Here is a 144,179-nt window from a genome sequence, read left to right as displayed (position 1 = left end):
TTTGCACTGTATTACTGCTATTCTCTTGCCTTTCTGATTGCAACCACATGCAACATCATATTCAACACTAAAAAAGTTAATGCTCTTAAAACACTGGTAAGTTTGCATGAGCTCTGCAAGTTATGGAAATAAGATAAACACACAAATCAAATAATTTAGTTATTTAATTGAAATGAATATTAAAATATTTCTTGTTTCTATGTCCAGGCCTTTCTAGGATTAATTAAAAGCTCCAGGTTCTCTGTAGCAATGATAAAATAAACACATTTGTTTAAAATAACTTATGAGAAATACATACCTGCAAATTGTCCAATGCATTTTTTTCATGCATTCTGGTGAGTTCAGAAATTTTTTTGGCTGGAAACTATAGAAGCAATCTGGCAACCCTGGCCATAAAACTGGATTCAAATCACATTGTGTGTGGTTTCAAATCTGATTCAAATCAGATGCGTTTATTGTCATTAGCACCTCTTGAACATCAAAATGTGCAACGTGATTCAGACACATCTGCTGTGTTAACAAGGTTATGTTTACATTACAAGCCTTGCTGCACAGGTCCATTTCTGGAATTTTTTTTGCAATTTTTGTCTTTACATACATACATACATTGTCACATACATTTTAGCATCAAATTAGCTGTCATTGACCTGCTGCCAACGGAGGATGATGACATACGAATTTGCAGTGCGAAGAGAAAAAAAAGATCTGGCCATTGTCATTATGGTCGCATGTCCATGTATTGGATATGTATCTGGCCTAAGGACACATGTGAAAGTGGTTCTTATCTGATTTAAACAAGGTTCAATCTTTGTGTTCACACAGTCCTGAAAACAATCAGATCTCTCACACTTGACAAAAAACTAGATTTGTGCCATTTAAGACACTTAAAGTCTCCTAAGCTAATAATAAAGCCCACTGAGAGCTGAATCAGTGCGTTAGAGTTAAGGAAAAGGAAAACTAACACAGGCAGCAGGACTCCAGAAGTGGGAATATGCTGCTCTAAGGGCTGATTTTTGTTTATTACTGACATCTAGTGGTGGCTTCAGTAACTACTCAGAAAAGAAGTATTTTTAATAACTGTTATAATTACTTTGTAGAAAAGCATATGGGTTATTCTCACCAACATGACAATTACTGGGACCCAACTTGAAAAAAATAAAACTACTAACATTTGAAACTTTTTATATATGTCTGGTTGAATAATTAAAAATAAACCTGAATGATTAAATTCATATTACACTGATTTATACACTGTCTAAATTAAGTGACTAAAGCTCATCACAGTAAGGTTTGAAGATAAATCTATAAATCATTTTTCTCATAACTTTTCTTTTTAAAATACGTATAGTGTAGTATTTTGCAATTTTATCTTTACAAATTGACAGCCAATTAGGCTTTTCCTTTTCCTTTTAATTTTTATCACTGTGTAATATTTTGTTGTTTTGGTTTACATCTTACAGTTTACACATCAATAAAGTAAAGAAATCCAATTGATAAAATAATATAAACCCTTTTTTATTTAAAAAAAAAGGAAAAAATGATCTATATCAGTAATGAGAAACACACACACAGCGGTAATGGGAATTTGTTTTTTTTATTACAAAAAAGCAACTAAAATAGAAAAATACACTCCATGAACTCTACCACATGGATCTCCAGCTGACTTATTAAATAATATAAATATTGTTTATCAGAATAATGCTTATGAAACTCATATGCAGAAACATGTTATGAGGCGGTTTTGTGAGAATGACCAATATACTTCTGTTGGTGCTGAGCGATACTGATCAAATTTAACATCATGTTATTTTCCAAATACAAAAAAACAAACAAACAAACAAACAAAAAATAAACACGGTTTTGCACAGTTGGTTTAAACCAGAGAATGTGTAGTGAGTAGAATTGTCACTTTGTAATGTCTTCCGAGCTGTCAAACCCTAGAGGGTGCTCTCGAGTGAGTCCAAAATAAATGGATTAATATGTAGCATTTGAGCAAAATCATAGTTTTCATAGTTTTTAAATGCTTAAAACATTTTATATAGAGGAATTCATTCATTTCCTGAACACAGAACAGCATAAAACATTTTAACACTGCTGCTAAGTTTTTGAGCGCTTTTAAACAGCCAATGAGCTGCTCTGCTCGCCAACCAATCAGCACTCAGTAGCAGTAATACTAACCAATCAGCACTCAGTAGCAGTAATGCTAAACAATCAGCACTCTGTAGCAGTAATGCTAAACAATCAGCACGCAGTGGCAGTAATGCTAACCAATCAGCACTCAGTAGCAGTAATGCTAACCAGTCAGCACTCAGTAACAGTAATGCTAACCAATCAGCACGCAGTAGCAGTAATGCTAACCAATCAGCTCTCAGTAGCAGTAATGCTAAACAATCAGCACTTAGTAGCAGTAATGCTAACCAATTAGCTCTCAGTAGCAGTAATGCTAAACAATCAGCACTCAGTAGCAGTAATGCTAAACAATCAGCTCTCAGTAGCAGTAATGCTGACCAATCACCTCTCAGTATCAGTAATGCTAACCAATCAGCTCTCAGTGGCAGTAATGCTAACCAATTAGCTCTCAGTAGCAGTAATGCTAACCAATCAGCACGCAGTAGCAGTAATGCTACCCAATTAGCTCTCAGCCGCAGTAATGCTAGCTTTCTGCTGCCCAAAACCCATTTGCTGTAGAAAAAGGAAACATACAGGTGAGTTTTCTTTGTCTTTTTTAGTGAAATACATCCTTCTCCTCTCTAAAATTAAAGTGGTTAGAAGCTATTTTATCATTGAGCTGTTTAGCTCCATTCACTCCTATTCATTGAGGACTTGTGGCTGCCATATGGTGTTTTCAAATATGTTTTTGATACGATGAAATATAGCCATAGTGTGCTGTGTGCTTCATGGCTGTAATAACAACAGCAACAGAAAACAAACTAGTGTATGCTCATGTGCAGAGACATCATAAAGAGAAGACAGGTCACTGGTTGGAAAATGAATGGGAAAGTAAGTAGCTCCCAACATGTCGTGTGTTTACGGGGAAAGTCCCAGCCATTAGTAAAAAGAGCCAATCGCCTTGCTGGTAATGCCGCATGCGGGAAAAGTCCCTCTCAGTTGCAGAGATCTGTGCAAACACAGTAGCCAGAACAACCCCCCAAAAAACATGTTTTTGAGTGTTATTTGAACCAAATGCTACAAACTATTTAAAAGATTTTTTCCAGATTTTATCAGTGATTTCAAATATGTTTTTGAAATGCTAATTTGGCATTCAGGTTCACTTCATTCACAGGGATAAGAATCTGGTCTTGTATAACTTAAAATAACTGCCCGGTGATGTTGCCAAAATGGCTGCCAAGTGGACAGACTTTCCTTTTAGAACTTGTGAGGTGAAAGAGGTTGAAGAGCTGAGCCAGCAAATGAGAAATCTCTGGATAGCGAGAATGAACAGGTAAAGCTTTCAGCATCTCCCATAACATTACCAAAGTCTGCTCTCATCAGTCTGCCACAGGTAGATGAGAGCATAAGTGAAGGACGAATTCTGTGGTTTTGGTCATTTTCGAATTGCATTGATTGATGGTTGACGAATGCAATCTAACTATGTATAACTAAATCTCTTATGCAGTTAACACGAAAACTTTAGTTGGGGCTCACGCAACTTAAGCTAACATCAACACTGATAAACCCCATACCATGACAACCTACATAGCTATTCCTGACTTTTGCGACCACAACGACGTGATGGTGATGGTGTAGTTGCTGGTAAAGATTGCTGATCCTTTTACAGACCACATAATGATTCGAGAGATCTGTATGCTGCATTACCTGATAGCAAGAAGACAGTGGACCACTCTTGGCCGACTGATGGCAAGGCTGGTGGTCCACTGGAGTTTTGCTCAATGTTTTCTTGGTGGTCCAGCAGTGGCAAAAAGTCAGTGGGGTGCCAACCTTATCAAGCCAGCGGACCGATTTACACTGATCAGGCATAACATTATGACCACCTCCTTGTTTCTACGCTCATTGTCCATTTTATCAGCTCCACTTACTATACAGGTGCACTTTGTGGTTCTACAATTACAGGCTGTAGTCCATCTGTTACTCTGCATACTTTGTTAGCCCCCTTTTATCCTGTTCTTCGGTGGTCAGGACCCCCATGGACCCTCACAGAGCAGGTACTATTTGGGTGGTGGATCATTCACAGCACTGCAGTAACACTGATGTGGTGGTGGTGTGTTAGTGTGTGTTGTGCTGGTGCGAGTGGATCAGACACAGCAGTGCTGCTGGAGTTTTTAAACACTCTGTCCACTCACTGTCCACTTTATTAGACACTCCTACCTTGTCAGTCCACCTTGTAGAGGTAAAGTCAGAAACGATAGCTCATCTGCTGCTAGGATGACTGCTAGGTCATCCTCTAGTCCTTCATCAGTGGTCACAGGACGCTGCCCACAGGACATGGTTGGCTGGATATTTTTGGTTGGTGGACTATTCTCAGTCTAGCAGTGACACTGAGGTGTTTAAAAACTCCAGCAGCACTGCTGTGTCTGATCCACTCAGACCAGCGCAACGCACACTAACACACCACCACCTCAGTGTCACTGCTGGACTAGGAATAGTCCACCAACCAAAAAGATCCAGCCAGCAGTGACCGGTGGGCAGCCTCTGTTTGCTTGTTGTACAGATTAAAATGATTCTCACTGCTCACCATGCAGAATGTAAACACTACCTATAGAAATCTGTGGAGTGGTCTTTTTTAATTCCTTATCAGATGGGCTTGCCTTCTGAGTTTTACAGAATTTTTTGGATACAATTAAAACATTTTTTTTTATATTTTTGTCCCATTCTTGTCTGATGTAGTATTCTAGCTACTCAACAGTCCTGAGTCTTCTTTGCTGGATTTTTATTTTCATGATGCCAGTTCTGCACCCGGACTCTTCTTCTGCGAAGCCATGCTATTGTGATGGATGCAGTATGTGGTTTAGCATTGTCTTGCTGAAATATGCAAGGCCTTCCCTGAGAGAGACGTTGTCTGGATGGGAGCATGTGTTGTTCTAAAACCTTTATATACTGTTCAGCATTGCCTATGCTGTAGGCACTAATGCAACCCCACACCATCAGAGATGCAGGCTTTTGAACTATGCACTGATAACAAGCTGGATGGTCCCTGTCCTCTTGAGTTTCCAAAAAGAATTTCAAAGTTTGATTCATCTGACCACAGAACAGTTTTCCATTTTGCCTCAGTCCATTTTAAATGAGCTTTGGTCCAGAGAAGATGGCAGTGTTTCAGGATTGTGTTGATATATAGCTTCTTCTCTGCATGATACAGCTTTAACTTGCATGTGTGGATTGCACAGTGAAGTGTGTTTACAGAGAATGGTTAATAGAAGTGTTCCTGAGCCCATGCAGTGATTTCCAGTACAGAATCATTCCTGTTTTCAATGCAGTGCTGTCTGAGGGCCCAAAGATGATGAGCATCCAATATTGACTGTTGACCTTGTCCCTTGCGCACATGGATTTCTCCAGATTCTCTGAATCTTTTGATGATGTTATGTACTGTACATGGTGGGACATACAAAGTCTGCACAATTTTAACTCGAGGAACATTTTTTTGATGAAGGTTTTCATCTAATCTGAAGGTTTTCAGATTAGATGAAGGTTTTCACCAATTATGAAGGTTTACAATGCGACTAAAACATCCAGAGATAAAAACAGCTTTCCTGAAGTCTTTGTAGAAGATAGTAAGGATGTGAAGCCTCTTTTTACCGGTCCTGTGCTTTGAGCTCTGATATCATTGCATCCAAGATTATCTGCTGTACAGAATGGTCTCTCTTTAAAAGATTGGGAAGCTGCAGCGTAATGCCTGAGACTTTTGCACCAGAAGCTGAGTGACCAATGGCTGTGTGATGTTTAATGTTTCTGATAATAGAGTGACCTACTATCAAAGTAGTGGTGGGGACAGAGTGTCAGTCATCTGAGAGGATCCTGAGAAGCATAAGGTCGACAAGTAATGTATTAGTCAAGGAAAACTTACTCAGTCTATTAAGCAATCTCATAACCCTAACTCCTGAACCTGGCAAACATTTTTTTCTCATTGATAATTTGCATCCAATGACTTTATTAAAGTTGTGATTATAAATTACTTGGCTCAGTTTATGCTAACAGGCTTAATCTTTGTTTGCAATAAACAATCTCAACTACACAGTCACACTTAAGAGATAATGTTATATTTCATACAATATTTGTCCTAGATATGTTGGAGTATTCATATTTCATTTAGCAGGATGCTTTCTTTCTGAACTGCTACAATCTACACACACTCAAGAGCTCAAAGGTGTGAACAATTCTGTGGTTTAAAGGGAGAGAGGAGGAAGGCGAGAGACAAGATGGCGGTGTAAGAAAGAGGAAAGTCTGGTGTGTAGGTCTGGTGTGTAGGTACTCAAGGGATCAATGAACAAAAGCCACCAACTTTTCCACATAAGGCCTACTTATGAACTGGCAGACCTGTGGAACAAGCAAGTTCGAAAAGGATCAAAAAGAATCTAAGAAGAGTGGATTAACCCTCAGGGATCTTGAAGAAGTTTGGGGATAGGCCTGTCATTGCCGGTGAGATCCAGCTGGTTTATTTTTTTGTTTGTTTGTTTTTGCAATGCATTGCTAGCAACTTGAATTTTTGATTTAATCATTTTTTGAATTTTTGCATTTTGGACATTTGTGCATAAATTGTGTATGTTTTGTCAGATACATTCAAATATATAAAGCATTTTTGTTGGCAGGTTAAACAGGTTCTGTTAGTTTTGGGTTTTTTGTGTGCATGTGTTTGTGTGTTCATCCTAAATTATCTCCTAATCGTAAGCAGCGTATTCTCGAACTATAAATGTAACTCCTAAACTTATAAGAAGTCAAGGTGAAATACTCAAGGTACAATTAGCTCTATTACATTTAAGTAGAATGTATTAAAAGGAAAACTTTGATATGAAAATTCTCTCAGGGTGGATTTACTGTTATACACTTCCCTTCATTAAATAATGTTTTTTAAAAAAACTGGCGAAAACAATTGTGTGTTTAATCAATGTGGTGGTCTTGGGTTTCTTCTCTCATGCAGTTTTAAGTGCAGGAAGCTGCATATTAAGCTGTCACATTTTCAGAAACAAGCCTTGGAGTCTTAAAAGCCAGCTTTTAAACATAATTTCTTTCTACACTTGTGTATTGTGTGGCAGAAAAAATTCCCCTAAAAAAAAGACTATGATGTGGTTATTAAAAGCCTCATAATCTTACCTGTTTACTCAAATGGTCCTTAATATAAGGCAGATTTGAGGGGAACATTACATTCGTAAGTGTCGAGTGACGAAAGGTAAACCCTGGATAAGAGATTTTATTGTAGATCTTAGATGTACTTGAGTCTCTTGTAAAAACTGAAAAAGGTGTATTTATCTATAGAATTCTAATTTCCATCTTATCTGCTAATGAGTTAATTTGAAATGTGCCTTCTTTTGTCCTCTTTTATATTCTTCCTTTATTATTTGGTTTGTGAATCTGTGCTTCATATATGTCTCAAATGCAGCCGTCTGTTGTGATGCGAAAGTTAAAAAAAGATGACCAAGGGAAGTAAGATCAGGACAGGGATGTACGCATAGGTGCCAACTACTGGGTCGTTTGCCCCTCCACAACTAAACAAGGCGGGGCAACGCCTCTCCAATCCTAGCACATAGAAGCCACGGTATAAACTGCATAGAACAGTCTGAAAACAGCTGCTGTGGGTAAACTGCGGGTAACAGTAGGGATTCTAAGCTGCAGGGTCGCTACGGCAACCAGAAGAACTCTGCTGTTTTGGAAATGAATGCATTCTTCTATAAAGAAATGTTTCAGCATTTACACACTGACTTTGCTCAAATGCTCCATATTAACCTCTTTCATTGTGGACTCACCCAGGTGTGCCCTCTAGTGTTAAACACATTTCTGAGTGGCAGTTCTCCTCTCTAAACATTCTCTGTCTGCACCGTATACGTGTAAGCATTTCTATGTATGTAAATACCTTCTAAGCTATGCTTCATTTTTCCCTCTTGCTCATTTTTCCTTTCTATTTTATCTGCATACTTTTTGTTGACTCTGTTAAAGCAAAGCAAAAAAAAATAAAATAAATAAAACTAAGCACTTTACAGCAGTTTGAAACTGCATTTGAGCTGTTGTTCTGACAAATTGTGCCGCATTGTGGAAATGTTCTACCGTACTACATATTTTTAAGTGGAGCTCGCTCTACATAAAATTGTAGGCAGGATATTTTGATGGCCTGTATTACCCTATCAATGATACCATCACTGAAATCTATTGGTAAGTTCCACACAATAGTAATTATGTGCACATGCTCAGTAGGACCACTCAATGGGCAGGACAAAATGTAACAAACAGCCATATTCTTCAGTAGTAATTATGTGTGTATTTCGCACTTTTCCCTGCTCGGTTGGTAAGCTTCATGTTAATCAGTGAAAACACACACACACACACACATAATCTAAACCGCTTATCCTTCTGGGTCACGGTAGGGTGCTGGAGCCTATCCCAGCTGTCATTGGGCAGAAGGCAGGATACACCCTGGACAGGTCGCCAGTCTATCGCAGGGCAGACAGACAGACATACACACTCACTCACACCTAGGGGCAATTTAGCATGTCCAATTGGCCTGACTGCATGTCTTTGGACTGTGGGAGGAAACCGGAGGAAACCCACGCAGAGAACAGGCAAACTCCACACAGAAATGACCCTGGTTGCCCAGCCGGGAATCGAACCCAGGCCATGCTTGCTGTGAGACTGTGATTTCATGACCTACGCAGCGCACTATAAACGCAGTAAGGAGACCTTTGAGATTTGGCACACACACACATTCTCATGTTAAACTAAAACATTAAGCAGTTTTTGTCCGCAGCTCTTCCGCCTCCCTGTTTTCACCCGTAGAAAGAAACTCAGATTAAGTAGTATTAAACTAGGAAGGAGAACGAGACTTCTTAAATACTGCTTTCAGTATTAAACACCCCAAGCTAATCCGACGTCGTAAAAAGATAGGCCTGTTGGGTACAGATCGGGTAGCGTCGTAAAATGTAATGCAGCATACACGTGAGTCACCATGGTCCGCATGCGCGAGGCAAATCAGGTAGTGACAATAAGCAAGCATTTCATAACCTCTAAGGGGTGCCTTGTGTCTAGCACGACTCGTTCAAGAGATTCACAAATTTCTTTGTGCAATTTTTTTTTTTAAATTAATAATTATGTTTCAAGGTAAAGTAGGCTGAGACTGACAAAGATCCGGTTTTCTGTGTGCTCTTTTCATTTATTTAACATCTCTGAAATTAGCATAGGCTGTTGTAAACGAGTGCTCTACCGGATTGTCCTTCACAGTACAGGACGTGTATTCACATGTGCAAATGTAATATCTTAGGGACACAAATAACACTTACTGTTCAAGAGCTTGAGGCACTGAATAAAACCTCTCCTACATCTCCTTGAGATATATATGTGTATATATATATATATATATATATATATATATATATATATATATATATTATATTTTACTTAATTGCTCACTTAATTCAAGCGAGACGTTCCACTCAGTTTAGAAGCGTTTAAACAGGCTAAGCAGCGAGCACAAACAGAAGGACGCGGGCACAGCAGGTCTGCGCTTCGTTTAAGGCTGTCGTTTCTACATGAAGCTAAGCTTGCAAGCACAACCAGGGAGGTTTTTTCAGGCAAACCCCGAAAAGATCATCTGTGCCGGCGGTAGGTTAACGTGACCTTTCTGACAGACGGAAATAGCCGTCTAGCTCTGTGTTAGTATGGTCATGTGTGTAGAGGCGCTTATGTTTCTGACTGACTTGTTGCTTTCATGCTGAGTTAGGTTTGAGCTCAATCATTTTTGGGTGCACATCTCTGCCACACATCCCTGCCGCGCATCTCTCCACACCTCCGATCTGACGTAATGTAGTACTGTTTTTGATGGACGTGCCCTTTATGACGTGCATGTTTTTTTATTTTAAAAAAGAAAGTCATTTTAGACCCATTGCGCGACAGACCGTGGGGCAGAGAGACACGGGGACAGAAAGGAGCTTGCTGATGTTTTAATATCTCGCTCTCATTGGTTTTTCATACCTACCTCAGTCATGTACCAATAAAGCATTATCCGTTTAAATGTGGAAGCACTCACTGCTTCCCTATCTGACTGGTCAGGGGCTCGAGCTGTCCACGTCTGACTGGTCCGAGCACTCACATGCTTAGAGTTAAATCCTGCAGGTCATGAACATCCATCCTTTTGAGTTTGGGACTTCTGAATGTGGGCGAGCGGCGAACCTTTAGCAGGTAGGTATGCCTTTAAAATATATGAAGTGTTTTTTGCTGGTACTAATGTGATACCGAAGTGGGTGGTTTATTCATTATATTTTATATTCTTTCTCTCCATCAGCTTAATGAGTCACTGAAATGTGTTGATGATAAATGCGATTAAATGTAACGTTTCTTTCCAAAAATCTGCTTAGTCCCTTTAACTCCTTTTACATAATGGATTATCGGTCAATGTTCACTTGAGAAGTGAAAGTGGAACCAGAGAACTTGTAGAGAGGAGAATTACCACTCTGCCATGACTTTCGGTTTTCTCAAACGCTAGAGGGCGCTCCCGAGTGAGTCGAAAATGAATGGGTTGATATGGAGCATTTGAGCAAAATCATAGTTTATAAATGCTTAAATATTTTTAATGTAAAAGAATGCAACCATTTCCTGAACACTGAATACCATAAAACATTTTAACACTGCTGTTATATTTTTAAGAGCTTTTAAACTCGAGTTATAGGAGTTTAAAAAGGCACCTCATGTATGTCCATGACGTCAGTGAGCGCGAACAGCCAATGAGCTGCTCCGCTCGCCAATCAGTCATCATGCTCTAGCACTAATGCCCGTCATTTGCTGCCCAAAACCCATTTGCTGTAAAAAAGGAAATATACAGGTGAGATTTCTTTATTTTTTTAGTGAAATACATCCTTCTACTTTCTAAAATTAAAGAAACGTTCTGGGCAAGTGATTAGAAACTACTTTAACTTTTCGTTTTTAGCCGTTGAGCACCATTTACTCCCATTCATTGAAGACTCACTTGTGGGCGCCCTCTGCTGATTAGCAGTCCTGATTTTGATATAACAGGGGGAATAGGAAGTGGCCAGGCTCCTCATAAACTGGCTCTGGTGGAACTCCTTCTGCATCCGTCACCGGAAGCACTTTCCCCTCATCTTCTGTGCCCGTATTGTTTTCTCTTGACTTTGTCTTTTTATTCACAGCTCGTCCATGTGAGTTTATGACGGTGGAGTAGTGTTTCATTGTGAGACATAAACAAGAGAGCTGATCATCATCCTCTTTAGGCTATCTTTTAAACTGATAATAGAAAAATTATACTTGCCACACACACACCAGTCTCCTCCCTAACTTAGCCTCATCCATTGCCAGTCGCGCTCCAACTGGCCCCTTCTGTAGCCTGTCCTTCTGAGCGTGGATGCCCTTCTGTGTGTTCTTTCTTGTTCAGAACGCCCTCCTCATTGTAGCAGCCCACAGTTCCACACAGACACCATGTATAGCATTTCCAGCTGTCCTAATGTACATGTGAGTAAATGTACATCTAAAAAAAACACAGCAGACGCCACAGGGAATGAGCGCAATCATAGTGGTATCAAGAAGCTTTAAAGGATCTCCCTCTCTGTCACAAATAGAGCAACTTGTGTACACTACAACCTGCCTGAATTGACTTTTGTCTTTAGTGGCCTTTTCATACTGTCCCTGGAATGTTGTGTCGTTAACTGCCCCCCATTGCTCTCTGGAAGGTACCACTGTACCTTCCGCTACAATTAACATACATCTGAAATGTGCAGCTGACACCACGGAGTGTATGTTGGAATCCACAGATTTTTCAAAAGTTTAGCCATTGAGACATAAAATACATTTTTTGCAGCATTTACCTAGAAGTAAATGCAAGCTAACAGGGTCAGTTTTTTCATCAGTCCAAGGGTAAGCCTGCTCGGCAATGCTGACACAAATGTAAACACACTGTTGTGACATCGTTCTTCCAGACAAAAAACGGTTGAATTGTCAGTCACCTATGATTGACAGAGGCTTCCACTGCAGCCTTTTGTTGATGCCGCATGACTGCAAATGTCAGAACTATGAGTTGAATTAAGGCTTCAGTGGTTGACCCAAAAAGTTGATTTTTTTTTCCTTAGTTTTTCTTTTTCTTGGATTTGGCTTAAAAGCTGTCTGCTCAGCTGCAGATTCAAACTTGGGTCACTGGATTCAGAATCTAGAGTGCTAACCGTAACGTAAGCGACTGTGACGTCATTTGACGTTTCATAAGTTGATTGAACTCCCAATCACATGACAGCGACTGTGGCTATCATGGCATCATTTCTATATCTGGTCAGTTTCACTTTTCTTGGTTTCAAAGTCATGTTTATTCGATTTTACTCCAATTTAGACTGTTTGCGTAAACCACTTTGCTATTTTAACTTTAGTTTTGCTTTGTAAATATAGTCACCATTGTTATGATTGATTCCTTAATGAGACCATCTCTGTGAGGTTCTTGCTCCACAATGACTGAGAGTATGACCGCTAGAAGCTCTGGCTTGGTCAATCAGCGAGAGACATAGTCTCCCATAGCACAATGCATCCGAAAGATACTTGTTTGTACCTTTCCAAGAGAGCTGACTGGCTTCTATGGAGGTTTGAGAAACAGTCCTTGAGTTGTGTGTACCAAAATACCATGCACTCACCTTTTTGACATCTATAATGGGGTTCTTGTTTCGCGTCATTGACCGATGCCGAAACCCGGGATTGAATGCAAGCACACAAGGTTGGCCGACCGACCGTTTTTTGACTCCATCGCGGACATTTGTGAATCAGAAAGTGCCGGATAGTTTTTAAGGACTACTTGACTGCGTCTCTCCAAGAAAGACAAGAAGGTCCCACCGAGATTTGAACTCGGATCGCGGGATTCAGAGTCCAGAGTGCTGACCGTTACACCATGGAACCACAGTGGGTGGGGCACTGGGGTCACTCTTCCAATGCAATACAATGAACTGCGATTTCGCGTCATTTTGGACAGAATGTAGGTTTTGCTATTCTGTAACACTTCTATCCCATCATCCTGCGCTCGATTGTCTTGATCAATTTTTAGAACTGGCTCCACATACAAATCTGTGATGCTAAACTTGGAGAACTGTTTTTTTTACAATCCCCCATTAAACACAGGTCTTAAGTTGTGAAGAATTTTAGTGAACTTTGCGACACGAAAGGGATCAGTCCAACGATGACCCTGCTGAGAAATATCAACATGAGTTAAATACACTTTTGTGACATCTTTACTTCCTCCATAAATACATTAAATTATCAGTCATTTATGATTGACAGGGCCTGGTGTAACCCAGGTTTCAAAGGGCCAAATATTTAAATCCAGACACACAGTGGAATAATAATAAAAATAATGATTTATTTAAGAAACAATATAACACAGAAATAACAGTTTAGAAAAGTCAAAATAGATGAGCAAAGAAAAAAAAAACTGAGCATTAATCAACAGCCAATACTTTTTTGACAAGTCATGGTCTGAATGAGAGATGGCCAATCAGCGCTAAGTGGGCGTTGAAGTAAAATAACAAAGAAAAACTTGGAAGATATACTAGACAAATAAGTATTCTAAAGGATTTTTGATACCTAGATCCACTAGATATTTGAGACTGGAAGCTACAAGCAAGTCAATTAAATAGAACTATTGAGGTGCCTCTACTTACTCTGAGCTGTTGACTGGAATACTCTTTGTCATTAAAATCACTGCTTAGGGTGAACGTTGACATGAAATACGTCTAAAACGACGATTTCTATTTGATTTGGCCAGTTTTGTTTCAACTCTACTCTGCATTCGGCTGCACGTGGCGTGCGCACCCGTTTGGACACTAGATGGCGAGCCAAGCCCACGTCTAGAGGACAACTCACCAGACTTTCGAGTTCGAGCACTATAGACGGGCTTTTCTCTTTGGTGAGTACACTCAACAGTGTGGTAGGACTGAAACTTGCACCTTCCCCAGTGAACTGAACTTAAAAAAAACATACACACACACACACACACAAAAAAAAAAAATAAATAAATAAAAAACAACAAAAGGGGTTCATTTTTGAACCACTTGTAGTTCTAACATTTCTATGGACGGTTGAAAAAAAGTTGAATTTGTAGCTTGGTTATGGTCTATTTAATTGATAGTTGTTTGTTTTGTTGTTTAATTATTTTTTTTATAGATTTATTTTAAAAGAACAAGGTTCATTATTTACGGTTTGAGCACTGAGGGAACCAAAATAAGCAGAACTAAAACCATAAAGTAGCACTTTATAAACTAGAATTGAAAGCTAAACTACCACCTAAACCATAAACAGAGATTAATACTTACCTTAGCCGGCTTAAATCCTAAACCCTGATTGAAAGTGCAGATATAAAAAGCCAATTAATTTCTGAAACTTTAATAAAGTGCCCCAATTAGACTGACAAACTGAAAAATAGGTAAACTCCTGATTGTCCAAGGACTGCCTCATGAAAATTAAATATATTATATTGATTAGCTCAAGGTCTGCGATGGACTGGCGACCTGTCCAGGGTGTATCCTGCCTTCCGCCCAATGACAGCTGGGATAGGCTCCAGCACCCCTCGCGACCCAGAAGGATAAGCGGTTTAGATGATGGATGGATGGTCTCGTTCCTTTTTTTATATATTTTATGTAAAGTGCCGCTCCCTGAGCGAACCTACACTGGTCCATTCCAAACCCCTGACACCTAGTTTAATACTAGAGCTGGCACGGGTTACACTAGCACTGCATCATTTTGATGAACATGCAGTGAGTGCAAATGTCAGAACTAGCGGGTGTATTAAGACATCAATGATTTGCACAAAATTGTAATTATCTTTTAGCTTTTCATTTTCTTGGATTTGGGTTAAAGGCTGCTCAGCTCCACTTTTTTCATTCTTCTTTTGCGTCATTGGCTGAAAAGGACCCTCTATATGCCGAAACCCGTGATTAAACAAGGGACCTTTAGATCTTCAGTCTAACGCTCTTTTAGCTCTTTTGGCCACAGCAGGATTGTTTTTTCAGTGCCAGACTGTGAAACATGATTTCACTTGATTGTCGTCAGAATGTGAGTTCTGTCTGTCTCAATTCTCTCCATCGATTTGAAGAAGTAGCTCCACCTACAAAAAAGTGATGCTCCGTTTGAAGCGTTGCTTTTTCTTAAGTTTCTTAACTTTCCTGAACTTTGCAACACAAACGAGTAATGCGTTATGGCACTCAATACACTGATAAGCAGGCTTTTTTTTTAAATCAATCCAACGATGACCTTGCTGAGAAATGTCGACATGAGGTAAACACACTATTGTGACATCAGTCTTCCAGGCATAAATACATTCTATTATCAGTCACATATGATTGACAGGGACTTCCATTGCATCATGTTGTTGAACGTGCATGACTGCAAAGGTCAGAACTATCAGGGAGAATTAAGCCTTTAGTGATTGGCACGAAAAGTCTTTTTTCTTAGCTTATCATGTTCTTGGATTTAGGTTAATAGCTGTCTGCTCAACTCCACGTTTACGCTGTTACTATTGACTCCATTGCAGTGACCAACCCCTGTAAGCTACTATAGCAGACAACACTGTTAACTGCAAAGAATATTCAAAGAGCGTTTGTTTACAAAGCGCATTTCTGCAGCCTTTATCTAGAGACAAATGCAAGTCCATTTTTGAATTCATCGCAGACCTTTTGTGAATCAGAAACTGCCAAACAGTTTCTCAGGACTACTTGATTGCGTCTCTCCAATAAAGACAGCAAGGTCCCACCGAGATTTGAACTCGGATCGCTGGATTCAGAGTCCAGAGTGCTGACCATTACACCATGGAACCTGATCGATTTTTAGAACTGGCTCCACATACAAATCTGTGATGCTAAACTTGGAGAATTGCTTTTTTACAAAGTCTCACCCATTAAACACAGGTCTTGGGTCGTGAGGAACTTTAGTTAACATTGCGACACAAAAAGGTTAATGTTCTATAGCGTTCAGTGTACCGACAAGCAGGCTTTTTTCATCAGTCCAACGATGACCCTGCTGAGCAATGTTGACATGAGGTACACACACTACTGTGACATCATTACTCCCTCCATAAATACGTCAAATGCACGTGCATGACTGCAAATGTCAGAAATATGAAGTGAATTAAGGCTTCAGTCATTGACCCCAAAAGTTCATTTTTCTTAGCTTTTTATGTTCTTCCATTTAGCTTAAAAGCTGTCTGCTCAGCTGCAGATTCAAACTCAGATCACTGGATTCAGAATCTAGAGTGCTAACCCTTGCGTAACATAACACAAGCTTCTGTGACGTCTTACGACGAGTCATAAGGTGATTGAACTCTCAGTCACATGACAGCGACTGTGGCTATTATTGCATCATTTCTGTGTCTGGTTGGATTAAGTTTTCTTGGTTTCAAAGTCAGGATTATATGAATTGAATTCCAATTTAGACTGTTTGCATAAACCACTTTGCTATTCAACTTGTCTTTTGCTTTGTCAATATAATCACCATTGCTTTGAGTGATTCCTTAACGAGACCATCTCTGTGAGGTTCATGACACGCACGTTCAAGCAGAACGAGTCAAAAGGCTGCTTTTTTTTCTCCACAACGGTTTAGAAGGCTGGCCTTAGGGTATCTGCTAGAAGCTCCGGTTTGGTCTATCATTTTCGTATCATTTTCAAGTTAACCAGCTAATATGGGGTGTTAGTGTACCACTAATACTCCTGTATACTCCTAATATATTTTTGTACAGATACGTTTGCCATCATTAGTGTCATATTCAAACATATGTGACCTTTTTTCCACAGATACATATTCACTGATTCTTTTTGTCAGAAAACCAAAGCTAACATATATAGAATATTAATGTGTATTACCTAATTTTTCCTCCATAAATCTCTGTTCACTGGATAGTTGTGAAGTGTCAGAATCGAGGCTGTATACCATGTGTAGAATATATGTGCATTTTTTGTATTCTCCTTCTAAAATCTCTGTTAATGAGTAACCGCTTTGTAGCTCCTACTCCTGTACCCCTGGTCCAGCCTGCTCCTGCGCCTGTAAAGTCTGAAAACTGAGACAGTAACACATGGTGGATAGCCCTCTAATACAGGGTGTTAACATAGGTGTTACCATTTTCCCTCCCAGATCTCTGTTCACGTATCTTTGTGAAGTCTACCACATATCAGGTTTAAATATGTGCATTGCCTGTTTTTTTCTGCCAAAATCTCCACAAATCCTGAGCTCTGACAACCGAGGCTACCTCAAGACAGCTGGGGTATTAATAGCTGGGGTATTAATATGTGCATTGAGTTATTTCTGGGCCTCGCAAACCACTACCACAGATAGATCGGCAGTTAAGATGGGTTAATGTTCATGTTATAAATATGTGTAAAACATAAGCTGGCTGCCCTTTTTTCTTTCGCCAGCCGATGCTAACACGAGCTAGATTAACTTAGCCAGCTACCCAAACCAGGATGATCACACAGTCAAGCTTGGTATGATAGCTTTTTATTTAAAAAAATAATCATAAGTTCAAATATAGACACAAAAAACAGCGGTCCATTTACAATTTTTTTGATGTAAACGACATACGTGTTTTTCCTTAGAATTCCTTCTTTGTATGTACTAATGCAGATTTGTCTGTATGCTCAACCAAGCAAACATCTTTCTTGTCTGTTACACTGAGCTAATATAACTCCATAAATCTTAAACTTGATTTTAAGAGGTCAATCTCTCTTGCAACTATAAGGTATTTTGCCTTAAACAATAACAGTGTCGACCTACCTACATTTTTAACTAATTTAGTGGCTTAGTGGCTGTACAGTTTGCTCTGTACACCAGAGTATGACAGAAGTCACCTCAGGATGATTTGATTGGAGGGGATGAGGTGAGAGATGGGGTGGGGGTGAGTGAAGGTTGAATCTGATCTTTGGTAGGTTGATGAAAAAGTCATATAATTGGTTTAAAAAAGAAAGAACTTGCTTTTTAACTGGTCGTTAGGTGATGGAATCTTCCTGCGTTATTGGAGCAGGAAAGACAGAACAAGGTATGTGATTTGTTTAAGAAAGATAGATAGAATTTTTCATCTTATTGTGTGTTCATATATACACTAGTGGCAGTTAGGTGCCTTTATTTTGGCATGAAGACAGAGAACCCTTAGTGGCATTGTCAGTACTGTGGTCATGAACGTTAATTTGTATGTTATTTTTGCATTTGCATTATCATTATATATATATATATATATATATATATATATATATATATATATATATATATATATGTCATTATATACGTCATTATATACATATATAAAGAAAGAGAGAAATATTACACTCTGTAAATGTATTCTTTCTCATCCTAATCAGTAAATCCATCATTTTCCCCATTAATCCACCATTAAATCATGAAACCAGAATAAATAATTTATTAAATCATTGTATAGATGTTACTATGTATTAATATGATTACATCTTAACATTATCACCGAAATACTTATTTGGTGTATTTCACCAGTTCCATGAAGATTTTTTACAGAAATAGATAAACACTAGTGAGCTAAAGTAGGTCCCACCGAGATTTGAACTCGGATCGCTGGATTCAGAGTCCAGAGTGCTAACCATTACACCATGGAACCAGTCGTAGCCGCGCTGTTTCTCACCCACCAGGCAAAGCAGGGGACTGTTCCTGATCTGAAGTGGCTAAGTAGGGACCCCCGCTCGGCTGGAATAGTCTTTTTTGAAAGCATACAAACAGCAGGGCGCACAGAAATCTGAGTTCAGACCTCTGGATTTAAAGTCCAGCTGTATTTAAAGAGTGCCGAACGTTACAGCGTGGAATCAGTTGTTTATCATTGGTTCAAACATATGAAGATACAAGACACAGAATATAACTGTTTGCAAGCTGATCTGAGAAAATAAGTCGTTAATTCAACATGCTCACTTTAAAAAGTAAAATAAAAAAGTAAATTAAATGATTATTTAAAGAAAAAAGTGGGACGTGGCAAACATCCAATCATAAGTCAAAATGTTGTCTACTTGGTGTAAGTTGTATTCCATATGTAATATTATACAATGGAAGCATATTTATAAAGTATGCATAATTCACTGCAAACAGTCAGATAAGAAAAAGCAGCGTGTATATGAGCCTTTTTCCGAAAGAAACTCTGACTGAAAGTGTTGACAACCGATCGCCTTAGGGTATGAAAACGTCCACCCCCTTGCCGAAACCCGGGATCGAACCAGGGACCTTTAGATCTTCAGTCTAACGCTCTCCCAACTGAGCTATTTCGGCATGACTTGCGAGGTCGATATGTGGTCATTACACTATGACAGAATGACTGCATCTTCATCTGCGTCTTGTTTTTGTTGCTTAATATAGGCTCTGAAAGAAAGCTTGACATCAATCCAAATGCTGAAAAACACATTCATTAGTTACACCATTCAAACTGTAAGATCCAGCACTGTGAGGAAGGGCATGTGATTTGTCCATTTAACACTCAATTTTACCACTGTTTTTATATTCATAAATCAGCTGCTTTATCATCTGGGTTATCAGTACTTGAGGTACACTTGGAAAAATCTGGTTATTGTGAGGTGGGAGCCAGAGAAAAGAAGCTAAACTGAAGTAAGGCATCTAGATAGTCACTTGAGCTTTTAGTTTACTTTTAGCTTGACTCATCTATGTAATATGCATGTCAATGTTATTAGGAATAACTAAGCACAGATTATACGTCCTTAAAGTATGTTTAAGTAAATGTCAAAGTGCTTTTCTGTTTTGGAAGAGATTGTGCTTCAGTGAAGCTGAGACACAAATTCTACTACACATGTATCAAGCAGTGCACATCTGGAAGCATCTGCACCTATTATGTTCCTTCAGTGCTTTAATTCGTCTTCTGTATACATATATAAATAGATGTCTCTCTCGGAAGCGTACAAGAAGTAGGTTCCACCGAGATTTGAACTCGGATCGCTGGATTCAGAGTCCAGAGTGCTAACCATTACACCATGGAACCACTAGGAGCCGCCGTTTTTCTCCATCCGCTGGCGAGATAGACAGCAGCGATTGGCTGGCTGTTTTGGTCTGTACATTCTTGCTTTGTAAGTGTGGAAAACTATCCCTGCAGGCTTTAAAAAACTGAAAGCAAGTCTCCTGAATAGAACGGAGGCTATAATAACGACATATAATAAGACACACTGAATTAGTTGCAGGTCAAATTGTATTTGCTGTTCCCAAACAAAATGATTCTGGATACCATGTTAACATTAATCAAACAGGGGAAACTAACCACAGTGAGTGAACAGAGAAGCATGCACTCAAAGTCTTATCTCAGAATATTTATAAGAAATTCTCCTTTAGTGTCTTTTTAAACACATTAAAACATTAGGAAAGGGACCATCCTGGTCCAGAACACGTCTTTACAATTGCTTGCCACTGCTTTGATGATGATAGAAAACTGTACATTTCTATTTTAAACCCATGCATGACGTTTCAAAACACTTACATCAGGGTTTGAATTGAGGAGGTGGGGCTGAGAGGGTCGTAGCCCACCCAAGTCAAGTCTTCTTGACTCCTTTGAATAAAGAGGCCAGATTTCTAATGTAAATATATGATGAAGTGCTACTGGTTTAAACCTGAAAAAGGTTAAAGCTTAAGTGCTTCTCTAACCTCTGAGACACTTTAGATATTTTTGACTTTGAGTCAGAAGCAGTCATGAAGACACAGAGAAAATAAATGTTAATAGCTAAGGCATGAGCCAATTAACATGTCTTTGTTAGTGAGGAGTTTTTACTTTAGTTTGCTGTTTGAGAACATGTGATGTTTTCAGACCAGCCTGTTGCATCATGTGAGGACAAGTGTTTTAGTGCAAAAACCAACATATGGACAGAATTTGATGTACTTGTCTAGCAAACTGAATCATAATTTGGTTTTACATCTTGTGGGACCCACCAAAGCTGCCTGCTGACAACTAAATCAGGTTTTCTACTACACTGTTAGAAAAAAGGGTACAATGCAGGTACATTTTCATTCATCAAAGTGCAGACAATGTGAACGGTTTTAAGGTCCAATTGTATACGTTGAGACGGGGGGTGTGGAGTCAGTACAACTTAGAAAATACAATATATAATATCATTTAACTGGATTATGGTAAAATTATGTTCCCTGACCAAAGGTACTAAGATGTACCCTTGAAGGAACCACCCCCGTGACAAGCGGGGTACTGCCCCAGAGACCGTTTAGTACCTTTATTTCTGAGATTGTACTCAAATAATATATTTTAACTGATTAACAGAGAAAAGGCAGGCTAACTTGTTTTTCTTTGTCAGATTCCTGCCTGGCAAAAACTACAGAGGTAAACCGCACAAAGATACAGTTATATGCCAAAATTTAAACATCCCAGGCCAAATTACGTTTTGTTGATTTATGAAAATAAGTTAGCACGTCCTCTACAGAGACCACAGCATTTTTCTGCAGATTTTAGTATACAATTTCTATTTGTTTGCTGAGTGTAATATATTGGGAAAAAGAAAACATAAAACATAAAATGTGCCATAACTTTTGCATGGCCACATTTTATGTTTTGTGTCATTCTACACAAACATCCACTTTTTTATCTATCCGTAGGAGTCACTGGTGTTACAGATCATCATTGGTGTTACACGTAAGGAAGGTAACACCAGAGACAGTAACACCAATGACATTTCTAATGAAAAATGCATTTTACAAAATGGCTGCTGCAGAACATCAAACCGCATGTTGTCAATCATGGAATATCCACTAAAATGTGTAATTTAATCCATTTGTATTCTATTTTTTCACAATTATCTAAGAATAAAGTCATCAGTGTTATTTTATTTTCAAAATAATTTATTGTTACACAGTATCATCAATGACACGACTCCTGGGGGCAACAACTTTCATTTTATATTTTATAATATTTATTTGGCATTTGTTTTCTTTATGTCATTGAAATCATATATTTCATAGTCAGGTATAGATTATTGCAGTTAACATGGCAGAAAAACATGTTTTTTTTTCCTCAAAATGTGGCACTCACCCTTTACACATGACTGTGAGGTCGAGCACTTCTGTGGTGCTTGGAATTCTAGATAATTGATGTAAAAACCAATATTGCTAAATTGATGGCTCAAGAAGGTGTAACAGTTAAAATAACTTATTGTTTTATTTTAAAAAATAAATAAATTGTAGACTTAACACATTTCTCAAGTGTATATCTGTAAACGCTAGGGACACAAAAATGGATGTTTCCATAGAATGACTCTTTTATTCTTTTTTTAGTATGTTAAATTCAGCAAAGAAACAGTAATTGTGCATTAAAACATGTAGAAGTCTGTATAGGATGTGTTCACTTATTTTCACTTAGAAAGTCAACAACACATGCCATTAGAACAGGAGTGCCCAAACGTCTGCATATGACTGTATTTTGTGAAAACAGTATTCATCAATACATAGGTCACCTCCCTCACAGTCAGACTTTCCAGTTGGGGACCCACCAGAGAGCTCTGTCACAGTTCAGACGTTGATACACATGGTTACAGTACACAGTGTTCTGAGACAACAGTGCCCTCATGTGAAACTCAGTCTGCGTCTTTATATGAGCAGCGTGGCCCTGTTGAGAATGCTTTGCTCATGGTCTTGCTTTTACATTTAAAATAGGCAATACTGTGCACCTTCTTTCATTTAATTTGCAGTCAAACCAGATATTAGGTTCAAGGTATTCATTTTACAGAGTCAGGAAAAATAGAAGAAAACATTACAGAAGCCTCAACAACTAAAGATAATATTTTTTTTTTCAGTATTTATTGTGTCCACACTCTGGCTCTATTACAGCTCCCATTCTTCTCAGAAGACTCACTTTCAGTTTGTCAAAGAAATCTGCAGGGATATTTTTTCACTCCTCCAAAGTTCAGTCTTAGAAGCTGTTTGCATTTCTTGTTTCTTATGATCAAAGTATTCCCAAACACACTAAATAATGTTGATGTCTTTTTTAAATCCAAAGGGCTCATGAATATCTTCTAAAAATGAATGACATGTACTTAATGGCCATTTTGACTGAAAATTAACTAAACGAATTTCACAGTACTGTAAACATTTACATATTTAAGTTTATTTGAAGTTCATCACTCCACAGTCTATACATTTATAAATGAGATTAGATTAGATTCAACTTTACTGCCATTGTGCAGAGTACAGGTACCAATGAAATGGAGTTAACATCTAACCAGAAGTGCAAAACACAGTATTATTTACATATAAAGTGCAGTGTAACTGTGGTAGGCGATACTGTGGTTATAATATGTACAATTAAGGTAGAGTGGTAAAAATATAAAAGTGGTGCAAATATAAATATAATGTACACAGTGAGTGGAGAGAACGAAAATGTAGGTAGCATGTACTGTGAGGGCACACATACACACACACACACACACGCATTTTCTAAGCGGCTTATCCTTCTGGGCGATCCCAGCGATCGTTGGGCGGAATGACTGTGAGAGCAGCATATGTAAAATGATAAGTATGCAGAATAAAAACATGTACACTGTCTGTGCAAATATGAATAGTGCAGTAATAGACAGATAGATTAATAGACAGGACATAAAGGACAGTAACAGTGCAGTGAGTGCAAAGATGCAGTTAAAGTGATGGTGTGGAATTCAGCAGGGTCACAGCAACAGGGAAGAAGCTCTTTCTGAGCCTGCTGGTGTGGGAGCAGAGGCTCCTGTAACACCTGCCAGATTGGAGGAGGGTAAGAAGTCCATGGTTAGGATGAGGAACACACAACAGCAGCACATTGAGTTTTAAAAAAACTCAGATTTAAGTTAACTTAAAAACTCAGATTTAAGTTAACTTAACAAACGAGCTGATTTAGCAGCGGTGCTCTAGCTAACCTTAGCAGGCCTCGGTAAAATGGTAACAGGTAACCTAATAGTGGTTGCTTTTAATATTTTGGAGTTATTCTGTTATGCGTCATTTGGAAGTCACCAAAAAGAAGTACAACTAGCCAACTGTCAATATATGAAGAGAACGTGTGTTGAAGGTTAACTGACTTACCATTTAGCTTGTCCGCTAACTTAACGCCGTTTACTAAGCGTGTGCAACAGTGCAACACACGACAGCAGCACATTACATAGAAATACAGAGAATTCAAAAACACAACAGTGTGAAACCAGCACAGAATATACAGTAAATACAGCCAGACAATAAATATACAGAACAATAAACACACAGGACAATACTAGACAGAACAACAAAACAACACATAAGAATGGGTATCATATATATGTATATACACACACACACACACACACACACACATATATATATATATATATATATATATATATATATATATGCACATCAAAGCAATATGCATGTGATGAAGGAACTAGAGCAAGTCCTATCAAGAACATTTTTAATGTTCTTTAAAGAACCAAATAATGGTAGATTTTCTAACAAGAATTTAACCATGCAAAGAACCAAGAACTTTTTTAAGGGTGTAGGGATTTTGGTGTTTTTTTTCTAACCTGATACTTTTTAGCCTTTAAATAGTTTTTTGTGTTATTTTTTCTGCATATTTTAATGTTCAGGATGTCACCTCTGTTATCGTCTATCATGGTCTGATGCCAAATTCTCCGCTCTAAACAAACTCACCGAGCCAGAATTGTTCACAGTGGTGATGATAAGAAGAGTTTAAGCGCTCTAAAACCCGTGCACACACAGTTATCACATGAAATGGTTATGATCATGCTGCCTGATGCCAGAGACACTGTTTTAAGACAGTTTTGGCCTAAAACACCATTAAAATCCAGTCCATTCCGACTGGGGGCTATATGAAGGGCATTGTAATCCAAAAAAGAAAAGAAATGTGTGTAAAATGTATTTATCAGATGAAAAAAGACTTCCAGAAACATTAAGATTAAAACCTGATGATCTTTGAAAAAGGACTTGGCATAATGCTTATGATTAGAGACCACAAGTTTCCTGGGGGACACTTTTAAATCAGATGCATCTGAATCAGTCCCAGAACACCTGTTTAACTATCAGAAACCAAGACACTTTTAATGGTTTCTATGATTTCTTTCATCAGGGTCCCCAAACAAAACTTTTTTTCAGAATAAACACTATTTCACACTTCTCAACATTACATATATAAACTTAGAAGACACATGTAGGTTTACTGGTGGTTTTATTAAATGGCTATATTTGTGTTGTAGATATTGTGACGCCCCAGGGTTGGGATGTAACAGAATATAGTATTGGGGATATTGTGTTCAGAACACAAAAATTAGGTATTGTCCAAGTGACATTTTGTAAAGACAGTATTCAGAATACAGTTACTTTTTACAATTTAAGAGAATACTTTTAGAATACTTACCTACTGAATAAAAAATGCAAAAGGAAACACCATCAATGCATGTTTATTACCTATTTTACAGTTAGCCACTCTAAAGAGGATCTCAATTAACAACTTGTTTACACACACTGACGTTCCTGCTAAAACCTGTTTAGACTGATAAATCAATGTGATGATCCTGGTATTAATCTCTGTGTTACTGAGCTCTGCTAAAGCCTGAGTAGACTGATAAATCAATGTGATGATCAGTTATTAATCTCAGTGTTACTGAGCTCTTTTGAGGGATGATCAAACTCCTGCTCAGGTAATTGTCAGAGCAGCAGTGAACTGAAGCAGGTGGTGAGAGAGAAAAAAAAATGTTGAGAATTTCAGAACATAAAAACACTTAAATGACAAAGGATTTTTTTCATGAAACATGTTATCAGAAGCACTACCGGAAGAAAACTGCCAATCAGTAACAGTGAGGAACAATATGAAAGTAAAAAAAAAAGGTTTTTTCCCCATGTGCCATCAAGATGTAATGTAAATATGTCATTTTTTATGTATTGTAATGAAATATGTTACTGAATACATTTGAGACACTGTATTTAGTATTCAGCCTGGTGACTCCTGGTTCCTATCACCACCACTGCACAGAAATCGGAGTCTCTACAATGAACCATTTCATACCAAACCACTCTGAAGGACTTTGTTTACATCCCAACCATTGAATATAGAGAACAAATATTCAATTCCTGTTTACTTTTACCATATTCATTATTTATCTGACGTAACATTATTTGTATTTCAAAGTGGTTTTAGGCTGTTTAAAAGTCCTTTCCCCCCTCAGTCAGTTTACGGAAAGCAGTGACTAATGGCTGAAGCCGGTGGGCTGTGTTATCAGTAGTGCCAGTCGGACAGTCGCACTTCATCCACTTCCTTCTTCTTCCAAGGGGGACTGACTGATAGGTAGGCTTGCGTTCATAAACATTCACCAGATTTCTTTAACATTATATTGATTACTAATGTATACAGTTTATAACTGCATATCGCTCTTTATTACCTCGTAATTCAGCTGTACGTCAATGCTGCTGTCGTTGTGAATGAATTTTGCTTGTATACTGTCACGTCGTTCCTTTTCTAGCCAGCTCACCGCACTGCTAACGTTAGTTAGCTCACTCACTCCATAGGAATAACGTTGGGAAGCTTCAGCGATGACACTGTAGCTGAACAGCTGAAGTCGTATTCATTTTTAATGAGGAACAGCCATTTATAACTACGCTCAGTGTTGCTAACCGTGATATTTTTATACAGGGTTATGCATCACACGTATTTGTTTTGAGTGTCATTGTTTAAAACTCAGATTTAAGTTAACTTAACAAGCTAGCTGACTTAGCAGCGGCGCTCTAGCTAACCTTAGCAGGCCTCAGTAAAATGGTAACAGGTAACTTAATAGCGGTCGCTTTTAATATTTTGGAGTTATTCTGTTATGCGTCATTTGGAAGTCACCAAAAAGAAGTACAGCCAGCCAACTGTCAATACATGAAGAGAACGTGTGTTGAAGGTTAACTGACTTACCATTTAGCTTGTCCGCTAACTTAACGCCGTTTACTAAGCGCAGCGACGCTAGCTAAGCTAAGCTAGTTCACCTCAGGCTTTGTACACGTAGGCGAAACCCACATAGTAGTGATTGTGCAGCGTTTTGACACCGCTTGTTGTGTTCATTACGAGGTAAGATAGGATTTTAGTTGCATTAGCTAGCTGGCAGTCTGGCATGCTTGTCATTGCGTTGGTAGCGAAGTTTTTAAAATAACTTTTCTCGTTAGCTAGCCTAGCTAACTTAAGCGGTTGACATTACCGTCACTAGCCAAGGCAGCTAACTTAACGGAACGAGGCTGACGTGGGTTTCTTTTTCGCCAGCTTGTCTTAATTTTCCCGTTCCGCCTTAAATTGTGCAGCAGTCACGTTCTGGCGCCCCAGAATGTAGTTTATTTAAGGTGGAACGAGAAAATTGGAAGAAGAAGCTGACTTCAGCTTCGCGCTAACGGAAACCCACGAGCAGGGTATCGGTCATATTCAGTAAGCGTGGATTGCTCTGTTCAGTCAGAATTAGGATAATCTCTACACTTGTATTCATTTCTGACCTAGACGTGTGTTTTCGCTTATACAGCTTTCTTGTGTGTTTGCCAGGCCCCTGTCAGACACTGTGAAGCCTCGGGCTGTCGTGATGTCGGAGCCCAAGGCGCCCACTCCGACACCGGGGGACACGTACAAAGGCTGGCTCTTCAAGTGGACGAACTACATCAAAGGATACCAAAGACGATGGTTCGTCTTGAGCAACGGTTTACTGTCTTACTACAGGTCAGTTTCATTCATTCCTTAAGGCGCAATTCGCTGTATGACCTTTCAATATCATATAAGTGTCCCCCTGCCTTCTAGGGGTGGGCAATATGATGATGTTTTATCATTATCGTGATACGTAATGCGACAATATGCTTTTCTGAGCCTATCGTGGATATAGTCGGTACTTAAAGATCACTGACTAACTACATTTTTATTACAAAGTGAGCATAATTAGGCCTATTTAATTGGATTTAGTGCAGTGCAGTTTATGAAACACTAAATTAAAATCATTGCAGTTTTAAATGTATTATGAGATACAGTCTTTTTGTATGTGACACTGCAGCTTGTATTTTGTTTGTTCCAACTTGCTAAATCTCAGAAAACACAAAATATTGTGATGAGTATTGTAAAAAAATTTGATATAATAATTTTCGTGATATAATGATTGTGGTATAATAATTTTTATCATATTGCCTGTCCCTACTGCCTTCATCAGAGTGATCTTTACACCAAAACATAGTGCCGCTTTATGGCCGTATGAGATTTTTGAATGGTAAATGATGGCAGTTATATGTCATTTTTGCTGATAATTGAGATCTTGAGATATATAATGGATATTTGCATATGGATGCTAAAAAAAGTATAACAGACTGTTAACTTGTAGCCATATGTGAGCTCTTGGAAGTAAATCAACTATGGGTATTGTCCATATTGCTAAAACGGGTTAAGAAATGTCAGTGATTGTAACGCGGAAACAAAACAAATCCTGATAGGAATGTCAGATTTAGTGTGTTTACTGCCCGACATGTCTCCTTTCTCCTGATTTGTTTCATCACAGCATAATTGAGCAAGACACATCAGCAATGTGTGATAAGCTGGACATAGTCAGGAGTTTTAGGGCTCTGCACAGTTGATGTCTGTTGCCAGATAGGTGAGAATGCAATCAATTTGCTCCTTGGTTTGAGAAACATGTGTTTCTGCTTGTTGGGTGTGGAGGGTAAGCCCTTTCGTGCTGTGTCTTGACAGCCTCTTGTTGACATTGGTGTTTGTCAGTGAAAAGATATGTAAGATGATGCCAGTTTGCTTAATGAACACTGAGCCACAGGCTGCTCTAATGGAGATGTCCCATTTGCCTTGTCTGCCTCTGTCAATTATTAACGTTGTGGGTGTGAGTGGTTGTTTGCGTGTGAGAACATTGTTTGCTTAAGATCAAGGTGATAAGATGTCTTTTTTATCTATGCATCAACATTTGATCATACTAGGTACATTGGTTTAGTTTTTTTCCTAAGGAATATTTTAATTTTAAGTTCATGCTGCTTTAAGGACTGTTCCAGTGTTTATCAGCATAATCTCTATCTGGTATTTTCAGTACACTTATTATGGATAATAATTTCATCGTGTTTTGCTGTGATTTGAAGCTCATTTCTAGTAGAATTCAGCTGCAGCCCATTGACTTCTATTGTGAAGGGTCCATATCATGGAAGTGTTTGAAGTAGTATGTCAACATTGTTAAAGTTTCAAACTGTTGCATTTTCTCCCTCTAGCCCGTATAGTACACAAGCATAAAGAATAGACCATTTCACTGGTTTTGTGATGTTTAGCAGATTTACATATGCTCACTCAGTCATGCTGAAGTTATAAGGAGTGTCTCTTGCCAGACTGCTTTGTAATTCAAGCACAGTACAGTGTAGTCAATCAAACAGAATGAAGCTCATTTGCTTGTCAGTCTTAAAAACAGCCTGTTTTATTCTAAGGGATAAAGAGAGGATGGAAAATGAATTCTGACTGTTTTGGTACATGAAATCACAGAAACATTATTAGTGGACTTCTGGGTGCCTGAGATCATAGTAACCAATAGTATTATACAGAGGTGGCAGATAGAGATGAAGTAAAATAGCACTGGAGTATTCTTTTAACAGGGCTGGTTGAACATCTGTGTTCAAATTTTACAAAACATTGCAGCTTGGCGAGTGATTGTAAATGAAAGATGGTATGTATGATTTTTATTGTCGTAACACTATTCATACCTGTCTTTTCCTTCTTGTAGAACGTACTCAGATACTTTTTTCTTAGAACAGCTTAGACAAATAGATGTCACTGTCATTTGTAAAGCATGTGACGGGTATTTGCCGTAGCTTCAGTTGTTACCAACGCATCCGAAAGGGTTTGTTTTGTGCTGTTTAACCCTATGTGGCATTGTTTCGTTGTCAAGATATAGAGATGAATTCCTTAAGACAGTCACATGATCCAAAACCACACATGGCAACACCGTAGTGTGTGTTTTTGGGTCATGTGACTGTCTTAAAGGGTTCATCTCTGTACAGAAGGATCATAGTGGCCACTTAAGCCTTCATTTCAACACTCGTCTCTGATCCTGTGAGTCAGCGCTGTGCGCTAATTCAACCACTCAGCTTTGCTTTTTCAACGCTCAGCATTGTGCTGTGATGTTGTCAGAGAGAGCGAGAGGAAGCGAAATGGTCTGACCTCCTCCTTGGCTGTCTAAGATTGTGGTCAGTTGTTGTCACTGGGTCTGATCAAATTATGCGCTTTCAGAACAGCTTTGTTATTGTTCATTATTGTTTATAAATTCAGAGCATGTTTAAGGATGAAGCAGGATGTCATTGTATTTGTATGAGCTCCACACTGTAGTTAGGTGTGCTAAGCAAACAAAACGTTTGGTACTGCAGAAAGTGTGTTGCTGGACACTTTCTGTTGACCTAATCGCTGTAATAGAAGTGGAATTGGTCATGTAACATTGGTGACCTAGAGGGGAAAGCTTTTTGATTTATTTACTTGGTTTCCAGTGATCTCCTCTGGTAATTTGCTTAATAACTGGATTTAGATTTGTGTTTCAGTCTGTCTTTATCCTTGAAATGCTGGCAGATAAACAATACAATTAGATTAGCCTTGATAATGGTCCTCATGCCTTGTGGCGTCTGGATGTTTCTGTTCTAGACTCTTTAGGCTGAGTTTAGAGGCCAGTTCTTGAAAAGAGAAGCAGGAGATTTTTACATTTAGAGGGGAATTCCAGTTTTGGTCAGAACTTCTGCGTAATTGTCAAGTTATGACCAAAGCAATTTAGAGGGGTTTGATGTGAAATGCTCCATTCTACAGAATCAGAGTTAGAATTGCACACAATGGGTAGTGATGAGAATCAGACACCTCAAGTGTTTAATGCCTCTAAAACCTACCTCACAGGAATATATGACGTGAAATAGTTACAGATATGTTGCCTGATGCTTGACACATTGTTTTTGAGGTGTTGGCCTAAAAAAAATCCATGCACAGTGAAGAAGTACATGCAGGACATTGGAAGGCAAAATAGTATACAAAGGTGATGTTTTTTTTCCTTTAAAATAAGTCATATTTTACTATTATAAACAAAATAAAAACTTGTGTGGGTGTAGATGTGTAGTTTTTTTGGATAGTAAATAATATGAAAATATATATGTTTTTAGTACACACATCAAAACTCCTAGTTTCAGTCAACACCACTGTAAAGAAATCTGAGTCTGTAAGTCTCTCTACAGTGAACCATTTCACATCAAACTTTGTTTACATCTCAATGATTGAATTTGACACAGAAATAAACCCTTTTAATTTCAGTTAAAGCAGAATTATTTAACAACTTTATCTCAAAACAACAACTTCAGAATCGTTTTGTTGGTACACTGATTTATAATAGAGAGAATGGTCTCTGTCATTGCCACTCTGTGCTTGGAATGCCTGCTGTAGCACTATGTAACTTTGGAGGAGCGGGCCCGAGGCCTCCTGAAGCACTGCATAATGCTTTACAGCACCTTGTCACTCACCAACAACTGAGTCCTTAGATAGCTACAAGCTTGATATTCCCATTATGGGCATCGTGACAGAGGCTGCGAAGAGACCAAAGAAGACATGGTCAGAGGAAGCAAGGAAGGGAAAAAGAGAGAGTGAACAAGCAAGGGAATACACGAGTAAATCTTGGACTGGCTTTTACTCATAGATTAGAGATAAAAGATAAAAGTATAAAAAGACAATGAAAATCCGTGTAAATCCCTGCCAGCGTTATTTATGAAAGATTGTACTGTAGGCTGTTATGTTATCAGTGTCATTTCTGTCTCACAAGGCTTTGTAGTTTTTCCAGATGCCAAAAGTTATCTTAACCTCGATCCCGTTTCAGGCTGTCATGCAAAGAAATAAATTAATCTCACGCCAAAATGTTTGGTCAGTCTTTGTCAATCTCATGCCAAATAAGTCTTTAAAGTTTGCAACCTCCTTCAAAAATCCTGTAATATTACTCTTTCTCGCAAGTCGACATGTTTCTTTCTCCTCTGATGTTGTCTTTGCCTTTGAGCTAAATCCCGGCTCTCCTTCGTGTGCACCTGGGTCACGCAGGAATATGGACACTAGATTCCTTTCACAATTTCGGTTCTTCTTGCATACAAACGACCAGAATCGCGAGTGTAATCTGTGGCATCCATATGCCTGCGTGACGCATGTGCAAGCGAGGAGGTCAACAAACGCACGTGCCCAGCTTTGTATTTACGACAGTGATGTATAATTGAAATACACTCCACATCTGTAGGGGGACCTCATGCAAAAAATCCCAGTTCTCCCATAATACCGCTTTAATGGTCCACACAGGATCAGTTAAATCCTTAAATGAGCATTTATCACTATAAATAGGTCTAATGTCACCTGTCAGCGAATATATTACTTATCCCCAGTTGACTTTTGTGACCGATTCTTAAAAGTATGTTTTTATTACAAACACCCTGAGGGCTTAGACCAAACAGGAAGGAGTAGTGCCAGGGTATCGAGCTGTTTAAACATAAGCAGAACACCTCATCTATCAGATGTCCCAACCCTTTCCTTAGCCTTGTGAGCCAATGCTACTCAATATTGAAGGAGCCCATCCCATGGGGAAAAAAAAACTGGATTTTCCTTGCTTTTTTGGAATGACGGATGTATTGTGTAAACATTATTAGTCAAAACATACCATTTACTTTTCAGGCCATACAGTCCATGTATGTCAAAACAGCTGCAAAAACACACCCCTTTGCATTGTTTGTTTGGTGGCATCACAGAAACTGACACATTTTACATATATCCCCATATTCAGCCTACTGCAGTTTAGGCCTGCCTGTTGACATTGAAGGTATAAGGAGTGTTTCAGCCTGGACTGCTTTTTGAATGAGGTACAATACAGAGCAGCCAGTCATCATGTATACTTTACTTTGGTTTGTTTTTGGTGTAGAAGCTTACACAATTGTTATAAGTGAAATTTAGAGGGAAAAAATTATAATATACTTATTCATCGTTTAGACTGCCAGTTAATCACTGATACGTTAAAGTGTAATCTAATCAATGATATTTTCAAATAGGTTATTAAAGGTTCTACATTTGACATTTTAAACATCAATATACCAGCAAACAACTATTTTTTATATAACGATAAAAGTGGAATAATGGCATCCTGTGCAGAGAATGAAGTCACACTGCCTCTGTGTTTGTTGTAATCAGAGTTTCTCTGGTCTCATGTCCATGTTAGTCCCACTCTGTGAAAACGTTGGCACTGCACTGCATATGCAAGATAGCAGAGTGCAATAGGAAACATTTAGGTGAAAACGACCTTCCGAATATTCCTGGAAGTTGACAAGGCTGAAGTTGGTTTCCTATTCGCATTTTCCCGTTCCACCTTAAATGTTGCAAATGTTCCACTCGGGCACCTCAGATGCAGAATGGAACTAGTGCATGGAAGCTGGTAAAAATAAAGCATGAAAAAGGATAAGGAGGTTGTTCTGTTTCTGCTTGACAGACGGGCAACATTAACTTATTTTTGCTGATTCACAGAACCAGCAGGTCAGTATTGATTTAATCTGTTTGCTAATGTTTGTGATAGCAACTTCGTATTTTATAGCCACGAAGAAAAAGTTCATGACAGCTCCTACCTAGCGAAATTTGATGATCTGAAATGTGACCTCTTTCTTCACTCTCAGGACGCAGGCAGAGATGGGCCACACGTGTCGGGGCACAATAAACCTGGCAACGGCCAACATCGCTGTGGAGGACTCGTGCAACTTTGTCATCTCCAATGGCGGTGCCCAGACATACCACCTGAAGGCCAGCTCAGAGGTGGAGCGCCAGCGCTGGATCACGGCTCTGGAACTAGCCAAGGCAAAGGCTGTGCGCATGCAGGCTGAATCAGGTCAGTCACAGAACTAGGAGACTGCGCTCTGACTGATGCCTGTATGGGGGTTGGAAAAAAAAAAAAAACTAGAAGAAAGTTCTCAAGTTGATTGAGAATGGCGAGAAATTTAGGGAAGTATTGGACAGGAAATTATACTCACAATCAGAGATTTGTAGCCGTTTCTGTTTACACATTTGCGTTTGATAGCTGTAGATTAGAAGATTCAAGATACCTTATTGCTACACTGCAGTATTGAATGTATTGATAAAATTCAGTGTCAGTGCATGAAGCATGGCTTGTTTTGGTTAGACTTTTGTTCTGGAGGGAACCTTAAGCGGTGTTATAAATGTTAACTGAACACAGACCTCATTTCTAGAATGGAAACTTGGTATTCATGTAGTTTCTTACATTTTACTAGGTCTTCTCTCAGAGCTCAGCCAATGAATTTGACGTTCCTTCAGTGTCGTACAAAATTATGTATGAGATCTGCCCTGGACCTGTCATAAACATGTGGCTTTGATTTCCTGTCTCATATTTCTGATCATTTTGCCTATGCATTTTCTTAGAAAGGAAATTCGAGAATAGGAACTGTTAGTAAACTAACTCTCACTTCTTTATTTATTGTCTGTCACACCGTCTCCCTTGCTCTCTCTTTCTCGCTGCCTTGTCTGTACAGATGATTCTGGGGACGAGTGCTCCACCTCCCCACCCTCGGGGGGACAGGGCATAGGGGCACGAAACTCGGAGGTACAGTCCACTCTCCGCACCCTGGGCAGCAAGGTGGAGGACTTGAGCACCTGCAACGACCTCATCGCTAAACATGGTTCAGCACTTCAGAGGTCAGTCAGGATTTCCTCATTGCATCTGTTTACCTCAGCCTCTCAAAAGTCTGATTAAGTCGTTGGATATAGTGAAACTGAGCCATAATTGTCTGTGTTGAAGTGAGTTGAAAGCCCATTTATGTCTGTGGTTTCTTTCAGGTCCTTGTCTGAGCTGGAGGGCGTTAAGCTGGGCGGGGACACGAGCGATAAGATTCGTCAGGTTACAGAAAGAGCCACGCTCTTCCGCATCACCTCCAATGCCATGATCAATGTAAGACACCTATAACAGTGATCTCAGCCTTTCTTTATTACACTCCTACAATAACTTTGACAGGGTTTTTACTGAGGCTATGTGTTGCTTGGACGATTGCTTGTTTACTTAAATGAAAAAATAATCAATTAAAATTGACCTCAGTGAATCAGCAGAGATTAGTTGGCACCTGATGACGATAATGCATTTTATGAATTTTAAACACAGCTGTGAAACTGTGAAAGGCCATGCATAGGTTGCTGTTGTTAAATTAAAATCATTTTATTATTCTTATATTAATATTTATTATTGTCAAAATTCTTGTTATTAGTAGGACTACGACTATTTTTACCATAGTAGAAAAATATGGAAAAGACAATGCAGCTACTTAATCATCACTAATTAACATTATAAAATTAACGTTATATGAAGTAAACTACTTTTTACTTTTTCATTGTCTGTCCCACCATCTCCTTCGCTTTCTCTCTGCCTTGTTTATACAGATGATTCTGGAGAATTAATCTGAACTTTGAATATAACAAATAGTTCACGTTACACATGAGGTTTAAAAATTCCAGCATTATTTCTTCTGTTCTGCAATGGTCTTTCAAAACAGACACCTTATCTTCTAAATCATGTTTACAAAAGACAAAAGGGAAAGAGCACAGCAACATATCTTGCTCTAAAATGCTTTTACGCATTGTGTGATCATATTACATGCCTCAGTTCTGAAGCTCAACACAACAAAACAGCACAGAGCATGTGCATAAGGCCAGCGCTTTCAGAAAGTTTTTACAAAAAGCTGTGTTACCTGTTTTAAAACAGCGACCTAAAACATTGTTTTGTGTGGATGAGGCTAAAAATGTGGAGGAAAAAATACATTTTTCAAACCATGGTAATGAAATAACATTTGCTGATCTCATTCCCTCAGCGAGTGACTATGATTCTGACTACAATTTGACCAAGGGTTTAGTATCATCTTCATTTTACACAGTTTACAAGAGTGATGTTAAGTGATGTTAAAGTGAAATGTAGCCATAGACTTGACTTGTTGGGTCATCCACGACCCTGTACTGTGGTGTCCACTCTCTGTATTTTTCTTCTTACAAACAAGTGATGTGAGTGAGAAGCACAAACCTCATTGAGCCGACTGATAACAGGTTTTGGTTACACCTATTTTTTTTTTTGTTATCTGTTATAGATTAAGTTGTTGCTGATCTGATGCTACCTTCACTTGCTTTTACCCACAGTTAGCTGCATTACTTTTCCAGTGACTCATTCTTGGGATGTTTCTCTCCTGTGTTTAGGCCTGCCGGGACTTCCTGGCCTTGGCACAGGCTCACAGCAAGCGCTGGCAGAAGGCTTTACAGGCCGAGAGAGAGCAAAGGGTTCGTTTGGAGGAGACACTGGAGCAGCTAGCCAAGCAGCACAACCACCTAGAGAGAGCTTTCAGAGGAGCCACTGTACTGCCTGCATCCCAGAGCAACCCCACTGCAGACAGCAAAGGTGGGACAATCACTTAAGCACAAGCACTGGTTGAGCTGATACTTCCTAGTACTTTATTGATTATTGCAAAGAACAAAGTCAGTCAGTAATAGAAGACGTGACTGAGAGATACACTTTCTCTCTTTGCTCAGGGGCCCAGCCAAAAAGTGAAGAATGAGACATGAAATCAGTACTTAACTATTCTCCCTCTTATGTGTTGCATATTGTTTATATTTTATGTAAGCAAATGTAAGTTTATGCAGTTCATGGTCCCTAGCCAGTTTACATATTTAAATATGATATGTCAAATATTTATATGCAATTGAAATTGAAATTTGGGATAAACATTAGTTTGTGTGTTCCATTTGCGAAAGCTTTAAATATAGTTGCAAACAATTTATAAATAAAATATTCTGTAAATACAGTGGTTTGCTTTTAATTATTGAACAATATATGCACTGTACACTTTGTCACTCGTTATCTACACGTGTTCCATTTTATCAGATCCACTTACCATACACAGCTGTATGCAAAAGCTTGGGTACCCCTGGTTAAACTACACATTTTATTGATTTTAGTAAAAAAACGTAACACCATCTCTGCTTGGAACAAATGTAAATATGGCACATTGTTGCAAATTTTAATGCTTAATTCAATACTTATTTATTTGCTGAGTTCAGCATATTGGAAGGGAAAAAAAACTTTAGACACCCTTTTAGTCAGTAATTAGTAAGAACCCCTTCGGCTGAAACCACAGCCTACAAATGTTTCTTTCTATTCTTAGCTTTGGGGAATTTATATTTTCCATTAAGATGGACTAACTTTTTCCTTGCAGAACATTTCTAGTTCAGAAATATTTGTAGGTTGTCTTACATGCACATTATGAAATCTTTCGTAGTAGTTGAAGTAGTTCAAGGTTGATTTAATGGATATTTTGAATTATTGTTTTGAAGTATCTCACTTGTTTTCATCCTCAGTTTCTTCGCTTAATGTGGGACATTAACTTCCAGGATTTGTTGATACTTAACAGAATGCATACTTCCTTCTTTCCCATTTCCTGTTCTACTTGCTATGACAAAACCCCAAAGCATTATAGATCCATCCCCATCTTTAACAGTCGGCAAAGTGTTATTTTATTTAAATGCTGCTCCTTTTTTTTTTTTCCCCTCCAAGCATACTTTTAGGCAATGGAAGCCAAAGAGTTACATTTTTGATCATATCTGAGAACTGGATGTGGGTGTGTGTTTTATTTTTTTTTATTTTTTTTTTTCCTTTCTCTTCTCCTTTCATTTTTTAAAGCAATTAATTTTGTGCCAGTGCTGGTGTTATAATCCCTATTTTGTGGTTGAAGTTGTTAAAAGCTGTAGTGCATCTGTTTCTCTGCATTCGTTAGCCTCAGTAATGGACAGAACCTTCAAAGGACCATCACTGAGCAGGAATTATTTAAGTGGTGGGTCTTGCTCAGCACTGCAGTGACGTGGTACTAGCATGTTATGTGCTGCAGTTGGACTGGAATGATCTTTAGCATGTTTTTGTCTTCCCGTCTGGGCAGAGAAGAGAGTGCTGAGAATGATCCACCACCCAAATAATACCCACTCTCTGGTGGGCCCATGGGGGTCCTGACCCCTGATGATCAGGATAAAGGAGGAGCTAACAAGCTATACAGAGAAATAGATTGACTGCAATCTGTTATTGTAGAGCTACAAAATGATCAAATGTACAGTGGGTAGATATAACTAATAAAGTGCCCAGTGAGTGTGTATAAATGTAATAATTAAATTTCTGTTATTCAGGTTCAGGTCCTGGAAAAGGTGACGCCAGCGATGATGACGAGAATGAGTTTTTCGACGCGTGCGAAGATGTGCAAGAGTTTATCACCATTCCGGCTGACCCCAAATACCACAGGTCTTTAACTTCTCCTTTCTTCCTGCTGTGTGATTCTGTCCCACTTTCATTCCTGTCTTCCCTCTGTTCACTGTTTGTCTCATATCAGTGTGCACTGGACCTAAGTGTGTGGCCTCTGCTCCCCTCTTCCTTTCTTTTTCCTCCCTTTCACTCTCTCGCTCTCTCATTCTTTCTCTCTTTTTCTTTCTTTCTCTCTCTGCATTACTCTCAGGAGGTCAGGCAGCAACGTCAGTGGAATCAGCAGCGAGATAGGAATGGACGATGGGACGACATCGGTAAGACGTCATACATGTGTGTCCTCACAATGTGTTTTGTTTACTGTTGAAGATCAGTGTTATTCTATGCCCCAAGATAAATCTATTAACTGTTTTTTCACCTTTTATACACGTTCATTTACTTGTGGCATGTTTCTAAAAATTGCCGTAATATAAAGCACTATAAATTATAGGCTGGGTATTAGTCCATAGCTCTGTTGTAATATAAAGTTGTTGGACTTTGGTTAATAACTAGTGTAAGGTGTGTTTTTTTTTTTTGGCTTGTGAGGCTGTGAATGTAGCACTCTGACATTTAGCAAGGTTTGTACAGTCCTCCTTGTGAAACATAACGTTTAAATCTCAAATCTTCACCCACATGACTCTATATTCAAGTGTTTTGTACTCTGCACTTGACTTAATGCGGGTTGTTTTTGCGTAATGAGTTTCTTCTTTCTCTTCTCTCAGCTGGTCATTGTTTGACGTAAAGGCCTGAGGCCTGCAATTTTTTTCAGGCTTGTCAGCAAATGCATGTCAGACTCTCTGACGCCAGTCTCCGTATGACTTTAGAGCAGCAATGGGCAGATTTGTTTCTTAAATATGATTTTTAAACTGAGTTCAGTTTTCATATTACAAGTGACCAGATTTGTGTAGCTATAGTGTGTTTGCTTTTGCTTGCATATTCATATTGGTTGTCACAGTAACGATACTAGGCTGATCAGTAAGAGGCAGGCAAAACTTAACTAATCAGACATACTTAAGAGCTTGTATGTCAAAGTGAACCATTACCTGATGACTATAGTAATCTAGCCAAATTATCATGCTGTGTTTCACAGTAGTTTTTTTCCTCTAGAATATGAATATCTGTGTGCTAACAGGTTCATAATAGGCTCTTCCAGTAATATTTAGAGACTGGTTTTAATTTCAACTCTTAAAACTGTCTGTAAAAATACAACATAAAAATATGTTACCTGTCTGTTAAAAGCTTCAGCTTTCCATGGTTAAGATCAAATATGATTGAAATATGAAATGATTGCCAACTTTCTTGTCACTTATTCTGAGGTTAAGAACTTCCGCTCATAAAGCGATGATGAAAAGCCACGTGAAATGCAGTTTGACTGGTCGAACTGAGATGTCCAGAAATCTAATTTGACATTTGAATCAGATTTGAAAGCGCATATAAATGTGCATTTCAGCTGTATGTCTGAACAAAACCAAAGAGTGAATTATTATCAGTGTATTGTGGTCTGCAATTGTGTTGCATTTCATATTTTCCTGAAAGAAATTCTAAATCTATTGCTTCCTCATTGGTTGCTCCCAGCTGGACGAGCAGTCTTTGGCATCCAATCCGGAGTCTCCTCAATCACAGGAGGTGGAGCCTGTGAGGAAGAGACGAGCTAGAATCCCAGACAAACCCAACTACTCGCTCAATCTCTGGAGCATCATGAAGAACTGTATTGGGAAAGAGCTCTCCAAAATCCCAATGCCTGTAAGTGTGTGGCTCTATATTAAAATATTAGTCACTGTAAACTTTTTGTGTTTTTTTTTTTTTAATTATTCACTCTAAACTGCAGGCTTATTAGTCAATTAATAATCTTAGGTCCCACTCCTGCAAGGTTTCATCCCACTCCCACAGAAAATTCTGTCCATTTGTCCTGTTCCTGCCACAGCCTAAATGTTTTGTCCCACCCCTGCCTGCCAGTCCTGTAAATAGCTGTTTTCCATCTGCATTAGTCAGGACTGAAGACGACTGCCACATGTCGAAGTTGCCTTTAGTCGTCTTTATTGTTGTGTATTTGCCTTTTATTAAGAGCACTTTCCAGTCTGTCAGCACCATCTCTAACTGTCAAGGATGCAGTTCGAGTGATTGTTTGCTTCACAACTATTTAGAATGAGTTTATTTATGTATGTTAATTATTAAGTGATTGTTAATATTTTATTAAGACTGGTCGTTAATTTGTGGAATTTCCCTACACGTATGTGTTGTCCTACTGCTGCCCACTCCAGCACAACATACTAAAAATTAGCCCCACGCCACAAAATACTGTGATGGGTCTCGCGGAGACCTCCATTCAGAACGGGTTACTAATCGTTTGTTTTACCTCTTTTTAATGTATTTCCTGCTCTTTCTTTCTCCCTCCATCTTTCCCTACTGCAGGTGAACTTCAACGAGCCCATTTCTATGCTGCAGCGTCTGTCGGAAGACCTGGAATACTCAGAGCTACTCGATCGTGCCGCTAAGTGCCAGAGCTCCTTGGAGCAGATGTGCTACGTGGCCGCATTCACTGTCTCCTCCTACTCTACCACGGTGCACCGCACAGGCAAGCCCTTCAACCCGCTGCTGGGAGAGACCTTTGAGCTGGACCGCCTACAGGAGAGCGGCTACAGGTCTCTCTGTGAACAGGTGAGGAGGCAGCGGTGGAGAAGGGCAGAGCATTACAGGCAAATTCCACCGATTATCCAGAATGATCACTGAACTTGCACATGTTTTTATGTGTAATGTTGATAATGGTTAAATAGTGGTAAATCTGAAAACGTTTTCTTTGGGTACTATTCTTCCTCACAATACCCTGTTTGTACCTTTGCACCATCAATGCATTTTAGGGCAAAAATTTTATCTTAAAACCATACGTAAAAGAATACTTTGGACATCAGGCAATTTTTCATGACCATTTCAAGTAATAGCTTTATGTGAAGTACTTTAAGAGACCATAAATGCTTAAAGCTTCTAAATCTAAAAACAGCTCATATGTTATCTATAAAAATAGACAAAGTAAACAGCATTATTATGTCAGGTTTGAGGCAAGTGTATGGTTATTTATGCATGTAATTTGCACAGTGCTAATTGGTGGGGCATAACCTGCCATTATTTGTTAGTTACATTAGCCTCATTGCTCCAAGGAAAAACTAAATGAACTTCAGACACTAAATGCCTTGGCTGATCAGCTACATTTAGGTGAAAAGAAAACTGTATAAGGTTTATCATGGATATTATTGGTAATAATTGTAATTATTAGTTTTATTCTAATTATTAGTATACTATGAATGATTTTGAGGCCACACTTGAATGTACAAGTGCTTCCCTTTTCTCTGTGTGTAGGTTAGTCATCATCCTCCAGCAGCAGCACATCATGTCATCTCTGAGCGAGGCTGGACCCTGAGGCAGGAGATCACTGTGGCCAGCAAGTTCAGGGGCAAATACCTCTCCATCATGCCCCTCGGTATGTGTGCATGTGAGAGAGAGAGAGAAATGTGTGATCAACATTTGTTCTCATGCATTAAAACGGTCAAATATTAAATCTGCTTAGTTTGTCTCCAGTTATTAAGAGAGTAATTGCTATGAAAATAATCAATGTACTTCACTTGTCTAGGGACTATTCATTGTATATTTGAGAAGAGTAACAATCACTATACCTGGAAGAAAGTGACCACCACAGTGCATAATATCATCGTAGGCAAGCTGTGGATAGACCAGGTAAGAACAGTATTTTCTCAGTATGTAGGATGCACAGATATGGGAATTATGGGCTGATGCCAGTGCTGACATTTATATTAAAAGTAGTGACTGAGAATCCTCCTTGATTACCATTACAGACATGTAATATTTATTTTTGCTACAAATGCAGTAAAATGTATAAAATGCAGACATTTTAGCACAGCCTAACGTCACTTAAATGTTCTGCTCTTCCAAAATGCAACATGTACATTATCAGAAATTTGCTAAATCTGTTCAATGCAATCTTTAAGCAATTACCTGCCACTACCCTTATAATTCTGACATTGTGCTCATCAAATATGTTGATGCCATGCAGTTTCTTTTGCTTTACACATGAACTGGATTTGAGGTTTTGTTGGTCTTCAAGACTCACTAAATGTATTAGCTTTGATAACAATTTTAACAACCAGCAGATGGCAGTATGAGCAATTATTGGCCTTCATTCTTCAAGTGCATTGATTAGATGCTTTCAGGGAGATCTCTATGCTAAATCTGATAATTCGCCTGTATTGTACGTCTCAATTTTTTGTGATTTCTGTTCTATTTCCTGCACCACAGTGAGTTCCATGGCTTGTAATTATCATTGTTTTAAACATTGCTGTTTAGTGTTCTCTTCTCAGCTGAATGTTTTCCTCCTTTCTTTCAGTCTGGGGAGATAGACGTGATAAACCATAGAACAGGTGATCGCTGCCACCTTAAATTTGCTCCATACAGTTACTTCTCCAGAGATGTGGCCAGAAAGGTGAGGGCACTGCAACCCAACGGTCGTCTGATTACCAAATATGAAATAAACATTTTCTTTATCATCTATTCTTTCTTCTCTTAAACACGTCTGTTCTCTTTCTCTCTTCCTCCATCCCTTCATCCTATTCTGCCTCTGTCTGTCTGACTGTCTGCCTGCCTAATCTCTCTCTCTCTGTCCTTCTAGGTGACTGGAGTGGTGACGGATAAGGATGGGAAGGCTCACTATGTGCTGTCAGGAACATGGGATGAAAAGATGGAGTGTTCGCGTGTGATGCAGAGCAGCAGAGGAGGAGAAAATGGCATGGAGGGACGTCAGAAAACGGTCTACCAGACGCTCAAACCCCGTGAGCTGTGGAGGAAAACACCACTGCCGTAAGAGCTTCTCTTCTGTTTTTATATATATATATATATAACAGTGAAGGTAGTTACTTTGGTAAAGGTAGTTTTATATACTCATGATACGTATTTGATTTAGTCAGAATTCTGTTTGTCAATATGGTTTCACTAGCAAAGGCTTTTACTTTGAGTAATTGCTACTTCAGTACACTAGGTGGCAATGTGCGCCATCTTTTTGCTGGAAGGGTTGGGAGAAGTTCCATGTGCTCATAAAAGCACAAACCAGCAGGAGAGTTAGGAGAGTGAGCTATTTTTAGCTTTTTCCGTAATTTTTTTGTTTTTTGTTTTTTTTGTTGTTTTTTATATAGAGTAAAGCTCTGGAGACTTAAAACACCATGGAAAATAAGTTCAACTTTATTCCCTTTTACCTTTTTATATCTATTTTTGTTGACTGTCAGAACAGTCTTAAAGCAGCTTTGTTTGACCATACAATTTTAAAAAATCTTTTTAATAATAAATCATTTTGTGTATTACACCAGAATAGTTTTTATGTTTCTTTCAGGGCTCAACATATTATTCAGAACTAACACTGAGCAGCAGCAAATGCATATAGAAATTATTACGATTTAAATATGTATTGGGGTATAACTTTTTCACCACATTACCTGGCCTTAGAGTAGAGCATATTAACTATGTTATACCCAGTACAAGTCAGTTAAATGTTAGCATATTAATCTAAAAAAGACTTAAAAATGGGAGAAAAGTCTGATGTTCAATGTTCTGTACTCAAATCATTGTTAATCTCTTGTGTAGACATTTAGCTTGTCCAGATATCAAGAGGAAACTGCCCCAGGCTCCCCAAACTGTTTGAAACCCCCAGATGTATCATTCTTCCTTTTCTATCAGGGAGGGTGCTGAGACCATGTACTACTTCTCATCCCTGGCATTGACCCTGAATGAGTCGGAGGAGGGTGTGGCACCCACAGACAGCCGGCGGCGGCCAGACCAGCGGCTAATGGAGCAGGGAATGTGGGACGAGGCCAATGCTGAGAAGCAGCGACTGGAGGAGAAACAGCGCAGCGTGCGCAGGGAGAGAGAGAGGGAGGCTGCCCGACTGGCCAACACTGCTGAAGAGGGTAAGGAGGCAGAGGCAGGAGTCAGACTTAGACACAGGCAATTTATTCTCCTAAGGAGTTTAGAGTTTTAGATTAGACTATTGTTTTTGGTCTGTTGATTTCTGTTCATTTTCTGTTCAAATTTTTAATTGTCTGTCTGCGTTTGTCTCTCTGTTTGTATTTGTGTTGTTTCCCTGTGGCATCTCTTCTTGTTTGGTGTCTCCCATTCACTCTCCTCTGCCTCTGTTTGTCTGTCTTTCCCAAGCTGTCATTGAGGACACCATAACTGACTCGCCTCTAAAAAGCAAGTACTCTTCTTCCTCTGCTCTTCCTTCTTTTCCCATCTGTCTTTTCCCTCTAAAATTCACACACTGTCTGCTGTAGATGAAGGTATGTGCCCCTGCTCTACAGTGTCTATGGTATGCAGTAGCATCCCCTTCTCCTCCATCCTGACCTGGCATCACCCTAGTCTTTCGTCTTTTTTTGTTTTATTTCGCCTGTTTTTCATTTTCGGGGTCTCTGTCCTCCTCATCAGCTGACGATGTGGAGATAGCCAGTGAGCCTACTGAGACTTACAAAAGCAAGTATCACTTATTTTTCCATTTACATGTCTTTTTTTTGCTGCCTATCTGTTTCTCCTTCACTCTCTCGACTTTCTTTTGTTTGTTCATGATGGTGACTAAGAAATTAGGGCTGCAAATAATTGGCTGATAAAACCATTATGCATTTTGCTCTTTACTCTCTCTTTGCCCGATCACGGTGCCAGAGTAGGGGTCCTACCTGCCTTGCTGGTCCGTCTGGCGTTGTAGATGCATAGATCTCCCACATTGTTACTTGTGTTGTCACAGATTAAATGATTGAAAGGCGTTTTAAGGCATTACTAAGAAGGTGTTTTTGTTTGGCAGTGTTTTGCTAATAATAATAATGTTTGTTGTTGTTGTGATTTATGCTTAATTTGTAGCAGTTTTCATACATATAGTGCCATTCAGAGTTCTTCACAGAGGAAAAAAAACAATTTAAAAATTTTTACAATAATAATAATAGAAAAAAATAAAAAAATAAAAAATGATGGTGATAATCATACTGAAGAGGCTGCTGTCTGCGTGTTTGTTTGCGTGTCTGTAAAAAAAAAAGTTATAATAAGTATGGTCAAAGTAAGATAAACTGTGTTGTGCACTTCTGCACAACCAACTGAAAACTACACAACATATATATTAATGTTATAAATTAAAATAAATTACATCCCAAAAAAAAATAGTTTTGGTTTAAGAGAGGGGCGAAAGCACACCGCTGTAAAGGAAAGGGATGCGCTGGATTTATAGCACAAAACAAAACGAGAGCGTCGAGCAAATCGAATGCGGCACAGTGGCTGTTTTATCTCGATTACCTTGTTTATAAATTAAAATCACGATTGACATCAGATGACATCAGGGCAGAGCAGCTTGGCAGGGAGGACCATCACAGTCACCACACCCCCATCATTTACAGTTCCATCTTTATGAGAAGCAGTTTTTTCTTTCATGGTACAGCAAAACAGTAGAAGCTGTATTGCCCCCAATAACTTTATATAGGGTATTTCAAGAGGTCAGAATGACTCTGTGTATCTCATAAACATTATAAAGCATAATAGAGTGTTTTTCATGTCAACTTTTTTTGTGTAATCATTGTTGATTTAGTCCACAAATCCACAATTACAGATTCATTCTTCCCCATTTTTTTCATTTCTTACAACTGTTATTCCACAGTTTTAAACCTTTTTCCCCTCATTTTGCCCCTTTGTCTCCATTTGTCTTACCACTACCAGCATACACAGATGAGACTGCTTCTGATCTGTCGCTCTCAAGCAAGTAGCCCTCATTTATTTCTGTGGCTCTAGTGTAGAACTGTTTAGTGTTTGCGACCTCTGCTTCTCAAAATAAGCATTTCACTCAAGACTTCTCTTGGCCTCAGCATTTTCCATCACCATGTCTGTTTCCTGTTGTCCTTATGGCCTCTGTCTTTCAACATCATCTTTCACAATCTCTGTTCTTGCACTGTTCTCCTTTTTATCTTTTTTTCTCATTCATTTGATGACCTGTCGCAGCTGAAACTCTGCATGGTTCACACCCACCGTCATATTCAAGCAAGTACTATCTTCAGCATACACACACCATGTATTACTACATATATGAGAACCTGTTACTGGAAACAGTGAAGAAACGCAAACTTAATTTATACACATCTTCCTTACACATGAATCATTTTACACAAATCCCTTGCGTGGGTTTTCTCTATGAGCTTGATTTGACCCAAAACGCAGCATCGTGGTTTGTGTCCGAACCTGACCCAAGGCCAACTAAGTGCTGTCTTAACCTGGCCTGACCCAAACTACTTCATCAGGTGTTGTCTAAAATTGACCTGAGCCCAAAAATTTTCTGTCTAAAAGTGATACAGACCGGCCCCTCATCACTCTAAGTGTGATTAAAAACCTGATAGGATAGTGCCATGAAGCGACAATAATAGCCATCATTTGATCATTAATGAATAAGATAGAAAACAATGTGCAATAAGAAAATAATCAGCTATCCAAAATTAAATTTAAATACTACTTTAACAAATTTATTCATCAAACTGTGCATTCAGACAAATTTTTTAGTATACTGCGCTTTTTTCCCCACACTGTACGGAGACAGTGAGATGTTAGCTTTCAGTGGTTTTATCCTTAAACTCTCTGTACATTGAATATGTTACATTTAGCATGTTCACAGTAAAAATTACTTTTGGCCAAATAATGTTTTTTGGCTGCACTGACTGGAGCAGTTGGGTTGCCGTCAGATTTGGATAGATGTTTTAAGCTCTAAACGCATGTCTTCGTTTTTTTTATTTTTTATTTTACGTACACGTACACATCATGGACACAACATTTACTCGTTTTTCTTACTTTAGTGGAGGGCATGGAACGTCCCTATGGAACTACAGCCAAAAGCAAGTACCGTCCACTCTAGGCTCTAGACCTCAGTCGTCCTCTGCTTTAGAGATTTGTCTTTTGTTTTCTTTATGTATTTATTTTAGTTTTTTCATTTTATTTTAGATATTTATTGATCATGCTTCTTGTAGTATGTGTTATTTCTTTAGTTCTTCATTGTTGAGGCTAGTTAGGAAATAGGTTTTAGTGTTTCAAATGCATTGTTTTGAATTTAAAGGTTCTTAGAGCTAGCAGTCATTCCTAGGCTTGTCTAGCATTAATTGTGACTTTTTATTTATTTATTTATATTTCTGTTTCCCATATGCCTCTCACTCACCCAACTATATTATATAAACAAAGTTCCAAAAAAATACAGAACATGCAATACAATATTTATTTATTTTTTGGAGCTTTGTGTTATAAGATTAAACTCTTCCCGCTTAAACTTAAGACTATGCTGAATGTACAGTGCACTTTTTGCTGATCTTGTGATTTGAAAATTGCACTCTTTCAAATTGCAATTTTGATACAAAAAAATATTAGTTTGATGTGAAATGGTGCATTATGGAAAAACCTGCAGGCTCAGATATTTTTTACAGTAGCAATGATAGGAACCAGGGATTACGATGTCTGCATTGCAAATCTAGCCATTTTTATGGTATTTAAAGCGACCAGTGAACCTACACCTTGTCTTAAGGGTTTTTTTATACAAGTGTGTTAAATCTGAAAGAAGGTTCTTTGGGTACCCATTTTGGATACCGTGTAAAATAGCTATATTTGTGATGTAGACATTGTGACCCCTGGTTCCTGTGTAAAATTAATTTAATACCAAAACTTTATCCCAAAGTTATCCATAAAACATTGTCTCAGGCAGCATATCCATAAATATTTTGTTTAATATCATTCCGTGAGCATTAAACACTTCTGACGTCTGGTTCCTATCACCACCATTGTGAATAATTCGGATTTCTAGAATGGCAGATTGCACATCAAACCACCGTGAATTCCACTTCAACATTGGAGCTCTTGGAGAAGGCCCTCATTCACTCAGTATTAAACTGAATTACTAATGTAATGTATCTTCCTTTTCTAACAGGTGTTCCCCAGGACAACTACAAGGCCTTGTGGTTCGAGCATCGTGAGGACCCAGTGACTGGAGAGCCCACGCACATCTATAAAGGGGGATATTGGGAGACCAAGGAGCAAGGCCACTGGGACATCTGCCCTGACATCTTCTGATCCAAATAATGCACATCTCCAGCTGTGGAGAGGACTACCCAAAAGAAAAAAAAAATGCAGCGAACTGCTCTCCTTTCCCTCATCTGTCTTTGCCAGGGCATACTGGACATCCATGACTCATTTATCCTGTATTCATGTCACTCATAACTTCCATAATCTCTCTTTCTCCCTTAGTCAGCTGGTCAGTTAATCAGTCGATCTTTTTCTCTCTTTAATTCCTTTTCCCTCTGTCAGTAGATAGAATAGTGGTGGGCACCACAACAGGAATTTGAGACCAGAGAGAGGCGTTCAGGACTGGTCGTAGGCCTTCATCCGTTTGTTTGCCTAGCCTAATCCTCTGTTCTCAACATCTGTTCTTGCCTTCCTCCCCTCCTCCTTCTACCATTTTTTCCTCACATAAGGGAAGGGATGCACACATGCTCTCATTCTCTAGTTGGCAGAAAAGCATCAAACCCTTTTACTCTGCAGTCCAGTGAGTGAGTGGTCCTGCTGCGCCTTCACTAAAAAGCCCCTGCACCCCACACGTCTTCCGTAGTGTGGAAAAATGAAGGGGTTGATGAGGTGTGTGGTTTGTTGTGTGCGAGAGAGTGCTAAATATGATGTAGTGTTGATTTGCGATTGCATATGTATGTGAAGAGAGTTGACATTGGCTTGTGACTCTGGTCATTACCCATCTCTCTTGGCACTTAAGGTCGTAGGCACAGAACTGTGTTCATGTCTTAGTTCCTCGCCAATATGGAGACACTGTTCGCCTGGCTCTTTGCCCCGCTTAGGGCTGCACAATATGGACAAAATTCTAGTCTTGCAGTTGCTATACAACTTGCAGTATCTAAAGAACACATGAATACTCTGATTCATCAAAACACCCAGAGACAAAAAGAAAATGTATGATTGGTGAGAAGGCTTATTTGCATATTGCAGCTAGGGATGTGTGCTCAAGTACTCAAGTTAACTGTTCGAGAGGTCAGTATTTGAATACTGAAATCACAATTCGGTATTTATTGGTTTCGTCACGAGAACACGGAGAATATATACAGGCCAACAGCTCTTCTGTTTTATGTCTAAACAGGGCTATAAAATGTTCTGCTCACATTTGTGACTTTGTTTATTATATTACACTTTCCTACTCCTGAAGAACAACTTCCTTAACATGAGCCTGTTGTTAAGGATGAGTTTTATTTCTTCCTTTTTTGCTGCTCCTACATTTCTCCAGATATCTATTCATTAACAGATCAAAATTTGTCTAAATGCACATCCATAACTGCAGCCCTCCGCAATTTCAGTATTGCAAAGGCCAGTATCTGGATAACGATTTCAAAAAATATCATCCAGGCGGTTCCCTGATGATGTTACTGTTGTTGTCCACAGTGAGCTGGTAAAGAATGTTTAAAAAAGCATCTGAAGTAGCCAGAAGAGGATGTGACAAGAAGCCTGTGGGGGGAGGATAGTCTGGAGTTTAAATGTGTGGATGATTTCCGCACTTGCATAATGTAATTGCCAGACATTACTTAGTGCAAAACTAGGGCCTGCATGCATAATAGCACCACAGGAACAAAATACTGTACTGCAGTTATGTAGACATATATTGTAATTTCAAATTTCCTTGCAGTGTATTAAAAAAACACTGCAGATTGGCGTGCATAATGACAGTACTGCAAAATTCTGAGACCACTCTTTGTTTGAACAACCATTAAGTACTAACTATTCCTTTTTTTTCAGCATCACAAGTGTTCACTCTTTGCCTTTATTACAGCTTCTATTCTTTTCAGGAGACTTGCTTTCAATTTTTTTAAAAGAATCTGCAGTAATGTTTTTACACCCCACCAAAGTTCAATCTTAGAAGTTGGTTTAGCATTTTCTGCTTCTCAGAATTGATTTTCCTTTTCTCAGTAAAGGCTTCTTGACAGCTACACATTCTCTCAGACCCGTAGCATTGAGTAGTCTTCTCACAGTGGAAGGATGAGCAGTAACATTTTCTCAAATCTGAACCAATAGTGGAGCTTGATTTCTTATGGAAACTGTGATTGGTCAAGATGCTCACAGCACACAATAAGAACATTTAGAGAGATTGCTTAGAGGCTCATTTGCATAGCGCACTTTTGACATGCCAGCGTTGTAAAGGCCAATATTGCAGTAATGCTTAACTAATTATATATTGTGCAGCCCTAATGTGTACACAGTTACACAAATAATCATGTCTGCAACTATATCGCACTCCCTTCACTTCCCTAAAACACTATTGAACAGCACCTCCTCCAGCTGAACGCTGGCTCATTTCTTGCAGGCCTAGAGATAAAGATTTGGACAACGCCTGCAAATCAAAAGGGTGTTTGAGTGTGTGATTGTAAGAGGCCGTGTAAGGTCAAGAGGAGGCTTTCAATAACAGTTTGTATGGGGTGTGTGTGTGTGTGTGTGTGTGTGTGTGTGGTGTTTGTGTTCACGAGTGACATTTGAGGGGTTTATTGTATATTCTATTTGGGAGGGAAAAAACATTTTATTTTCAAGTGTACTTATGACAGATGAAAAAACATTCAAAACGTAATAAAACCAACACAAAACAAAGCAGAAACACTGCAAATATTTGTGTATATATCAAATAATGAAGGAATATTAGTAATATTAATAACAGCGATCATTCTGGAGAGACTTCCATTAAGCAGCACTCAATAATGATGGTAATTCTGACGTTCTTTTGAGGGGTAGCGTGATTAGTTGTATTTTTGATTTCATGATGTTTAAAGGGGAAACTGTCAATGCGTTTTGTCATTTAGTTGAAGTTGTTTGCTTTCCCCATATCAAAATGAATGGAAAAATATAAGTTGTTTTTTGTCCTAACAAGGACAAGGACATGTATTAATGTTTGTTTGTTTGTTTGTTTTTTGTAATGTATCTTCGGACTTATCCCTTTCCGTTAATTTGTATAGCAGTAAAATGGCATGTAATTTTACTGTTCTGTTTTTAATTTGTGTATAACATCATTCTTTGCTATTTTTTTTTTTGTTTCATTATCTCTCACTTCTAATGTTCTTGTTGATTTTGTTTTTTTTTCCTCCACCTTTTTTTTTCTTTTCTTTTTCTCTCTCTCGGTGTCTATTGGCACAGAACGGACTGAGTGTAGTAACGCTGCAGGATGATGTAATAAAATTGGATTGGAAAAAAAAGAGTATGACTCTTCTGTGATTGGCTGTGTTTTGTTGTTTTGGCATCTGTGTAAATCTATTAGCTCATTTGTGGTGTAATGGGAAGTATTTGGTCATGACGGTTGTGTGAAGCAACTGCTGTCTAAAATTCACTTTTTCTTAAGAGGTTAAGCAGAATGATCGTCATGTTTGTAAAAAATAAATCCCCCTCCCAAAAATAAAGTATTGTTTGCATTTTCTGTCTGATTTTTCAAAAACATTCTGCATAATTTGATGGTTAAGATGTAAACAAAGTCATTCAGAGAGGTTTGATGTGACATTCTAGAGAATTGTGATGGCGACAAGAACCAGACATCTGAAGAATACCTAGAATTCCTCTACAATCTCCCTCATAGAAAGTTGAATATATGTAAAATGTGCTGCCTGACGTTGAAGATACTGTCTTATGATCGAAGAAAGTGTTTTGGCCTGTACATTTTTTTTCAAACATCCATGCGCGTTGAGAGGGCACATGGAGGGGATTGTGAGGCAAAATAGTCCCCAAATGGGACATTTTTTTCACCACTATGTAGCCAGGGTTGGGATAACTACTGACAAATTAGTAGCTACTTTGTAGCTAGCTACAATTTAGCTACTTTTCCAGAAAAGTAGTGGCTACTTTTTAGCTACTTTCAAAGCGTGATTGTGAGAATGTTTGTGAATCTCCACCTGACACACCAAACAAGACCAACTGACAGTGTGAACAAGACACTGCATTTAATCATGTGCCAGAAAGAAACATACAATTAAAAAAATGCAAAAAGATCACCAAAATGTTTACGTGTAACCAACAATTAATCTTACACAACCAAAGGCGTAATATCCAACAAAAAGTAAACACTAAGTAAAGGCAAAGTCAATCATTCCAGGTTTTTCCTAACAAAAATCAACAAAAATAACAATACAGACCAAACAATTTTGTGCAAAGCACTGTTAACTGTTGAAATAAAACTGCTCCAATTTAAACATTTATCAAGATATTAACAGACACAACTTTCAGAGTCCTTTAAACTTCAGCAACATTTTAGCCTCTAAATTCTCATCAGTGACTCTGGCTCTGTTTGGGGTGAGAATCAGGCCTGAATAATCTCTCCACTGTTGCTGTTGCGGCTCCACAGCAGAACTGGATTTTTAGGTAAAATAACATAATCCTCCTTTACTGTAAAATAACACTGAAGACTGATGCGTGCAGATAACGAAATGGCAAAGAGAGAGATTTAAGACGAACATCAATAATTTGGAGATGAATGGACTTATTTGCATTTATTAGCACTCAGCTAGTTTCCTGATACGTTTAATCTGCAAGAGCTCACGAGGCTGAAGTCACTTCTCATTCACCAGCTTCTCATTCGAATTGTCCCGTTCCACCTTAAATGGTGCCTGAGGCACCAGATTGTACTGCTGCGCCATTTAAGGTGGAACGGGACAATTTGAACGAGAAGCGACTTCAGCGTCGTAAAAAGTCGAACGTTGAGAGACATTTTATCAGAAACTCGCAAAAAAGACTTCTGACTGAGATGCGAGAAAAGCGGCTACAGCCGAGCTAAAGGTTAAAGCGGAGCAAAGTAAGTCTGAGTTTTCATTTATATTTGTTAGCCTGTACATCAGCACACACTGAGACATATTTACAGCCATGATGGTAAAACGGACATAAAATGTTGTGGCTCCCAATGTGGTTTGATTTTTGTTGAAAGGACAAAATGACTCTTCTTAACATTTCGGTTTCTGACCCCCGAGTTAAGCCCACTAGTAAGGGGTGATCAGCACGTGCCCGTTTGCTCCAACTGTCCTACTCAGTCAGGGTTGCACAGCCACCACCAGCCCAGTTAACGGCCGCGGTCTGTGGTTCAGGTTTTGCGCGGATCGTCTGAAGCCTGTAGCAAAACTGTAGCGAAAATTGTCGCTATAGCTACACAAAAATTTGTAGGTGCTACAGCTATTAGCTACATTTCATAAAACTCTAGCGGCTACAGCTACTAGCTACAAAAATTGGTAGTTAGCTACAAAAAGTAATGCGCTACTTAGCTACTCCCCCATCCCTGTATGTTACCATCATCAAAATTAGTTAAAAATGTCAACGTGTGTATGGTCACTGGTGGTTTTGGGTTGTAAATAAAATGGCTCTATTTGCAGTGTAAATGTTTTGACCCCTGGTTCCTATCACCACCACTGTAAAGAAATCATAGGGTTGGCAAGTTTCTCTATAGTGAACCAGTTCACATCAAACCACTCCGAATGACTTTGTTTACATCTCAGTTACTGAATTATGTAGAAAGTTTGAAAAATGTGTGGATTTCTTCTTTACCTTAGAAGTCTCAGCAGAATTTTTTGAATGTGCGTGTTCAGCAAGAGTGTTTTCTTCACAGCCGTTCGAGTAAACAGTGTGCTTGGCAGGCCACTAGCCTGTGATGATTTACTGGTCAGTGCCAGAAACACCCTGTTAGCTCACATCTGGAAAGTAATTTTCCATTTCCCAGCTTTTACATGATTTCTTGGGAAGGATCCAGAAAGAGTTTTCCAACGTCACTGTTTGCTCCATATAGTTCAGGGTGGACTACTTTGTGAATGTGCTGGGCCTCATTTCACTGGTAAAGGCATTAGCCAATCAGAAGAAAGTCTATTTACATACATCAGACTTAAAGGCACAGTAACAACAATAGAGATACAGGGATCATAGGAATAAAGGAGGTTAGAAAATGTTTATATAACAATGGATTCTGACTGGTTTTACTATTAAAATCCATAGTAACATTTTAAATAGACTTTTTTTTGTAATTGTAATGCATTTGCTGTTAAAAAGCTACAGTACTGTGCAAAAGTCAGAAACCACCATTTATGTAAATTTCCAGTCAAGGTGGCTATTTTATACATGTTTTCATGAGATATACTATTGAGGGCATTAGATATAAGATAATCCACTGGCAAATGAAAAAGGAAAATAAGTGAATGAGTGGAGTTCAGAAATGACTGAAAGACAGAGAAAAGGGACTCCCAATAACAGACCTGGTAGACCACCAAAACCGTCTCCATCAAATAAACAGCACTTTCATCTTTAAGAGAGAAGAGAAAATCAAGCTCCTCTCTTTCTTCAGATCTGAAAACATCCACAGGTGTTTCTGTCCATCCATCCACTGTGAGAAGACGACTCAGAGCATGAGTCTGAAAGGAGGTCTAGCTGTCAAGAAGGTCTTCCTGAGAAAAGGAAACAGACACAACAAAGAAGCTGAACAATGGACTGACCACCCCAGAGTCCAGACCTCAACATCACTGAATTTGTTTGGGATTATGTGCACGGTGAGAAGCAGAAAATGGGTCTGCGCCACTATACATAAACTGGACTCAGTCATGTCGTTGTTTTCAATGGGCACCAGCTGAAGTCAGTCATGTCACTTCCTGGCCGGCTTCTCGAATAGCGGGAACGCATGAGACCAGAGTCCGCGCAAGCGCCTTAATGACGCAGATCTCCCGCGTGCAGTTCAAATGACCTCACTGTTTGTAGGAGCTGCCCAGCAGCAATTTGTAGCGGTGGTAAGGAACATAAATCATCACAACCACTCAGCACGACAGTACACTCTCACCAAATAATAAATTTTAGTTGCTACTTCTTAATAGTGATCACTGTAAAATACATATACAATAAATCTAAAACGGCTCACATCTGTCTTTGTTACTGGACTGAAATCAGCCTGAAATGAATGGAAGTGAATGGACAGTTTTTCTCAAATGGTCTTCACGTGCCGGAGCAGGTTACTTCCGGTGGCACGAGTTTGAAGACAGAAGCTGGGGGCGTGGTCTGCGCTCAGGCGGCAGAGCATCTTCCGCCCAAAGCCAGAGAACTTGTAGAGTGGACAATTACCACTCTGCAATGTCTTCCGGGTTTTTCAGGCGCTAGAGGGCGCTCCCGAGTGAGTCCAAAATGAATGGGTTAAGATGGAGCATTTGAGCAAAATCATAGTTTATAAATGCTGAAACATTTTTCATGTAAAAGAATCTAATAATTTCCTGAACAAAGAAGAGCATAAAACATTTTAACACTGCTGTTATATTTTTAAGAGCTTTTAAACTCGAACTATAGGACCCCCATGTATGTCCATGACGTCAGTGAGCGCGAACAGCCAATGAGCTGCTCCGCTCGCCAATCAATCATCACGCTCTAGCAGCAATGCCCGCCTTCTGCTGCCAAAAACCCGTTTGATGTAGAAAAAAGGAAACATACAGGTGAGATTTCTTTGTTTTTTTTAGTGAAATACATCCTTCTACTTTCTAAAATTAAAGAAACGTTCTGGGCGAGTGATCGCTCCATTTACTCCCATTCATTGAGGCCTCCCTCGCGGGCGCCCTCTGCTGTTCAGCAGTCCTTTTTTGATATAACGGTGGGGGTGGCGGAATATGAAGTGGCCAGGCTCCTCATAAACCGGCTCTGCCGAAGCTCCATTATATTCTATATAGACCGTTATTTAGTTATGACGTCAGCGAGGAAGAAAATGCGGGAAACGTGGCGCCTTGAACATGGCACGGTCACGGTCGCTGCCACCAACGCTGCCTGACCGCATTGAGTACCATTACAGAGCTGCAGTTTAAAAAAGAAAACCGTCCAAAATGACAGTATTTCAAGAACATTTCCGCTCAGAAAGTGGGAGAGGATTATATAATGGAGATAACGCAGCGATCCACACTTTGTGGATTGGACTGTGTGGATTATAACAAAACGCATTTTAAATGGGTTGACTAATGAGGCATCTGTGTATTTTTATCTATGGCTTTAAAAGCAAGGCCTCTTCATTGCCAAACGCCGTAAACACAAAGCAGGAATGAAGCCACAGAACAGTGGGCCTCTAACGTGGAATCTAGGTTCAAACATTTATTCTTCATTTCTCCACACAAGAAAGAAAGAAGAAAGATAAACAGCACTAGCCACGCTGAACTCATCAAAATGTTCTGTCATGCTAATGTATACTGGTCGAATACACAGCTGCTAATTAATTAACCGAGGAAGCTTTGCAAAAGACACTTTTAACACTGGTACACACTAGAAAGATTAGTTACATTAAAAAAATCACTGATGCTCCCGATCCGCAAAGATTGTGTGAAGTGTTCTGATGAATTGTTTTACGTTGTCGAATCTTCCTACCATAGCATATATTCATAGGACGCTCTCTAGCAAAAAAAAAAATAAAATAAAATAAATAATAAAGATATTATGATAGCCTAAATCTTATCAGAAAAATGCTGCCAGCGTTAAATGTGGAGGTGATTACATCTTTTAACTATCTTACGTGCAATCAGGGACAGATTGCGACATCTATTCGATTTTTTTAATAATCTAAATTATATAAGGTTACTAGATCTAGATCTGGGTTTGATGCACAACAGTAATCTCGAGATTTTAATATTACCGTTCTAAAAGTCAGATGTTTATACATGTATTATTTATTTTATTCAATTTTTGCTCTGATTGGTGAACTTTTACAACGACAGACCCTAAAGGCGGTCTGCACCGATTTGCTTTTTTTCATATGTATATGAAATATGAAGTGCAATAAGGTAATTAAATAAAAGTTACTGTGACTGACAGTAAATGTCAGAGATGCACATGTTTGCTTCTGTTCTCATGTGTTCATCAGCAATAAACAGACTTGTTTAGCAACAGATACACAAGGAAGCTTCATATGATCGTCTAACCATGAAATGCAAAGTGTTTTATGCAAACTTTGTGCCTTACACAGCAGATGAAAAATGTGTAAATGTACACTAGCAGAGCACACCGTGACGAATATCAGGACTTAAAATGTTTGTTTTCATGTAATGTGATGTTTTTCTTTAGTGTGAACAGATTTTCCTTTTTTCGTACAGATTATTTCCAATAATGTAACCAAGTCAATTTAAAATTATTTTCTTTCTATTGTAATTGCAGATATACAAAAAAGTAACTCAATCATGTTTTTAATTAAACAACCTGTTACCTTTTTTTTTCAGAGTATGTGAACATGTTTTTAGTATTTGTTGATATCGATATCATAACGAGTAACCTAATTAGAACCTATTAGGCCTAGTAGTTGTTAGTGTAAATGAGAGGCAAGTGTACCTTGGATCAAGTAGCGTTGCGGTAGAGAAGATTGGGTTTTGTTCCATGTCAGAAAACCGCTTCTGTACTGCTGTAAGTAAGCTTTCATAGTTTTGATCCTCAACTGTCTCTTTCAACAAAAGGTTCTGTAGTGCTGTGACAGCATCTGAGGCTAATACATCCGAGGAGCTCATGTTTCGAGTTTTATGTGTTTGTACTGTTTCCATTCCTGGTTAGATGTTAAGAAGTTGTTTTGCCTGTTGCCATGGAATTCCTTTACATTTTTTATAGAACCTGATGATGAACTGGCCCAGCTGGTTTGGATGGCCATGACACAGTGAATCCAACTTCCTGCCTTGGTTTGCACACCATTGTGCTTATCTTGACTGCAGTGGCTGCCTTATATTCATGTTTAACTTATTATTTATATTCTCATCTTAACATCCTGTATATCTGCTAAACAATCAGTGGTTCACCAGATCTTTTAACATTGTTCACTTCCGTAACTCCAGCATCTGATGCAGCCCAAAGTAGAATGGGTTCATAATTTGAGACTCGGTGCTTCTCAGTGTTCCTTCCTCATGAATGTCTTTCAAAGTCTTACCGATGGCTTATTCATTAGAGGCTTGGGCTTGCATGTCTGTGAGGCAGCTTTGTTACTGTTGTACAAATAAAATTGAATTCAAATGTATACATCACACATACAGCTGACTAGATTGGGTTATTGGCTTTTAACCTATTCTACATTCAGTCTACATACATATATTCCACATACAGTCTCGCAGGACCATGAGAAATTTTGGGCTAAAGATGGGTGATAACCGTTAAATCATTAAAATCTAGCTGGTTTTAAATGAGCTGCATTAGCTAGCTATGTTACATATAAGCTAAGTGTGAAACTTCTAAACCAAACACTTGTCAACACTGTCCAACAGACAAAAAGACTGTCAGTAGCCCATGGTTGTAACATATGTTAGCATGGTTGAAAGGTCTCCCAAAAACTCCAGTTAAGCATATACAACACATGCATTAAAAATAAACATTACCTCTTGCAAGGGAAATAGTTCTGTTAAATTGGACTACTCTTTAGCTTTAGAAGATGTCACTGGGTTAGTGAAACAAGTTGGGTTACAAGTTTTTAAGAAATCTTTGGACTTCCAAGAGTCATCTTTTGGTGAATGGTAGAGTGTTTTCCAGGAATCAAAAAGTTCTGGTTGAAATCTCAGCTTTCAGAAACGTACAATATAGTGCTTGGACCCCACATATTGCCACTTTTGGCTGTATTTTATATTTGTAGCAGCAATAGCTGCTGCATGACCGAGCAAAGCTTTATTGCAGGTTAACCTTTCAGATCTTTTTTCAGCTCTTCCTTTTTAAAAATGATTGCTCCATGTCTGTCTTTTGTGGGGTTTGCCATTTATGGCAATATATAAAAAGAATAACATAAAAAGAAGGCATATTTTTCTCTTACACAAAACATTTATGGTCTTTAAACGCATGCAGGCTTGATAAGTTTTGCTCATCTATGTTCAAAAGCGAAATTCACTTGAAGTTTCTATTTCCCAGAGTTTACACATTTTCCTTGAAACCACACCCCCTTGCTTATCGCCATGGATGTTAAAAAGGAGTGCAGTGCAGTCTGTCTCACTCACAGAGCTGCTGGAGAAACTTGGAGAACAAGTGCTACTCATCTACACAGGAGGAACGAAAGCCTGCACTGGTATGTACATTTATTTAATTCATAGACTTCCTTTTATAAGCTGTAAACCTTGACAAAGGTTTGGATTCATTTTGCATTTTGCATTTCATTTTGTTCAAATTTACCAGTTCAGCTTGTATTACTGCGACATAGTTAAACAGGGGGTGCTTAATATAGTGCTCCCAGATGAGCGCAGCAGTATGAGTTGTTAATTATTGGCGCATTACGAGCAATATTTTAAATAACAAGTCAATAACAGGAAGATAAAACTAACATACTGGTTGATTGTATAGGATAGGTGTGCACTTTTCATGTAATTTGGCTGTAATAAAAAATGGAGTATTTTAACTTCTATAATGCATATTGTTTAAAAATATTTGTTTTGCTAGAACATATTTCAATGAATAATCTAGTAATAAAAGAGCTTTTGAAAGCCGAACAACAAGAATGAATTGAACTGAACAATAACAAACCACAAGTAGCCTTTTAAAGATTCCAAAAAATATAATTGAAATAAGATTAGGAAGATTAGGATGCCTTTCAAAAGACTTTTAAAACATTAAAAAAACCAAAAAAAAACAAAAATGGAGTTTCTAACAGGCTCTGCTTCTTTCTGTAAGGGAAAACAGCAGAGGAAGTTCCCATACTGCCAAGCAATCATTGCTGATTTATTGAGAAAGCAAGCTTAAATCAGTGATGTTTTTCAATTGAGTAGTCAAGTTTGGGTTTTTGTAGATGTGGTTTACTTTGTCCTGTTGTATTTCTCTTCCTCAGAAGCCAATCATGGTGAGGATTGACACCCTAAACGAACTGTCCCAGCTTAGGGACTCTGGGTTTGGTCAGCCAAATCCTCGGCATGGACTCAACCTGTTGTACTGGTTCGCACATGAATATGTTGAAATCGACAGTCATGGCCGCATGATCCCAAACACCAGCCCTACCACCGGAGCTTACGGGTTTCATCTGTTCCACAACTTTAAAGATGAAGATGACTACCTCCTGCCCAGTCAGAACCTTCCGTACTACGGTGTGGGGAATCTCGGTGTATCAAACGCATACAAATTGCCCTTGTATGTAAGAAAGGACTACACCCACCTTCTAGATGACAGCAACAAGGACCGCATCATGGTGCGGCTCAAAGATGGCTATTTGGAGAGGGTGTACATTACTGAACACACTGACCAGACAAGGTTCGGCCAAACCTATCGAATCAGCCAAGGTCTAATCATGAATATCAAGAGGTTGCAGCGAGAGGACTTCCTCCAACAGATGAAGCCTTTTCAGAGCAGAAATCAAAGCTACACCTCACATAATCAAAGCTACACCTCACATCACAAAATAATGACTCTTGGTGTACCATTCTGTAGGTGTGCTGTTTCATATGCATTCACTATGAATGCATAGACAGTGATAAACACAGGTTTAAACAAAGTTGCTATCAGTTAAGCAAAGCTTTATCATTGTTCTTTCTTGATTAAGCAATTTCCTTTCAACAGGCAGCCATTGTTAGCCTGTATGTTGTAACACATTGATGGTTTATACTAAATTTTACATGATTAAAACTCCACTTGTTGGAATATTACTTCAGTCATGTGTTCATATACTCAAATAAAAGTATTTATCAAAACGTCTCTGTTTAAAAATGCCTGTTTTCCTTTGTCTTTTTAGTGATCTGTATCTCAAAGTATTTTTCATTGCTAGCCTTTCTGAAGCTCACATGGGAGAGGAAATGAGTGCTGAATCATCAATCAGCAGGGTAGCTTTGATCAATCCAAGTTTAAACTTAATCCTTTTTGGTGCAATAGGTTTAGCTTTACCTAGGTTTAATTCACTGCTCCCGATTACACATTACTAAGCATATGCAAGGGAGTACAAATGTGGCCTAACAAGTTGAGAGTACCAATGTCAGGGAGCTTAAGCCTAGAGGTGGGTGATATGGCAAAAATATAATATTGTGATACTTTAAGAAATTTTCACAATACACGATATGCCACAATATTTATTGTTTTCAGATGGCTGATTGGTTGGAACAGAGAAAAACAAACCAGTAGTGCTTCATTTTAAAGACATTATAAACACTGTGAATAATGAGCTATTTTCCATATTTTGCATGCATGTTGCTCTAAATACAGTTAAGCAGGACTAATTTTGCTCTTTATAAAAGAAAATTGTTGTTGGTTAATGTTCTACAAGTACTGATATACACAATATGGTCAGAAAAGTATGTATTGTGACCTGATACATGACAATAACTATATATTTTCATATTGCCTGTCATACTAAAGCCAACATACAGCAGTTTAATTGCCAAAGTAAGTACACAAAGTATGCCTGCATTTAGAGCTGCACATTGCCATTATATCTCTCATAAATCAATATTGAAATTAAAAAACAAACAGTATTGTTGCCAAGACTAGCAAAAAAGTGAAATTCTGATAGACATTCAGCATAGAACAGTAATTCTACCAGAAAGACTCTAGTGACAAAGGTAAAGGAAGAAAAAAAAACAATTAATCTCAATAATATTAACAATTTGATAGATAACAATTTCTTCTAAGTCCTTGGTGCAGGCTCTGTCATCGGCCCAAGTCTTGGAATGTGTAGACCCTCGCGGATCCTGCCATATAGGGATGGTAGGTGCGGAGTCTATCCCCTGGGCCACTATCATTCCTATATAGCACCTATATAACTCATTACACATGTGCCTACACATTGTGTTAATGACAATAAATTGAATTGAATTGAATTGAATAAACATGTTGGACATCCCATTTCAAAACCATGGTGTTATGTTCCCCTCAGATGTAGGGGATTTAACATGTGGTGAGTGGTGGCAGATGGAAAGGAAGGACATGAACAGTCAATGCCTTTTACTTCCCGCTTGCAAAGGTGTATTATGCAATGTGGTACCACATTTTTTACAAAGAAAGTGTGAAAATGTGTAGGAACACCGTGGTCTACAAACTAATTAGATAAGAATACGTAAGATGACGTAATATGAAGGTGGACTGAGGATGGTGCCAAAGAAATGAAAACCGAGTCTAATCCTAACAGAACGATACAGTGGGTGGCACTCAGCCCTCACCTGATGTGTATAAACAATGAGAACAACGGCTGTTTGTGCACACTTTGTGCAGGAGGGAGAGAAGTGAGAGAGGTAAATAGAACAAGAGAGGGAGCAAAAAAGTGAGACTAAAACATATTTACTGGCTACATTTTAAAACGATCAAGTAGCACAGCCTAAAACAATACTACTAAAACAAGACCTAACAGTCTTACACACACAAAACGCTCCCCCCAGTAGCCTCTCAGGTAAGTCCTTTTAGGTGCCAAGACCCACCTCTCAGCAGACAGCAGCGACTCGGATTGGTGGACGGAAGTGTGCAGCCCAAATATCAGCGGTGTCCTCAATTGCTTAACACAACATCTGTATAGAATAGTTTGGTAATAGTTTGGAGAGAGAGTTGGTGGACCTTTTACGGCATTAACACCCTCCACCCTTTTCTGGAAAGCCTTTTCATAGAGGTTTAGAGTCAAAAGAGCATTTGTGAGGTCAGGAACTGATGTTGGATGAGATGGTCTGGCTCACAGTAGACGTTTTAATTCATCCCAAAGGTGTTCCGTAGGATTGAGGTCAGGGCTCTGTGCAGGCCACTGGAGTTCCTGGAGGCTTTATGGAGCTCACTTTGTGCTCAGGGACACAGTCAAGCTGGAACAGGGGATGGCCTTCCCCAAACTGTTGCCACATAGTGATCTTAGGCTTGTGTGTAGCTGCTTGACCATGGAAACCCATTTCATGAAGCTCCTGACTCACAGTTCTTGTGCTGATGCTGCTTCCAGAGGCAGTTTGGAACTCTGTAGTGAGTGATGCAACAGAATACAGATGATCTTTAAGCACGATGCAGCCACACTCTGTGAGTTTGCACAGCCTTCTGCATTGTGGATAAGCTGTTGTGGCTCCTAAATGCTTCCATTTAACATGAACAGCACTTACAGTTGACTGGGGCAGATCTAGCATGGCAATTTCAGGAATTGGCTTGTGGCAAAGGTGGCATCCTATGACAATGTCATGTTTACTGAGCTCTTAAGGACTCATTATACTGCCACTGTTTGTCTATGGAGATTGCATGGCTATGTGCTTAATTTGATACACCTATTAGCAATGGGTGGAGCTGAAACTCTATAATTAGGAGGGGTTTCCTCATTTCAGTGCATAATGTACATTCATGCCTGAAACCTTGCTCATCAGTCATTTATTTTTCTTATTAACAAAAGGAGCAAACACAATGAATGCATTTTTCATGCATTAGTGATTGTAGTCATGGAAGGCTGGTTTTGTGAGCTGCTGTAGGTACTCTCAATGGAAAGATTTCAAAGCACATTCTTCCATTCTCATGCATTACTAATGAAGCCTCCAGTGCAGGGAAATAGAAGTTTTGAATGCTTGTTCATTTTTGTCTTTCTTAACAGCGTTAAGCATGGTTCAAACTCTGAATGAACTGGCCCAGCTGAGAAAATCTGGGTTTGGCCAGCCCCACCCCAGACATGTATGCAACATCCTGTACTGGTTTGCATGTGAATGTGTTTAAATTGACAGTGGAAGAATGACCATACAGTGCAAGCCTGAAAAGGGGGACTTTGGCTTCCACAGGTTCCACAACAGAATCGAGGATGATGAGGACAGGCTCCTGCCTAATCGTGACCTGCTATACTATGAGGTGGGAAATCTGAATGAACCACAAGCAGACGATTTACCAAATTATGTGAAGGAAGACTATGATCTTTCACGAAAAGTGAGCAACAAAGACCGCATGATTGTCTGCCTTTACAACTCTTTAGTTGAGAGGATCTATGTGACTGAGCACCAAGATCAGCATAACTTTAACCCAAGACGCACCTACTGCATCAGTCAGGGCCTCTTACAGACCATATGGAATAAAACTCGTCTGAAGATGCCATTAATGTCAGATGATCCAGAATAAAGCTACTGCAGAACACTAAGTTTTGTCTTAATCACTGTGATTATCTTTGCATGGGTATATGTGTATATGCATCCATAGTCATGGTCTGATGCATATTGTCAACTTTTTTGACCACTTATTGATTCCCTGTTAGCTATAATTGTGGGACATTATATAAATATATTCACCTGTTTGGTTTATTAGCACTAGTTGAAGCATACTGTTAGTCTGTGGATACATCACTGTTTAAAATGATTGACAAATTTTGAGCATAAGTGATTGATCTTGAAATAAAAAGGTTTTATGTTTTTTTAATGCTAAAATTAAGGCAATGATCAATGTCTCAGTGTATCAGTGTGTGTCTTAATGGGGAGTTCCTCTGATTTTTCTGAATGTTTGCATAATTCAATCATTGAGATGAAAACAAAGTCATTCAGAGTTGTTTGATGTGAAATGGTTCATTGTAGAGAGACTTAGCCACTCTTATTTCTTTAAAGTGGTAGTGATAGGAACCAGGCATCAACACAAACATACAAAAAAAAACTGTTTATTTACTTTTATTGTATAGTATTAACTTTGCATGTACTTTTCCGTCAGAAATGGATTTAAAAAATATGTTTTAGGACAAAACCTTCTTAAAACTATGGTAAAACAATGTCACAATGCATCAGGCAGTGCATTCATAACCATTTCATCTAATATCTTTCTGTAAGCAAACATTAAACCCCTTCTGGTTCCTATCCCCACCACTGTGCACAATTCTGATAAACACAGAAGAGAAACAAGTTTTCAGACACTTTTGCTTTTGTGTATTTAATAAATGTCCGGTACATGCATCAGCACTTTAAATATACGTGTAGAGCCAGATTCATAAAACACAGTGTAAGATTTACCATGAGGTTAAGAGTAAATAGAGTAGCGGTAACACGTTTGTTCATTCATAAACAAGGTTTACAACCATGTTTTAACATTTGAGCGATGTGTTGCTGCACCTTTCTCTAATTTAAATGCTAAATAATATGATCAATAACAGGACACAATCCTGTTTAAAAAAACACCAAAGAAGTGAAGAGTAATTACATGTCTGAATTGATTTTATTGCAAGCAGTTTTAGCTTTTAATCCCATTTTCAGTTTACAGTGGATTTTACTAAGGAATTCACTTGTCATTTGGAAATGACATTAGTAGTGACATTTTTTTTACTACTTGAAATGTAATATTTTCTTGTGGAATTTTAATTTTGTCATATATGCGAAATGAAAAATATAATGAAATAATTACTAGTTTAAATGTCATCTTCACGTGTGTAAATTAAATTCTTGAGAAAATTAAAAAAAAAAAACTAAAACGATAATTAGAATTTCAGCATTGCGATTTGATTTTTCATTGTTTGGGGAAAAATATCAACTGTTACACTTTAATACGTTAGTAAAAATTATGCCTGCTATTACAAAGAATTGGGAAACGGCTTGAATTCTTATCCTTGAACTCTGAATATCATTCTTACAATCTAAAGTTGAATTTTAAGAGGTTATCATCAATTTTTATGTGTCATTTTTCTAATATCACCATTTTCTAAGAAAAAACCTTTGTTTCTTGTTGAAAAAGTCCATAGCATCAGCACTTCTTCCGTTAAAATTCGCAGCTCTTTTTCTGAGAATTTCAGTTGTGTTTGTTTTCATTTATTTTATCACGTCCATTTTGGCAGTTTGTCGAAGCTTCACTTGGTGTTGGTCTTTAATATGTATGACGTCATTTACGTGTGGTTTTTTTATTGGCTCTTGTATAGGATCCATGTGAAAATACCACAGTGTTCAAAAGACACTGGAGAGCTAATCACCACCACAGACACTTTATAAGGGTCGGAGGTTCCGACCCTTTCTCACTCGAGAGGTCACCCAGGTGCTAGTGCAGTCTCTTGTCATCTCAAGGCTTGACTACTGCAACTCGCTCTTGGCTGGTCTTCCAATGCAGGCCATCAAGCCTCTGCAACACGTCCAGAATGCAGCGTCTTCAGTCTCCCCAAGTTCAGCCACGTCACCCCACTGCTGCGCTCCCTTCACTGGCCTCCTGTAGCTGCACGCATCAGATTTAAAACCCTTATGCTTGCCTACAAAGCCAAAAATGGACCAGCCCCTCCCTACTTGATGGCAATGGTGAAATCTCGAACTCTACCACGAGCCCTTCGAGTTTCGAGCACAGCTCGGCTTGACCCGCCATCCTTCAAGGCGCGCGGAAGGCAAGCATCAAGACTGTTCTCTGTGCTGGCACCCAGGTGGTGGAACGAACTCCCACTGGCTGTCCGTACAGCAGAGTCTCTCGCTGTCTTGAAACGCAGACTGAAGACACATCTCTTTATACTGCACTTAAATGAGCACTGAGTTAAGTATTGATTGTAAAGTATTGTACTGCACTTATGTATTGTATTGTATTGTATTGCACTGCTCTGTGTTTAACTCTGTTCCTTTTTCTCTAGGTGTCAGTAATGACTTTCTGATTCTAGCAGTATCTGAGCTCAGGACTGGCTTTCTCTCTATTGGTAACTAGCAAAGATACTTTCTCTGGATAGACAAAGCACTTTTTGTAAGTCGCTCTGATTAAGAGCGTCTGCTAAATGCTGTAAATGTAAATGTAATGAATAGCTCTTATTTACTATGCCACACATTTTCTGTGGTGTAGTGCTGTTACTGCAAAGTTTTATGAATCTGGCCCCAGATGTGTACATTGGTGCACCGGAAGTTCATTAAATAACACTGTCTGGATGCTTGTTTCCATTGTAATGGTAGTCTGTAATAGCACTTCACTTAACAGGGAAACTTATTGTCCCGTAGTGTTGTCAGATTAGCCACTCCTACCTCAGTCTCAGGCTGGATCAGTTTCTGTTTCCTAGCTAGTGAGCTCTCTTTGGGAAAGCAGCCCGCTCTGACAAACTACAGTCGTCAGAAAGAGCTACACAAGGAAGAACTGACTTCATACTGTGGAAGAAGCCCCACAGCCTCCAGTAAGTGATTACTTCTCTTTCTTAGGTGTTAGTACATATGAATGATAGGTACACTGGATCATAGATGTATTGTAAAATGTATGTATTACTAAATTTTGCTTCTGCAATCCTGAGATGCCTGTTGGCCTTTGCGCAACCCCTGATTAGTTCATTTCCTGTTTATGAAGGCACCGTCGTTGGTAACAGATGAATGAAGATATGTCTTTGAACCTAAATTATGTTTAGCACAGGGAATTAAAAGGGCCCATATCCAAGATGTACAACGCCGATTCTAAAAAAGTTGGGATGCTGTACAAAATGTAAATAAAAATAATTTGCAAATCATTAAGACAACATATCAATAGTTGAAATTGATTTTTGAAAAATATATGCCCATTTTGAATTTGATGCCAGCAAAACTTTTCGAAAAAGTTGGGACTTGGGCATGTTTATCACTGTGTTGCATCAATTCTTTCATTAAACAACACTGTAAGTTTTTGCGAACTTAGGAGACCAACTGCTATAGTTTTGAAAGTGAAATGCTTTCTATTCCTGTTTGATATAGGATTTCAGCTGCTCAGCAGTTTGGTGTCTCCTTTGTTCATTTCATAATGTCCCAAATGTTATCAGTGCGTGACCGATCTGGACTGCAGGCAGGCCAGGTTTAGCAACTGGACAAAAAGCAGTGCTGTTTGAATACATGCAGAATGTGGTTTGAAATGAGCAAGAAATAAGCCTTCCTCTGTCGTCTGGAAGTGCTGCCTGAGAGCCCGAAGATCATGGCTATCCAGTACTGGTTTTCAGCCTTGCACCTTGCATACATACATTTCTCCAGGTTCTCTGGATCTTTTAATGATATTACATACTGAAGATGATGAAATCTCCAAGTTTTTATGATACACTATACTGCCAAAAGTATTCGCTCGTCTGCCTTGACAAGCTTATGAACTTGAGTGACATCCCATTCTTAATCCATAGGGTTTAATATGATGTCGGCCCACCCTTTGCAGCTATAACAGCTTCAACTCTTTTGGGGAGGCTTTCCACAAGGTTTAGGACTGTGTTTAGGGGAATTTTTGACCATTCTTCCAGAAGCGCATTTGTGAGGTCAGACACTGATGTTGGACGAGAAGGCCTGGCTCGCAGTCTCCACTCTAATTCATCCCAAAGGTGTTTTATCGGGTTGAGGTCAGGACCAAAATCTCTTGGTCTGCTGAAGCATTAAGAGTTCCATTTCCCTGGAACTAAGGGGCCGAGCCCAACTCCTGAAAAACAACCCCACACCATAATCCCCCCTCCACCAAACTTTACACTTGGCACAATGCAGTCAGACAACCCAGACTCGTCCATCGGAGTGCCAGACGGAGAAGCGTGATTCGTCACTCCAGGGAACACGTCTCCAGTGCTCTAGAGTCCAGTGGCGGCGCTTTACACCACTGCATTCGATGCTTTGCATTGCACTTGGTGATGTAAGGCTTGAATGCAGCTGCTCGGCCATGGAAACCCATTCCATGAAGCTCTCTAAGCACTGTTCTTGAGCTAATATCAAGGCCATATGAAGTTTAGAGGTCTGTAGTGATTGACTCTGCAGAAAGTTGGTGACCTCTGCGCACTATGCGCCTCAGCATTCACTGACCCTGCTCTTTTTTACCCTGCTCACTTTACGTGGCCTACCACTTCGTGGCTGAGTTGCTGTCGTTCCCAGTTGCTTCCACTTTGTTATAATACCGTTGACAGTTGACTGTGGAATATTTAGTAGTGAGGAAATTTCACGACTGGATTTGTTGCACAGGTGGCATCCTATCACGGTACCACGCTGAGCTCCTGAGAGCGACCCATTCTTTCACAAATGTTTGTAGGAGCAGTCTGCATGCCTAGGTGCTTGGTTTTATACACCTATGGCCGTGGAAGTGATTGGAACACCTGAATTCAATGATTTGGATGAGTGAGTGAATACTTATATAGTGTATTCTATGTAGAGAAACATTATTCTTGAATTGTTGCCCTATTTGCCCATTCAAATATGGTAGTGGTGGTAGTGAACCCGTCCATATCTTTACTTCTGACTATCTGCTCTTTTTATACCCAATCATGCTACTGACCTGTTGCCAATTAAACTAAATAGTTGTGAGATGTTCCATCAGGTCTTTAGCTTTACACAACTTTACCAGTCTTTTGCTGCCCCTGTTCCAACTTTTTTTGAAATGTGTTGCTGGCACCAAATTCAAAATGGCAAATATTTTTCAAAAAACAATAAAAGTTCTGTTTCAACATTTGACATTGTCTTTTTATGATTTTCAGTTAAATATAGGGTTGAATGATTTGTACATCAATGCATTCTGTTTTCATTTACCTATTGCACAGCATCCCAACTTTTTTGGAAACAGGGTTGTATTTATTTCCCTGAGGTCTACTTTTATTTTTGTGTAGGTTTGTATAACAAAAATGAATTTATTTCTACCATTGTCAACCTCTCTGTAGATGATGTGTTAACATATTGTAACTTGAAAATCAATAAAACATTTACTGAGGCGCCTAAACTTTTACATACGTTTCTAGTTTATTAATAGTATGCTCTGGTTGCTAAGCAATATCCGTGCATTAATATAGACTTTATGTAGGTGAACATATGTATGTATAGCACCTTTGAACATAGCTCAGCCAATCAGATTTTAGAACCATAATATTTTAGTTGAATGTATTTACTGCATTTATAATGCATTTTGGAATTAAACACTATACATTGGAAATTTTTCAATTTTAAATATAAAACAGGAACACTTTATTTGAATAGCCCACTGTAGATGCTTTCTATATGCTCACCTGGCCCTTAACTTGCATTTAACTAAATGCCAAAAAAGTAAAATTATTGGAATATTTTCCCCTTTGCGGTATCTAGGTAGGTAAGCCAAGCGAGATTTTCCATTGGTTTAGGACTTCAGGAGCTGGACAGAAGGTCTAATGTACATAATAACATAACATAATAAGAAACTGACAGTGGTAACCCATCGTGTTTTAATTTACAATGGGTTGGATCTATTTAAAGAGAAAAAGAACATCACTCTAGGCCTTCTGCAAGTCCTAGATACATCAATAATTGCAAATACCAGTGGGAGTCCAAGCAGGTTTCAGTTAGTTGCTAGAAATGGAAAGCAATGGTAGCTCTATACTAGGGCTCTTTACTGAATGTAGATATAAGAAAATATATCCTTGAATGTAAACAGTACACACAAGATAAAATCTGTTTTATTGTCTGCTTAAAGCTTCAAATAAATAAATAAACAAACAGATTTTCAGCTTAATTTAAAAACGTGTTTGACTGAGGAATTCATGAAATTTCCTACAGGCATGGTGGGCAACTGCCATTGGCTTTTATTAAGTTCTAAGTACAGGGATGCATTTGATAGACTATATTTGTTGATGATTGTAAACATAGAAAGATACTGGGATTAGGAAGCTGATGATGTCACAGATTTATAATGAATATTCTTTGAATGTTTAGATCCGTCTGAAACACCACCTTCACATCAGAGCTGAGGATGCCCACTTTGGAGACGCTGAATGAAATGACCCAGCTGAGGTCATCTGGGTTCGGTCAGCCTTGGCCCAGACATGGACTCAAACTGCTCTACTGGTTCGCCACAGAGTGTGTCAGTTTTGATGAAAACAATGAAATGTTTTCAAGGTACAGTCCCGAGGCAGGACATTACGGTTTCCACTATTTTGAGAACAGACCTGACGGATATGGTGTCCGACTCCTGCCTGATGTGGACTTCCCCTACTATGAGGTGGGCAATCTGCACTCTCCAGGGGCACATGAACTGCCTGATTATGTTACTGAGGACAAAACCCGTAAACAAGATGGCAGTAATATGGATCGTATCATTGTTAGTCGTGACAATGTGTGGTTTGATAGAGTTTACATCACAGCGCACAAAGACGAGTCAAACTTTGACATTGACAGCACCTACCGCATCAGCAAGGGCCTGCTTAGGATCATCAGCCAGCTGACCTTGGAGGAGTTTCTGTATGAGATGGGTTACAGGAAACACCCAGTGGACAGATCCTGGATTTCAGGGTCCTACCCTCAACCCATTGGCACAACGGATAGTAGCACCACCAGAAACCAAGACTTTCGGATTGACATGGAGTCATCGTCTTCCACACAGAACAGGGACGCATCCATTCAGAATACCAACACAACAAAACATCAACTAAATGATTCAACCAGTAGCCAAGGATTCTGGGAAACTTTCTGTACAATCCTTTAACGCTTATGAGTCACTGGTTTTGCCGGATAACAAAAGCATATTGTAATTGAGCTGAGTTTCTGACGCATAACTTGTTGAAACAATCAGAAAAGTTCTGTCGAAACTTTCTATCTAAAGCAAATTTGTGTTTGTAAGTTGATTTGAATTTGAGTGATCAATTTAAGTTTTGTGGAATGAAAAATCATACTTTACATTTTTGGTATGTGTTTGTCAATTGCAGACCTTAACCTGTTGATACAGAATGAAAATGAGCTTAATTATTTAAGTAACTGTTGTTTTGTCATCTGTTGTTTTTCGTCTGCTCTTGTGTATTTTGTATGTGCTCATTCCAGATTCCATCCCGTGGCTTTGTCTCTTCAGCTCCGGGATGCTACTGTCCTCCACCCTATGGTTTTGTCTCCTCCCGTACGCCTTTTAAAGGGCACCCCGGCGACACAGTCAGGACACACCTCCTCACCTTACCCTCTGTTTCGCTAGTCATGCAATTTGTTAAAACTTAACAAATGTGCCCTGTTTTGCTTGTTGTTGACCTTGCCTGTATTGGACTTCAATTTAGCCTGTCCCCTATGAACCGATAACACTGTATATATTGTAATATATTATAAATAGTCAGTGTGCACCAGTTGTAGGGAGTGGCTGCCTTTTTGTTTGGGAATGTGGTTGTCTTTATGTATGCCTAGTCAGGGAGCTAGGTTAGCACTCTGTCTTTGTTTTGTTTTTTTGTTTTTTGTTTTTTGTTTTTGTGTAGGGTAGTTGATGTTGTCCTGGAGCTTGGGTTTTGTTTGTTGTGTTGGCCTGGGCCTGGGTTTTCCAGTGTTTTGTGTGTACAAATTAATACATTTTCTAAACCAGATAATTGTGACTGGTATTTTCATCTGTCAGCCATTTTGTACCATTTTGCTGTTTAAATATAAACTCTTTATTTTGTTATGGTCTGACCTAGACTGGGTTGTAACACTATGTCCTATGTGAATATGCTTAGAGGGGCACAGGAAGAGCTAAAGGGCTGTGTGTGTTTTTATTTGAGCTGCATTTTAGGCCTTTGAAATGTGCTCATTTTGTGCTAGCTTGTGAATGGAAAAGCCACAAAGATAATATTACTGCTCTGAAGCTAGAAAACACATTTCAAACAGCCCAACTCTAAAAGTTCACCCCAAAAGCAGCTGAAGTTCTTAATTGGTTCCACACACCTTCAAAATACCTAATCAGAAGGGAGGTTTCCTTATCTGGACAGAGTTTCTCTTTGAACCATGCCATACTGTCATAGCAAAATGACACAAATGACTTGCGACTTTGACTACAGATCAAAGTTTTCTTGGTTTCTCTGTGTAGTTCCAGGTCAGAGAAATATTACTACAGATTCTAAGAAACCATCCTAGCTTTCTAGCTTTCTTGTAAATAAGAGAAGTGCTGAATATTGTAAATGTTCATCAAGCCTCCTGATTATCCTTTTAGCCCTCTGGGGTCTAAGAGCATTTTCTTGATTTTTGCATATCTTCTTAAAGTCTCCTTTAAAGGCACTTGAATACAACATGACACTCATATGTTTCATATCAAAATGTTCTGTTATCTTTGTCTCAGCGGCTGTAAACTTTTTGCACGCCATGAGTCCTGAATGTTGATTGAATGAAGAACGAAGGGTTTCTGACGTGATGGATCAGTCCTTAGTGATTTCTTGAGTGTCCATTGGCCAGTTTCACACAAAATGTAGACAGACACACGAATCCACCAATTATACATAATGAGAGGCAGATGATGTGTATCTCAACCCCTCTTCAGAGCCTCATAACTCCAGATATGGATCATGTACAGTCACGCAATAAGATGGAATCAAACAGGGCGATTCTACAGATTCAGGAAATGTTTAAACTGTGTTTCTGCGCTGTATTATTGCAAGAATAGAGAAACATATATAGAAACATTGCATTAGTTTGTGGGCCCCAGAGGGTTAAATGGTTAAAACCAGTTAAAGGGAGTCAAATGGTTACAGGGTGACCAGTTTAGGTTGAACTGAATGTTCCTTTTCTGTACAAATACATTCCTAACCGAATGTATTTGTGCAGTTTCTGACCACAGAGCTGCTCTTGGCTGGATATGTATGGTGGTGGTCCACTCTTAACCCAGCAGTGACACTGTGTAAAATAACCCCAGCAATACTGCTGTGTCTGATACACTCGCATCAGCATCACACACACTACCACGTCAGTGTCAATGGCTATGTTTACATGCAAAGATTTTTGCCAATCCGATTGAATACAATCCGATTACAGATTCAGACTGAGGTGTTTATATGCACACTTTATTCAACGATTTGATGGAAAATCTTCGTTTACATGCTCACTACAAGTAATCCGATGCAAAATGACGCGCATGCGTGGAGTAGCGTTTAGCGTAAACGTTACCATGACAGCGAACATCACGTGAGGTCCAGTCCGCGTGAAATGAGTTTCCAGTTGGCGCGCTTGTGTTTTAATTGCTTTAAAATGATGTCAGACTCAGGAAAACGTGCTTCACATGTGCTTATAAAGGAAGCGGCGAGAGGAAGACGTCGTGTTCTGAGACACATAAGCTGGAAGTCCGTCCTACCGCCGTCTTTTAAAGCTCAGAGCATAAACTTCGTCTCCTCTGCAGACCCGTTTCTGCTCCGCCATGCTGAACGGTATAAACTTTCGCCATGACGCGACGCACATGCGCAGAACATACTTACACGTTCCGATTGGGATGTAATCGGATTCAGGCGTTTACATGGCTATTATTCTTCTATTTAACGGATTATTTAGAAGTTTACCCACCTCGTTCAATCGGATAGAAATTGTATTCCGAATGGCCTCAATCGGACTAGACTATTCCGATTGAGGTGTTTACATGGACCTGTTCTATTCCGATTGAGCTATTAGTCGGATTATTAACGGATTATCAGGCTGCATGTAAACGTGGCTAATGCTGTGCTGAGAATGATCCACTATCCAAAAGTTAACTAGCTTGCTAACTAATCCTAACGTTGTTCTGTAATTTTATTTATTGTCAAATTAAATGTTTTGTTAATGCTGTCTATTAATAATTTTGACATGGAGCTGTGAGTGTCTTCTACATTGTTCAACCCGAAAACCGTTACAGCTTTAAGAATCAAGCTAGACACCACTCTCTAGGTTATCAGGATAGCGTGTGCTATTATGCACAAAAAGTTCTTCAGCAAGACCTTTTCACCACCTCTTAATAATATTTATGACTAATATTTGTATTAGTTGTACTACCACTGCCATTTTCACTTCAAGGTTTGTTTTGAGGGATTTTGTCTTTTTGGAGTTTTTCCTTTGGTTCACAAAGAAAGTAGTGTTTAGAGACAGTTGTAACAGCCTAAGAGGCATGTCAGATTTCATTCTGCAAATGGTCAACCCTGCTATAAAATCCAGCATAGAGCAGCAAAACTAGCACCAAACCAGCATAAACCAGAATGGACTGCATACTGGGCTGTGCTGTTTTTTTTCCAGCATGGAATTGAAACTCAACACAATATGGCGGCACAGGTGGTTGCGTTGTCACCTCACCGCAAGGAGGGCCTAGGTTCGTTTCCCCGACTAGGCAACCAGTGACTTTGCTCTGTTGAGTCTTCAAGTTCAGTCTGTGGTGGTTTCCTCCAGCAATCAGGCCACTAAATTGCCCCTAAGTGTAACTCTGTGTGTCTGCCTGCGAAGGACTGGCGACCTGTCCGAGGGTGTTTCCTGCCTTCTGCCTAATGTGTGCTGGGATAGGCTCCAGCATCCCCTGCAACCAAGAAGGATAAGCAGCTTAGATGATGAGTGAGTTTGCACAAAAATATCTAGTGGAGTCTAAACGTCCTTTACTTGTTAGTTACATTACCCTCATAACTTTTCATGCAAAACTCAAGAAGCATACTACTAAACATGCCTTGGCTGTTTGACTACATTTGGAAGTTTGGCTGATGCTTTAGTAGTTTACAAGACATTACAAACCCATCAGAGCCTGAACAACTGTCACTTCTGATTTAAGATAGGTCTATTTGGTAAAATCCTGCGGTCATTGAAAAACAATGCAAAATTGTTCACCAAACAACAGAGACCAGAAGCCGTGCATTACAGTGATTTTGTTGCGGATAAGGGTGTTATTAGGCATGATTCAAAGCAGAGTAAAACTGAAGATATCATAGGAAATAATGGTAGTCTCTAATAGTGTTTCTGTGAACAGGGAAACTCGGGGTGTGGCTTAGTGATGTCAGATTAGCCACTCCTAACTCAAGCTCAGGCTGGTTCAGTTTCTGTTTCCTAGCTAGTGAGCTCTCTGGGGAGGCAGTCTGCTCTAAACATCTGCAGTCATCGGAAGGGGCTACAAAAGTAACATTTTCAACTTCAAACTGTGGAAAAAGCTGCAGAGCCTCTGGTATGTCTTCACTTTTCTCTCTTAACAATAGTAGATATGAATGATGGTTAAATAGTTACAGTTGTCTTGAAACACTTGTTGCCATTCGCAGTCCTGATTAGTTGATTTCCTGTTCATGCAGGCAGCATCTTTGGTGACAGAGGAATGAAAATATGCCTTTGATTCAAAATAATGTTTGGAACAGTAAATTGAACCCCTTAAAGGGGCAAAGTTTTATTACATACTTCTATATAGAATAGCTTAGTCAGTTTACATTGAAGTCCTTGTATTTACTGAATAATAAGCCTTGTATGAAATAAACCTGAAATGGTGTTTGAGTCCATATCCCAGTCCTGAGGTCTACATAGAATAGTTTCATGCTGCTTTTGTTACTGTGTCTGCCAAGACTGAAAAGGGCTTCGTGAAAATGTCAAAGCAAATGTCTAATATTACTTCAATGTTTGAAAGTGCAACAACTGCTGTTAATCTTGACAAGACAAGACAAACATAAATGCCCTTACACGTCTTGTTGGCACTTTTGAAACAATGCAATTATCTATCCCCTTCCAGCATGCTTCATCCATTTCTATTACTTGGCCATTGGAAACTTAATAGCAAGTACTGTGTTTATAATGTCAAGGGTTACAAAGCTGAACAACCTCTGATGTAAAATGGTTCACTGTAGAGAAACTTAAAGACTACAACATAAATAAAGCCATTTATTTACTATACAAAACCAGCGAACCTATGCTAGCCTCCACCCTCCCAGCTTGGTAGTATGATGTAATAAGGTTGACAGCATTAGCAGTGTCTGCCTGCTGCTTCAAAGCGTGCAACTGCTAAATGTCACAAAAACTAAAAGTCACAAAAGCTCTTGAATGCTTTACTGTTACCAGTAAACCAAGCAAAAAAAAAAACAAACTGAACAAAAATTACATTTGTACTTGGCTAGGTGATTGGCTAGGCCATGCAAGCACCTTCATTACTTTAGAGACTCTAAGTTATTTTGACTGTATATATGTATTATTTTGTCTATATGGTCTTTGCCTTCTCTTCTTTCTTGGCTGATGAGGTTAAATTCTCCTCTAATATGACCCATATGTGTTTCCTTCCATGTGTAATGTCCCAATACCTATTACAGAAAAGCAGCCCCACATCATGATTTTCCCACCTCCATACTTCACTGTGGGTGTTCTTGGGATCATATGCACTATTACTATACTAGTGCCAGAGTTTTATTTTTGATTTGTCTGACCGGAGTACATTGTTGATCACAGCTATCAAGAGCCTCTGAATGCTGTTCTATTATTGTACCCTACCGGAACACCTGCATAAATTCAGACATGTGTCGGGACCAAGAGCTATTTTCTCCTTGCTCAAAGCCCCAACATATTGAGGTTTAAATACTAAACTATTCTGTACTGAGGTTTTGTTCTGAGTATAATCTGATCTAATCACTTGCAATAAAATAAACAAAAATAAAAGGGTATTCAACCAAAAATGAAAGAAAGTAGAATAAAAGACTTCAGCCACTGAGTTCTTGTGGAAGGAAGGAAAAGGCCCTCTTCTTTTATTGAGCTTCAGGTGGCAAGATGGTTCCCGGACAACCACAATGCAAAGATCATCACAAAACACCCTTTTTTATATCCTGTTTGGGGGCGATGAAATAATCGCCCCTCCCTTTTACCTTGTCATATATCATCTTAGTCCCAAACCCTTATTTCCAATCATACATGACATTGTTTTTTTTTTTCTTTTGAAACCTTCTCGTTTTTGGCTGTTTCATCCTTTCAAGGCCCTTTAACTCTTGCTTTATTAACAGCCTCCAAAACATGGTTTCTGCAGGTTCTTATCGGCTTACTTCACTCTTTGTTTTCAATGCTTCTAAAGTTTCAGGGACTCTCCAATGCTAAAACTCCCTAACATACACGAATCAAGGCCTATCCTTAGTGAGAGGATTAGTATGCTTTTATTAATCAACTTTGTCTGTGCAATTATAATTTGTTTAATGATCACGGTAGTAATTTTAAGGAAACTCCACACATGCTCCGTGTAAATGATACGTAAATGAGGTGCTGGTAGGCTGGTGTGGATTTCATGCACTGACGCTGATTCATCTCCACTTGTTTCCATGTCAAAAGACAGTTCCATGTATAGCATAGAAGTTTGTTCATTACTTAAGGCTTAACTTTGATGAATGCGGGCCATTATGTGTGTAAAACTGAAGTGGATGAATGCACAGACGGTTTATTAAATAACAAAAATGAAAGTGTCTGAATTCTTGTTTCATTTCACTGTAAACAGGAACTAGGCTTTCAGAAACTTTGTCTTCCTCCTGCTTGAGGTGAACTTGATCTTTTCTAGTTTTAAATAATAGACAATTTTAACCACCTGGCAATGTGGGATGAAACTTGTGTTTTCTCTGTCGAGTGCTATTGAGTGTTGGCCAGTTATAAAATGGTGCTTTAATGACATTATGAATGTTGTGAGTGCTGTCATTTATCATATATTCAGTGGTCATTGAATAAAACAAGTGTTGTATGTCTTGTTTTATTCTCCTCCTTAGGGATAAACTATGGAGAAAATTCAGTACCTGAACACTCTATCTGAGCTGCAGTCCTCTGGGTACGGTCAGCCATATCCTAGACATGGACTCAACCTCTTGTACTGGTTTGCTACACAATGTGTGCGAGTCTACAACAACCAAATGATTGCACTCTGCAGCCCATATAACGGAGACTTTGGCTTTCGACCGTTCCAGAACAAAGACAGGCTTCTTTATGCCACGAACATGCCCTACTATGAGTTAGGCAACTTAAACGACCACAATGCAAGCTCACTGCCTGAATACATCAGGAAAGGATATACTGGTGACCTAGACGACAGCAACACAGACCGCATTATCGTCTGCCTTAATTCAAATTTGTTCGACAGCATCTACGTGACCTGCCACAAGAGACAGTGGACTTTTGACCGAAACCAAACTTACCGCATTAGTCCACAACTCATAAGAACCATCAGGAGGATGGATCGAAAAGATTTCCTCAGACAAGCTACACAGCCACACCATCTATACTTCAGGCCTCAGAGTGCTACAACATCCAAACAACATTCAAGAAGCATTGTGGAATGCTGTAGTACATTCTGCCAACTCTTGTTAAAACTAATTCTTTTCGTGGTTTTGACAATCATTCTACTAATTCTAATATCACATAAGCAGTAACGCTCAACTACAGACCACTGATGTGTTGTGCCAATTTGTAGTCAAAGGCATGTTCAAATAACAATGCTGAAGCCATTTTTTATCTATGGAAAAATGGATTCAAAAGTTCTTTTTTGATGTCATTAAGTTAGCTAGTAAAGCTACTGCCATAACTATACAATACTGTAGAACAATACCAGCATAAGTATCACACGTGACAAAGCTGGGTATTTTGATTAGGTTGCCAGTTTTATGATGTCTGTTCAATGTGCTTGAAAGTTAGCTTGTGTGTAGCATACATGTTGATTAACTATAAAGCGCTACTGGAGTGATTTTTCCAAAAAAATCCATGATGGAAAAATGGCTTTGGCCAGATGTTGAAGTAACAACATATCATTAGAAGTCTGTTTCCATTATGCTGAACTATAATTTAACCTAATCCTTATATTGCATTAAGTGTGTATGAACATTGTAATTGAGTGTATTAATTAAGGCAAAGCACTGCAGACAGAAATTATGATTTTGGTCCCATCATATGTTTTTTTTAATTGTTTTAAATTGGCAGATGTGATATAAGTGCACATTATCACATCTTAAAAAAGGGTATTTTATACATAGTTTTACCTTGTAGACATTACAGCACTTTTTGCACATGACCCCTCCCCCCAACCTTTCAAGGCACCGTCATGTTTGAGACATAGGGCTTCACAGGTGCTTAATTGATTCATTGTGCAGGTATAAGAGAGCTTCCATCATTCGGTCTTGTTTATCGGCTTTTGGTTGCCACTGGAGTCTGCTTTTATCAACTTGAGGACGGAAGCTGTGCCAATGGAAGTCAAGAAAACGTTTATAAAGCTGAGAAACTAGACGAAAACAGGAAGAGACATCAGCCAAAACCAAAGACTTACCAAAATCAACTGTTTGAACATTATTGAGAAGAACTGGTGAGCTTAGTAAACATAAAAGACATAACAACAAACTACTTCCACAGCTGATGAGAGAAGAGTTCTCACTATAAATGAAGGAAAATCCCTGTGCTTCTGTCTGACAGATCAGAAACACTGACTACTGTACACAAGAGACTTTATGTACTTCATGAACAGAGACACAGAGGCTTCAGTGCAAGATGCAAACTACTAGTAAGCCACAAAAACAGGATGCAGTTTCAAACAGTTTCAAAGCACTGGCAAGAGCAAAGTATGGAGGCCAAAAAAAAGTGCTGTAATTTCTACATAGTAAACTAATATGTCGCTGCTGTCGGGAGAAACTTTTGTCATTTTTCTGTTTTTGACATGTTTTGAAAATACATGTTGCCCTTGTGTGTAAATGTTATGAAGAATGGACCAAAAGAAATGGCCCCAAAAAAATTGGAAAAAAGGTTGGTCTGGTTCCATTGACTAAAGTATGTTTTTCCCTTCTCCATAATCTCCATGCATTTTGGAGATATGAGATTCTGTTCCGACAACAATTATATATATGCTCACAGCTGAATTTATGCTATATTTACTGCTATGAAAAGACCTGAAAAATATATTTTTTAATAATAACGGTGCATGTTTTCTTAATTAAACAATAAAAAAAAGAGATTTCAATTATCTGTTCTGTGAAGTTTCTCTTTGGTCTTCACAATGAAATAAATGTTTTAATTCTACCACCAGCCAATGACTTGATTTTTATTTTTTTAAAATATGCAAATATAGGCATTTTTAAGTAGATAATATATATTGTTTTAAATATTAAAATATTGTTACTAAATATTAAATATTGTTTTTTCCCCAAAACTTCCAAAATAAAAGTACTTGTAAGAATATCTGTCATCAACAGGTAAAGATTATTCTATTCAAGTAATATGAATTAACTAAGGTTCTACATCAAAACTAAGAGGTGAAATTTCAACATAAGTCATACATAATTATGCTGCGACATTTTGATTAAAGTATAGAAGCAACATTTAAATACTGCAAATACAGAATGCCCTTATCTGCCTTTTGTTACTTATTCCATAAAACTGCAACACAGATTGGTAAAATTAAAACTAATAAACTGCTCGATTGACGATCATATGGTTGGTGCAAAAATCTGCTAATCACCTTGCACCCCTATTAAATATCATATGTGTTTTCATTAATTAACTTTATTTGTTAAAGCTACACTATGTAATATATGGGGATTTGGAGACCTCTCTGGTGGAAATGTGTAATTGTATGTAGCATGTATTTGTGAAATTTGGCCCCTGAGAAATAAAACTCACTATGATCATTTTGATTAACTCTTTTGTGTCTGACTCATCTTACCTCTGAATAATATTTCCGCTGATGTTAATCTCCTCTTTTCTCCTAATATGGGTTTAGGAGAGAGAATTCATAAACCAGTGATCATTAACATAATATTGAGGTCTGCTTTATTGCTCTGAGATAATCTTAAGAAAAGACATTTTTCTTCCTCTGGGTTTCTTTTTGCAGCTTTGTGTACCAAAAAATAACACAATCTACTTTATTTAATATCACAATCTACCATTTTTCAAACTCTCTGAATCTCTTAGAATTAAATATGCAACTGAGCTCTTCTCTGATTGGCTGCCCATTCAAAAAGAAGCCTGTCCTGACACATTATTTGTAACTTCAGTGTAAATGAATGGGGCTAAATTGCAGCAAGCTTAATGGGTGGACATATGTAAATCTAATTATGCATTTCAACACACTTGTGAGGACATTCTCCTCAGTAGTGGACATGTTCTTCTCAGTAGGTCACAAAATGAGTACATAGCTTTTATGTGAGCTCAAATGACAAGTGAATTTCTTACAAAACATATTAACAGAAGAATTACAACAGAACATTTTTCCTGTGTGCCTTATCACAATGTACTCTAAATGTATACTAATCGTGTTCTTTCATTGTACATTCAAACATTTAAAAACAAAAACTAACCTGAACAGAAACTAAAGGAACTATAGTTCTACTTCATTTTTTACTTGCTTGTCACGTTTGGAACCATAATGTAGCATTTTTATTGTCTTTTCGGGTATTTTGTGCCACTCTAAAGCGGCTAACTTGGCTAATCCACTAGCTTGCTTGCTAGTTTTAGTTAGTCTAATTTACTGGCTAATATGAAATGATGAACTGCTTTCACACACTCACAAAAATATCTTCAATCAAATGTATATTTCTCTCTGTCGTGTGTGAAAATGATCAGAAATACTTGTACTATTCAGGCTTGTATAAACACTAATAGCCTTAGCTTAAGCTTCCTAACCAGCTTATGTCACATTAGCCAGCTTCTTACAAAATAATGATACAGTAGTGTGTTCAAGAAATGTGTGCATGTTAATTCTAGTTTATTTTTTATTCTAGCAGTCATTCTCTGGGTTTTTTATTGTGAAGGTGGGGCTAGTTTTCCTCAGGGGATATGTCCGTAGAGCAGAATGAACTGAGAGTTAGTTGAGAGCTGGCGGCTGGTAGAGTCAGACATTCTGACTAAGCGGTGTTCTTCTCAAGTGTAGATGATCATATCTGAGAGAGCAAATGTCAAATGAGTGACAGAAAGCTAAACTGGAACCTGTTTTGCGCTGTCTGGGACTGTAGCACCTCAATTCGCAGGCCAAACAATGTACACAGGCTTGATTCCAACTAACAAATGCTACAGTGACACCCATTTAGAGGGTATCTGATGGCGTAAAGCTGAGTGACTGAGTAACAGCCAAAATCGAGTGTGTTCTATGGTGTGTTTCAGCTGTCACTGAAATGTCCAAGCATTCAAAACTGTTGTTGCAAAAAAAGGCGAGCACACCAGCACTAGCACTCAATGACTCTGAGCCCTGTTCAGTTTCTCAGCATCTCAGTGTGCCTCTTAGTATTTTGTCATTGCTATGTTAAATTAAAGCCATATCAAGACCACAGGAAGCCATGAAAGATCACATGGCATAAAATTTACACAGAGAAAGGCAGTCAGACTTTTAGATAAACGGATCTCAGCTAACGTTACAGCCGTGTCTTTTTTAGCTCACGAAGAAAGAGCTGTTAGTAAAGTAGTAAAGTGGTGAAAGCGGAATTTAATGATGGTGAATCAACTATGAAAATATGAAATACAGAAAAAATGCAGTGATAATGGTAATAAGCTCAAGCCCTGGTAGGTATGGTGATGCGGTGATTGTCACAGCCACAGTAGTTAAAACACTAAAATAGCAGTGGACATAACATTGAAGTAGCACATAACATTTAAGTTTTTATGTTGTGGTACATTTACGGATCGTGTAATAGTGCTTGGTGACTTTATCTTCACCTGGAAGAGTAAATAATTCGTTAAATTGTCATCGGCTTCAGATGCAAATGTTACCCAAAGAGAATGAGAGAATGCTATCATTAGGTCCTTTTGGTGCAAATCTTGAGCAGTTACCTGAAAACAGACACAGAAACCTTTAGTATTGGACCAACGGCCAATAATTCTAGTTTGCTGGCTCCACAGGTTCTGGTATTTTGTTAAGTGGAAAAAGGCCCTAAATAAACTCTAAATATGTTAAATATGTCTTTGTAAGTGCTGTAATTTCTTTAGGGCAGCATACTGAGTATTCTTCATCATCTTCATCATCACTTTTATTTATATAGCGCCTTTCCCATGCTCAAGGACGCTTTACAATCAATACATAATCAACAGTACATAACACAGAACACACACACACACACACACTCCACGATTCCCACAGCTAGCGGAAGAAATTTCAGTGACCACAGCACAGAGTCACTCAGCTAGCTAGCCCAGAAAGAGTCGTTAGCGGCGGGGGAAAGTCTCACGCTGCAACTACGGTGCATCACACAGGAGGCCGAACCGGGAAGCCTCGAAGACTGAAGATGTCCTTCGCCACAAAGGGGTAGCATTTTCCTGCAGCCGAACACGACCGGTCCAGGCAGCCTCACAGCTGTAGTGCAGCATTAACCAAGCAGCCAGCCCAGGTCATGCGATGCCACGTCGATCAGGTCCACAGTCCAGAGAGCCCCGCAGCCGCGCCGCAGCGTCACCCAAGCGGCCGGTCCAATAAGCCCCCGAGCCACAGTTGGAAAACCGCTCTCAGCCACTATCTCGGTGGATATGATGGCAAACTTCTCAGGCAAACATCAAAACAAACAATACAAAGCTAACAGAAAACCGATGTAAAGTGGCAGCCATATTGCGCCAGCGTACTTACAGCGGAACGCGAGCGCGCGCGCACACACACACACAATCATGGCCAGGCTCGCCGGCACCTCGAGACTGTCGTCGCTGGGGGACCAAAAGTCCAGGGGGTACGGCTGGATCTGATCCAACTCCTCCCACTGAACCAGAGTGGAGCTGATAAAATGAACAGTGAGTGTAGAAACAAGGTAATGAGCTAATAAAGTGGCTTATTAGGGTATATAACCTTTAATGTTTTTTAGGCATATTGAGTCATTTTTATCAGACTTATGGAAATGTGCGGCAGTGATACCAAATCCTTTTAAATGTAAAACAAAGCCGTTATAAAGATTTTTTTTTAATTATGAAATTCCAGGATTTAGTTGATAAAAGACAGTTATGTAGGTTATTTCGACCTGTCATAAGTGCATTCTAGTGTTTAAAAACGTTCAGCGTTTTCAACTAGAACCCGTCTATCATCAGTACTCTTTAGATGTAGGCCTACAGAACGGACTTTGTACCGCAGTGTGAAAAAAGCTTTTCGAGTTTTGACAAAGGAGTGTGAACGTCGTGAATCATGAGCGATCATAAAGGCTGAAAAAAAACACAAAAAACACCAGCAACACCTGCGGGTTTCCCACAGCTAAAAATGCGACAGGGTAGACCAGTGAAATAAATAGTAAATTTAAAGACCAGTAGAAATGTGATGATTTTAGATCAATGAAAAGAAGACGTGGGCGGAGTTGGATCAGGTCCGACTCCATCCCTTTGGACTTGTGGCTCTGCAGCGAGTGATAGTTGCTGTGGGTGGTGTGTGGGGGGTGTGCGTGTCTGGGGCACCTCGGCCGCAGCTCTCCGAGAGAATGAAAAGTGTGCCTCACAGCAAGTCTGAAGGCTGCTAGGTGCCTGGGGGAGCAGACAGCACGACTTCTACATATTCTGGCAAACTCATTCTTGAACATTGTTCTTAACAGTTTAATACTGCCTTTACTCAGCATGAGCTGAATCTCACTCTAGAAGAGTCACTCCCCCTTCTCCCACCTACGTCAAGAGTTTCTGTTTCCTAGATAATGAGCTCTCTCTTCGCTTTCGCTTTCCTCTCTCTCTCTCTCTCTCTCTCTCTCTCTCTCTCTCTCTCTCTATTTATCTGTGTAGAGTCTCAGCCTCCCCTCATAACTGCAAACGACAGGGAAATAGTGGTTACACCTGCGAGTGAATAAAGGTATGGTCTCTATTGCTTGTTATATTCTCACTTTAGATTTCACTCTGCTGAAGACCTACAGGTAACACAGTTTGGGAGCTAAATGTAAAAAATGTGGACAGGTTTCAGAAACCCTCTTCTTAATACCTCTGTGTGTTCAGTAAAGGACGACAGCTTTTGTGTTACTTTGAGCACAGTCAGCATGTTATCTCATTTAGGCCTAACACAGACAGTGTGGTCAGAATTTAAGCACAAAGTCTGCTAAAATTTTAATTACATTGTCTGTTTCACACAAAATGCGGCCAAATAGTAACAACACAAAGCGTGTGTTGGAGTTTAAAACAGGCTACTATGGTTTGGACTTTGGACAAATATTTGAGTAATGACTGATGCAATAAATAGGCAGTAATACAGTGTAAAACATGTTTTGTTGTTTAACTGAAAAACCGCACTTCATATGGATGAAAGCAGATTAACTGGTTCAAAAAACTTGGGTCAAATACATACATACGGTTTACTTTCTTTTAAAGGCTTTAAATGAAACAGTTCAGTTCAAAGTCTTAAAAATCAGCCTCTGTTCTTTTCCGTTCTTTACAGTGTTTACTCAGTGTTGTCAAAGTCATTGAATATTTGCATTTATACGTGTTTAAGATAGTCTGCTTAGAGTTAGAAGTCATTTGTTCATTAAAACAACGTAGGGAAGACTCATTCAGGTGGAAAACAAAGGTAGATATTAAATATATACCAAGCCTAATTGTCCAAACCAATAAAACAAAAACAGAGAAGCAAGTTTACAAACTCCGTCCTTTGCTCTTTGCTTTGTCTCAATTAGTCAACCATTGATAAATATTAATAAATAGGCTGATAAAAATAGAATGAATGAAGAAGACTTGTTCATACGGTTGTGGTTCAAAATTCGAAAACTTTTGCCATAAAGTTAAGATCTTTCTTGTTATCTTCAAAAAGCAGAAGTAATACAACCCATGACCACAAGCTGTTGTATTCAAAAATACTCATTCTTTAGAAAGAATACCTCATATAGGCTTTTGACCTTGCTGACATAATTTGTCAGAGCAGACTTTTCTGGTTCAAGGCCTTAATTGTTGATCACAGTCAGGACAGAGTCAGCCTGTCAGAACATAATATTTATCTATGGACACTATAGTGGAGTTTTATCACCAGTCAGCACAATCCTAATGTAATCAGAGCTGAATACATGGAGGTAACCACAGTCTTTAGCAACAAGCCAAAAAAAAAAAAATTGAACTACTGATTTATCATAGGAGCGGCACGGTGGCGCAGTGGGTAGCGCTGTCGCCTCACAGCAAGAGGGGCCTGGGTTCGATTCCCGGCCGGGTGACCAGGGTCGTTTCTGTGTGGAGTTTGCATGTTGTCTGCGTGGGTTTCCTCCGGGTACTCCGGTTTCCTCCCACAGTCCAAAAACATGCAGTCAGGCCAATTGGACATGCTAAATTGCCCCTAGGTGTGAGTGTGTGTGTGGATGTATATGTCTGTTTGTCTGCCCTGCGATGGACTGGCGACCTGTCCAGGGTGTATCCTGCCTTTCGCCCGATGACAACTGGGATAGGCTCCAGCACCCCACCGTGACCCAGAAGGATAAGCGGTTTAGATGATGGATGATTTATCATACTATCACATTAATAATCATCATGGCTGTCAGCATTTTATGCTTGTATTTTTGGACACTTTGACCACAAGCCTATCATATGCTTTTATAGTTTCCACACTTTCATAAATACAGAATCAGAACTGAAACCAAAACACTGTAATTGGACTGCATCTGGCTTCAAAAAGGGGAGTTTCCGCTCAGCTCTGCTCTGAAGCACAATGCTGAAGTTTATCTTTACCTTTGAGAATCAGAAACTAACCATCAAACAGTATCAAATCTCATAAAACAAAGGCAGATTCAATTAAGTATCAGTGTAAATTAGAATAATAACTAAGTCAGCTTGGGCTAAATTACAGTCATGCCTGCTTATTGTGCTGCATTCATGCTTCATACGGTTTTTGTTTGAATAGTTCCTCGTGTTTTTTCTTTACATAGCTTAGCACACTGTCTGGTGAAGCAAATCTACAACCCCATTTCCAAAAAAGTTGGGACGCTGTGCAAAAAGTAAATTAAGACAAAATGCAATGATGTGTAAATTATTTAAACCCTATATTTCATTGAAAATAGTACAAGGACAGCAAATCAAATGTTGAAACTGAGAAATTTTATTGTTTTTTGAAAAGTACTGGCCCATTTTGAATTTAATGCCAACAACACTTTCCTAAAAAGTTGGGATGGGGGCAACAAAAGGCTGGTAAAGTTGTGTAATTCTAAAAAAACACTTGGTGGTTAATTGGAAACAGGTCAGTAACAAGACTGGATATAAAAAGAGCATCTCAGAAAGTTTTTCAGAAGTAAAGATGAGGAGGAGTTCACCACTTTGTGAAAGACTGCATGATCAAATAGTGCAACCATTCAAGAATAACATTTCTCAACGTGAAATAGCAAATAACTTTTGATCATCTATGGTACAAAATATCATTAAAAGTTTCAGAGAATCTGGAGAATTCTCTGTATGCACACTTCTGAAAACCACTATCTGTGAAAACAGTTCATCACTGCATCCATAAATGCAAGTTAAAAGTCTAAGAAGCAAAAAATAAATCATATATAAACAGGAACCAGGAATGCTGCCACCTTCTCTGGGTTGGAGCTCATTTAAAATGGACTGAGGGGAAGCAGAAAAGTGTCCTGTGGTCTGACATATCATTTAAAATTCTTTTTGGAAATCATTCCGCTGTGTCTTCTGGGATGAAGACCACTCAGCTTGTTATCAGTGCACAGTTCAAAAGCCAGTATTCATGATGGTATAGGGGTGCATTAGTGCACATGGCATTGGAGACGTGCACATCTGCAAAGGCGCCATTAACGCTGAACAATATATACATGTTTTGACAGCATATGCTGCCATCCAAACAACATCTTTTTGAGGGAATGCCTTGCTTATTTCAGTAAGACAGTGTCAAATCACATTCAGCACTGTATTGCAACAGCATTGCTCCCTATTAAGAGTCCGAGTGCTAAACTGACCTGCCTGCAGTCCAGACCTGTCACCACTAATAACATTTGCTGCATTATGAAATGAAAAATATGACAAAAGAGACCCCAAACTGTTAAGCAGCTGAAATCCTATATCAAACAAGAACAAGAAAGCATTTCACTTTCAAAACTACAGCAGTTGGTCTCCTCAGTTCCCAAACACTTACAGAGCATTGTTAGAAGAAGAGGTGATGAAACACAGTGGTAAACATGCCCCTGTCCCAACTTTTTTGGAACGTGTTGTTGGCATCAAATTCAAAATGGGCATATGTTTTTCAAAAAACAATAACATTTTCAGTTTCAACATTTGATATGTTGTCTTTGTAGTATTATCCTTTAAAAATATGGTTTACATGATTTGCACATCATTGCATCCTATTTTTATTTACATTCAACACAGCGTCCAAACTTTTTTGGAAATGGAGTTGTACCTGTCAGATGTAAACACTCAGCTGTGGAAAAATAGAAAAAAATATTGTCATTATTAGTTATAATAAGTTATATTGTCACATATACTGTAAAAAATGGTTAGTTAGTTAGTTATTGAACTTCAGATAATAAGTTGACAGGGCATTACACTGCTCCGCTGGCAGGTCTTCACTGGCCACTGTCCAAATGTCTTTACTGCCACCTCTTTCTCCATAATCCTGATGGGCTCTGTTGCTGGTCATCGTCACGCTGCCTCTTCTCTCGTCTTGTGCTGCTTCTTCCTCTACAGTCCTCTGCTGGACTTAGTCTTTTCTGTCTTTCACATTTAAGTTTGTGGCAGTGTCATTCTCCTGTAAACCGCTGGTGGGTGTGATCCCACTTCTGACAACAAATGTCAAATCAAATGAAATCAAATGAAATCACGTTTGTTGTCACATCACATTTACGCAGGTGCAAGGTGAGTGAAAATCTTAGTTGACAGGGCAACTAAGATGTCTTATCAAAGAAGGAGATGTAGGAAACAATGCTTTAGACAAGTGCTCTTTATTAAACCCTCTATTTAGTCCTTGCGTGTGGTTACTCTGCGAGGCTGTGCGTCCTATGCATCCATGGCCCAACGAGCCGGTAGTGGGTCGCTAGACTACTTAAGGTCTGATCATTTGTGACTTTTAAACTTATCTGTGACCACATGTCATGACGGAAAAGTAGTTCATACTGAAAACAGATTTCAGCCACCACATAGTGGTTGAAATGGCTTTTGACGTTTTCTTTAAGGATAGCCTGGGGGCTTAGCGATCCAGTGTTCCTTTCTCTCTCTGTGACCAAATGACAATAACAGTCATAAATTATGGGTCATGCTGTGCGCAAGAAGGTAATCAGTTGTGCTAAAGAACAGCACATTATTGTCAGTGTATGTCCAAACATGCCATGTTTAGGCACTAAATAAACATTCCAAGCTGAATGGGCAAAATCACTCAAATGATGGGACAGAAGTAACTTAAAAAGGGTTAACCAGTGTATTCAGGAGCCAGCCTGCCAGAGCGGGGAGCAGCTGGATTTGCTGCAAGGTCAATGGTAGTAGGACGTTATCTGTGTTATGGAACAGAAAGTGACAGCCGAACTGCTGGAAGCAGCCGTGTTTCAGTCTCTGTGATTTATTTTGCAATCACTTTTTTCTGCATCATAAAACTTTTTTATCATAAAACAGTTTTTGTCTGATGAATTCTTCAAATAAATCTGGCACAAAGGCAGCATATGTTCCTCCAGAAAGTGTTCAGCATTAATGGTGTCTTTACAGATGTGCATGTTATTCATGCCGTGGGCATTAATATACCTCCATACCACGAGTGGTGCTGGCTTTTCAACTTCATGCTGTTAACAGTCTGAATGACCCTTTTGTGCTTTGGCACAGACAGCACAATGTCTATAAACAATCTGAAAGGTTGACACATCAGACCACAATACACACTTCCATTGTGCATCAGTCTGTTTCAGAAAAGTCCTGAGAAGTCGGCAGCATTTCTGGAAGTTGTTGACATGTGACTTCTGCTGTGCGTAGTACAGTTTTAACTTGTATTACCTGCTTAACATTTTTGAACATTTTATAATATTCTTGGTCTAAAAGTGCTCCTGTCCCAACTTGTTTGGAACTTGGCATCAGTCTCAGAATGAGCATACATCTAAAAATACTTGAGCTGGTAAGGTAAAGCATGTAAAGCGTTTACTACAGTTCAAAGTGGATTTACAAATCACTGCTCTCTGTTTCTTACATTTTACCTACTGTCCCAATTTTTTGGAATAGTACAAACACAGGTGTGGTATGAAAGTTTAGAATATGCACTTTCAACAGAATTTGAAATGAGAAATAATTACCAAATGCTTTTGTTATTGCTGGTGAGATAAAGGACCCATATCACAGAAAAACTTTTTCAAAGTTGAAGAGTTTGGGATAGTATGTAAACCAGCAGTCACCAACCCTGCTCCTGGAGATCCTAACTGAACACAATTGATCGAGATCAGAAGTCCAGTTAATTGGGTGGATCTGGTTAGATATGGGCTTCAGCTGAATTCTGCAGGCAGGCAGATCTCCGCAGCAGGGTCAGTGACCACTGCTGTAAACTGTCATGCCCTCCTTCAGTACCATCCATGGCTCTGTTCTGACACTTGCACCCATTTCTTCTTTTTACCCCTACCCCTTGTTTTTGAGTGTCACCCTAACCCCTTGGAACTGAATTACAAGGGGTAGTGGTTGAAATCTTGACCTACAAAATGGGACAACCCTCAAATAAAAAAAAACAAACAAAACAAAACAAAAAAAAACATTGCTTCATTAATAGCCTAGTAGCGTTGCTCTGTAGGCGACCCAGCCTGTCTTCAGTGATAGCAGAGAAGGGAAAAGTTCAGCAACCTCACTGCTGGGCTTTAGTTACATTTAGGGCATCAAATGCTTTCAAAAAGGGGGGAAAAGACAATTATTTATTATCACCCACCGCTAATTCATTGGTGATACGAAGCTGAAGTCAGCTATTCACCAGCTTCTTGTTTGAATTTTCCTGTTCCACCTTAAATGGTGCAGCAGTTACATTCTGGTGCTGCAAGCATCAATACTGCTGGACTATTTAAGGTGGAACGGGAAAGTTAGCTAGCATAATATTAGCGATTTTTTTATGCTTGTTATGAAGAAAACGACCATATTACATTGAAACGACATTAAACTAAGATAATACTATGGTTATTGTAATTTTTTAACAGAGAAAATACTCACATTTGTGGGTTTCTTTGGTCGCTCGCACAGCCATCTTGCCGGCTTTTCTTTTTTTTCTCATAACACTCTGTTTGGAGTGTGCCTCTGAAAAACCTCCGTTTGGAGGGCCATGTAGCCCTAACACTTCGCCCTACCCCTCTATCTCAACAAAAATTGGGACACCCTTACCCTAGACGTGAATGCGCAAAACAGAGGGCTAAGGGCTAAGTGGTAGGGTCAAGCGGTGAAATGGGATTGGGCCTTCCTATTATTCATCTTGAGTGATCTGATCATAAGTGGGCAGCAAGATGTGTAGCTGTTCACACTTGGCATCTCTACGTGTTTCGAATACTCCACCAGTCAACGAATCAGATTACTGGAGAAGTATTTGAGACATGTGGAGATACCAAGTGTGAAGGGCTACACATTTTGCTGTCCACTTTTGAAGCACCAACGCAAATTGTAAACAAGCAGTAGAGGAGGCGAAAAATGAAGCTACAGCAGCTGCCGTCCCTGACCACCTCTGAAGGTGGTTTGAGTGATTGGATCACAATGTATCTCCAAGACTCACTGTACACCATTCATTCCTGTACTTAGAGCTGTCCACTTATAATCAGACGCTTTGGACGCAAGTGTGAACGGGGCTTATTAACATTCCCCTTCCCTGGCCTTCTGATCACCAGCTTCTCCTGCCCCACTTACCTGTTTCTCATAGCCTAAACTCATGTTTGTGAAGGCTTTCTTCGCAAGGGAGCACCTCACTGTGGCACTTCTGTGCCTGCATTTGTATCCCTTAATTGTCCTGTCTTGATTTTTTTACTAGTTGCAAGTATTTTTGTAGACTTTCTTACTTGGATTTTTTGTTTTAACTCTATTTGTTCACCTGCGTTGGATTTTTATGTATTTATTTTATCTTTGACTGTCCCTTTTGCTGTCTTACAAGAACATTGTTAAAGTTTCAAAACGTCTCATTCGCTCCCCAATACACATATGGAAACTAATTCCATTTTCAATTAACTGCTTTTGCGATGTCACAAAAAAAAAAAACATATTCAGCAGTCTGTAGCAGTTTAGCCCTGCCCATTCACACTGAGGTTATAGTGAGTGTCTTAGCCAGACTGCTTCCTGAATGAGCCACAATAAATGGGGAGCCAATCAGAACAGAGCTCATTTACATATATCAGTCTTAAAGACGCAGTAACAAACACAATTTTGATCCTAAAGGGTAAACAGAGGTTGGAAAATAATCATATAACATTGAATTATGGCTGTTTTGGTTCATAAACCAACACAAATGTCATAAGTGGGAAAGGATACAGTACAAAAAACATGCAGACATATGGGTCATTTAAACACGATTAATGAGAGACAGACCTTCTCAGGGCCTCTGAATAATATTCCTCTAGCTGTACATGAATGTAGCAGCCACTCTTTCCAACAAGCACCACATTTACAAAAACATTGATAAGACCCAGTGCTCTGTTGGGAGGGCTGTTTGAGAGAAGAGAGAAGTTCAAGTCAAGACGCTCCTACCTATCAGATGTATTAATGGGTTTAACATAGTAAAGATAAAATGTAGATGTGAATAGAGGTTCTTCTGCTTTCAGGATTAACCCCACTGACAGGCCCAAAGTTTTATTACACATTTCTACAACCTAAGAATAGCTCAGCCAGTTTGCATTGAAGTCCTGAAGTTACTGAATAATAAGCCTTAGTATGTAATAAGCCTGGGATTTGAAGGGGTTAACCCCTTAAATGGCCTGGGCCCCGTGGTGGGCCCAGAGGTTTATTACAGACTTATATAACCTAACAGTGGTTCAGACTGATTGCATTGAGGTCCCTGTATTTACTGCATAATAAACCCTAGTATGTAATAATTCTGGGATTTAAGGGGTTTATAGCTGTTTCTGATGCCAGTTATAATGGACGTTGGTTCTAATGGGCAGCAACATGAATATATAATAGTTCTGAAGAGTTGAATACAAATTGAATTTGCTTTTGATTTCAATTTGAAAAGTTAAATCCATTATAAGGGCTATGAAACATGATTTAATTGCGGAAAATTTGACACTCTGCCTTTGTTTTCTGTTTTTTCTGTGTCATGTGCTTTTGTTTACATCTACCATGTATCTTTGTTTTCTGTGCTTTTGTTATGTTAATTCTTCCCCTGTCCTGCCCTGACTTCAGCCCTCACCTGTTCCTTGTTTCCTAGCCCTGCCCTCTCATGTGTCTCAGTGTTCCTTGTCTTCTGTGTTAGTATATATACCCCTGTGTTTCCTTGGTTCTCTAGCCAGCAGTGTTGCATGTTCCTGGTTATGTTCATCATCTTAGTGTTCTTGTTTCCCTGCTTGTGTTTTCTTTGTGTTGGTCTAAACTGTGTTTAATAGTTTATCTAGCCAGTTCATGTTCTTACCAGTTCCCTTTGTTACTGTGCTTTGTTGTGTTCTCCATGGATCCCAGTACAATTTATCTGCCTGTCTGTTGTTTGGATTATCCACATGAGCACTTAAATAAAATGCACCTGCACGTGTACTCCGCCTCCTTATATGCCTCGTCAACTACTGACTATGTTACAGTTACTTATACAAATTAAGATAATTGTTGACCATTTGGGTTTTATACATTATAAGTATATGAGTAAAATAAGCCATTGTTTTGAGGTACTAAGTCAATGTTCTGAGAAAATAAGTAATTATTTTGAGAGGCTAAAACAATATTTTGAGACAATAAATAAATGTGAAATGCACCTGAACTCGGCTGATTGACAAGAGGTAAAGCAGAAAAAGAAGAAAATCTCCAGGCCTTTGAGATTTGTAATGAAAATGAGTGCCTTGGAACTCTAAATGAAAATGTAAGGAATAAAAAAGTAGCACATGTATTAAATTTCATTACTACTGAAATACAAAAGTACCCCCCCATGGGAAGATATGAGGTTTCCAACAACTAATTTTTATTTTGTCTGTTTAGATCTTCATAAAGACTGACCATGCCCAAAATGAAGACGCTGAACGAATTGGCCCATCTGAAGGAGTCCAGATTTGGTCGGCCCGAACCAAGACATGGTCTCAAACTACTGTACTGGTTCGCCAACGATTGTCTCTCTTTGAATCACTATGGTATGTTCTCAGAGTGCGATCCAACGAGTAGAGACTTTGGTTTCCACCCTTTCGAGAACAGGTATGACAGTAATGGTGTTAAACTCCTGCCTGATGTGGACAGCTCCTACTACGTGGTGGGCAATCTGAACTCTGCAGGAGCGGATGAGCTGCCTGATTACGTCCGTGAAGACTACACTGGTCTCATGGATGACAGTAACATGGACCGCATCATCGTTAGCCTTGATGATGACATGTTTGACAGAGTTTATGTGACTGAGCATGACAGCCGGATACACTACAACCCCAACGCTACCTACCGCATCAGCAAGGGCCTCCTACAGATTATCAGCGACCTGGAGTTGGAGGACTTTCTCAGAAAAACTGGATATTGGGGACCCTCAGACTACATTTTTCAAGGTGTTTTAATAAGCTATGACCCTCAACCTGTCAACACAAATGTTGCCTCTGTGACTCCAAAAGTCAATCCTCCAAAGAACCAGGACTGTCGTATCGAGATCGACTCAGCATTTGGGTCAGAGTGTTATTTTAATGATTGGACCACCACCGGATATTCATCTAGGAGAAGGAAGTGCTGTGAGTGCACTATACTCTAAACTCAGTCAAGACCGTGTATGCTACTCTTCCAAAAGTGCTAGAATGTTTTTGGATTTACCTACCAATCATTCCTGAAGTAACTCTAATTTTTAAGTTTTTATGTAGATTTAAAAGGGTGTCCTAATAGTAAGGCTGCAGGATATTGACAAATTGTGAGAATTTCAGTGTTTTTGCAACATACTGCAATTGCAGTGTGCTTTGTAATATGTTTAAAACTGATAATTCAACAATGTGTCTAAGCCTGCCAGAGAGATGCCTATACCCCCCTTAGACGATGAGATAACACATATTTTCATACAAGTTCTTTTTTTAGCTTCTCATCTTTTTTGTAAACTCATTTTTACGTAGTTTTAGTAATAAAACATATAAAATTTAAATTAATCTATGACTCTTGACACAGCTTGATTGCAACATAATTTAAGAGCACTTGTAAGAGCATTTGTAGCTATTGTATATTGTATATACAATATACAATATATTGTATAAATGGAGCATTTGTATATTGTCAATGCTAAAGAGCTATATTGTTTGGTTACGATGCTCTCAGCACAAAGTAATAAACCAGGATCTTCATTCTGATTACTCCATCTGAGCATGTTCAATTAAGGTTGGAGCTAAAGTCTGGAGGAAGAAAACTGGTGATGTAGTTATATGAAGTAGTTGCTGTAAATTTGTAGTAATTCTGCCATCTCATCTTCATGCCTCTGCTGTATATAGATGTCCATGCTCTTTTTAAATGTTTTAATGTGTTACAAAAACTCTTCACATTATCGCTCTCATTTTTGAACTTCTACTGAAACAAGAGACACATTATTAAATATTTTAGCATTTTAGCTTTTTTTCTTGGTGTCACAAACATGATTTAAAGTGGCTAAATAAATCACTGCACACCAAAATATCTTGTTTATCCATCTTTGCAGCAACAGAACTCATTTTAAGGTTTGGAGATTTCATGCCTGAATGCTGTTCTTCAAATCGGACTTAATTTATACATTAACATTGGCCTTTATACACTAGCATTAGCCATGTAAGGAACACAACTTAAAATTTCCACCTGTGTTGTTTAGCATTTATAGTGATATAAGTATTCAGACACTTTTGTTTTTGTTATTTAATATTCTTTCAGTGCATAAATCCACTTCTAAGTCACACATAACATTTTACTTGATACAAAAATATATAATATTTATAAATATATATATACATCTGAGAGCTGAGCATTGGCTGAGCATCAGCCAATTATTAAGCCCATCATTAGGCAAGTAAAGGCCTTCTTTATGCAAAAATCTTCAAACAGTGGGCAAACAGATCCTGGAGATCAGTTCAGATCCAACCCTCCTGGCTCATATGGTCAGACGCCCCTGAAGGCCTTGATTACCTGAATCAGGTGTCTTGGTGGCTCTGTGCTGTATCCTGCCTATTTCATTTAACTCCTCGAAACCATATAAGGTTTATAAAATTAAACATGCTCAGCTAAATACTTCATATCACGTAAATCCATAATTTCCTAAAATTACTTTAAAAAAAAAAAAAAGTTTTATTTCGAAAAAAACACTTCAACCCATTTCAGTACAGTTTGTATCAGAGGCGTAGGCCTGGGCCCACCCAGACTGATCCCAGGCCTATCCTATCGAATGGTGAATGCTTGTTTATTAAGCTGATTTTTATAAGAAAATAAAATTTGATTTGATTTCGGTGAGTGCTTTCATTGTATTATGGTCAATCAAATCATTATGTTCTCCGTCAAACCCTGCCTTATGTCCTCAATAAATGCTCAGCAATGCTCACTGCTATCCACTATTACCTCAAGATTTCAGTTCATAATTAGTGCACCAGGGTTTGAATTTGAAGCTCCACTTGTGGTTAAAAGATGTAACTGGGGATGTTTGAAAGTGAGATTCTGTAGGGTGTGTCATATTTTACCCGTACAAAATCTGGTATTTAACAGTGGGCAATATGGTAATTTTTTTTATTGTTATCATGATAAATTATGTCACAATACACTTTTCTGAGTGCACCACCCCAGTGTTTCCTGGTTGTGGTATTTATAGTCGTGAGAAGGAAACTGAAGCACTTTCGGGTATAGCAGAACAAGCTGTTCAGAAGGAAATGAAAGAATGGGCTCTTCAAAATCATGTTGCACAGCAATCTTAGCAGAGTGTGAGTTGAGTGCTACACTTATACTTTCAATGCCTCAAGCTCCATGCGAGACCTAGCCCAAGACTGCTCTAGTGGTATAAAAGAACTGCACAAAAACATGACCAGGATACTTATTATCTATATTCGTGGTTCATCAGTGGGGGTTTGTGGACAAAATTACTCTCGGTTGTAGGTTCAATGATATTTCTGATCATTTTTGTTAGGTTGGTGTGGAGACTATTAATGCTGTGTCTGACTCGCTGTGTTGCTGGTCCCAGCAAAGAGAACATGGCCCTGTATTATTATCATCCTCATTCGTGCCACAAAACTGGTTGGCTATTTGAATGCCACCTGGACCTTTCTGTCGAAGATGACTCCAGTGTTTAAGCAGCCTTGGCCCACACACTTGCCTTTGTATGATGGTGTTGATACTGATAGTGTCGAAGGTGGGAAGGCTTATCTAATTACTCAAGCATTTCATTTTAATCAAACAGCATAAACTTTCTGCATGGCAACAAAGTAATCTGTGGAGGATACATACCTGACATGCTGACAAATCTTTTTCAGAAAACATACAGGGTGCATATTTTTCCTGTAGAAGAAAGAAAGGAAATAAAACAGCATCTGCCTCTGTGTTCATTGAAATGGATACCAGCTTCTTCTAGAAATAGGACTTCTGTCCTGAATTTAAAGTTCACCCCTGAAGGGTACGTGCATATTTGGCAAGGTTTTACTCTGTAACCAATCATAAGCTGAATACTGTCTGTTCTGAAGTGCCTATATAATCGATTGTAAGATGATGAATGTTTAAACACAAGACAGAACTCTCTTAGTATTGGAATACAGGAGGATTTTCTCTCTAACTCAACTGCGTCATCAGTCATCTTTTATTTGATTGAAGAATTGTTCCTTAACACTGCTCATCAGTTCCTTGGAGGCCCTGTTGTTCAGTTACATTCCAGCAACAAAGTGTGTGTTGAACACAACACTCAGAATTGTCTGATGAACAAAAGGTATGTTATGCTTTCGCATAATTTAATTTCACATATTTTAGTTGCCTGCAGTTTTTGGCATACTATCTTTGTTCTGCAGTCCACATTTCTATATGAAACAAGCTAGCAAAGCTTGAAATCTCAAAACAATGTAGACACATTTTTTAAATTAATAGTCAATGATTAACACATCATACTAAAACCTGATTAATGTTGGGATGCTTTTAATTTCTATTTAGTTCAGGCTTGTACAACCAGCTGACTTGTACACTGAATCATTACTACACTATTTTTTCTCTCTGTAGGCTTAGTATTCAGTTATGTAGCTTGACGCTTATTGTGCAGTAACTACTATGAATTATTCAGGAACTTTTATGAATTATTCAGTAGTTACTGTAAAACGAATACTCATGAATTTTCCATCAACTACCATGAAACTAACACGTCAGTCCTGTCGGTATGAAAGCAAGGAACTGCCTACTGGTTCTTGGAAATGAAGGGTTTATCTATATCTGAAGTACAGAGCTTCAAATAACACTAATGCTATTGTAGTGCCTCCAATAATGTCTCGTAGATCACTATTTGTTTTGTTTCTCCTAATACTGTGAGTATAGGCATTTGTGTGATGTACACTATATGGCCAAAAGTATGTGGAAACCTGGCCATCACACCTATATGAGATTGTTGGACATTCCATTCCAAAACCATAGGCATTAATTCCACACCTCTGCAAAGGGTTTCCACAAGATTTTGAAGTGCCTGTGTGGGAATGTTTTGCGCCCATTCAGTCAAAAGAGCAGTTTTTATGTCCTGTGTCAATGTTGGATGAGAAGACCTGGCTTACAATCGACATTCTAGTTCATCCAAAAGGTGTTCAGCGGGGTTGAGGAGCAGGTCCTCCACACTAAACTCATCAAACTCATCATGTCTTTTTGGAGCTCACTTTCTGCACAGCAAGAACAGGAAAGGGCTAACTGTTGAAACAAAGTTGAAAACATATGTGCTTCAGCACTCGGCGGCCCTGCTCTGAGATTTTGTTTGGCCTACTGCTTCATGGATGAGCTGTTGCTGCTTCCATTTCACAATAATAAGACTTACAGTTGACCAGGGTAGATCTAGGGGCATAAAGGGAGGTTGATAAACTGTCCAACAGATGGACTACAGTCTGCAATTCTGTACCTGTGTAGCGGATTTATAGGGTCGGGGTTTCTCATGAAGCGGCCAACTTACACCAAACCAAGAAACTGGGTCCAGAACTTGTTTTTAGTTAATTCCAGTGCTTTTAACATGCTACAGTATTTTATTATGATGCTTAAACAGGTGTAACTTTCACCAGGAAGAACATTCTAGACTGACAATGAAAATTCCTAACTCTCTCATTTGTAATACCCCCCCATGTACTTTGAGCTCCTGTGTAGCATCTTAATCATCTTACAAGTTCATTATAACTCAGTTTATTTGACTGTCAGCACTTTCATTATTATCATGAAATGCTTTCTTTTATCTTTCGTTTGCATTATTGTTTACTAATCCAAACTCAATGCTGACACAATGTTATTAATGCACTGTATACAGGCGACATAAATGTTTAACATACTATTTTTACTGGTTAGCCTGTTACTGTTCATTTGATTAAATCATCATAAGTAAACAGTCCATGAACACATGTTTTGTACTCCACCTGTACTCATTTTGGTTACTTTGAATAGAAAGTGTGCTTCATTTTGTGGCGGCCGTTCTCTGCCCAGTACATGTTCTAGTTATATATTTTTGAGTGGTGGACTGTCCTCAACGCAGCAAGGAGACTACATAGTGGACTTTGTGGCCTGTGAGTGGAAGTGTTGGAAAGGCCTTAACGACAAGCTACTCCAAACATTAGCAACAGCTCCACATGAGTCACTCATTTGTGGTCAAGTTTCTGTTTCTCAGACTTTGTCCAAAGCAGCAGATAAAGAATAGTCAGAATGAAAAGTCTCTCAAATACCGGTCATACATAAGGTACAGTTTGTTGCATTTACATGTATGTAGTATACTTTTCCTTATGCTTGTAGTAGATTTTGTAGTATTTTTATTTATTTTGTTGTGGTTCTGATTAAATGTATGATCTCATTACACCCTAAACATTGTATTAATTTATGTTATGTTATTTATTTATGTTATTAAACCACAATAGTGGGATAATTATTTAGTCAAATAAGTAGAATCAGCATATATAGACTTTGTTACCTCAACCTAAAATTGTAAAATGCAACTGTAATTTATTTCCATAACTACTGTTAATTCTGTAGGAAGAGACAAAATTACACCTTGATGGTCTTATTGACACTGTGAAAATATGCATTATCCATATCCACTCTGCTCGCTCTCTTCACCAGCACATTAGCAAGCTGTTCATTAAAAAAATCTTCAGTCTGAAGGACAGAACTGAAGGCCAACATGAAATAAATGCTGTGTTAAAGGAAAGAGCTTGAAAGACTTGAAATGGCTGGTTAGTCTGTTTATATAGCAACTATGCTAGCTAGCTGGCATAATAGCTAATCAAGTGAAAGCACTTAACAGATTTACCCTTTGGGGTTTACAGTGTAGCCAAAACAGTAAAGTCTCAAGGTCCAAATACTATCAGTATGTGTGGGGTCTTTTTAAAGCTTATTAACATTGTTCACACAATTATACAATTTTCAGCTTGTCTCACCTTTTTCAACCTTCACTGTAAGGCAAGGCAAGATATGAACAGAATTTTACCAATTTCTCCAGCACCTAAATTTCCCAGTGGATTTACAAAAAAGGTCATTTGATATTTCACACTCTCTTTCGCTCCTGCTTAGAAACAAACTATGGAGAGAATTCAAATCCTGAACAGTCTGTCTGAGCTTAAATATCTGGGTTTGGCCAACCACAACCCAGACAGTGACTCAACCTTTTGTACTGGTTTGCTACCCAATGCGTAAATGTCAACTACAACAACCAAATGATTGCATGCAGCAGCCCTGCTAATGGGGACTATTCCACTACAAAACTATTTGACAACAAAAAAAGGACAGGGCAGGTTCTTAAAAGGAAGCAGCCTGCCCTGTCCCAACCACGAGTTGGGCAACATAAAAGAGGACAAAGTCAACTCAATACCTGCATACATCAAGAAAAGATATAGTGACTACCTTGACAACAGCAACACAGGTTGCATTATCGTCTGCCTTAAATCAGACTTGTTTGACAGCATCTACGTGACGTGTCACAAGATGTTGGTTAACCATTACTGGAGTGACAATAATCTGTTCTGTAAAATCCTTTCTCTGGTCTGTGTCTTCACATGGAATATTTTAATTGAAACCTCATCCAAAGGCTAGATTTTTGGGCTTTTAACATATTGCTGCTTTCAGAACAAAACCTTGTATCCACAAAATGCTAACTTTGCAGGAGAACATAAAAACATTCTTAACTTTGAATGGAAGTTATTGGGAGTATTTTCTTTAAGTACTTTTTAAGCTTTTCTACTGGTCCATTGACCATGAAATTTTCAAATTCTATAAAGTGCAAAATGACAAAAAATGGATTTACAAGGTTTTATTCCAACTGTAGTGATATGCAAATGAATGTATGCAAATATATAAAGTAGATAGAAATATATTTAAGTAGGTAACCTTTGCATATGTAGTTCTTTTTATTTTTTTTATTATTTTTTTTACCACAGCAAAGGGGGAAAACTCCAGATTAATACTCCTGATTCCAGAACAAATGTTGGTCATGCAGGTGTCTACAAACTTGTGGACACAAAGTGTAGTTTACATGACCTTAGTGAACTTGTTATGGAGTAATAATTCCAGAATTACCAGTCAACACATCAATATTTCATTACTTTACACTTATTCTGCTTATTAACCATGTAAGTGCTTGGTGACTTTTCTTCACCTGGAAGAGTGAAATTGTCGTTGGCTTCAGCTGCAAGTATTACCAAAGCCTGTTGGTACCAATCTTGGACAGGGGGGGGCAGGCTACTTCCTGTTAAGAACCTGCTCTATCACAAGTTGGGAAACATAAAAGATACCAGTTGAAAACAGTTCCTGTTTATGGTGCAATTCTTGAACATTTTTTTGAAATGTGATACTGCCTTTACTCAGAGTGAGCTGAATCTCAGTCCAGAGGAGTCACTCCCCCCTCCGGTACCAACGCCAAGGGTTTCTGTTTCCTGGATAATGCTATCTCTTTCTCTTTCTCTCTTTATCTGCGTGGAGTCCCAACCTCCCCACACAGTTGCAGTTAACAACGGTGAAAGAGCGATTACATCTACGAGTGAATAAAGGTATAGTCTTCTTTTTGCTTATTATATTCTCACTTTAGATTTCTCTCTGCTGAAAACCTACAGGTAACACAGTTAACCTATTTTATTAATGTGAGCTAAATTTCCAAAATGTGGACTCTTACTTAGATTCAGACTTACAAAGAGATAAAAGTTGTGCATTATTTGGTGGAGTGATTGATTTTACTTGCTAAAACAACAACAACAACAACAACAACAACAACAACAATAATAATAATAATAATAATAATAATAATAATAATAATAATATAATGTATTAATATTTTCTAATAAAAATGATACTGACCTAGCAACCAGTCAATTCAACTCTGCATTCTATTTGTTGTAAACAAGTGAAAGTAAGGTAAAGACATTATATATATCAGAATTTTCAGCAAAGTATATATATAAAAACGTTGCTTATATATATGACGTTATATGTTTTAAGCTAGGTGGTCTAAAAAGTGTTACATATGAATTTGAACTATGACATATTTTCATCTAACATTTTACCAACTTTTTAACTACATTGTTAACACCGTAGCAACACCCTAGCAACCAAGTGGGATACCATAGCAACCACCTAGCAACCAACTGGGGTATTACAGGAATCACTAGGGATACCATAGCAACCACCTAACAAACAGTTTAGCAACCACTTTGGGATACAAAATATATATTTACCTCCCAGTCCGTACAGTTCATTTATGGCAACTAAGCCCATTTTCAAATAACTGCTTTTGTGATGTCACAGAAACCAAGCCATATTCAGCACTCTACAGCAATTTAGCCCCACCCATTCACACTGTAGTTATAAAGAGTGTTATATCCTGAGCTGTTTCTGAATGAGCCACAATAAAGGGCATCCAATCAGGACAGAGCTCATTTACATATGTCAGTCTTAAAAACACAGTCATACAAAAACAATTTTAATCTTAAAGGGTAAACAGAGGTCATGTAAAAATGAATTATAACAGTTTCTAGTATATAAACCAATACAAATGTCGTAAGTAGAAAATACTACAATACAGGAAACATGCAGACAAAAAAATCTCTACTGACATCTACATCTTACCTTTGCTATGACAAACCATAGTCAATAAAAATGTATGTTTATAATTACTGTTAAATAGTTATTTCTAATGTCAGATGTTGGTTCTGAAGGGCAGCAACATCCCAATATGAATATATAATATTTTATGAATTGAACACAACTTGAATTTACATTTTTAAAGTTTTTTTTCATTATAGAAGTTATTCAAGTGCAATGAAGCATTACATATTTATTTCAGAACATTTGAATCACATTTTACTTATACAAATTAATAGCTAATGACCACAACTGTGTTTGCATACATTGTAAGTCTGAGTAAAATAAGCTCTATTATTTAGAGATATTTAGTCAATATTTTGCAAGAATGTCATAATTTAAAGAGGTGAAGTCAATATTTTTAGAAAATGTCACGTTTTGCGATGCTGAGTCTGTATTTGGAGAAATTAAGTCATTATTTTAAATGAGTAGGTCATCATTTTTAGAAGAAAAGGCAATCTTTTTAAATACTAGGTCAAAATTTTGGTAGACTGCTGATTTTTGTTTCTCCTCTATGTGAGGCCTTAAAGTTATTATGGTTAAGTGACTACTTCATTGTAGCCACCAGCTGTGAGAGTGAAATTCAAGGTACAGCCCACCTGCAAATTTATCATGGCCATCAGTAACTGCAGTCATGGTACAGAGACATTGCACTTCAGTGAAATATTGTATGGATATTGTGAGTGGAAGTTTAGGTCCTCAATTAAAAGTGGAAGTGTGGAGCTAAAAATATACTTGAGTGAAAATGACAAGGTGTCAACATCTAAAAATGAAATGTTTTACATAGATGAAATTAAGAGACTTTTTTTACACTACCGTAACTTTAATAGTGATCACACTCTAATCCAGACTAGAGAATCTGCTTCATCTAAAACCTTTGCAATAACTAAATTAGCAAAACATCAATTACACACCTGTGGTAAGGAAAATGGGCAGCACTGGTCCTTGCGTGCAGATGAATTAGCATTATTATGGGCAGTTTTACTTTACAGTGCTCTATTTTTGATTGAGCATTTTAATAAATAAAAACAAAATGCACCTGAACTTGGCTGATTGACAGGAGAAAAACAGAAAATCTCTTCACCTTTTTGTAGTGAGTACTTTGAAGCTCCAAATGTAAAAAAGTAGAAAAAAGTACTTTTTTAATGTAATTAGGTAGAAGCACATGTTTCAATTTCAGTAATATTCAGTTGAAAAAAACAAATATTCCAAAATATGAGTATCAAAGTACAATTACAAGTTTTTTTCACTGATAGATAGATAGATGGACAGACAGACACACAGACATATATACTTCATGAAATTATGATTACATCTTTGCAGTTTTTAACATGCAATTTTTTTGTCTGTTTAGATCTTCATAAAGACTGACCATGCCCAAAATAGAGACGCTGAATGAATTGGCCCATCTGAAGAAGTCCAGATTTGGTCGGCCCGAACCAAGACATGGTCTCAAACTGCTGTACTGGTTCGCCAACAATTGCCTCTCTTTTAACCACTACGGTATGTTTTCAGAGTGCGATCCAACGAGTAGAGACTTTGGTTTCCACCCTTTTAATAACAGATATGACAGGAATGGTGTTCAACTGCTTGATGTGGACAGCTCCTACTACGTGGTGGGCAATCTGAACTCTGCAGGAGCGGATGAGCTGCCTGATTACGTCCGTGAAGACTACACTGGTCTCATGGATGACAGTAACATGGACCGCATCATCGTTAGCCTTGATGATGACATGTTTGACAGAGTTTATGTGACTGAGCATGACATGACAAGACACTACAACCCCAGTGCTACCTACCGCATCAGCAAGGGCCTCCTAAAGATTATCAGCAACCTGGAGTTGGAGGACTTTCTCAGAAAAACTGGGTATCAGGGACAACCTGTCAACACAGTTCTTCCCTCTGTGACTCCAAAAGTCAATCCTCTAAAAAACGAAGATCAAAGTTTGAAAGACTCATCTGACTCAGAGAGTGATGTCAATGATGAGACCGCTTTTACATACTCATATACGAGCCAGAGAAACTCATTTTCTGACTGTACGATACTTTAGACTCAGTCTAGCCTATGCATATTACTTTTTTAAAAGTGTTTTTAATTTAGTTTATTATCTTGGGTTTGCCTTTGGTCTGAATATCATATTCTCTATCTATTCTCTATTTATTTATTCTTCAGTTCAGCTACTAATCCTTTCTGAAGCAACTCTATTTCTAGGTTTTTATGAAGAATTGTAAGGCGTGTTCACTGTGGCTGCATGATACTGGGTAAAATGTGAGTATCTCAGTGATATTGAGAGATACGGCGATTGTAATGTATTCAAAACTGATGAAGCAACAATGTGATGAGGTTAAAGACTGAAAAAAATTGTTGGATTACATCAGGGCTGCCCAAAGTGGGCTGACAATGACTTTTGATTTAGCCCACCAGAAAGATGCCTCACCCCTTACTCCCTCAGCCAATGAGAGAACACATTTTAATACAGGTTTTATATATTTTTGATCAGAGCATCTTGAATTAAGAATGGAACAAAACTCTGGATGAAGGAAGCTCCAGTGGTGCTGCATGAGAGGCACCCTGTCTGAGATGAAGGGCTACAGTATAACAAGATCAGAGAAACATTCCTAAACATCCTGCAAAAACTGTAGAGGTGAACCAGATCGCAGCTGGAGATGTAGTTATATGACGTAGATGCTGTAAACATATAATAATTCTAATATCTCATCTTCCTGCTTCTGCTGTACATAGATGTTTGTGCTGTTTTTAAAGGTTTTAATGTGCTTTTCATTTGCCACTAAAGAATACAGCTTTAAATTTCCACATGTGTTGTGTAGCATTTGCAGTGATGGGAAAAGTGTCCAGACACTTTTGTTTTGTTATTTAATATTCTTCCAGTGCATAAATCCACTTCTAATTCACACACAATGTCTTTTAACCTTGTATTTTTGGTACAGCAAATATTTATAAGCGTAAACAAATACATGCTCCAAATGAAACCGAAATTCAGACGCCACAAAAAAATCCTCCATAGATTTTCAATGGGATTTATATCAGGAGACTGGCCAGGCCTTGCAAGCATCTTCACCTTCTTTAGAAAGCAGGCTGGACTTATTTTGACTCATTGTCAAACGTCCATCTTCTTTCCCTTCTTGGCTGATGAGATTAAATTTTCTTCTACTCTAACGTGGTACATCTGAGAGCTGAGCATTGACTGAGCATCAGCCAATTATTAAGCCCAAGGCAAATAAAGGCCTTCTTTGTGCAAAAACAGTTAGAAAACATGGATTGTCTTGGTTTTAAGAAATTATCACCAAAGACAAGAGCAATACTTAAGCAAAAAGGGGCGTCTACAGTGTCAAACAGTCCGTGGAATAATGTCTGTATCTTGGTAGCACAGCTTTCGGTGTCCGTATGATCTAGTACACTTTTTCTAAGTGGATCTATGCCATGCTCAGCCTAATTCAGTTAACACCCTGAGGCTATGTAAGGTTAATGTTTTAAAATTAAACACACTCAGTTAAATACTTCATGTAATGTAAATCCAGTAATTTCCCAAAATTATACTAATAAAAAAAAAATTTGATTTCTTTTGAAAAAGGCTCTTCAACCCATTTCAGTACAGTTTGAAGCAGGGGCGTAGGCCTGGGCCCACCTGGACTGATCCCAGGCCTATCCAATCAAATGGGGAATGATTATTTAGTAGCCTCTTAAGCTCCTTGGAACCACCGGTGGTTCCAAAACGCACTTCGTCATATTCTTCATAACTTTCATATTTCATAAGCTACATTCAAAAGGTGGGTGTCATATGAGCTGTAACTGTCTTCTGTCCAGTCAAATAGATGGGTAATATAATTTTAAACTCTTATAATAAAAGAAGCTGAACTCACAATTTTTGTTGTCTACTGACAGTCGACTCATTTTTCCACAAATCTGGGCTATAAACAGGTGGTGTGTCTTCAGTGATCTGCTCTGTAAAAACTATTTTTACAAAATAATACAAAGAGCATCTAAGATCTTTGGCTTTCAGCAGTAAATTGTAAGCATATAGCAATATGTGTATGATGATAAAACACATTTTCTGTTAATTTGAAGAGAGCCTTTACAAAAAAATAAATAAAAATATATATAAAAATTAGCATTTATTTCATGCAATTACTGAATAATTTGCTTTAAGATTTGGTCATGTAAATTCAAATGGACAAACCAAATATACCCTGGAGCATAAGAGCCGATTTTGATAAGATAATAAAATTTGATTTGATTTCTGTGAGTGCTTTCATTGAACTATGGTCAATCAAATCATTATGCTCTCCATAATTACTATCGATCGTGGCTTCAGTGATATTTCTGATCATTTTTGTTTTGTTGGTGTGGAGACTATTAATGCTGTGTCTGACTCGTTGTGTTGCTGGTCCCAGCAAAGAGAAAATGGCCCTTTATTATTATCATCCTCATTCGTGCCACAAAACTGGTTAGCCATTTGAGTACCACCCGGACCTTTCTGTCGAAGATGACTCCAGTGTTTAAGCAGCCTTGGCCCACACACTTGCCTTTGTATGATGGTGTTGATACTGATAGTGTCGAAGATGGGAAATGTGAGAAAAAATCATATATCCTGTTGATAAGCTTATCTATATTCTTATATTAATCAAGTATTTAGCTTTAATCAAACAGCATTAACTTTCTGCATGGCAACAAAGTAATCTACAGAAGACATATAATCCGACATGCTCCTAAATCCTTTTAAAGAAACATGCAAGGTACAGATATTGTCTGTGTAAGAAAGAAAGGAAATAACAGCATCTGCCTCTGTGGCTGATGCTTGTTCATTGTTTTACTCTGTAAAAATCATTAGCGTAATACTGTCTGTTCTGACAGTATTATGCTATTATACGCTGTATAATCGATTGTCAGATGATGAATGTTTAAACACAAGACAAACTCTCTTAGTATTGGAATACAGGAAGATTTTCTCTCTAACTCAACTGCGTCATGAGTCATCTTTTATTTGATTGAAGAATATTTCCCTAATACTACTCATCAGTTCCTTGGAGGCCCTGTTGTTCAGTCACATTCCAGCGACAAAGCGCGTGTTGAACACAACCCTCAGAACTGTCTGATGAACAAAAGGTATGTTGTACTTTCATGCAATATTGCATAATCTTTATTGTTTTAACAAAGTTTTTGGCATATTATCTTTATTCTGCAGTCCACATTTCTATATAAAACAAACTGGTAAAACTTGAAATCTCTAAACAAGGTAGACACAATGTAGACACAATTTTTTAATTAAATGTGAATAATTAACACATCATGCAAAAACCTGATTAAGTTTAATGTTGGGATGCTTTTCATTTCTATTTAGTTCAGGCTTATACAACAAGTTGACACACTATCATTACTAAACTAGTTCTTTCAGTCTGTCTAATTTAACTGTAGGCTTACTGTTCAGATATGTAGCTTAAGGCTTATTGTGCAGTAACTACTATGAATTATTCAGTGACTTTTATGAATTATTCAGTAATTACAGTGAAACAAATACTTATGAATTATTCATTAACTACTATGAAACTAATACGTCAGTCCTGTTGGTATGAAAGCAAGGAACTGCCTACTGGTTCTTGGAAATGAAGGGTTTATCTATATATAAAGTACAGAGCTTCAGATAACACTAATCAATGCTAATGTTTCTACTAGTGCCTCCAATATTGTTTCTTAGATCATTTGTCACTCCTAATACTGTGGGTATAGGCATTTGTACACTATATGGCCAAAAGTATGTGGACACCCGGCTATCACACCTACATGAGTTGGACATCATATTCCAAAATCATGGAGCTGGTGGGCCTTTCGTGGCTATAACAGCCTGCACATGTCTGCAAAGGATTTCCACAAGATTTTGAGGTGTGACTATGGGAATTATTTGGACCCATTTAGTCAAAAGAGCAGTTTTAAGCCCTGCACTGATGTTGGATGAGAAGGCCTGGCTTACAATAGACTTGCCAGTTCATTCTAAAGGTGTTCAGTGAGGGTGAGATCAGGGGTGATGTTGATAAGACTAACAGGTGACCGGGGCAGATCTAGGGGGTGTAAAGGGGGGTTGATAAACTGTCCAGCAACAGATGGACTACAGTCTGCAATTCTGTACCTGTGTAGCAGATTTATAGGGTCCAGGGTTCTAATGAAGTGGCCAACTTACACCAAACCAAGAAATTGGGTCCAGAACTTGTTTCTAGTTAATTCCAGTGCTTTTAACATGCTACAGTATTTTATTATGATACTTAAACAGGTGTAACCTTCACCAGGAAGAACATTCTGGTCTGACAATGAAAATTCCTAACTCTCACAATCATCTTACAAGTTCATTATAACTCAGTTTATTTGACTGTCAGCACTTTCATTATTATCATGAAATGTTTTCTTTTATCTTTTGTTTGTCATTATTGTTTTCTAACCCAAACTCAATGCTGACACAATATTGTTAATCTACTGTATACAGGCAGTATAAATGTTTAACATATTATTTTTATTGTTTAGTCTGTTACTGTTCATTTGATAAAATCATCATAAGTAAACAGTCCATGAACACATGTTTTGTACTCCACCTGTACTCATTTTGGTTACTTTGCATAGAAAGTTTGCATCAGTCTTCACATGTCTGACATAATGTATCACCAACTGTAAACTGTTTCATCTTGCTGTGCTTCATTCTGTGGTGGCCATTCTCTGCCCCGTATGTGTCCTTCTTGGATATTTTTGAGTGGTGGACTGTTCTCACTGTAGCAGTGACATTGCATAGTGGACCTTGTGGCCAGTGAGTGGAAGTACAAGGTGGGTGTCTCTAATGTGTTGGAAAGGCCTTAACGACAAGCTACTCCAAGTAGTCACACATGAGTCACTCATTTGTGTTCAAGTTTCTGTTCCTCAGACTTTTTCCAAAGAATCAGACAAAGAATAGTCAGAATGAACAGTCTCTCAAATTCCGGTCATACATAAGGTACAGTATCTTGCGTTTACATGCATGTAGTATACTTTTCCTTATGCTTGTAGTAGATTTTGTAGTATTTTTATTCATTTTTAATTGCATTTTTATTATATATAATTATATTGTGGTTCTGATTAAATGCATGATCTCATTACACCCCAAACAAACAATGTACTAATTTATGTTATGTAATTTATGTTATTAAGCCACAAGAGTGGAATAATTATTCAGTCAAATAAGTATAGTCAGCATATATGGACTTAACCTAAAATCATAAAATGCAACTGTAATCAATTTCTATATCCACTGTTAGTTCTGACAAGACAAAATCAGAGTTTAATGTTCTTGTCAACACTTTGAAAATATGTATTATCCATATCCCTCCTGCTCGCTCTCCATCAGTTTCTGTTTCTCAACAACAATAATAAACAGAAAGAAAAAAGAAAGTGTTTTGCGGACCATTCATGACAAGATATGACCAGAATTTTATCATTTTTTTCAGCACCTGTCACTTGTTTGACAGCGTCTGCGTGACATGCCACAAGACTTAACTCACCTTTGACCCGAACCACACTTTCCAGATTGGTCCACAACTCATAAGGACCATTAGGAACATGGGGCCAGAGGATTTCCTCAAAGATGTTCTGCCTTCCTACCAACCTTTAAGAAATGTAGTTAAGAAATGCTGTGCTGACTCTGCCAATTGTTAATGCTAATTTTGGTGCTTGCAATTGTTCTGCTTATCATCTCTCATAAGAAATTATGCTTAAACCCTGTAGTTCAGTGATGTGGTGTGTCACTTTCTACTTGAGCTCATATAACAATGGCATTTCCAAAAATTCCACCTATGTCAGCCAAAACATCCACTGAAGTCTATTTGCATTCTGTTGAACTACATTTTAACCAAACCTTTGCACTTCATTAAGTCTGCATTAATATTTAACACACAATTTAAGAGGCCTGGTATTAGTACAGATGATCCTCAGATGAAGATTTCTGGTGGTTTGTTTATCAGCTGAAAGTTAACTACTAAACGTTTTCACTAATTCATAGTAATTGACGGAATTTATTTAAATGTCCTTCAGTACTATCATCTAGTGTAAAGCCTTACCAAAATAGAGAGACTTTTACTGAAGTGAAGGGGGGCAAACTCCATTAATACAACTGATTCCAGAACAAATGTTGGACATGCAGGTGTCTACAAACTTTTGGACACAAAGTGTAGTTTACATGGCCTTAGCAAACTTGTTATGGAGTAATAATTCCAGTTAACACATTAATTACCAGTCAACACATCAGTATTTTCATTACTTTACATTCTGGTCCACTTATAAACCATGTAAGTGCTTGGTGACTTCTCTTCACCTGGAAGAGTAAAACATTCCCGAAATTGTCGTTGGCTTCAGCTGCAAGTATTACCAAAGCCTGTTGATACCAATCTTGGACATGGCAGGTCAGGCTACTTCCTGTTAAGAGCCTGCTCTATCACAAGTTGGGAAACATAAAAGAGGGCAAAGCCAACAAATACCTGCATAAATTAAGGGAAGATATACTGGCTACTTTGACGAAAGCAACATAGATCACATTATCATCGCTAAAGACTTGTTTGACAGCACCACTGTGACAGCGTCACAAGATCTAGTCTACCTTTAAACCAAACCACACTTTCCCCATCAATGTACCATTCCTTATTATATCATATATAATGCGTTTAGAACAGCATATTCAGTATTCAGCCATAACAGTTTTTTTCTACAGCTCAAAGCTGAACACACTTGAAAAACTCAACAATTCTTGAACATTGTTCTTTGAAATGTGATACTACCTTTACTCAGCATGAGCTGAATCTCACTCCAGAGGAGTCACTCCCCCTTCTGGTACCTACGCGAAGAGTTTCTGTCTCCTAGATAATGCACTCTCTATTTCTCTCTCTCTCTCTGTCTCTTTATCTGTGTGGAGTCCCAGCCTCCCCGCGTAGTTGCAGTAAACAACAGTGAAAGAGCGATTACATTACAAAGGTATAGTCTTCTTTTTGCTTATTATATTCTTACTTTAGGTTTCACTCTGATGAAGACCTGCAGGTAATGCAGTTAATGTTTTTCATCAATTTTGTGACCAACTTTTCCAAAATGTGAACTCTTACTTAGACAGATTCAGACTTTCAAAGAGATAAAGTTAGACGTAGTGCACTATTTGGTGGAGCGATTGATTTTACATGCTAAAACAATGATAATATGCACTCAAATTATTATTCATTGATAAAATGATACTGACCTAGCAACCAGTCTTAATACAACTCTGCATTCAAATTGTTGGAAGGAAGTGAAAGTAAGGTAAAGATATTTCTTTGTCCCTCTTGATCTAAAAGTTATATATAAAATACATGATCGTTAATTGGATACTAAATGAGGAGAACACAGCAGTTAGCTATTCATGCCTTTATGGCTTTATCTAATCTAAATCAAATGGGAAAAAGGGAAAAGCATTTTTTTTTCACATTGATTTTTCATTTAAATGCATTGTTAATATTAGAGTTGTCAGAATTTTCAACAAAGTGATAAGCAATAATATATATATATATACACTGCAGTTATATGTTTTATATAGTGGTGACCTAAGGGCCACTAGCTAGGTGGTCTAAAAAGTGTTCCATATGAATTTAAACTACATATTTTCATCTATATTTTAACTACATTATTAACACCCTAGCAACACCCCAGCAACCATTTGTGGTGCCATAGCAACCACCTAGCAATACCCTAGCAACAAACCTGGAATACCAGAGGAACCACCTACCAACACTCTAGGAACCACCTAGGACACCAGAGCAACCACATATCAACACCCTAGCAACTATTAGGAATACCATAGCAAGCACCTTAGCACCCACTTTGGGATATCATGACATTTCTGACACTCAGTATCTACCACCACTGAATGAAACCTCAAAGGCAGATTTAACTATCAGTCTAAATTAGAATAAATGTTATGTCAGTTACGGCTGATTTACAGTCATGCTTGCTCAGCATGCAGGGTTCATACTGCATTAGGTTTTTATTTGAGGGGCTTTTGAGTGCATAATATTTAGCATTATAAGAATCAGTCTAAGCTGGTTTTATGTAGCTGATTTTATGTAGCCTCAGTGACTGCTGGGTGAAGCAAATATACCCGTCGGATGTAAATATTCAGCTGTGGAGAAAATATTTGCGGGACAGATTTAAGGATATATTTTAAATATATCATATTTAATAGCCGTAAGAAGCTGTCTCGGCTGCTGATTTGTCACCCCAGCTTTAGAAGAACATTGCATATTTATTAATGCATCATATAGGAGAAAGTTTACAAGAGTATGTGGAACAGACAGAAATATTCTAAATTTCGCCCATTAACAGTAGTTATAACAGTATCTATTTTCTGAATTCTTGTAATTGTTTTCACTGAGGTCTACTTAGGGTGCTTTTGTCGGTTTATGTACTAAAAACAGTAAAAAATCAGTTTCACATGATGATATAATAACCTCTTTTTACCACTTGATATCTGTTCTTGATTGACTGCTCTATACTGTGGCTTATTGATTAAGCAGTTCAGGCTGAAACACTATATAATTTCTGTGTGAAGGGGAGGAGCTAAACAGCTTTAGGCTGAATAGGTGGACATGTAAATGCATTGAATTTTGTGATATCACAGAAACAACAATTTAAAAAAGGCTGTTTTTACAGCTTTATTTCCATGTATAGATTGTCTGGACTAGCATACTACTAGCAATACTACCTTAAACTCTTTATATTACAAAAAAGCAAGGGAAATTATGTTTCCATGATTGAGGGCATGTAACTGATACAGCGTCTGCAAAGGTAAGATGGTGATTGTTGTTTTGTGTTGTTATGGGGAGGCCCTTCAATGATGCTCAATGAAGACTCTCTCTCTCACACACACACATGCAAAGTCTCACTCTATAAAGGGAGTGTCTCAGAACTACGTGTGTGCCAGTGTGTCCCAACAGACGAGAAGCACGTTGAGTTTTACTCAGTTACTCAATTAGTTTGCAATTACTAAATATTTTTTCACTGATAGACAGACAAACAGATGGATGAACAGATGTCATGAAATTGTGATTACATCTTTGCAGTTTTTAACAAACAATTTTTATTTTGTGTGTTTAGGTCTTCATAAAGATTGGTCACGCCCTGAGTGAAGATGCTGAAAAAATTGGAGCAGCTGAAGAAGTGTGAATATGGTCAGCCCAAACCAAGACATGGTCTCAAACTACTGTACTGGTTCACCAAAGTTTGTCTCTCTTTTAAACGCCACAGAATGATTTTAAAGTGCGATCCCAAGAGTGGAGACTTTGGGTTCCACCCTTTCGAGAACAGAGACGAGGGGAATGGTGGTAAACTCCTGCATGATGTGGACATCCCCTATTACGTGGTGGGCAATCTGAACACAGAAAAATATCCAGGAGCAAAAGACCTGCCTGATTACGTGCGTGAAGACTACACTAATGACATGGACAGTAACAAGGATCGCATCATTATTAGCCTTGATAAGAAAAGGTCTGTGAGAAGAGTTTACGTGACTGAGCATCATGACTGGACACACTACAACCCCAACAATACCTACCGCATCAGCGTAGGCCTCTTAAAGACTATCAGGAGACTGGAGTTTGATGACTTTCTTAGAAAAACTGGGTATTGGGGACAACCTGTCAATACAGTTCTTCCCTCTGTTACTCCAAAAGTCAATCCTGTAAAGAATGGGAATTATCAAAGGGTGAAAGATTCGTCTGACTCAGAGAGTGATGTAAATTATGAGACCGCCTTTACAAACCCATATACGAGCCAGAGAAACCCATGTTCTGACTGTACAATACTTTAGAGTCTTAGGCTTTGCACATTACCTGGGGTGTTTTTAATTGTAAAATTGACTATCTTGGGTTTGCCTTTGGTCTGAATATCATATTCTCTATTTATCCGCTGTGACATTCTTCAGTTCAGCTACTAATCCTTTCTGAAGCAACTCCTTTTAGGTTTTTATGAAAAATTGTAAGGCGTGTTCACTGTGGCTGCATGATACTGGGTAAAATGTGAGCATCTCAGTGATATTGAGATAACGTGATTGTAATGTGTTCAAAACTGATGAAGCAACAATGTGATGAGGTTAAAGACTGAAAAAAATGATATTTTTTGGATTACATCAGGGCTGCCCAAAGTGGGCTGACAGTGACTTTTGATTTAGCCCACCAAAAAGATGCCTCACCCCTTACTCCCTCAGCCAATGAGAGAACACATTTTAATACAGGTTTTATATATTTTTGATCAGAGCATCTTGAATTAAGAATGGAACAAAACTCTGGATGAAGGAAGCTCCAGTGGTGCTGCATGAGAGGCACCCGGTCTGAGACGAAGGGCTACAGTATAACGAGATTCCTAAACATCTTGCAAATGTTGTGGAGGTGAATCAGATCACATCTGGAGATGTAGTTGCATGAAGTATTTGCTGTAAATTTGTAATAATTCTACCATCTCATTTTCCTGCTTCTGCCTTACATAGATGCCCATGTATAAATATGTTTTCCCCTTCGCATGCATGCTATAGTTGTTACAGACTACACTCATGATTTCTTTGTTGTTGTTTCTTTGTGTAAATAATGGCTAATTTTTAATTTTCCTTCACAGCAAACAGCGCAACAGGACCTACAGGCCAAACAAAGAGTCTCACAGTGATAGTTTAGTTTAATGTGGCAAACTAAAGACTTTGGTTGTTGGCGCAGGAAGACTTTAAACACAGTTTGAATTCTGGAGTAACATACTACTATAACTCCACCTCTAAGATAAGTCACCAGAATAAGTTTGAGATGAATCACACTTCGCACCCCAAAGATAAGGGGGTATAATTTTGGCAGGTTTCAAAATTTCCCCCTGACTATGTACAATCTGCTGACATTTCAACCAAAATTATAAAATCATAAAAATAACTGCCGTTTTAATCACAACTTCTGTTTTTGCAGTAAAGTGTATGTATGTTTATAATTTAGTTCATTACACTGCAAAAATTGGTATCTTGTCAAGTAAAATTATCTTAAATATAGTCATTAAAATCCAATATGTCTCCTGTTTGAGATTGCTGTCAGCTTAATTTAAGATTTTTTCCTCATTTCTAGTCATTATTTACTTGTTTTAAGTAATTTTAAGAAGCAAACTGATCTCACTATATTCACAGATAATTTTGCTTGTTTTAAAGCGTGTGCTTGAAATCAGCAAAATTATCTGGCATTAATAGTGAGATACTTGTACTTAATAAATATAAATAAATAAAATAAATAAATAATATATAGAAATAAGGTAAATAATCTTAGAATAAGTGCACAACCATCTCAAAATGGGAAATATGAGATTGACTAGATTTACAATCATTTCACTTGACAAGATGCCATTTTTTCAGTGTAAGCACTCTAGATTTGTCCTAGTGGTATGTTGCTGCAGACTTAAGAATTTGAACTGTGTTTTAAGTTTTATCTTTATGGCTGAATGGCATTCAAACCCAGGTTAGGTTTAGGTTTCTAAGTTTGCTCTGTTGTATTTCTTCATCTTTACACGTTAGTTTTTGGATTAACTTTCATGTCATAATCATTAGGTCTGCCCCCTGTCGCAGTAACCAAAAAAACAACACATTCTATCTCTATATAGACACGTCAGTGTGTTCAGTTGAAGACGACACATTTTGTGTTACTTTTAACACAAAATTTGTTGAAATAATTATACACCCAGTTTTGAATAGCACATTTTGGGTTGCTTTTAACACGGAATGTGTTAAATCAGAAAACAATACAACACAAAAAGTGTTAAAATGGGTGACACAAGTTCTTATTTAACACCTGATTTTAGAGTGTAAGCTTTTGGCTTTGATGAGTAGGTTCAGATTTTGCATTTGAACATCTTTTACCTTTGTGGGTTGAACCGGGTGCATATCAGCTGCCTGATAAAACTTGAACTTTTATCATCCTCCCTTGGCAGAAGTTGTCCTTATGATGAGTGGATTCATGCATTGCAGTGAAGGGTGTTGAGAATCTCTGTGAATAGACTTCACTTCATGCCTCAAAAGTTTTTTCTTTGGTATTTTTTTCACAAACTATTAATCAAAGTAAGTGAAATGTAATCAGACACTAAATAAGCTGTTATTTCTAAAATGTACAGCATTTTTTGTATCACTGTTATGACCCCCGCTTGTAATGTTACTTTCATGAGCCTTGTGCTGCCAGTTTGTGTATCTTCCGTCTTGTGTTGCACTGTGTGCAGGTCCATGATAGGCCACATATGGGCGCCCTCCTATATAAAATAGGGTCACCAAGCGTTCAGTGCTCTCTCCCCTCTGACATGACCTGGAAGAACACCTGTCCAGATCAGCCCAGCTCTCTTCACACCACTCTTTGTTTCGCTTTGCTTATATATTTTGCGAAAGCTTTGTTGGATTCTGTGAAACTCTCTGTGAGCGTGTGGGAATAGAAAATGAGTGCCATTCATTTTCTGTCACATTTTCTCCTGGTTTTAAAGCAGGGAGACAGGTTAGCCTTTTGTATTTTTGTTTGGTCATTGTTAGTAGTTTTGTGTGTTATTTTGGCACATGCTCATCCCTGAAGCCATCCCCCTATTCAGTTTAGTGTCTCGCAAACTTTCAAGAAAGCCTACATAAACCTGTTTTCTGGTTTCAGTGGTGTCCAGTGTTTGGTCTGGCAGCAAGTCTGGGGAGAGAGTCCACTCTTTTTCTCTGTTATAGCCTGACCCTAGACCAAGTCCTAACAAGCCCTGTTACCAATTTTTAGGGAGATGAATAAATGTAATTTAAAAACCTACATCAATTGAATGTATTAATTTATTAATCTACTAAAAAAATACATATATTCATAAAATGCTTTTAGAATTGTTTTAAACAAATAATATAAATCCAAAGCTTTCTAATGTTTTCTATATTTCTTAAATCCATTGCTTACTAATGACTCACGTTACCAAACTGACACTTCTGGTAACATGTCCTACTAAATGAAATGTTTTAAGATTATTTTTGTCATTTTTCAGTTTTTGACATGATCTGAAAATGCCTGTTGCCCTTTTCATTCTGTGTAAATGTCATGATGAATGGACAAAAAGTAATGACCCAAACTTTCTTGGAAACATGTCTGGTTCCATTGGCTTACATTAAAAGTAAAGTGTATTTTTTTTTCTTTTTCTGTAAAGTTCTTGTTTCAGAGATATGAGGTTTTGTTCTGACAACAGCGTATAATGTGGGGCACAGGTTAAATTACTTTTATTGTTAAATTAAATAAATTAATTGGATAAAAAATGTTTAACATTAATTTGCTTGCAAATAACATTGTAATCATGGTGTTACTGGAAGATTTTTTTCATTTTATAGAGAATTTCAATGTCACTGTGGTGGAACAGCCTAAAATCACCATAATAAAGGTGGACACAGACATCTATGTTTGTGTGATCATTAAAATGCTAATTTTAATCATTTTATTTCAAGTTACAGATCCTGTCCTTTTTCACAGAAATGAAAAATCAAAACAACAACAGTGACTTTATCAAAGTTATAGGTCATAAATTGAACGCTATTAATGGAAAGTGTCTGCTGCAGTGTTTGTTGTGTTTGTGTGAATCCAGCTTTCTGACTGATTGCTATTGTTTTATAGCAGACGTGTTGGAGTAAATATGGTGATGATTGCACTGCTGTTAGGATAGCCTGATATAATGACATTGGCCTGCTTTTTGTGTGTGTTTGGGTGGGTATAGAGTTTGTGGTGGGCTGGTGTGAATCATGCAACACAACCAAGTCCCACGCTGGGCCTGGGCGTATCTGTGAATTCAGAACTTGAACTAAGTGAAATATTGAGAAAGAGTGAATAGAAAGCAGAAATTGTCGGTTTAGTGGTCAGTTTCATGCTGCTAGTTCTTGCTCTTTCGCTTCACTTCACTTGATGTGTGTGCTCTGTGGTGACAGCTTGTGAAACTTTTGCCTCCAGAGACTCTGAATGAAACTTGAAAACACCTCGGTAAGTGATATTTCATTAACTTTTACTAACGTATAGTTCTGTGCAAAAGTCTTTTAAAATGTATCTGCTTTATTTTATAATTATCTCAGCAGTGCACTCAGCAAGTAACAACTCTGCACAACATTTCAATAAATACAAATAGACATAATTGCAGTTAAAAAATAACAAGAATTTCTTGTTTGCAAAAAAAAGTCATTGTGAGCTTGTTAGAAGGACAAAGATACGGTTCTGCCCCAACCATCATATGGATTTGTCCAAATCCATCACCAGCAAATCTCCTAAATTAACTGATTGAAGTGTTCGCCAAACACTTTGCCAAGCAATGGATGATAACTAGAATTAATGCTGGGCTGCCACAGGGAGAGGTTTGAAAGTAGTTGACACACACGGTGAACACACTGACACAGCCTATATAAAATCAACATTTAGTATTATATCAGTGTTATTTGTATTTATTCCTTCCTGAAAAATCATAGAAACAATTAAAAGTGTCTGTTAGTTCCTGGTGGTGTTCAGTAGTCCTTAATGGTACTGTACGTTTTTAATGGATTGGTATCAAAGTGTAAAGGACTCTAATGGTTTAACAGGTGCTCTGAAACTGATTCTAGATAGTTTTCTAATGGGAAATGTCCTACAGGAAACTAGAGGTCACTGATGGTAACCATGAGGTCAATTCCCATTAGAAAGCAAAACCATCAGGTTTTATTTCTAATGGCTCGTAATGGTCTGTTTTTTGCAGGGTTCTAATGTTAGTAATTCTCAGAGGAAATAAATAAAGAGTTCACTTGCAAAAAATGATTTCGCTTTGTCACAAAAGCCATTATTGTCCATTGTCAAGGTGTTGCAAGTTCACATTTTACAGCAGAAACAGTTAAATGCCGGCGCTGTTCTCCAGCAGAACACGGTGAATCTGTTCAGCCAATCAGCGCGCAGTATTAGGCGGAATCTCAAATCGCTCCCTTCCCCCCCTATAAAGTGCAGTAGGTAGGTCTTAAAATAATGGCTACTGCATCTACACAGAACGTCAGAATTCACCCATCTGTGCACAATTCATACTGAACATAAAGAGCAATATTTGTATGTTAAGCTAAAATTTCATAACTCACATAGTGCACTATATAGGGAGCAGTGAGCCATTTGAGATTTAGCCAGAGGGTTTTTTGAGGTTTGATCTTATAGATGTTTAATATCGACCATTAATGGACTGTTTTGTTGCAATTTTCAGCACTTTGCCTGCTTGTTTTATGTTAAAGAATATTAAATATTGCAACTAAAAGAAACTTGTTTCCATTACACAGCTTTGTTTAAGTCTAAAACATCAAAAGACAATTCAAGTTATGTTCTTTTCCTGCTAAAAAGGACAATTAGAAAGCAAGATCTTTCTATTGAGAATTGGCTTAATGGTTACGAGTAGAGAACACTAGCTTCCTGTAGAACTCCTTCAGATCTCATTAGGAAACCATTAAAAGCATTTAGAATCAGCCATTGGTCACCTGTTAAAACATTAGCGATTTTCCATTGTGACATTGTCCCATTAAAAATGCCAAATACCTTACAAAACCACCAGGAACCAACAGAAACACAATGGTTTCTAGGTATTTTTTTCAGCAGAAAAAAGGAAAACGTAAATAAAAAAAAAAAAACACATTTATTTTCACTTAATCAAAACAACCCAACTGCAGTTTGATATTACCTGGAATACACAGTAAAAAAAACATGATTTATTAAAAATAATTAAAATATTACTTTAATTATTATAATTTAATTATTTTTAATAAGCGTCTTAAATAAATGCATTAAATAACCACTCAGACCAGCGCAACACACACTAACACACCACCACCACATCAGTGTTACTGCAGTGCTGAGAATGATCCACCACCCAAATAGTACCTGCTCTGTGAGGGTCCATGGGGGTCCTGACCACTGAAGAACAGGGTAAAAGGGGGCTAATAAGGTATGCAGAGAAACAGATGGACTACAGCCTGTAATTGTAGAACTACAAAGTGCACCTATATAGTAAGTGGAGCTAATAAAATGGACAATGAGCGTAGAAACAAGGAGGTGGTCATAATGTTATGCCTGATTATATATAATTAGGTGCCTTGAACCTTTATGCCTCATTTATTGTGAGGTAAGCACTGTGTAAATGTTTGTCTTTGAAAAGTTAACGCTAGCTAGCTAGTTAGCTGCCAACCTAGCTAACGTTAGTTAAATGGAAGCTAGTAGTAGTAGCTAGCCTACCCTATAACCAAATCTTTTAGCAGTATTCCTACAGTTCCATTCAGATTTTAGGTTTGGTTTAATAAGCAAGGTATTGAAAAAGTCAGATGACTCTGAGAAGCCTTATGAACCTTTTTTGAAAAGATGCTGTGAAGAACCATAAAAGAGTACTCTATGGCATTAATCAAAAGGGTTATTTAAAGGCCAATGCACTGAAGGGTTCTTTAGGGAACCGAAAGTGTCCAAAAATAGAACTCTAGTGTTGCACATTTTCAGTTCCACTGTTGTTTGTCTGGGTTTGATTTCTATTCACCACCCTAACAGCAAAGAGTGCAGGTTAGGTAGGTTTTGCATTCAGTTTCTGTTTTGGTTAATAAACCCTTTGGATTTGGCTTCAAATTGAGAGTTAAGTGTGAAGCTTCTCTTCAATAGAAAAGCATTAAAAATGAGTCACTGACGTGTGAGTTAATCTGACGTCTTTAATGACTGCATAAAAAAACAGACAAAACCATGCAAGTAATCAACTCAGGAATCTGTCTGAAGAATGAGGAAACACCAGTTCTTGGTGCCAGAAAGATGAAACATACGTTCCAGGATGTTGAAGTTACAGAAATGATCGAATGTTTTGACCTAAAAGAAACAGACTGGTTCCTCTACCACACACAGGCCACTCTGAGCTAATGTGATTACATTGTTAAAATGTTTTGCAGGAAGTCTCCTCCCATCCCATGACTAACCCACATAAAGATTGCTCTGCTCTGGCATGTTGCTAAGCTCTTCTCTGTTGCAAAGGAGTAAATACAGTGATGATATTTCCTTTAGGCTGCTATAAACACATCACACAATTTGTAAAAGCTCAGAAAGCTTTACAGCACAAATATCAAAAACACATAGATACATGATGGAAATAAACCCATAAAAAGCATAAAACAAACTAACAATCAAAATATATTTATTAAGAAAATTGATCCAAGAGGAAGAAAAACATGGCAACAATATAAAAAAGTTAAATTAGTGATGAAAATTACAGTAATGGTAGTTAGCTAGTACTTCCCAAATGATACATATAGACAAATATTTTTGCATGTTTGAAATACATTTCAAATACATAGCAGTCCATACCGAAATACATTCCAAACACTAAAATGTATTTCGGAATATGTTGATATATTAACCAAATGTATTTTAAAATGCATTTATTTTAAAACGTATTGGGTAAATGTACCCTAGCGAAATAAATGTATGTAAATATATTAATCAGAAACATTTAAAAGTAAATGAAAATAACCAAAATATGGTCTAATGCACTGTTGGAATACCTTTTGAAATGAATTTGTATTCCAGTATCTTAATTTTAAGTATTAGCAAATTAACCTTAACATGACAAAAGCAAGTGTTGTAGGTCTTGTTACACTGTAAAAAAAGAAATCAGTACCATTCATTCAGCTCATGAACATTTACAGATGAATATTTATGTATTTATATTTTGTTCCATATGGTTTCTTACAGGTTAAATTAGAGCCAATAATAAAATGTTCATTAATGCATGCCACATTAATAAAGTCCGAATTATTAATACAAATAATAAAGTCCAATTAAAGCCTTTTGTTTTATACTACTAATACAGTAAGTAACTTTCTCACGCTATAAACTATGATAAACTATGAATGAACTCATGAACTCATTTAAGTGTTCAGTCACGTCATACTTACACCTCTTTGAAGCATGACTAACCGTTTTTCTAAAAATATATATATGAAGTGGCGCAGAGGTCAAACTCCCTTCTTCAACATGGGGAAGACCAGAGATTACACAAATGAAATGAGACAAAAGTGTATTGCTCATCATAAATCAGGCAAAGGACAAGAAATATAACTACACATCTGAAAATGCCAATATAAACTATTAGGGCAATAATGAAGACATTTAAAACAACCAGAGCTGTAGTGAACCTGCTTGGAAGAGGATCTAAGTGTATTTTCCCCTTTGCACAGTATAGAGGAAACATCTTCTCCAAGGATCACATTTACAGATCTGCAGAACATGGTAGCATTATGGAGTGACTAAGTCTCCAAAAACCACATTTAGGTTCCCATAAAGAGCCTTTTTTAATTTAACCACAAGTGAAAGTCCCTGGATTTAGCTATACACTACCAAAACACAGACTGGAACCAGGTTCTATGGCCAGAGGAGACAAAAATAGAGCCTGATTTGCAGTTAAATAATTGAAATTATTGTCAATAATATGACTAATATCAATAATAACAGTACAATTAATACAAAAAAATTGCACACAGCTATCCTTGTACGAAAATGAATGTACTTTTTTATTATATGCACACTGATATAAACAAACACCACAGCAATAATTCCAATTAAAGTCTTTTGCTTTACACTACTGATATAGTAAATAACTTCCTCCCTAAAATACAAAACATAGCTTGTCTAGTACAGCAGAATAACATATGCTGCAATACTTTTGCTCAAGCAGGCTCAAAAGCCTTATGATTTTGTTTGCTTTATTGGCACACTATTGCAAAATGTACATGTGTACAGTGTGCATCATGTGGATTATTTAAAAAAATAAATAAATAAATAAAAACAAGCAGCATTACAGAAAGAAATCCGGGTCCAAGCCCCCATGAGCAAGCCAGTGGCGACAGTGGCAAGGAAAAACTCCCTAAGAAACAGGAAGAAACCTTGAGAGGAACCAAGACTCAGAAGGGGAACCCATTCTCCTCTGGTCGACACCAGATAGAAATTGTTAGTACAAAAACGGGGAAAACAGGTGGAGCAAATGATTAATTTGATTAGTTTAGTTCATGCAGCAGCAGCAGTAGCATCAGTGGGGTCAGGATGTGAGGGTGAGGTTTGCACGGCGTTGTACAGCAAGAAGCTCAATGGTGGTCAAGCCGGTCCAGAGGGCTGGCAGCAAGGCAGAAGAGGCAGCAGCATCAGACGCACAGGATAGGCAGCTGTTCAATTCGGCAAAGAAAAGAAAGAAAGGAAAAACACACAGAGAGTCAGTGCTGTAATGGGTGACTGATCACAGATTACAGTGTTAGCAGAGCAGCAGAGACTCTGGCAGGTATAGAACTGACAGGGAAAACTAATTACCAAAAGGTATGACTATACAAGTAAGTTTTTAGCCTAGACTTAAAGACTGAGGCTGTGTCTGAGTCCCTAACATTAACAGGAAGACTATTCCAAAGCTGGGGGGCTTTGTATGAAAAGGCTCTTCCCCCTGACGTAACTTTATTTATTCTGGGTACTAATAATGAGCCTGCACCTTGTGTTGATAATAGGAAATTCACTGGTCACTGAGGTACTGATGAGCAAGGCCATTCAAAGCTTTATACGTCAGTAGACGAATTTTGTACTCAATGCGGAATTTAACTGGCAACCAATGTAAGGTACACAAAATTGGGCTAATGTGGTCAAATTTCCTGGTTTTGGTGAGGACTCTGGCTGCAGCGTTCTGGACTAACTGAAGCTTGTTAAGGTTTTGGCTGGAACAACCAGAAAGCAGAGCGTTACAGTAAACTAACCTGGATGTGATGGGCGTGAACTAACGTTTCTGCATCCTGTAGCGACAGTGCATTTCTTAATTTAGTGATATTACGCAGGTGGAGGAAAGCTATTCTGGTAATATTGGTAATATGCTCATCGAAGGCCAGACTGGGATCGATCGTGACACCAAGGCTTTTTACAGATGTGCCTGGTGCAATTGAGAAACTATCGAGATTAAGAGTAAACATAGGCAGATTATCCCTAGCAGCTTTTGGACCAAGAAGAAGAACTTCTGTTTTGTCCAAATTTAGTAAGAGGAAGTTTCTTGACATCCATTCTTTAATGTCTTTTGCACAGTCCTCTATCTTATTAAGTTCAATTTTGTCCTCTGGTTTAGCTGAAATATACAATTGTATATCATCGGCATAGCAGTGGAAACTGATGCCATGTTTTCTAATGATACCTAGTGATAGCATATATAAGGTAAATAATATGGGTCCTAAGACAGAGCCCTGTGGAACACCATACTTTACTCCTGTGAAAGCTGATCGTTCACCATTTACATTAACAAACTCAAAGCAATCACTAAGATTTGAACCACGAAAGAGCTTTACCTGTCACTCCTACTAGTTTCTCAAGCCTGTCTAATAGAATGGAATGGTCTATTGTGTCAAAAGTTGCACTAAGATCAAGTAAAACCAGTAAGGATATGTTTCCTTTGTCAGCGGATAATAAAAGATCATTTACAATTTTCGCTAACGCTGTTTCGGTATTATGGTGAGGCCTGAAGCCAGACTGAAATTTTTCATGTATATTACTCCTATGGGAAGCAGATGGGAACATAATTGTTTTGCCATGGCTTTCTCTAAAATTTTTGATAAAAAGGGAAGATTTGAAATAGGTCTATAGTTTGATAACTCAGAGGGGTCAAGACTAGGTTTCTTTATTAGGGGTTTAATTACACCTAATTTAAGAGATTTTGGAACATAGCCGAGGCTGAGAGAAGAGTTTATTATAGGCAGAGATGACAGAACTCATCTGTGCAACATAGTGTTACACAGAGGAGGAGACAACCAGCCATACACTGGCTCATCAGTGTTGCTCCTATGTCCAGGTGTGCTTCCTCTCACCAAGCGTAGCACACCTGCCAACTGGGAAGCATTGACTGTCCAACTCAAGTCTGTCATCATTAGAGGGAAGAGGTAGGGGGAGTAGTTGGGGGCCGAGTGCATAAGTTTTGGCACATGAATGTACAGGATGCGTGCAAACTTGGTTTGGATTTCCTTTTGTCGACCTCAGGAAGGAAATTCAAGGCTAGTGGTGGAGCTGAGGCAAAGAGTCAGGTGTAGCCTTGTTCCACGTGGGGGCAGCTGCCATGAGCTGAACAGTGTCATGCAATGTCTGAGCTGGTGGATCTCTGGGGAGACAGGGTGTTCTGTTGGGTTGAAGGCACCATGGCTTTTCGTGGGTGAAGCCACCAATGCTGGAGCTGACCACAAAGCGCCAATACTTGTTGTGGAATTCCAAGGGGCGTCGGCTGTGCACACCAGCAGAACTCTCTGCAGCATTGACGATGCAGTGGACGAGGGAGAAAGCAGAAGGCAGCTGATTGGAGTGCCGTTTCTGCTGTTGTCGACCCCAGTAACACTGGGCTTGATGTTGTGAACTGTGAGGAATTCCTCCAAGCACAGAAGGAGTACATTGATCGGATAGGCTTGAAGTGATTATTCTATTTATGCTGTGCTTGGCTGTTGGGGATCTCCCAACTTGCTGCTTTGTTTCAATAAAGAGCATTTTTCTTGACTCTGGGTCTTTTTCTATGCCGATGCGACAGTACTTCTTCATAAAAAAAAACTTTGGTAACACTTTCTATGAATGTCACCTTTGTAAGCATCTACAAACACATTTATAACATGTTATAATTTATTCATAAGGCATTATAAACATGGTTATAAATATTTATAAAAAAAGAATTACACTGAATTGCACACTATAGCCATGTTTATTATACATTATGAATTGTTAATATAATGCATTATACATAGTGTTAATAACATGTTATAATGTCAGTGCCAAAGAAGTCAGTCCCAGCTTGGAGAGTGTAAAGTAAAGGCCAAGCTAACGCTGGTGTACATTACCTTTCCCACATTGTGTAAAACACTGATGGCAGCACTAGTTTAAAATCTGACATTTGAAGCCTGTAATGTGCTTTATTGTGAATGTTTTAGTGTTTCAGTAAATCCTTCAGTAAATACTTGAAGCCTCACTCTTAACACTGGAGGTGGCTTTAGTACAGTATGCTTCACTCTACTTAGAGCGGACAAATACAACTTATGAGCTCTTATAATTTGTTATGATCAGTACTTAAAATGCATTATGTTAACAATTCATAATGCATAATAAACATGGCTATAATGTATAATGCATTTTTATAAATATTTATAGCTATGTTTATAATGTCTTATGAATGCATTATAACATGTTATGAATGTGTTTATAGATGCTTACAAAGGTGACATTCATAGAAAGTGTCACCAAAACCTTTTTTGTTATCATATTCATTTTGTGATATAAATGATTAGCAACAGTATTTACACTAGAAAACTCAGCCTGAGGTACTGCATTCAATTATGATATTATTAAGCATATCAGAATTTGCTCTCATCTCATTTTCTGTGTTTAACAGCTCTTCTCTGCACATCCTTCCTGTGTTCATTTTGGCACAGCAAAGACGAGCGGGATAACTGCCAGAATGGAATGCTGGAGTGTGAATCCTTTTCTTCTGATACTCCTCACTGGGCTCATACACACTGTAAGCTCTTTATACTATTTCAAACATTTAAAGCTGCGTTCATAACACTACACGACTGTTTTAGTTAACTGAGGATACCAGTGGGGTTTTAATGTGATTGTGCCTATTAAACTCAATTTAAAAAACGAAATAGTAATTTTACTTTAAAATGTTACATCAAGTAGTTCCACAAAACTCTTAAATAGCTTCTAAGATAAGTGATATTCCAGGGACATAGCCATAGGCCTAATCAGATTGCTCACAGAACTACGCAATCAAATCGGGTTATCGAATATCTATTTAGCCAATACAATTGCTACACTCTCTGCCAAGCTCTAACTTCTTTTCTGAGCCATGCAATCAATGCTCAGCCAACACTGCTATCTGTTATTTCCTTAAACCTTCAGTTTGTTATCAGCATACCAGTGTTTAAATTTGAAGTTCCAGCTGTGGTTAAAAGATGTAACTAGAAAATCTTACAAAGTGCAGCTTTAAATAGAAAAATATAGTAAAAAACCTGAATATAACTGCGGTGGAACTTTACACTTCAGGTTCCCTAACTAAAGGTACTGAAGACGTACCCTTGAGAGGTTGTTTGAAGTGATTAACATTCATTTGTATGAATATAAATGATCTGATAAACATGATAACTTTAAAAGTTTGATCACATTAGATTAAGGTAGGCTTCAGCTATTCTTATCTGTTTATTGTAGTAAAGATTCTTGGTAACGACTGTACTGCAGTTCCAGTTTATATCTTTTCAGTTTTTTCTTCTTCATTGCTAAGCCTTTTGTCTGTTTCATAGGTCACTGCAGAGAAGAGAATGCTGGACATGGCTCCTGATGCTGTCGATGACACCTTCTCAGAGTGTCGTGACAAAATGATGCAGAAAGTTACAGCACAAGGCGGCCTGTTGCAGAAAGAGCTCAAGGCTAATAAGGATTTTGCAGACATGTGGAGGGGTCACGGTGGGACTTGTGAGAAGCAAATTTATAGAGGGCGAGCACATCACTTGGCTGCACTGCAGGCTTATGGGAATTCTGGAGTTCATTTCCGAAAAACGTTCAACAGACTGATTCAGACTAAAGGCAGCAACGCCACAACATACAATGACGAATTTCCCTTCAAGTCTCTTCACTTTCTGCTAACAGATGCTTTGCAACTTCTTAACTATAGCAAAACATGTTCCACCGTGTACTTTGGCACAAACAACCAATATACAGCAGAAATTGGGAAGGAGGTGCGTTTTGGGAGGTTCATCGGTGCCAGTATCCGTGAGAGCCTTGAAATTGAACAAATTATCACAGCAGATGAAGGCACGCTGTTCAACATCATGTCCTGTTCTGTGGTTAATGTTGAGAACTTCACGTGCACTTCTGAGGAAATTGAACGGCTTATTTCCCCAACTGAGGTCTTCAGAGTGCAGAGCATCGAGACTGCTTCAACTGATGATGTTGACTATAAAATAATCACTTTAACACATTCAGGCTTTCTGAGCAACCATGACTGCTACCTTTTTCAGAGGTAAGTCAAGGATATTAATTATATACTCAATTATATCTGATGAGTTAATTATAATGTGCCTGTTTCACCCCCTGCTTTTGTTTTGGTTTTTGTTCCTTTGCTCCGCCCTTTTCCTATTAGTGCTCCCACCTGTTCGTAGTTTCTGTCTCCTCCCTCTCCCAGGTGTTCCCTATTGTGTCTAGCTATATCTAGCCCTTTGTTTCAGTCCTTGGTGGTCTAGGCTACATTATGTTGTATGCAGTGGTTGCATGTCTGCCCTGTGTTTGGTTTGCTCTGCTCTAAGTGACTCTTAGTTAAAAGTCTTGTAGTTTGTTACTTAGTATTATTCTCAGTGTTTGTTCTAGCTTATTTTCATTTGTTAAATTTGCTCACAACTACGTCCAGCCTCGTCACTCTCCACACATGACATGTCTCTTTTGCATCCTCCCTCAAGCCCTTAAATTGTACTGTTTTTGCAATTCATTATTATGTATTTTATTTTATATTTTTAACTCCAGTTTAGAATGTGGAGATAAAAAAGTAGATTTTACAAGAGCTGATCCAATAGATTTTCCATTTTTTAACTAAAAACAGTGACATAACAATGCCAGTCTTTGGTATTTAACTATAAAAAACACTTTACTTGGATAACGCCAGCTTGTTTTTGTCTTGTTAGCAACTTGTGCTGTGTTCCAACTGTAAACGAAACACTAATTCTCCGAGCTATTTTTGTAGTACATAGTATCCAGTAAATTCACAAGTGCTAAAGTTGAGTAACCTCAAAAACAAACAACAAAAAACTCACATATCCACGCAATCCAAAATAAATAAATAAATAAATAAAAACCATATATTTTTCCAGTTTAGTTTTTCTACATCTTCTGAACACAGCAGCTGTCTTTTTCTTTTTCTGTAAAATTTTGATGATGAATGGACTAATAGAAATGGTCCAAATTAATTAACTAAATGGTCCAAATCAATTAACTAAAAAGATCAAGCTGGAAGTCAAACAGATCATAATCATATTATGAACAGTTTGACATATTATATGATACAATCATATTTTTTGCCTTGTTAGTTCATGTTCCTGGTCATGTTAACCATGATTCACCATACCATTTCAAAAACAGCATTCTTGTTTTTTTGTGTAATTTCTGATTGAAGTGTAGTGAATTTTGTCCTCGAAAATGTTTTCTGAGGTTTGATTATGTCACCAAGAACAAGCAGAAAAAGAAAAATAATGTTTCACCTCAATGGCCATCATCCATCGGAACACTCAGCTAGCTCAGAGCCTCTCCATGATGCCCAGAAACACGTCACTGTGAGGAAGAAAATTGAATTTAAATGAAGCGGCGTTTGATGTGAGAGTCATCTCTAATAAGTACAATTAAAAGAACAGTTCATGAAAAACAAAAGAAGCCTGTGACATTTTTTTCTGTTGCTTTTAAAATAGCAGTATTATGCTGACCCATAACTGCCTTGCCAGTACAAAACAGTGCTGTATATTAGTATTTTGCACACTAACCTGACAAAACCTAGACGATCAAGATTAATGCATGGGATACACCTTATAGTGTGTTTAATATACAACTGTGACACTGCAATAGACTTTTGGAGTGTGTGCACAGAAGCTGAGTATCAGCTCAAAACCTTCGAGGCCATACAAACTACATTTTTGGGCTATTCCTTATAGTTCATGTCTGTTTTGTTCTCTTTTTTATCTCTTTCAAGGCCTCCTCATGGATCCTCCAGTCCACTGCTGAGCTCTATGGTTCTGGCACTGATGGCGTCCTTTCTGAGTCTGTACTACCGCACTGTTACACAGTGACTCGCACATTCATAAACACAAGCAACAACGACACCTGCAGAATTGCTAAATTTGCTAATTATGTCATTGATTACATTATTATAGTCATCTTTAGTCTCACAGGGCCAGACATGTACTCTCATTATGACATCACAAGATCACAACTTGTTAAACTTTAAGTGCTGGACTGTGAATTCCACCAATAATAAGGGTATGCCCCCTCTGAAACCCACCCCCAAATTCCTCTAGTCTGTCTATTTTGGAAATACATGTTTTTCTTTGTACAGCAATGATATGTGTCTTGTGCCCTGTCAACGTATTATTTGAAGTTTCATTAACTCTTTTATTTTTAAGGCAGCCTGGTAACTAACTTTAAGTTACAACACCATTTTTACAGTGCTTTTGTGTGTATCACTGAAAGAGAGGAAACCCACACCAGCAGGATATCGCTGATCCATGCACGTGAATGTCAACGTATTAGTTCAATGAAATGTTTGCTGTTAAAAATTAAACTTTACTGCTGGTATCTTATATAAAAAGAAACAGAGTCTGATTGACACTTTTTTTTTTTGCCGCAGTGTTTTAAAATAAGTATTTTTTATTGGCTTCCTTTTTATGTTTTTCTGGAAAGGCTTTGCATAGTATGTTACTGTTCACTGAATCAATTTTAGTTGTTTGGCCACACTAATTACCTGAATGATCAATGAAACGATCAGTAGACTACTTAACTACTGATAAAATCAATAAATTGATAGTGAGCACTTTCAATGAACAGAATTTTTTTGCCTTAAAACCCTTTAAAAGTTTAACTTTATTCTTTGGTGTATTAATCAAAAGAAGTGCTAAGCCTTCAGAAAATGTTGTTTTCCCATCTCAGGTTGTCAAAACAGGTACTATATCAGCTGTTTTTGTCTGAAATATTAAACATTTTTTGCAACCCTGCAACACAATTTTTAGCGAGATGTGTAAATGTCATTTAATAGGCTGTGTCTACTGAACTCATTCCTTTTTGGCAAGAAGTTTTCATGTTGTCTAACTTTGTTGTATACATTGCTCCAAAGCCTGCAGAAAAAAGTACATTTTTTTGTATTAGGAATTTGAGCTGATAACTCTCATTGCCAAACTGACACTTCTTGTAACAAAACCTACAAAACTGTTTTAAGACTTTTTTCACCCGAAATGACTGAATAACAGGGTTGAATCCTGGGAAACAGATTGAACACAGGGATCATATTCCACATTAACTTGATATTAAAGCAATAAAAGAATTATATTAAAAATTATACAACAGATCAGAAAGGAAACTTGTTTTTAATAAAAAAAATGATCTAAATGTTTTCCTTATAATCTTAGAATCAATCTATTCTCATTTCATTTTCATTAAAAAATAATTGAAGGTTGAAAATGGGTAACAGTGATGGAAATTTGGCCTAAAATAAGCACCATTGAGGAGTGGTTAGCTTGACAGGGTGTACATGTTGCAGCAAACTACTAATAACCATATAGTTTTCTACTTTTTTTCACAGTAATTCTGGTAACAGGGTTGAATGGTCAAGTTTGACTCATGCAGCTAAATCAACTTTTTTGCGTGTTCATTGTGTTACATGTAAGCATGTATTTTGGGTTTTTTGTGTGTCTCTCTCTACTGGTCTCTCCCTTCACAGGTGCACCTGCTTTGCCATCAGTCATGTGAGGAGGACCAATCAGAGGCCTGGCTGGTGTAGTTGGGGGGGAGGAGCCTAAGCCTCAAAAGGAGGCCTTTAAGATGGCTAAAGAAAGAGGGGCCTGATCACATGTGTGATGTGTTTTAGCTTGTTTCTGGTGTGAAATCTCTTGTGTTAGGAGTGAGCTTTTGTTTTAGGTATTTCACCAGTACTTCCTTTAACTTAATTTACAAGAGCTTGTCTTTTGTGCTGAGGGAAGTTCTTTAGTTTTGGCATTTTACCTGCACACTTTTGTTTTACAAGAGGTTGCTTGATTATTTATACCCCCTGGGGTTTCATGTAAGAGGGGCGCACCTATACATTTTAACCACGTAGAAGTGCACTCTGTCTAGTTCCCTAGGTCAGAGGGCAGGCACCGCCACATGTACTTTTGGTTACTGACCAGGGAAATGTTGAGTAGTTAGCTTTTGTTTCCCTTTGTAGGTGACCTAAGTACTTTTGTTTCAGGGTAGGTAAGTGTGGTTAGGTTTTGTTTTGTTCTTTTCTTTAGTTCCGTGTACAGTTTGATTCTTCCAGTGTGGTACTAGATATCATACCACAGCATTTTCACTGTTTTTTTTTTCAACAAAATGTTGGTTCCTCAAGCTTTTAACCCATGGTTCAGTGTTTTAAGGCCACATGTTACTGATCCCACAGTGCCCTTGACGAAACGTGAGTCAGAACAATTGAGAAAATAGAATGAGAATATTTACTTGTCTGATGATCATTTTGCAGAAGATGATGCAAATTCTTGTTTGTCATGAAAAATAGAATTTTCCATTTTTTTACGAGGGGGGTCAGGGTTGAGGGACACATGCAAAAATTATATTTATCATTAGGTTAAAATAAATGAATAGGGAAAAGTCTTTCTTTTAACATTAAATTGTTTGGAACTAAGCCAAATAAAATTGTATTTATGATGCTTCTGAAAGATTTTAATTAAAATTTTCAAGGTCAGTCAGATTGGATCGCCCAAAATCACCACAAAAAAAGCTGGATACAGACATTTTCTCTGTTTTTGTGATACGTTAAATACTAATTTTAATAATCTTAATTTAAGGTAAGGTAAGAATAGCCTATAGCCTGATGGGCATAGCACAGTTGACCCCACAGAATGACAGGATGTCTCCTCCCATCCCATGACTAACCCTAATACACAAAGATTCTTCTGCTCTACATCAAGCCTTGGCATGTTGCTAGGCTCTTTTCAATGACAAAAGAGAACAACACAATGAAGATAACTCCTTTAAGTTCCTATAAACACATCACACAATTAATTCCTGTAAACACAATAAAATTTTGTTTTTTTTCTCAGTAACACTGAGATTAATAACTGATCATCACATTAATTTATCAGTCCACTCACTGACCTCATACCTGTTTGAAGCATGGCTTCTTGTTTCTCTGAGGTATAAATATAAGGTGATGCAGAGTTCAAATTTCCTTCATCAGCATGGGAAAGATTAGAGATTACACAAATAAAATGAGTCAAAAACTTGTTGAAACTTTTATCACACAAACGTCTAATATGTATGTTCATAGGCAAAGCACATGACTCATTTTTACTGTATTGTTACTCTTAGGCATAAGAGATAAAATCTTACTGATTGTCATATAGGTTGGTTCATTAGAATCTATACATAACTGCGTCAAGTGGCACCATTCATCTGACACTGATTTAACATCCCATTATCCATTTGATTCTTGAAATTTTGTAAACGTTTAGCATCAACATCATGCACACTGTAAAAGAGTCTAAAATCATCCACACAATCGTCAATACATTTATACAACAAATTTGTCAATTCATAGTTCACACGGTGTTTCAACACATGGTCTGACAGACCCTGGAATCCACAAACATTCCCCATTTGCCTTAAACAGTACTGCAAGTCTTTGCACCTGTTTTCCAACAGTCAACAGCGTCAGCGACAAACTGTTCGGATGTTTGACCAACTAGGTTTTCTCTTATTTCCTGAAGCTTTTCCACAATGTATGGCTCACACTGTAATTCACAGACAACTGTTTTGGCACATCCTTGAATTTTTTGAAGAGACAGATGTATTCCAAAACACTTCAGAAGCCCCACTATGGTATGTTTTAACTCGGGTGTGAACAATGTCTGTGTTATATCTTTATAGTATTCTTCAAAAAACAAGATATCCAGCTCAAACAGACACGAATGTTGAAGTTGACCGGGGTGGTCCACTTCACAACTGAGACACGTTTCCTTCAGTTTGTTGTTTATGATGTGTTGTAGAATTACAACGACAGCAGACTTTATCAGTTTTAACACTGTAGTGCATACTTGACTATCCACAACATTGGTTGGATTGATGTAGTTTTGCATTCAGGAGCTTCGACGAATCTTCATTACCTGCAGGCAACGTCTGATGTCTAGACACCAACCCTCCCAATGGCTCCAAAAGGTATGTCATGTTCATACTTCCGAGATCGTCACAGTATTGATTCAGCCAACTGTTGTCTGACACTGTGTTGATCGCGGCCGATTCATCTTAGCTGTAGTTCACAACGCCACAACCCGTGTCGGGTGGTGCATAATTGAAGTCCAGCACTTGATAATTTCGTAATAATGGGTGTCGTAAAAAACCTGCTGGCTTTTCAGTCAAAACTGACCTGTCAATCACAGGGGGTCATAAATCAAGGGTCATAAATCACTCAGGGTGGGGGGTCATAAATCACTTGTTTGACAGAACGTGTATGATTCATACTACTCTGGTGTATCTCCAATGCCATATGCCTCTGAATCCTTTTATATTAACTGCAGTAATACATGGAGGTGAAGCAAGATAGTACCTAAGTACTGTTTGGATACATAAAATGGATATGTTTGCATTGTAGACATGACAACCCCAAAGAAGTGTGAGTTAGTAAGTTTCTCTACAATTAACCATTTACATCAAACCACTATATATATCCCAAGAATTGAATTATGCAGAAAAAAGTTGGAATTTTCCTTCAACATAAGTCATTTTGGTCCAAAATCATGCTTGTCTTAAATGTGTATTTTTTCTGATTTCAAGCACAAAGTCCTTACATTTTTGTGGAAATCCACTATTTATGAATACATGAACTCGCATGACTCCACACATAAACAAAAAGTAAAGACAGATAAGAAAAAATAAATACAGTTTACAGCCAAGCACTGTAGTTCATTAAGTATTTTTGAACGTTGCCTTGTGTTGCACCACTCCAGCCACACCAGCATAAATTCTAGCATTTCTAAACACCAAAAGCACAACTGGACACAAACAGGAAAACATTTGCTTGCTCCTAACCAAATTATGCACCCGCAATTATACCACTAGACTGCGTTTGCTCCTCCGCTAAAATAAGGCCTTAGGCCATTTATCTTTAACTCTATCAGTCTATTTGATCAAGCCTTCAAGAGGAGGGACAACAGCTCTGGACTCAGAGGAGCCCACTTTGACACATCTGCTCTAGAGCAAGCTGTGTTTAATGTTAAAGGTTAAAACTAAATTGTAGTGGTACCTGCATTTTCAGAGCTATAGATGTGTTATATAGGTCCAAGAACTGAGGGACAGATTCAGAGAAGCAAACACATTTACATGTGAGTCCAAACTACCCTTGAGCTCAGACGCTGCAAGGAAAAAAAGCCAGTGCTGATGTCTAGAAAGAAATATACAGAACTAAACGTAGCATAAGTGCAATACTTATACAAAAGAAGAGTCTTGTCTTTAATGCGTCTTGAGGGATGGAGGATCAAGCTGAGCTGTACTTGAATTTCAAAGGGTTTGAGGTACGGGTCAACTTTTAACCTTTGCCATTAGGTACACTCCCACTACAGGAAATTAAATTAAAACCTTTTTCGATTAGTACTTTATTGTCCTGCATTTCTTTCTGTCTGGCAGAAAGAAGGATTAGCTGAGAACACTGCTAAATCAAATGACCTGACCCTTAAAAAAGCACTATTTTACACATTATTGCAAAGTAGCCCAGCCCTATTACATGAACGTTCAAGTAACTGCAGCTGGCTTGGAGGATGGGACAAAAATGCAGGATCTCACAGATGCACACATATTTGCAGTCACAAATGTCATTTACATGAAGTAAATAGCCTGAAAACATAGTAAACATGCTTTACATAAGAGTGCAGCTTTGTTTAATAACCAGCTTGGCAAATTGCTAACGACAACGTAATTAATTTTTACATGGACATTTTCCAAACGTTCTCCCTTAGAATTAAACAGGCTGTTTTTGTTATTGTGTCTTTAAAACTGATATATGTAAATGAGCTGTTTTGACTGGCAGCTTTGAATTGTTCCTGATTCCAAAGGCTAAAACACTCATAAATATAACACATGTAAAGGCACTGGTTTTCCTGACATCAAAAAAACCATAAATTCAAAATGAGCTGTTTTTGCAGCTTAGTTTCCTTATATGGACTGGGAAGAGAACTGTGTGTTTTTAAGCATTATTGACATTTACATACTACTTAAAACTTACATACATAAAAATGTGGCAAAAATTTGGTTTTCTATGTAGTAGGCCCTTTGAAAGAAAAATGACTAGTGAACCCATTTATCAGCACTGAGATTTCAGAAAAAGGGAGATTTTTCAAACTCTGCTCCATATCATCTCTGTTAAAATGATTACATTTTCAAAGACTGCATACTGAGTTGCATACTGGTGGCTTTAATACATTAAAGTCAAATAATAATGAGGCAGCATCAAATACAATTTTTCTACTGAAATTGTTCCTAAAACAGGAGAAATGCAGGCAGATTTTGTGACTGCCCCAAGGAAATCATTAAATGTGCTGTTTTTCTGTAAACAGCTTAATAACAATTGTGAGTGGCAACACAGATTATTTGAAGTTTTTGGGCGAAAACTTGAGCAACACCAAAATAATTTCATACGATCACTCTTGGACCCTCATTTATACTATGTTATTAAACTACAGACAGATTATTTGTGGGGAAACAATTCCTATAAAACAACTTCTTTAAGTGCTCATACTATAACACTGTGTAATGTCATTTACTGTTTAAAGGTTGGTAGCTAAACAAAGGCTTATTTTTAAAAAACGTTTTTTTTAACAGCTTGTTTAGCACGTACTATACCAAATGCCGCAGGCACTTTCCTGATGTGCTCACATATCTTCACGTTTGAGCCATCAAAAACCCAAAATCCAGGGTAGACAGGCTCAGTGAATGTGGTCTGCACTCTGTAGAGCAGAGTCATCTCATCAGTAACATTATAAAAGGCCAGAATTCCTGCTTCTTTATCCAGATACACACCTACTCTGGAAGGGACTGGTTGTGGAATAACTGTCTCCTTATTGTCATGCCAGTAGGAACACTGAGAGGGCATACAACACAGACTCCATGAGTAATCATTGTGTCCAAAACCACTTTCAGGATTACATAGTTCAAATGTCCATTCGTTAACGTATGTGACTGCTATATACACCGTTTGGCCACCCCACTCAGCTTCCCAGTAGCATCTTCCAGTAACTTGTCCACAGTGAGCCTGCGAATGGTTTCGAAATCTGACATAACCTGGGTATTCTTGTTCTGTTTCACAGTATGTTATCCTGCTCTTGCCCTCTGAGAGCTGGAGATTGTTATGTATTGTTGAGTCATCCACAGTTAGCTGATATGAATCTGATGGGATTATAAACACAATAAGTGAGTGTTTTTAACGCTGCGCACACATATCAGTGTATGTCACTGAATATAGTGAATGCAGGTTCACATGAACCTGAACATGAAAATTATGTGAATCATCAACATCCAGTAAGAGCTAGAGAAGCTTTTTCAAATACTACATGACAGTAACTTCGCAACTGCTGTTGCTTTTGTTAATTTTCTGTCTGTTGATTTTTCAATAGCACTGACCCACAAGCACTGACCAGTCTAGTCTGCCAAAGCCGAAGGCTTACTTAAGACTTAAGTACTTTAGTGATAAAGATTGCATTACAAGATCTGGAAAAAAAAAAAACTTTTGGTTTTATTAAGAGAGCTATCATTGTAACCTCTTGCCATTTAAAAGCTGAGTTTGAGCAAGTGGGCTACAGTCATAGCAATCCTAACTCCAAGATAAACAAATGCTCTGTTCAATGACTATGCAATTTGCATCATTTCTAAAACCATGCAAGTCAAATCAAGTTACTCACATTGAAGAAAATCCTCTCTGATCATTGGAAAAGAAGTCTGAACAACAGGACCTGTTTTCACTATGTAGAGATAAAAGGGCACTCTATGAGAGTGTTTTACTTGACAACAAGAGCAGTAATGAATAATAAATAATAGTAAAATAATCCCAGTAAAGGACATTTTCTGTTCTAAACTCACCTGATCTGGATATTTTGCCTGATGTTGTCATGCAGAATGCTTCCACTTTTTTTGTAATGTCAGACACAGTGTATTGTATGTCTCTGAATGTGGACAGACTGGTATTGATGTCTGGTATAGGTTCTAATGTTGAAAGGTCAAGGAGGCGCTTGGAGGCCTGTGACATTTGTATAATAAAGGAAAAAGCCCAGTTAGGAATATGTTCATATGGAATTACTGAAAGAAAATCTATTCAAAATGAACGAGCATAATTACAGGGTGAGCAGTGTTACCTCAAGAAATAGAAAGTCATCCTCTAAGTGAGGAAGCTGAGGCAGTTCAGTCTCTCTCTTCTTTAGTTTTGCCATCTCCTTCTCCAGACGCTTCAGAATTTCTTCTGCCCGACGTACTTCTGCTTTCTCCGTAGTTCTGATCACTTCTGCAATCTCTGAGCGTTTGCTTTCAGCAGAACGTATCAGCCTTGCAAAGGTTTTCTCACTTTGATCCAATAATGTCTTTGCCGAAGACTATTAAGAAACAAAGATTTGATGTAAACATCTAAAATTAATGTCATTACATGGTGTAGAGCAGCATAGCATGGCAGCAATAGATTCTACCTTACACCTCAAAATGTTAACCTTAAAGGAATGCTTCAGCAAAAAAATCAAATATACTTAATTCTCCACTTACCCCTGACATGTTTGATGTCTGAAGGTTTTCTTATTTAGTTTTGCAGTGGAGCATATATAGAATAATACAACAATAAAATCCATCCAAATAGATATCATCCAAAAAGTTTGGGTCGGCTACATTCTCCTTGTAGCTCCAGTGCAAAACTAAAAAAAAGTAAATATCTGACATCAGTTATGTGTTTGAAATGACTATGTTCGGGGTGAGTGAAAAATTGGGCAAATTATTTTATTTTTTATTTTTTTGATGAAACACACTTTAAGCCAGGGGGATTCAATCCTGGTCCTGGAGATCTACCATCCTGCAGAGTTTAGCCCAAACCATAATCTAAAACATATGGTTCAGATAAGGCCCAAATATTAGGGCTACATGTGTTAGAACTTTCCATCATGGTAGATCTTTAGGGCCAGGATTGAGCATCCCTGCTTTATAGAAATGGTAATATGGTAAAATGAAAATGACACCAATTTCTGAAGTTCTGTGTTGTATTATTTTCGGAATTGTGCCTTTCAACTTTTATGTGTGCTCACCTTGATTGACTGTATTGCTTTCCTTAGGTCATTCTTTCTAGTCTCCATTTCTTGAGCTCTTTGGTGAAGCTGTGCCTGCATGGTTCCAAGCTTTGACTATGAATAACACATAGAAATATTTTAGCAAATTGCAGGTAAAGTTAAGTGATTGCATTCAAATTCAAAGGGTTCCACAATCATCCCATAATATCTCTTAATACATTTATATAGTTTATTCACATTATACACCTATTTTATTCAGTGTCTCTTACGTGCACTAGCAGACATGGTAAATTATCTAATCACGAGGCTAATCATTTTACAACTACCAAATACAGACATGCAAACTCATAAGCAGTTAAAAATGGGAAAAGTTCAGAAACCAACCCTTTGTACAGTGTTCAAAGGATTTGTCCCCAACAGAAAAATTTACTGATTTTAAATGATGATTAAGCATTATAGCATACTCTGAGAATGAAACACAAGGAAGCAAGTAATTGCTGAAAAACAGGGTTGCCCAATCCTGGTGATGGAGGTCTACCACCCTGGAGAATTCAGATCCAACACACGTGCCTCTAATATTCCTGTGCCTCTGAAGGCCTTAATTAACTGTTTCATGGGGGGTTAGATAGGGATGGAGCTAAACTATGCAGGGTGGTTGATCTAATCGATAAGGATTGGGTACCCCTATTGAAATGATCCAGTTTATTGAGTTCAACATCTATGCCAATACAAATCATGTCAAATACAATTTCCAGGTTTTTAAGATTAAGAGACCCTTATTGGTCCCACAATGGAGAACTTTCACCTCTGCGTTTAACCCATCTGTGTAGTGAAACACCACATACACACTAGTGAATGCACACACACTAGGGGGCAGTGAGTACACTTGCCCAGAGCGGTGGGCAGCCCTATCTGCAGTATCTGCAGCCCTAACTGAGGGTTAGGTGCCTTGCTCCAGGGCACTTCAGTCATGTACTGTTGGCTCAGGGGATCGAACCAGCGACCTTCCGGTCACAGGGCTGGTTCCCTAACCTCCAGCCCACGACTGCCCCAAAAATTTTAAATGGTTTGTTTAAAATATGCTATTGCTTACTATACCAAGGCCAAAAGGTCAGTGTGTGTACAATTCATAACATTCGAGACAACTTTAAACTGTTTATTATTTGCAGATAATCACATGGCTCTCATAGCAGTTTCAACAGCCTACAGAAATCACTGTGGTCTACATCAGTTTCAGACAAATTGGCAGCTGATTGTCTTGGTTGCAAACCATGACAATGTACACATACACTAGTAACCTTTATGTACTTACTGTAATAAAGCTACTGAAGAAAGATATCATATGTGTGAAAATGAAACCAGCTGCTCAAGAAACTTCAGTTCCGTTTAGGTTCCATTAACCAGTATCTTTAAGGCACTGAGTGCCAATAACTTTAGCTAAGTTAATATTGTCCAGTAGCACTACAGAAACTTTTTCAATCTACATGACGCATGTGAGTGACATATTCATCACTCAAAATTTTCAATGAAATTTCACTGAAAGGCCACAATTTTGCTTATGAATCAATGACAAGCTTGGATGTGGCGAGTGAGGGGGACACTTAAGGGGCCAAGATTTCTTCTGGGGGTCTGTGCCTCTGTGGCCCCACCCCTGATCCGCTCCTGCTACTTGAACTCAAGTAAACTGTCACAGTAAACTTTAATTCTGCCACGTAGAAGCAGTGCCGTATCTGGTTGTATCTATGTGAAATTCTATGCTCCCTAAAAAGCTGTCGCAGAGAAAGTTCATTTGCCAGAAATATTTGGACATATTATTTTTTCTGCATTTAGTTCATTTCTTTTTATATAATCTGTCATCAAGTATTAACAAAAGTATAGCAATAATAGCTTATAAAGCATGTTTTTTCCATTTTTCTAGGTAACATACATTAACATAAACATAATCAATGGAGGTTTCATATTAATATTAAATGTTTTAGGAATGTAGATTCATTAAATTGACACTGGCAACAAAGGACATTCATGTGTTAAAATTTTGTCTGACATTTGAAAGTGAAAGTAAATTGGTGCTTTCCTTTGTACATTTACACATCATATATGGTAGCGTTAGGACTCTTACCTGTCTTCGTAATCTTTCGATTTTAACTGTGCTGGTCTCATGGTGCTGGCAATGAAACATTGCACACTCATGGCACACAGAACACTGCTCTCTGTAACAAAAAACCTCCTTGAGTTTGTTATGATCATGGCAGATCCTGTCTGTAAGTTTTCCTGCAGCATCGATCACTTTGTGTTTATTTCCTGGGTTCAGCTCGTTGTGGAGTCCACTCCACATCTCCAGGTCCAGCGAGGCTTCCCTCAGCAACATGCGCCTTCTTCAGTTTCTCCACCATTGCAGCCAACATGGTGTTTCGGCCCAAAACTGGCCTTGGGGTGAAGCTTTGTCTGCACAAAGGACAGCTGTAGACTCCTCTCTCATCATCCTGATTCCACTTTGTCTTGATGCAGGTCATGCAGAAACTGTGTCCACAGTTAACAGAGACCGGATCCTTCAGCAGATCCAGGCAGATAGGACAGTTAAACTGATCCAGATCTACAGATACTCTAGCCTCCGCCATTTCACTCCACTCTCTAACGGTAACTGTGCAGTACTGAGATTTTACTTTCATTTCTTCACCAGGAAGTGTTTGTTGAAGAGAGGTGTGGTTGAGGTGGAGAACTTTGACAGTGTTATCAGTTCAGCCTTTGAATCACTGATTGAAATGTTTAAAATATTTTACCAAGTCAGGATTTGACAAGTGTAGGTAGCAATATCACCTAGTGTTGTAGTCAAATCCACTAGAAGTGAGTCCAAAAATCAAAAATCAAAAAATCGGGTCAAAGACAGAGACGAGGCGTGTCGAGACTGAGACAAGACAGGGACAAGACAGAGACCAGAAATT

At 38.2% G+C, this 144,179-nt stretch overlaps 7 protein-coding genes, 1 long non-coding RNA gene, 5 other non-coding genes and 1 pseudogene across 19 annotated transcripts; 7 read left to right on the top strand and 7 right to left on the bottom strand.

Annotated features, from left to right (window-relative positions):
* Positions 1-12,966: 12,966 nt before the first annotated feature.
* trnaq-cug lies at positions 12,967-13,038 on the bottom strand. The gene has a single exon. It is a non-coding gene; the product is annotated as a tRNA-Gln (tRNA).
* A 2,836-nt stretch (positions 13,039-15,874) lies between these two features.
* Positions 15,875-15,946, bottom strand: trnaq-cug. Its single transcript has one exon. It is a non-coding gene; the product is annotated as a tRNA-Gln (tRNA).
* A 2,727-nt stretch (positions 15,947-18,673) lies between these two features.
* On the bottom strand, positions 18,674-18,745 carry trnaq-cug. The gene has a single exon. It is a non-coding gene; the product is annotated as a tRNA-Gln (tRNA).
* A 583-nt stretch (positions 18,746-19,328) lies between these two features.
* trnaf-gaa lies at positions 19,329-19,401 on the bottom strand. Its single transcript has one exon. It is a non-coding gene; the product is annotated as a tRNA-Phe (tRNA).
* Positions 19,402-20,050: 649 nt separating this feature from the next.
* trnaq-cug lies at positions 20,051-20,122 on the bottom strand. Its single transcript has one exon. It is a non-coding gene; the product is annotated as a tRNA-Gln (tRNA).
* Positions 20,123-26,302: 6,180 nt separating this feature from the next.
* On the top strand, positions 26,303-51,925 carry LOC118816573 (oxysterol binding protein). 5 transcript variants are annotated; one of them, XM_036583017.1, is made up of 17 exons: positions 26,303-26,431; positions 27,653-27,823; positions 33,787-33,995; positions 34,654-34,816; positions 34,958-35,069; positions 36,356-36,554; positions 38,327-38,438; positions 38,653-38,713; positions 40,011-40,178; positions 40,848-41,093; positions 41,790-41,910; positions 42,061-42,164; positions 42,832-42,927; positions 43,114-43,301; positions 44,172-44,401; positions 44,646-44,684; positions 48,421-51,925. In XM_036583017.1, the coding sequence occupies exons 2-17, from the start codon at positions 27,690-27,692 to the stop codon at positions 48,561-48,563; spliced, it is 2,325 nt and encodes a 774-aa protein (XP_036438910.1). In that variant the 5' UTR covers positions 26,303-26,431; positions 27,653-27,689; the 3' UTR covers positions 48,564-51,925. The 5 variants fall into 5 exon arrangements, with proteins under 5 accessions (XP_036438910.1, XP_036438908.1, XP_036438914.1 ...); XM_036583015.1 differs by having other exon boundaries at positions 38,650-38,713; XM_036583016.1 differs by having other exon boundaries at positions 26,380-26,431; positions 27,633-27,823; positions 38,650-38,713.
* A 7,528-nt stretch (positions 51,926-59,453) lies between these two features.
* LOC118816821 lies at positions 59,454-60,909 on the top strand. Its single transcript, XM_036583415.1, has 2 exons — positions 59,454-59,526; positions 60,280-60,909. Exon 2 carries the CDS (start codon positions 60,289-60,291, stop codon positions 60,907-60,909), a length of 621 nt encoding a protein of 206 aa, XP_036439308.1. The 5' UTR covers positions 59,454-59,526; positions 60,280-60,288.
* Positions 60,910-66,955: 6,046 nt separating this feature from the next.
* LOC118816572 lies at positions 66,956-71,986 on the top strand. 3 transcript variants are annotated; one of them, XM_036583014.1, is made up of 3 exons: positions 66,956-67,005; positions 67,357-67,467; positions 70,949-71,986. In XM_036583014.1, the coding sequence occupies exon 3, from the start codon at positions 70,986-70,988 to the stop codon at positions 71,715-71,717; it is 732 nt and encodes a 243-aa protein (XP_036438907.1). In that variant the 5' UTR covers positions 66,956-67,005; positions 67,357-67,467; positions 70,949-70,985; the 3' UTR covers positions 71,718-71,986. The 3 variants fall into 3 exon arrangements, with proteins under 3 accessions (XP_036438907.1, XP_036438905.1, XP_036438906.1); XM_036583012.1 differs by having other exon boundaries at positions 66,958-67,005; positions 67,298-67,467; XM_036583013.1 differs by having other exon boundaries at positions 66,972-67,005; positions 67,343-67,467.
* A 4,002-nt stretch (positions 71,987-75,988) lies between these two features.
* On the top strand, positions 75,989-80,947 carry LOC118816570. Its single transcript, XM_036583011.1, has 2 exons — positions 75,989-76,115; positions 78,661-80,947. The coding sequence occupies exon 2, from the start codon at positions 78,670-78,672 to the stop codon at positions 79,315-79,317; it is 648 nt and encodes a 215-aa protein (XP_036438904.1). The 5' UTR covers positions 75,989-76,115; positions 78,661-78,669; the 3' UTR covers positions 79,318-80,947.
* A 1,713-nt stretch (positions 80,948-82,660) lies between these two features.
* On the bottom strand, positions 82,661-84,566 carry LOC118816571. The gene is made up of 2 exons (XR_005007882.1): positions 84,477-84,566; positions 82,661-84,365 (listed from the first exon to the last, which is right to left on the bottom strand). It is a non-coding gene; the product is annotated as an uncharacterized LOC118816571 (long non-coding RNA).
* Positions 84,567-85,534: 968 nt separating this feature from the next.
* On the top strand, positions 85,535-96,470 carry LOC118816569. The gene is made up of 2 exons (XM_036583009.1): positions 85,535-85,664; positions 94,892-96,470. Exon 2 carries the CDS (start codon positions 94,911-94,913, stop codon positions 95,634-95,636), a length of 726 nt encoding a protein of 241 aa, XP_036438902.1. The 5' UTR covers positions 85,535-85,664; positions 94,892-94,910; the 3' UTR covers positions 95,637-96,470.
* A 6,288-nt stretch (positions 96,471-102,758) lies between these two features.
* Positions 102,759-107,227, top strand: LOC118816870. The gene is made up of 2 exons (XM_036583471.1): positions 102,759-103,065; positions 105,507-107,227. The coding sequence occupies exon 2, from the start codon at positions 105,526-105,528 to the stop codon at positions 106,201-106,203; it is 678 nt and encodes a 225-aa protein (XP_036439364.1). The 5' UTR covers positions 102,759-103,065; positions 105,507-105,525; the 3' UTR covers positions 106,204-107,227.
* A 12,588-nt stretch (positions 107,228-119,815) lies between these two features.
* Positions 119,816-132,440, top strand: LOC118816568 (erythroblast NAD(P)(+)--arginine ADP-ribosyltransferase-like). Its single transcript, XM_036583008.1, has 4 exons — positions 119,816-120,181; positions 128,601-128,726; positions 129,511-130,229; positions 131,940-132,440. Exons 1-4 carry the CDS (start codon positions 120,161-120,163, stop codon positions 132,034-132,036), a joined length of 963 nt encoding a protein of 320 aa, XP_036438901.1. The 5' UTR covers positions 119,816-120,160; the 3' UTR covers positions 132,037-132,440.
* Positions 130,994-143,873, bottom strand: LOC118816567 (annotated as a pseudogene).
* Between the last annotated feature and the right edge of the window lie 306 nt (positions 143,874-144,179).

The sequence above is a fragment of the Colossoma macropomum genome, unplaced genomic scaffold (genome assembly GCF_904425465.1).
Source record: "Colossoma macropomum unplaced genomic scaffold, Colossoma_macropomum, whole genome shotgun sequence".
NCBI classification, from domain to species: domain Eukaryota; kingdom Metazoa; phylum Chordata; class Actinopteri; order Characiformes; family Serrasalmidae; genus Colossoma; species Colossoma macropomum.
This window is presented reverse-complemented; position numbering and strand designations above follow the sequence as displayed.

What these genes read in the sequence shown, in the direction of transcription:
- LOC118816870 (XM_036583471.1), top strand. Translation starts at nt 105,526, where the DNA reads ATGCCCAAAATAGAGACGCTGAATGAATTGGCCCATCTGAAGAAGTCC.
- LOC118816821 (XM_036583415.1), top strand. Translation starts at nt 60,289, where the DNA reads ATGGTGAGGATTGACACCCTAAACGAACTGTCCCAGCTTAGGGACTCT.
- LOC118816569 (XM_036583009.1), top strand. Translation starts at nt 94,911, where the DNA reads ATGCCCAAAATGAAGACGCTGAACGAATTGGCCCATCTGAAGGAGTCC.
- LOC118816570 (XM_036583011.1), top strand. Translation starts at nt 78,670, where the DNA reads ATGGAGAAAATTCAGTACCTGAACACTCTATCTGAGCTGCAGTCCTCT.
- LOC118816572 (XM_036583014.1), top strand. Translation starts at nt 70,986, where the DNA reads ATGCCCACTTTGGAGACGCTGAATGAAATGACCCAGCTGAGGTCATCT.
- LOC118816568 (XM_036583008.1), top strand. Translation starts at nt 120,161, where the DNA reads ATGAAACTTGAAAACACCTCG. An exon ending in TGAAACTTGAAAACACCTCG is followed by an intron (nt 120,182 to 128,600) that starts GTAAGTGATATT and finishes TGTGTTTAACAG; the next exon opens with CTCTTCTCTGCACATCCTTC. An exon ending in TCACTGGGCTCATACACACT is followed by an intron (nt 128,727 to 129,510) that starts GTAAGCTCTTTA and finishes TCTGTTTCATAG; the next exon opens with GTCACTGCAGAGAAGAGAAT.
- LOC118816573 (XM_036583015.1), top strand. Translation starts at nt 27,690, where the DNA reads ATGTCGGAGCCCAAGGCGCCCACTCCGACACCGGGGGACACGTACAAA. An exon ending in GCGCATGCAGGCTGAATCAG is followed by an intron (nt 33,996 to 34,653) that starts GTCAGTCACAGA and finishes TTGTCTGTACAG; the next exon opens with ATGATTCTGGGGACGAGTGC. An exon ending in CCCCACTGCAGACAGCAAAG is followed by an intron (nt 36,555 to 38,326) that starts GTGGGACAATCA and finishes TCTGTTATTCAG; the next exon opens with GTTCAGGTCCTGGAAAAGGT.